The following is a 122,551-nucleotide window of genomic DNA, read 5'->3' as shown; positions in this document are numbered from 1 at the left end:
TTGTAATTAGAAGCTAAAGAGGTTTTCAATTGTGTCTAATAATAACTTCTCTCAGTTGTGTTTGTTTCCTCCATTGGTTAACTAAAAGCACATTGCATTGTGATCCATGATGCCAAGGTTTTACTGGCCAATAAAACAATATTGGATTGTTGTAAAATTATATATCCATACATACAACAATTACCATGATTATACAAAATAATACTTTCCTCATATCTTAATAGTTCAGAGGAACATTACACAATTTTTCAATGTGTATTTTAATTGTATTTTATCAATTATTCATTTATTTATTTATTCTTCTTTAGTGGCTGCTTTCATCCTCTTCTGGGTCAAGGTACTGTGGCATCACTAAGCCCTGCATCATAACGTAACTTATCCAATGACCTATGTGACTCTTGCTCAATAACATTCTTATGGAAATAATAGTTTTGAAATCAGTTAACTTTGGATGTAATGCAGGTCTACTATAACGAAAGGGAAAAGGGCATGCTCTGACGGGATTAGCAGAAACTAAAATTGTTTAAAGGTGAGGGTGGGCATGAAGGACAATGTCAGAGACTGTTTTATTACTAAAGCCTTGACAGAAAAGTATTAGGCAAAATTAAAAAAGGTGACAATTTTTTTGGCCAATAGGTTTTGCCTCATCTATATATTATATTATATTATATTATATTATATTATATTATATTATATTATATTATATTATATTATATTATATTATATTATAGAGTTCGAATAAGTGGTAGAAAATGAATGAATGAATATTATATTATATTATATTATATTACATTATGTTATATTATATTATATTATATTATAAACATTCTGTCTGAATGTTTGCCACTTCAGTATGTCAAAATTATGTGAGCATTCCTTTGGTTTATATCAGGTTATTTAAGAGGTTATTTAAGAGGATTTATTATAAAAGGTACATAAAACGCATTCTCCATAAAGAATAGATGGCAATAGAATGACTGTACTTAAGAGATCCAAAACTTTCAAAGAGGCACTGACAGCTTTCTTGCTGAAATGTACCTGTTATTGTCATGTGGAAATGTCTACGAACAAAAGCTCAGACATAATTTGTTAGACCAAACAAGAATTTGCACAAATCATGTGAGAAATTTAAGCTGTCTAAAAACAAATTTTCCTCATGGCATCAGGTCAGAGATTTTGTACACAAAACATTTTAAGACTGACCCAATTAACATGGGGACGTCTTGAAAACACCTAACTATATGTAAATAATTTGAAGTTACTCTGTGTTTATTTCATAATACATGTATAGTAATATTCTAATTGTATGAATACAAAGTAAACATGCAGCATATTTCTCAAATATGGTATTTCCAAAGTTTTGAACAGATTTAAATTAAATAAACAAAGACTTAATTATTTGGCTTCTTGCCTCTGCCTTTTGTGTGTGTGTGTGTGTGTGTGTGTGTGTGTGTTTTTTTTAATATTTGTTGTTTCTTAGATGAAACCTGACCACACCATGAATGTTCACGCCAAACCAAAGAATGTTGATTGGTTTGGAGTAAATCAGACCAGTTCATGCTGTGGGATACCAGCTGAGTGGCTGGATGAATAGAAGAACAAGCTGCTCAGATGTCGTCTTGGGTTGTTTAAAGGGAGTGTCTTCACAATGCCTGTCTGCTGGACATATGATGCACGACCTGCACTATAATAATAAAGTGTAATTCTACAGTGATTTGGGATCCGGCCAATCATTAATCGCTATTCATCAACACCCTCCATCCTGAGACAAGACGCATGTCTTAGTTTCCACCTCAAAACGCGGTACAGACGAAAATCCCCGCAAATCGGCTTGCATGTATTCGGTTCGCTGTTAAGTCGAACCGCGTGACGCCGTCACGTCTGCGTGGGAAAACAGGTTGAAAGCAGCAGCACGAGAGCAGCGGAAGTTCATCAAACTAAAACACGTCCGGGAGACAGGAATTTTTTTTTATCTGCAGACGTGTTTAGCATCCGGCGCCCTTTCATCCTGCGTAAGTTATTTAGGATGCTTCTGAGAATTGGGACACCCGTGTATGATGGGGTGCTTGAATTAATTAGGAAGAAAAGTTTAGGATGCAGATACACGCTCGATTGTGGGAGACAGAATTGTAGAACGTGGCACTATCAGGACACAAAAGGCGAAACGCACCGCATGCGCCGACAAATGCGGAACCGCCAGGATTACTAGTGGTTATTTGTGATGAACGGTTTATGAGCAGGTGTCAGAATAAACTGTCATTTTACTGACTAGTGTTAAAACTGACTATGTTGTTGGTCAAAGTGTGAAATCTGTGTTTGCACCGCGGAAACGGGAGAGAAACAGGATAACGCAGTTTAACGCATCTCAGGCTGTGCAGGCAGGTGCGGTTACACTGCAGCATTAGGTTCATAAAATCAGGTTCTTTGTGTTTTCTTGGTATTCTGCTGGTCAAATGAACATTTCTTTTTTTCCCACTTGCTCTTGAAGACATGGATGTATTAAAGCGATTGTAGACTACTTAGGCCAGTTCAGAATCCTTCCTGAATGTCAAATTAATCCCGTTACTATAGATACCAGCAGGGTCATGTGCACTGGAACATCATGGGTTTGATATTTAATAAAAATCTATCTGACAGTTATAATAAGGTATATTTTGAATGTCGAACACCACAGAAGACATGTCACTTATGGATTTATGGAGAGCATTAATAGAAAGATGGGCGTGTCGCTGAATCTAATCTATAGTGAAGGTAATTCTGATCGAGCTTGACTTTGAATGCATATGTGAAAAAGTGTGTGTGTGTGTGTGTGTGTGTGTGTGTGTGTATTTGGGAACATAGATTTTGTACTGATTACATATAACATGGCTGCTTTCCAATATTCATTCGATTAAAGATTTTGTTTTTATTAAATTAAATTAAAAAGAAAAGAAAAGAAATAATAAAAACAGTTTGTTATATCTGCTGTGACATTACATACTTTCCCTCATCCATCAATGATCCCCAAAGCATTTATTATCATATGATTGTTTGAATAAAACAAATTACCCAGGCAATAACAGACACAAAATAACAAAATTAATACAAACTGTAAGTTTTTAAAACTTATGCGCATAATTTATTTTGCTATTTTAACTTGTCACTCTATGCAGGTCAGGGAACATCTTCCCTGACGTTACGTCAGCTGTAAAGGGTAGGAAAAAAGTTGGAAACTAACCAAAACCAGTGGAAGTGAAGGCAGCATAGTGTTGATTTGAGTATGTTTACATGGGCTTTCTTGATTCTGTTGCAATTTAATGACACCCTTAACATCTTGAGCGCTTTCTTGCCAAAAAAGTGACCTCATAATTCTAATCCAGATAATTTTATATAAATTTGAAGTGCAAAGGCCTTGGATGCTGAACACATCATTGATAAATTTGCCCATCAACCACAACTGCTGCCACATTGTCCTGATTTGAGACTTCAAATAGTAAGTTGTGTTATTTGGTACCTACCCAAAAATAGGTGTTTTTAAATATACTGGTGCATCTCAATAAATTAGAATATCATGGAAAAGTTCATTTATTTCAGTAATTCAACTCAAATAGTGAAACTCATGTATTATATAAATTCAGTACACACAGAATGAAGTAGTTTAAGTCTTTGGTACTTTTAATTGTGATGACTTTGGCTCACATTTAACAAAAACCCACCAATTCACTATCTGAAAAAAACAACAACAAAAAAAAAACGTAGCCTTGAGAGGCTTGTTAAGCAAAATCGATTCAAGAATTTGGGTGAACTTCACAAGGAATGGACTGAGGCTGGGGTCAAGGCATCAAGGGCCTTCACACACAGACGTGTCAAGGATTTTGGCTACAGTTGTTTTTTTCTTGTTAAGCCACTCCTGAACTACAGACAACATCAGAGGCGTCTTAGCTGGGCTAAGGTGAAGAAGAACAGGACTGTTGCAGAGGGGTCCTGCACACATTTGAAAAGAATTTTTGTTGAACAGCTTTTTAAAGATGCTGATTTCATTTTCCAGAAGGATTTGGCACCTGCCCACACTGCCAAAAGCACCAAATGTTGGTTAAATGACTATGGTGTTGGTGTGCTTGAACTCACCAGAACTGAACTGTCAAGAGGAAAATGAGAAACAAGAGAAAGGAGCCCCTACCAAGTATTGAGTACAAATACAGTACAAATTAACATACTTTCCAGAAGGCCAACAATTCACTAAAAAAAAAAATTTATTGTATGAAGTATTAAGGTTTTTGAGATTTGGTGGGTTTTTGTTAAATGTGAGCCAAAATTATCACAATTAAAAGTACCAAGGACTTAAATTAAAAGTACCAAGGACTTAAACTACTTTAGTCTGTGTGTACTGAATTTATATAATACACGAATTTCACTATTTGAGTTAATTTATCATTATAATAAATTAACTTTTAATTTATTGAGATGCACCTGTATATGCAACATCATTGGAAGATTGTTTAATTTGATCATTTGAATGGTTCTTAAATTTCATAAAACAATGAAAAAAATAAGTTGCACTGTCCTGGTGGTTTAAGACTAAAAATAGTAACTGGTAACTATTTATTAATCAGTGTCTGGTAAATATAACCCTAGTGCTATAGGTGTTTGTTGTGAAATTCTTTTAATGTCAGCATTAATGTTAATGTCTAATCATTTCATTTTGTAATCTGAGAATCTGAGTACTTCTTTAATTTCATAAAATGAATATATGTATGTATGTATATATATATATATATATATATATATATATATATATATATATATATATATATATATATATATATATATATATGTGTGTGTGTGTGTGTTAAAAACATAAGCCCAAGGCCTATTTTGCAAATATTATTTGTAATGGCTCAGCTCCCCCTTTAAATAAACTGGCACGTAATCACCACCTGTGTTTAAAATTCTCTGGCACTACCCCTGGCTGTGGGCCCTTGAACAGACCCTCACTGCTCCAAGGTGTCTGTTTGGCTCTCATGGCTGTTATTTTGTTATTCAAAATAGTGGTACTCATACAGTTATGTTTTTGCTAGGTAGCTAAGCACAATTTATGTGGAGTGTATAAATAAACAAATTAGAAGAGATAAGCAAGCATTCTTTTAGCAGTTAACAAACTAATATAATTTACTAAATCTGTGCCAAGTAAATTAGAACCTTATTCATTTAAATCCAAATTCACATACTTCTCCTTAACACAATGATATTAGCCTGGTAGTGATCTCCTCTCAGTCTTTGCCTACAATATTGTATTATGAATTATTGTAATTATTGTACTGCAAGTCATGGATTTGATTGAAGAGCATGCTCCTATATACCCTCCATATCCCATTTTTTCTGTAACTAGTGTTACAATAAGAATTCCTCTTTGGAATAATACAAATGTGTCAAATGATAAGGTTCAGTAAAGCCTATTTTCAGACATATATTCTGCAGTCTAACTTATCAGAAAATCAGAAAGATTTTACTGCAGTACAGGAACATTTATTCATGTTTCAATAAAAATTGACACCCCTGCTGTATTTTTTTAGTTTTTCTTCATGTCCATGTGGATTTTACCCAGGTTTTCTGCTTTGATTCCACCATCCAGAAACATACTGACAGTGGGATTGCCTATATTGCCCATAATTGCGAATGTGTCAATGTGTGCATGGCATCTTAAGCTCAACAGGCATCCCATTCAAGGTTTGTCTCTGCCTCTTGCATATTCTCAGATGTTTTCACACTCCCTTGTCTGAAGATTCTTTGCTGTGCACCAAAAAGGGTTAAATATTTTAAAATTAGCTTGTAGTACCAAAAGTATTAAATAACTTTTGATTTTTGGTTGAGCAGGTATTGCTGTGATATGTTAAAATAAACAAAAACGTTATGTTAAAATAAACTTATCTGGGATGTTTATTTGTTTGTAGCAGTTTAGTCACTTTACTTGAAAAATGCCATCGGGTTGACATTTCTCTTACAGAAGAGCTGATATGTAGAGCGAGTTAGTGCAATTTGATTTTTTTACTTTCAGACTGTCCTTCATTGAAAATATATGTTTTGACAATGTCTACTCTCACCATAAATACATTAACCTTGAGCTACATAAAACACACTAAGAATAAATTAGGGTCTTTGTCATTTGTAGTCTGGTCTGTTTGCTTAGCTTTAGTTGTTTTGTGAACCTTTTTTTAAGTAATGAGAATGAAGGTTTAATTGGAGTTTATTTGGAGATCCTTGTCTTTGAAATCCACTGTGTGTGATTTGGCTAACAGAATGGTGTAGCCAGGTATAAGCTGAATGAAAACTTCCCCCCACCATCTTGCACTTCTGATTTCGTATAAAATGCCTATCTGTGCAAACTGTCAATCAGAATGTTTTGTAGATTTCTAAATTCATTCTGCTCATGAGTTGCAGACATGTAAGCCCAAGTCATGCTTGACTAGTGCTTGACTGATGAGCTTGTTTGCTTGCATCAGGAACTGTTCCTTTCTTCATAATTCTGCCTTTCTTTTAGGTTAATCTTTGTTCCAGAGCTTTTGTGACTGATCTTTGTTTTTTTTGCATATTCCACTCTGGCCTTACAATTCATATTACCCATGCGTGATTTTGGCCTCTATATTTTTCCTCTCAAAGTTTTCTTTGAATGGTGGATTGTGATTACCTAGATCTGCTAATACACAGCAAAGCACAGGAGTTGGGTTTTACTCTGTTTACCTCTCATTCGCGGAGCTTTTTGCACAGCATTGTCTCTACATCACCCAACCCTCTATTGACTACTGTGGGAAAGCACTGTGAGTATGGGCAATTGTTTCCCGTGCTACACCAAAGGAAAGCTGTTTACTTTTGAGCTTATTACAGTAGTTGAATTGCCAACAACACTAATTTTCCTGCCGGACAGTTTTTTCTGTTTTTAATATTTAGACTAAAAAAATAGTTGCTACATATTGCTAGGATGCTTAAGCATCCTTTACCCGATCATAACAAGATACTCTTCTCAGTTCATATGATAAAATGAATCATGCTCTAAGACTTATAGAGCTTGACCATTGTCTGAGCACTATCGAAGCTGATAACCAGCACTGTGTGCTTACTGCCGTTGACATTTCACACAGATGGTGCCTGATATTGCTTATAAACCTTAAATTAAACCTTATATTGTATAATATAAACTTTCATATTTTATTATTAAATTAAAATTAACATTGTGTTAGATTTTAGGCTACAAAATTAAAATGAATTCATGCAAATTAGGAATAAGCACCTACTGTATGCACCCATGTCTACTATATAAGAATCTGCACCCCTAAGGAATTTAGTACATCAGCAAAAGCATTAATCTTTTTGAGGACATTCAGCTGAGCTAGCGTTTTGTTGAGCTCTAAGCAGTGTTTTGCTGAGCTCTAAGCAGTCACATTATTTAAAAACAGTAATTCTGAGACAAAGGCATGAACAAAATACACCATATACACCTGAATGGTAAGTTTATATATATAGTCAGGAAGATGTTTGACATAAATTTATTTAAATTCCTTTAAATTGCTGTACTGATATAACTAACAAACCAACATGATTATATAAAGTAATGGCACAAACCAAGGCAGCTAACAATACCTAAATATTATACCAATTTACAATTGACTATGATTTTAATGAACACAGGAAAACATTCAGTGAGGTTAATCAATTGCTCTAGTACAAACTGTACTGACTGAAGAAAAAAAATATTAAATTACTGTAGGTGAAAAAAATGTTTCGTTTAAATTATGACTGGTGAGAGAACGTTCACCATATATGAAGTAGACAGTTCACACCAGATCAGTGAGCTGAATCAAAAGGATAGCAGAAGACTGGCCTGTTAGGTGGCCAATATCCATTCCACTTTAAAAGGTGCTACTCTCTTTTCTTCCATTATAGCACCTAGTCTCAGAAGAGGCCTACTTAACTGGTGACAATCCAGAGCCAAGATTAGGAAGTAGGCACAAAAGTTAATTCAACATCTGATAATTGCAATGAGTCAACACCCATGCCCCAGAATATTGAGACTGCTAAATAAGAATGTAGAAATACAGTTTTTTTAAGTAATCTGATGAACATAAAAATAGATGCACAGCCAGCACATTTAATCTGAAGCCATATCTCCTACATGAAAATGATTTTTAATGAAATTATTACTAATCAGGTGTTGAATGTACTATATTTAAAAGAAACATGAATTAAGCTAAATGTGTTTACAGTATAACATTTAATGAAGCAAGTCATTAAATACATCAGCCTTAAAAACACCAGTCTAACTGGCAGATGATGAGGTGCCGCACATATTTATAATAATAATAATTTAGGCATCACACAAAAACCTAGACATAGATTTAAGGCATTTGAACTTTAATATACTTTAATAACAAAAAATTATGTAGCTACCAATAAAAGTCTACTGAGTTTATTCTGCTGATTATTATTAAAGAATTCAGAATTCTCACTATTTTGAATTCCAATATGAATTTGCAAGATTTAATCTCAAATCTAATTAGACAAAGATTAGAGGAAGCATTTTAGGAGACTTCAATATTCATTTTGATAATCAAAAAGACCCTCTGAGATAAGCAGCATATCAGATTCAGTAGTGGTTAAGGTGAGGGATTTGGTAGCTCAGTGGTTAAGGTGTTCGACTACTGATCGGAAGATCACTGGTTCGAATCCTAGGTCCACCAAGTTGCCTTAACCCTCGATTGCTCAGGTGTATAAACTGAAATAAAATTTCTGGATAAGAGTGTCTGCTAAATGCTGTAAATGTAAATGGTTAATCAGAACAGAATAAGACCCATTCATAATTGTGATCACACTCTTGTTCTAATACTAACATTCAGATTAATCTGGATTATGTATCTTATTTAAAATGTATATTAGTCCTAATATCTGATCTGATCAAACATCATCATCAGCTACTATAGAGAGGTTTGTCAACAGATTCATTATCACACATGATTGGCTTAACATCTACTCCCACATAATATTGGTCAGGTGAATGTTTACTTGGAGTCAATGTTCTGCTGACCTTTAAGTAATGTATCTGTGCTTAAAAAAAATTAGAGAGCTAAAAAAGCACCCTGCTGGTAGGTCATTGTATCTCTGCTCCCTAACTAAAAATAACAAAAATATAATCCTCAATTCTTATTTATTACTGTAACGAAGTTAGCTTAGAATAAGACCACTATAGAAACATGCACACCATCAATATATGAAAATATCAGGCAATAAATGTGACAGCTAACCATGTGGATAATAATATTTATCAGATCATTCTTTATAATGTTTTACTCCTCATCAAAAGATTTAATTTCACTAATTTCCTCTTCATAATCATCAAATTTTGTACTAGATCCCTTACCTACATGTTTCTACAAACAAATAAACCCAGAAGCAATCAAACCTCTTCTAAAAATAGTCAATTCTTCCCTAATCTTTTATTTATTTATTTATTTATTTATTTTATTTATTTTATTTTATTTTTTTTTGCCCAGCCACCACCCCCCCGACTTCGGAGGACAACTTTATTTTTATTCATATGAAGGTTTAACAAACATAAATTTAAAAAAAAAAAAAAGGGATTTCAGGGGGGAGTACACACCAGCTAGGTACACATATACAGACAGACAGACAGACAGGCAGACATAGACAGACATAAACAGACATAGATAGACAGGCAAAGACAGACAGATAGATAGAGACAGAAAAACAGACAGACAGACAGACAAACAAACAGACAAACAGACAGAGACAGACATAGACAGACAAACACACAGACAGAAACAGACAGACAGACAGGCGAGAATTTATGAGTGTAGGGTTGGTATATCTGTACGTGTGTCTATTAGTTATTATTGGGGGGTAAAGATAGGGGTGGTTGAAGTGAAGGGTGGGAAGGAGGGTAATAGGAATGCACTTGGTTCACATTAACTGTTGAATTTGTAGAGACTATGAATGGTTTCCAGGTTTCTTTAAAGGCAGATATATTATTATTTTTATGCGCAATGGTTTCTTCTGTCAAAATGAATTCTGTGATTAAATTAGTCCAATGGTTGATATGACAAGATGATTTCGATTTCCAGTTTTGAAAGACTGTTTTCTTAGCGACAGCTAGAGAGATAAGGACTGGGTTTTTATATTTGAGAGGGATGGAGGTATCTGAAATAACTCCTAGAAGACAGAGTATAGGAGACAGTGGTACTCTGCAGTCCAGGATTGAAGACAGTGTGTTGGTTACTGTAGTCCAGAGGGAGTGAACGGGCTGGCATAGCCAGGTGGCATGGAGATAGGTGTCTGTGTTCCCAGGTGCACTGTGAGCAGATATCTGTGTCAGATAGTCCCATTTTAAATAGTTTACTCTGAGTGATGTGGGTTCTGTGGATGGTTTTATATTGTATGAGTTGTAAATTGGTGTTGGTGGTCATGTTGAAGGTGTTTCTACAGATCTGTGTCCATAAATCCGGGTCTGAAGGTAGTGTGAGGTCAATATCCCATTTCCCTACTCTTTTAAACCAGCAGTAATAAACTTAATAGAAAGGGTTGTAACCCAGCGTTTATGCACATTCATTCATTCATTCATTTTCTACCGCTTATCCGAACTACCTCGGGTCACGGGGAGCCTGTGCCTATCTCAGGCGTCATCGGGCATCAAGGCAGGATACACCCTGGACAGAGTGCCAACCCATCGCAGGGCACACACACACACTCTCTCATTCACTCACGCAATCACACACTAGGGACAATTTTCCAGAGATGCCAATCAACCTACCATGCATGTCTTTGGACCTGGGGGAGGAAACCGGAGTACCCGGAGGAAACCCCCGAGGCACGGGGAGAACATGCAAACTCCATACACACAAGGCGGAGGCGGGAATCGAACCCCGACCCTGGAGGTGTGAGGCGAACGTGCTAACCACTACGCCACCGTGCCCCCCCGGTTATGCACATATCCTCTTTGAAAATGTATTAGTCAGGAATTAGGCCTTCATATCACAAAGACTGTACTAGTTAAAGTGGTAAATTACCTACTCCTAGCCTGTGACCAGTGTTGCATTGTTGATTGTGTTGAATTTTTTGATAATACTATTCCCTTTGGTAGGCCTGAAAATGCTGTTGGAGCATACACTCCACTAATGTGTTATCTTTGACTGATTGTTATGTAGATGTAATGTAGATGTAAATGACTTCTTTACACACTTCTCACTTCTTTTAGACTGACTACTATTTTTTATATAACCTACTGTTCAATTATTGTAATGCCTTACTGTCTGTGTCCCAGTAGGTGCATTAAGCTCTAGTTAGTCGAAAATGTTCCAGCTAGAACCAAAAGATATGGTATACCTTAAGCCAGAACTCATTTCCTTTATCTCATCCACATTATCCAATTCAAATTCTTTTTTTCATTACATAGGCTCCTCGTCAAATTTCATAACGTTTATAAAAACTACAGACCCATAAAGTAACTCATTGTGCATAACTGCATTCCCTTCACTCAGGCTTGTTGACAGCGGAGTGACTGGCTGCTTTATGTATCAGGGTGGACTCATGTCTGTGTCACTTTCTAAACCTTACGTGTATGTGATCTATATTATAACATTGCCTACAATATATCTACTAAACTGATAAATTTGCATTTGAAAATACAAAATGTATTACTGATTTTTCTTTTTCTTTTTTTTAAGGAAGGCTTTCCTCCATAATCTGCCTACTTATATTGGTGACCCTGCTTGACATTTGACCTGGCTTCAGTGATGGGACGGAAATTGGACCTTTCAGGACTGACAGAAGATGAGGCACAGCATGTGCTCAGAGTGGTACGGAGAGATATGAAACTGCGCAAAAAAGAGGAGAATCGCCTAAGGTAAGTATGTGTTGGAGTGTGTGTTTGTTTATTTGAGTGCTTCTGTGTATTCTGTAAATTCTATAAATCTCTAAAAACTTATTCTATTCTATAAGCTTAATCTTAAAGTGTGTCTAAAACAGAAGGCACTTGCCTTCCTGTTTTTCTGTCTAGACTGTTTACAAGCCAGTGGGGTTTTTGAATAAGTTAAAGTTTGAACCTGGTAGGCGAGATAAAATTGTATTACTGTAACTGATGCAAGAGGTGACCGGAGCATGTGTAAGAATGGTAGCAGTTTTCAGAGTGAGGTATGGGCACAGACGAGCAATGCTGGATATGCTGTTAATATATGACTCGAAAGACAGACTACAATAAAAGATGACCCTCAAGTTTCTAACCTGGGCAGAGGGAGAAACTAAGGAACCATCGCTGTAAAGTAAGAGACTGTTGGATTTGGATAGGGTAGATTTTAAACTTATAAGGAAAATCTCAGTCTTAGTCCTGTTAAGTTTGAGAAAGTTGGAGTAAAACCAACAGTTTATTTAACTTAATTGTCCGAGTTTGTGGACATATAAAGCTGTGTTTCATCTGCATAACAAGAGAAATGTATACCGAATTTCCTAAAAATGTGAACTGGGGGAAAAGATAGATTAAGAACAGAAGATGGCCAAAGACAAAACTTACTGACAGGGAATGACTGAGAACTGAAATTTTTTAACTGAACCGACTTAGTACAGTCAGAAAGGTGTGAAGTGAATAAAGGCAAAGGTGTACCAGTAATGCCAATAGGAGCTAAACGGTATAATAAAATAGTGTGTGAAACTGTATCAAAAGCTGCACTCAAATATAACAGTACAAGAATTGTTAAGAGTTCAGAATCAGCAGCCATCAGGAGATCATTAGTGATTTTTACTAAAGCAGACTGAAATGATTCAAACAGATTATTATCACTAAGGTGAGCTTGAATCTGAGTGGCAACTGCTTTTTCCTGAATTTTGGAAAAAAATTACTGATATTATTGCGGCCAGCACCAGTTTTTTTTTTTTAAGAATTGTAGTTATTGCAGCTGTTTTAATAGAAGATGGAACAAAGCCAAAAAGGAGAGAGGAGTGAAAAATAGGTGTTATGAAAATGAAAGTGCAGGCAGATGAGCTTTTTTAGGTGAGTTGGTAAAGGATCAAGCTGATGTGGAAGATTTAGATTTATGAACATAATTTGAGATTTCAGATACAGTGGGAAGTTTGAAGGAAGAGAGAACAGTGAGAGGAAAATCAGCAGGCACACAGTGGAAGTGGCATCTATTAGATTAAGAAGAAAACTGCTGATGAATATTAATAGTTTTTTTATTGAAGAAAGTCATTAAAGCATCACACTGAACAGTGACATACAGGTGATGTGGAAATTGTATCTGGGGGTTTTAGAATGTTGTTAACTGTATAAAATAAAACTTACAATAAAATTAGTTTATTGTAGTGAGCAGATCTAGCTTTAGTTAGAGCATCATTATAGAGATCGATATGGTCACTATAAATTTATAAAGGTGCTCCAGTCAGCAGCCTCTTACAGGCTATCTTAGCTAGCGCACCATTGTTTACAGTCTGGCCAGGTTTTCTTCTTGATCAATGGGACTGAAGACCAGAATGTTCATATAGTCTTGTTATCATCATACCTGAAACTCCGACATGACTCAATGAATATACAGTACTTCTGAAGCAGGCAGTGGAAAATGTCTTGATGAAGAGAGAGAGAAGGCAGTGACTCAGTGGAGTAGGGCCACAGCTGGAAGAGCTCAGTGGACGAATATTGTAGTAGTTGAGTAGCTACCTGATGCACCAAAGAGAGAGCAATCCAAACAAGTATGGCATGAGGCAGACTTTTGTATATCCACATTTTGTCTACTGGTGTTTGTAGGAAAAAACATAATACAGCCGACAGATAATGACACTGGAAAAGCAGAGCCAAATGTGCCAGTGCACGTAAGTAATTTAAGATGGACTTTGAAGGCAGAATACATCACCACATTGCTGACATACATTACCAAGGATAAATGTAATAATTTCAAATAACATATTAGTTACACACTAATCTACATATTAGAGTACAGTTTATTCTTTACTGGCTGATTGAGACAATGGATTATGTGATAATGTATGTAGGGCAGAAAAAGATACAGATTCAGAAAGCATTATGCTATGCAGAAGTTTCTTAGACATGACTCAATAACACATGACTCATAAGAATGCAGCATTGGTAGCTATATCTGTACTGTTGAATATGCAGTATTTGCCCCATGAGTTTACATTGGTCATTGTCACTGCTACATCCCTCCTCAGGCAGACACAGGCATGGCCCTACCTACTGTATATTCCATTATGCTTTCGGTATCTATTTAAATAAACATTCGAATGCTACCTTCATTGTAGCTGGGGTTAACATCACAAAAGCAACTTGCCCTAATGGAATTTCTGGCCATATATTGAGATCCTGCATTGATCAGATTGTTCATCTGTTCACTACTATTCTTAATAAGTCACTAGCTTGTCTGTGGTAACCTGTTTTAAAAATTATGTTATTCAGGTTTCAAAAGATTCTGATCATCCTGTAGTTCTTACATTACTAGTCATTATATCATGTAGTCCTTACATCACTAGTCATGATGGTCTTTGAGAGGTTTATCCTAATTCATCTGCTCTTTCCTGACACCACTGACCCTCTCTGGCTCACCTACTGCCCCAATTGTTTTATGGAAGATGCCATCGGTCATGTCTTACACATCAGCCTCACCCACACAAACATGAAGAAGGGGAAATATGTGAGGCACATATACAGACTACAGTTTAGCCTTCAATACCATAATACCCCACAGGTTGGTCTTTAAGCTCAGAGCTCTCATACTTCATGGCCCACGCTAAATCTGGGTCCTGGATCCTCACCGACCGACCTCAGGCAGTGAGAGTGAGGTACATCATGTCCAACACCATAACCCTGAACCCTGAAGGTTGTATCCTGAGACCCTATTGTACTCTACACCCAGGACCTGTGTCCCATCACAGCTCCATGTCTATCAAGTTACAGTGGTTATATGAGTCCCTCTCCAAAATCTGTGGGTCTGCATAATTTGATGAGGTGCAGGAACCTTGGAACTGGCTGTGGACATCAGTAGGTGGCAGCACCAGAACTACACCACACTGAAAATTAGTGGCACACCAGTGAGCAACTTTAAGTACCTTGAAGTACATATTTCTGAGGACCTGACTTGGAGTAAGAGAAACTTTACTGACTTACTTTGCATCTCAGTATGGTACAGAAACTGCACAACCCAGTACTGTAAAGCCCTGCAGAGAGTGGTGCACCTAGCTGAGTGCATCTTTCTGGGGATGCCCCCCTCTCTGCACAACACCTACATTAGACAATGCAGTACCAGAAAAAAAAGCATAAAATATATAGATTAGTTACAATATAAATACATACCTTGAGGCAATATTAAGTTTACTTAAATAGACCTATCAAGAAGTGCTAGAGGAACTGAGAATCAGAACCTTGCGGTAAGTAATCCTTTTGATATTGTAAAGAGGATACTGACAAAAGCCTGTCAAATTAGCAGCATGTGAGGAAATGTACAGTTTATTGTCCATGGTAACACCAAGGTTGCATGCAGGTGCTGAAGATCTCCAGGGAGCTCAAGATACGGACATGTGGATGAATCACCTATGATGACCAGCAATTCAGTTTAGCTTGGAGTAAATTTCAGCTGATAAGCTGCCATCCATGATTACAGTATATGTCTGCCATACAGTAGTGTCAAAGGGAAAAAAAAGACATAGTAGTGGTATAAGAACCCATGTGAGGATATAGCTTCACCAAGAGAATGTGTATAGAGGGGAAAAATAAGAGCACTAAGTACTGAGACTTCTGGGACACCAGTGGAGCAGATATCTGAAATCCTGCAACAGGAATACAGAAATCGTACAACAACCAACCTGCACAATGATGTGTTAAAAAGGCTTCCGTGCCAGGCTAAAAACAAACCCTAGCTGACCGCCTCTCCCTTCCATTCTGCTTTCTAATGTTTGCTCCCTGGACAATAAACTGGACTATATCTGACTCTAACGCACTACACGGCAAGAGTTTAGAAACTGCCGCGTCTTTGTTTTTACGGAGATGTGGCTCAGCTAAATGGGCTCACCTCGTTTTTTGCCGACAGAAATGCAGCTCTGTGTGGTAAGGCTCGCGGTGGTGGTGTGTGTTTACATCAACACAGAATGGTTCAAGAACTCTGTGCTTGTTTCTAGTTACTGCTCATCGCTAGTAGAGTTTGTGACTGTTAGATGCAGGCCATTTTATTTACCATGGAAATTTACCACGGTTTTCATTGTCGGAGTTTACATTCCCCCAACGCTAATGCTAAAGAGACTCTATGTGAACTCTATCAGGCTATTAGCATTCTGAAGTACAGTACTGTGCAAAAGTTTTAGGCAGGTGTGAAAAAATGCTGTAAACAAAGAATGCTTTCATAAATATAAATAATGAGGGTTGATTTCTGTCAATTTACAAAATGCAAAGTGAGCAAACAAAAGAAAAATCTAAATCAAATCAATATTTGTGTTACTACCTTTTGCCTTCAAACCAGCATGAAGTGATGGCACGACCCCCACAGAGCCCTGATCTCAACATCATCGAGTGTGTCTGGGATTACATGAAGAGACAGAAGGATGTGAGAAAGCCTACATCCACAGAAGATCTGTGGTTAGTTCTCCAAGATGTTTAGAACAACCTACCAGCCGAGTTCCTTCAAAAACTGTGTGCAAGTGTACCTAGAAGAATTGCTGCTGTTTTAAAGGCAAAGGGTGGTCTTAATATTGATTTTCCAAATATTGATTTGATTTAGATTTCTTTCATTCACTGCATTTTGTTCTTTTATGAAAATAAATGTTTAACACTTCCATTTTTGAAAGCATTCTTTGTTTACAGCATTTTTTCACACCTGCCTAAAACTTTTGCACAGTACTGTATATTCACTCCGAAGGACTGTTTATCATCGCCGGAGATTTCACTCAAGCAACTCTCAAATCAGTGCTCCCTAAATTTCATCAGTATGTGGACTTTGCAACCAGATGGGAAAACACTCTGGATCTTGTTTACACAAACAATCCTGGCACGTATCATGCGGAGCCCTGCCCCCACCTTGGCTACTCAGACCACATCTGTGTTATGCTAATTCCAGCATACAGACCACTCGTCAGACGCTCTAAACCGGTTCTGAAGCAGGTGAATACCTGGCCAGCATGAGCCACCTCTGCTCTTCAGGACTCTGTCAACCTGGAGCAGCATCCAGATGGAGATGCAACCAGCATCAGTGACCAGCTACATTGGCAAGTGCATTGATGACGTGACCATCTCCAAAATCATCACCACATGCTCCAACCAGAAGCCGTGGATGACCGCTAAAGTGTGTGCGCTGCTGAAGAATAGAGACCTAGCCTTCAGATTAGGGGACAGGGTGACCCTAAGAACAGCAACAGCAAAACTGTCCAGAGCCATCAGAGAAGCAAAGCGTGCACATGCCCAGACAATCCACAGCCACTTCCAGGACAGTGGAGACAGAGCATACAGGCAATCAAAAACTACAAGACAGCTACACCTGACTGTGATAGTAATGCCTCCCTACCAGATGTGCTGAATGACTTCTATGCTCAGTTTGAGGTGCAGAACAATGTAGTGGCAAGGAAGGTCGACAATCAAAACTTTGATCTAAATAGCATGTGTCCAGACCATGAATCAAATAAGGTTCCCAGCTGAGATAAACCAGCAAACTGTGTGGTTATTTTGAGACATAAAATATCTGTTTTAATCTGAGAAAACTAAAGAGTCAGGAAATTAATGCTAACACTGCTAATCACATGGATTTGCTTCAGAGACACTCTTTGTCCTCCAGTGCTGGGGGTTTATGAGCATAGGTATGGCCAGGGTGGACAAGTAACTCTCTTCCAAGGCCTATCTTGCAGCAGGTCATATTGGTGAAGTTTTTGTAGGCCTACCCAGCAGTGGCTGATCTCCATCATGCCACAAGCCTAGCCATCCATGCCACCAAGCATGCTATCGGTTGTTTCATGGCTGCCATGATTGTCACAGAGGAGAAATACAAAGTCTTTCTTCTGAAAACCCTGATTTCCCATCAGGTCCTGTTCAATGACAGTCAGTTTTCTTGTCAACAGAAACCAGGTGGCTAAAAGTCCTTCAGATGCATTCAAAGAGCAAATTGCACCTGCCAACCCTGCCACCTCATGTGTTTTGTGGAGTATGTGGACCTAGTGGCTTATCTGCCTTAGGCTTGTGTCCCAGTGATCCGCCAGTTCAGTGCTTCCCTGTCAGCACGCATGGTTGCATGCATGGTTACAGCTCTGTCTCCTATTTGACTCTGGGGAAGCTGTTTACTAAATTATATTGATGAGTGGCTCATGAGTGGCTCAGCTTAGCTCCGTCGAAGAACTAGTGGCAAGATATTATCTGTCAGGACTTTCATTCATTCATTCATTCATCTCCTACCGCTTATCCGAGCTACCTCGGGTCACGGGGAGCCTGTGCCTATCTCAGGCTTCATCGGGCATCAAGGCAGGATACACCCTGGACGGAGTTCTGTCAGGACTTATCTGTTTTTAACTGTTTAAGTTCTGGAGGTTTAAGACACACTCAATTGACCACTCAGGATTATGAGTTATGTGCTGCGGGCTTCTTACCCTTCATTTGTAAAAATTACCTTGGTTTCCCACCTTGGTTCCCACTATCAGGTTGCAAAACACTATTGACAGGCACCTCTCTTATGAGCTGTGGTGCAGTTCTCAATGGCTACCCCACATATTGGGAGGCCCACATGTCTCATGGCACATAAACTTTCTCCCTCCTCTGAACAGCTACTGTGTATGGGTTCATAAATAACACTGCTCAAGTGCAGAGGCTTTCACCTTCTAAATCACCCTGCCAGATGCATAGGGTTATGCATATCCAATATTTGTGCAAACCTAGGTCCCACTCTTGGGGGATTATGGTTAGAATTGATAGGTTGGTAAGCATCAGCAGTGATAAGCATCTTTAGCATTTTATTACATATGTAACATTTGGTTCCTAATTACTTTTTAAATTATTGGAGAATTAAAAACAGTGCACTTAGGGTTTGTGAACATTTTATTTTTCTAGAAACAATAAATACATCTTGAAATATGTTGTGTTTTGTGTTGTCATCTGATGTTGTTAGAATAGAAATGATTACATGTATGTAATGTGTTGCTGAGTTTTTAGCAATGATAGCATTTGCCATTGCATGGTGCCACAGGAAATCTGGAGCCTATCCCTTGGGAAAAAGTGGGGAGCACATGGCACAATTGCAAACACATGCATCTATTATAAACTTTACATTTAATTTAGAGATGCCCCTAAAGCAGAGGGAGAATATGCAAACATTGCACACACATTTGGGGTACATACAGTTTTGCACACACAGTTTGGGCTTAAGGGAATTTAACTCCTAACACCAGAGGTGCAAGGCCAACTACTATGCCACTTTTCACCACTTAATATTTGATTACCACTATATCTTATTCACTCCAGACTTGTAGAACTTTGAAGCTGTAACTATAAATGTGTTATATGTGAGTTATAAATGAATTATATGTGAGTTGTGCTTACAAGGACACAAAAAGTGTTTCATGTATACACTCTATCACTGGGTATTATATCTACTATATAAGCCTAATAATATGCCCATAGCATGAGGATGACCACGTGAGTGAGAGAGAAGAGTGTCCTATAGCTTCCTCCTATTTTAATTTTTCATTCTTTGTTTCATGTGGATTATACTATGCTTTCCAATTTCTCCTTTTGATGCTCTCTCTCTCTCTCTCTCTCTCTCTCTCTCTCTCTCTCACACACACACACACACACACATACTCCTCTCCTTTGCTATCCATTCTCTTCTCTCCTCTGTCTGCCTTCTAATTCTCCCAATTATACTCCTCATGCTTTCTTCTTGTCTTTCTCTCCGATTCTCTGTCCACTGTTCTCTGTTTGCACTCTACACCCCTCTTTACATCTCCTCTCTCTTAGCCATTCACTGCCTATGTTAATTTAATCTTTTCTATCTCCCTTTTTTCTATCTCTATCCACTCTTATCTAACCTTTCTCACTCTTATTTCTAAACATTTCCTGCTCTATCTACATTCTCTCATTTACTCCCTCCCTTCCTGTTTCTCTTTTTAGTGATTTGAAGCATGAGCTAGAGGAGGAGGATGCACGCTGTCTGCTGTTGGCCAAGCAGCGTGGCTTTAATGAGCAGTGCTGCATACGCTGCTGTGGGCCATTCAGTTTCTTTCTCAAGCCACGTCGTGTCTGCCTCGATTGTCGCTACAATGTCTGCAAAGCCTGCTGCTCGTACAGCCAGCACGAGAATGGCTATATCTGTGCCTTTTGCCACAAGAGCAGGTCAGTAAGCATGCACTCTCTGTCTCTCTCTCTCTAACACATACACACCACATGGCCACATTAAAACCTTCTGAATCTCAAACATTGATTTTTTTTTCTGTTTGCTGTTGTTCGGTTTGAATATATGAGAGCACTATGGAGCAGAACACACCCAGGATTAGAGAATGAGTGGCTACATATTAGCATCCTATTCAAGGTGGTTCTATTAACAGACAATAATAGCATCTTGGTTTATACAGCTTTAAGGAAACACAAATACACATGCACACCTGCATCTGCAAAATAATGTAAAATCTCTGCATAAAATGCTTGAATACACTCATGTGGGTTGCAGCACACATTGCACACACAGACATATACATACTGTACATACATACACATACATACATACACATACATACATACATACATGCATACATACATACATACATACATACATACATACATACGTACATACCGAATTCCGTTTTAAGTTTGAATAAAATGAAAACTAAAAGACTTTCAAATCACATGAGCCAATATTTTATTCATAATAGAACAGGAGAAATTTGACACTTATATCCACTAAATGAGCTCATTCGAAATTTGATGAATTTGTAACCCATTGTAATGAAATGCTTTGAGAGGCTCGTCATGAAACACATCGAGACCCAGTTACCACCCTCACTGGACCCCCTGCAATTTGCGTATCGTCCAAAACACTTCACGGATGATGCCTTTGCCACAACCCATTATTTGGCCTTCACTAGTTCATAGACTTCAGTTCAGCATTCAACACAACCATTCCTTAGCTCCTAATTGAAAAGCTGAGCCTGCTGAGACTAAACTCCTGCCTTTGCAACTGGATCCTGGACCTCCTGACAGGGAGACCTTAGTCAGTCTGGATTGGGAACAGCATCTCCAGTACCACCACACTGAGTGCTGGAGCCCCTCAGGGCTGTGTGTTCAGCCTACTGCTGTTCACCTTTCTGACTCACGACTGTGTAGCAATGCACAGCTCAAACCAAATCATCAGGTTTGCCGATGACGTGACCGTGGTGGGTCTCATCAGCAAGAACAATGAGTCAGCACACAGAGAGGAGGTGCAACAGCTAAGTGCCTGGTGTAGAGCCAACAACCTGTCTCTGAATGTTGATAAAATTAAAGAGATGGTTGTTGACTTCAGAAGAGCACAGAGTGACCACTCTCCACTGACCATCGATGGATCCTCTGTTGTGATCTTTCAAGAGCACCAAATTCCTTCACCTGGTCACTCAACACCATTACCAAGAAAGTCCAGCAGCATCTCTACTTCTTACAAAGGCTGAGGAAAGCCCATCTCTCTCCCCCTATTCTGACTATGTTTTACAGAGGGAGCATTGAGAGCATCCTGAGCAGGTGCATCACTATCTGATTTGAATTGTTGGGAACAGCAGATAGTGAGGACAGCTGATAAAATCATTGAAGTCTCTCTTCCCTCTATCATGGACATTTACACCAAACGCTGCATCCACAAAGCCAAGACCATTGGGGATGATCTCTCACACTCTTCTGAAAACAGGTACCGAAGCATTTGGGCCCTCCCAACCAGATATGTATAACAGTTTCTTTCCACAAGCCATCTGACTCCTCAACAACTAAACAGAACTGTACCGAGTACAATACACACACATGCACACTCAGTTGTATGGACTTCACTGATCTGCACCGAATACACATTCTTCCAATATACATCTACTGTATTTCTACAGCACAACCCATAATCAAACTGTTTACATGCTGTTTTGAACACTGCTTTTGCTATTTTTGCGGATGCTGTCTTGCACATTTAAGTCAATTGTGGTTTTGCACAATTCATTAAAATACCTCATATAATTGTTGCTATTATATTAAGTGTTCATTCCAGTATTTTTGCACATGTAATATAGAATATACAGTATGTACTTTGGTCAGTGCGCCTTTTGTGTATTGTCTTTTGTGTATTTTCTTGTAGTGTTTTATATTGTTTGTTTGCACTATCCTTTGTCTTGCACTGTTTGCACCAGGTTGCACAGATGCACTTTATGTGGCTAGTACTAACTTACTTAAGCCCTTAGCTCTGTGTTGTTCTATGTAGCTCTGTCTTTGTTATATATTAGCGTCATGGTCCTGGAGAAACGTCTCATTTTGCTTTGTACTGCATCAGCTATGTATGGTTGAAATGACAAGGAAAGCTTCTTGACTTGACTTGACTTGGGGGAGGGGTTTTAATCATGTGCTGAGCCAGCTGCATGAGCCCTGGGACCAACAAGAAAACATTCCCAAGCTGGTCCACCAGCTTGGAGATGTCCTGAACTTGAGTTTGTGTGAAATCCTCCTGTACCAGCCATGCTCTATCAGATCTGTCACAGAAGCAGTAACCGCAGGCACAGCAGGCCCAGGGGCAATCCATTTCTTTAACAGACTGATGTGGTAGAGCCGCATGGTTTTTTAGTTAGTATAAAGTATAATGATGCTTTGTTTTGTAAACATTTGTAGACATACTGTATGACACTAGTAGTTTATAGCAGCATTAAAAATGTAATGCACAAAAATTGCATACTGAGTACAAAGATGTATGTGTGTGCATCTCTGTCCAGTCTCCAGTTATTGAGTCTGATGGCTTAAGGTAAGAAACTGTTACAATGGCTGTAAAATTTTTTCAATTAATTTTTTTAATAGCACTTTTAATAATATTTGGTGATAGAATTAACTGCTTTGGACTGCTGACTGAACGTGACGCATCAGGTGTGTGATACCTGTGAAGATGTTTTTGATGTGGCGCAGCACCGCTCTAGTTTGGTGCATAACTGTGACCCCCTTTATGTGTTTATCCATTTCACTTTATACACTAGCTATTGACTGAGGACCACCTGTCCTTCTGGTATGATTCTGCCCATGATAGAACCAGTCTACAACGGTAGATTTGCAGCCTGTGTGAGAGTACAGTGAATGCGCACTCAGCTTTTACTTTCAAATAGTTTTTGATTGAACTTTTGTCTCCTTTACAATATTCTACATTAGAAAAATGCTTTTCTTTTATTCAGTCTATTTAAATTCATTTTAGGCTACCAAAAACTGAAAATTGCCTGTCTAAAGGGCTAACAGGGATTTTGAAATTAAGCCCAGGTCTTAAAGCTTTAAAGAAATATAAAAATAAAAGTTCATTATCAATATCACACTAATTCCTTCCGGTAAAAGCCTTCAAATGATGGGCACAAAACCAACCACCAAAAAAGAAAAATTGGCAACATAGTCTTCAAGTGGTTTTATCCACAATGGTCCCATGGTTCTCCAGGCTGACTATGCAGAGCCATTGACAGCAGTGAACACTTTCAAGCGACTAAACTTCAACCAGAGGTGAGAGAAGAGGCAGTCACTCTGTTGACTTAGAACATTGGGAGCGCAGGACTAGCATGTGTAGCTCAACAGAGAGTGAATATTAGGTATGCTTATGGCCATGTAATGATTATAATACTATAAGAGGCTATAAGATTATAAGATTATTAGATAATGTACATTATGTGCAGTAAGTGACTCCATCAAGACAAGCTATGAAAGCATAACTCAAAGAGAGACCCAGAAAGTGACACAGACATGAGAGCTTCCTGGGACATAAGTGTCAAACACTCCATAGTCAGCAAACTTGAGCAGCATGTAAGAGTGGAAGGGTGACAGCAATCAAGCATCATCTTTGCCCATTAACCCTCCAGATTTGCTCCTTTACCTAAGAAAATCTAATAATTAAAGGCTTGACTAAACTAATGTTTTAAGTATGACTTGAGACTGTGTCTTAATCCCAAACTCAAATCGAAAGGCTTTTCCATAACTGTGGGACTTTGTAAGCTGTAGTGTTTATTAGTTGAGGCCAAATAGCCTGCGCATTTTAATCTACAGTAAGTAGGTGTGGAGAATTATAAAAACACAAAGCTTCGCTCAGGTACTATGTCACGAGACCATTCAGTGCTTTATAGGTCAGGGATAGTATTTGATAATCAATGCAAAATTTGACTAGGAGCCAGTGTAGTGTGGCTTTTCTAGTTAGGACTTTAGCTCAGCATAACAGCTGAAGCTTATGCCAAGTTTATGAATAAGACACTTGCCTGATCAGAGGTCAGTAACAGATCATTTACTAGTTTAATCTGTGTTCCTGCATTCCCCAGTAAATGGAGTAGAGGTGTTTTAGGTAATATGAGTTCCATCGATGTAACCTGTGACTCCTGGGAAATTCCCTTATTTATTCCTGTAATTCCTCTATTCATAGAACTATACCTTTTAGCATTAGTGAAGTTTATGTAATGTGCTCTTAATTTACAAATGGCCCTGCACAGTCTGTAAAGGACTTATATACTGTTTGTTCACTAACACCACATAATTCCATATTTAAAGCTATGAGCACCTAGAGAAAAACTGGAACAGGCTGTCCTCTTTGGGTCAGAGGTGAAAGCCTGGCAAACATTGATCTTTATTCACATAGTCCAAGTAACCCATGTGTCCTTCAAATTACATTAATCTGATGTTAAACGTCTCCTGGTAGGTTTAATTTAAGCCTTAATATAGTCTTGGAATAGATCTAGTCTTTCTTCAAGAAAAAAGACTAGACTAAGTATTAGACTATTTAAAACCATGACAGAGAAAGCATATTTCTGTTAATCTGGTTTAAAGGTACATTTTAGTTAAGGACTTGGCTTAATCTCTTTCCCACCCTTAAAAGATTTAGGCACATGGCCAGTGCAAGGGGGTTAGTAACTACTGGCATTATCTGTTTAATGAAACATGTAGGTAAGGGTGTGGGTAATGGAAATGGTTGTAATGGCCCAAAAGCTTCATTACCATTTTCCAGACTTCTGTGTATGTGTGGAGCTTATGGAGGGAAGAGATACTCTGATGATACTCTGATATTCAGTCCACCCAATTCTTCTCCTTCTCTGCTGCAGGGTCTTGCTGTCCAAGATGGTGCAATTCCCAAACCAGGCAGTGATGCAGCTGTTCAGGATTCTATCTATTCCTGATGTAAAATGTGGTTATGAGGGTGGGGTGGAGAGGGCTTTCCTCAGCCTTCGTAATGATACTGAAAAGTAGACATGCTGCTAGGCTTTCATGATGATGGAGCTGGTGTTGAGTGAGCAGGTGAGGTTCTCTGCCAGGTGAACACAGAGGAATTGTTAGTGCTCTTGATGATCTCCACAGAGGACCCATTGTTGTTTAGCAGAGACATCCATTTTGTTTATATTTTGACAGGTTATTGGCTTTAAACCAGGCTGTTAGCTGTTGCACCTCCGGTCTCATTGTTCTTGCTGATGATACCTACTGTTGTCATGCCATTGAGATACACAGTGATGTATTTTTCGAGCATGAGACAGCAATTTGAGCAGCATTGGGCTGAGCACAGCCCTTGGTGTCCAGGTTTGTATGGTCCAGGTGGAGGGTGGTGGCAATGGCATCAACTGTGGAGCGGCTGAGAGGAAAGTGCATGGGGTCCTGTTAGAGTGGCAGCAGGGTCTTGGGAGACACATCAAGAGATGTGAGGCATCTCTGTCACAGGCAGGTGAAGTTGTCCTGTAGTTAGTAATTGTCTCGGGTGTCACTGCTGTCTATGAGGTGTCACCAGACAATGCCAAGGACTGGAGGCCTGGTCCCCGCAGCAAGCATAGACAGCTGCTTACCCGACAGCTTATCATTCAGGTCGGCTGTTGCATGATTTCTGTACTGTATCAGTGTTTGTTGGTCATATAAACACAGATTTCTCATCTACTGTGAAAAAAGTCAGGATTACAGGGCTTTGTACTTGAAGGATTAAGCACCTATTATGAATTTCTGCATATATGTAGAGGTGCAGCCATGGGATTAAAATGCCTGCCAGTTTTGTAATCCAGGCTCTGGGACTTAACTGCTGCACTTTTTGAATGTTTTAAACAATGATCTGTGTATGACAAAATTCTAGCAGAGGTTCTGCCACTGCTCAACTACCTAAATGATTACTTTTGAGTTAACAAGAACAACGATGGCATTGAAAACACCCCAAAAAAATGTACAGTAGACAGACAAGCTCACTCAGTGTCCTGATTATATGATATAACCATAGCTGTAGTCTAAAGTAATCATACAATAATTAGTTATTTTTTCTTAGTTTAATTTTTCCTAAAAATATGGTTTTCTGGTTTGATTATATATTTAAAGTAGATATTTATTCTTGGTACATAGTTCAGTGCAAATAATCCAAAATGCAGCTGCATGGCTTGTTTTCAACCTGCCTAAGTTCTCTCATACCACCCCGCTGCTGCGATCCCTCTGGCTTTCGGTAGTTGCATGCATCAGATTCATAACACTGATGCTTGCTTACAAAGCCAAAAACAGACCAGCTCCCTCTTACCTCAAAGCCCTCATCACTCCTCGCACTGCACCCTCAGATCTACCAGCACTGCTCAACTGGTTCCACCATCTCTCAGGGTAAGAGGCAAGTATACTACAAGACTCTTTTCTGTTCAGGCACCAAGGTGGTGGAACAAGCTTCCCCTGCGACAGCTGAGTCACTGGCTATTTTCAAATGATTTTTGAAGACCTACTTATTCATGAAACACTTCAACTAGCACTTCCTGCCTTGCTTGTTGCATATATGTTTATTAAAAAAAAAAAGAATTGCATGTTTAGTACATTTAATTTTTTTATTTACTTTAAATAAATGTACTACAATTACTCTCCTCAAACACACACACACAAACACACACACACACACACACACACACACACACACACACACACACACACAAACCTGCCTCCTGAGACATGGTTGAGTACACTCTGCAATTTCCAGGAAATATAAGGTTCATTTTAAGCAGCTTAAATGTTATGAGCAGTATTACTAATTTATGATTTATAGTGCCCACCAGAAGAAAACATCATGGAGTCCTTTCGTTGCCGGTACATCACACATTCATCAAATTCATTTGCACATTGCGAACAAAATGTACTGCATTTAAAAAGATTTGTTTGGGTTGATCTCATGATACAAATGATCTCTGATGCAAAATACCTGCTCTATTATAAAAAAATAGAGAGATATAGAGCAAAGAGATATAGATTGCAGCTTTCATACAGTATCTTTATGTTTTGACAGCAAATTGTTTAACTGAGAGTTTAACTAAAATCTTTTTACTAATTGTCTTCCTGTTGATAAATACGTTGTTTTTCAATTAGAAATGTTCATGCACGATGTGTGAAATTTAATTAAAATTTGGGATCTTTGTGCGTTAAAAAGATAAAAACATCCAAAAACGTAAAATTGATCACTTTGCTATGGGTACGGGGCAAAAAGCAGTGTGTGAAAGGTTTAACGGGATGCTAAAGACTAGGATGTGGAGATATTTTACAGCTTTTGACACTAGAAAATGCAGGAAATACATTGTACAGGATTTGTTACAATCACAATTACTATTCCAGCATCAAAATAAAGCCTGTTGGTGGGAACAATGCCAATTTCTTCAATGTATTTTAAACTCTTTAAGATCATTTTCACCAAAAAAAGCAACTAAAATTCAAGTTTAAAGTCTGTGACAATGTTAGATTTTCCCGTTTAAAAAGTCAATTACACAGAGGTTCCGAACAAAATTTTGACTAAAGAATACAAAGTTCTAACAGATATCAAAAGATTGCCCAGTATATACTGTAAATTTCAAGAAAAAGGAACATTTCACAAGCCAGAGTTAGAAACGATTATTATTGGGATGGACAGGGTGTTCAAAATAGATCAGAAACCATCAGAAAAAGTCTGTCTGTTGAAATGGGTTGGGTGGCCTGATAAATTTTATCCCTGGGTTCCTGGCCAAAAAAGTAGTTGACATCGTGTGTAATTTTTAAAAAGTTTCGCCATGAACATATTTGATAACTATAATCATTAAACTTTCATAAAGTGTGGAATCTTAGTAACCTTTCCAAGCATTGATGGACATTTATCCTAATAACAAGCTTTTTAAGATAAGATACTTTTTTTTTTAAGATACTTTTAAGTGTCACTTTTAGCGGTTCAATATACCCATAGTTGGCACTCATTATCACAGCTTGACTCTCTGTTACATTGTTTTTAAGGAAGAAAACAAAACAGTTTCTTAAGTACTGGTTAATGAAATTAACAAAATGTTGAATAAACTAATCTTGACATGGTGATAAGCTGTAACCCTGTTCAGATTAAAATACAAATGAAGAGCTCTTAATATTATCCTTTCAAAACCAGTTGAAACAAGTTGGGAGAATGAAAAGTGAGTGAGAATGGAAAGCACCTAATCCCACTGATACTCATGCAGGTTTTTACTCAATGTATGCCTATACAGATATTATTTAGTATCAACGAGTTGGTGACAGCTTTGTTCCATTACTGAGATGTGTACATATATCGGGTGAAAGCAAGTAGTCACTACTATTTATGATAAGCCACATTACTGATATAGCAATCAAAGTCAAATAAGTTCAGAACAAGTGTATACCCTTTAGTTACAGAAGGTCTATAGCTAAATCACACTTCAGACTTGTACAGATTGTACATATTCATTCATTCATTCATCTTCTACCGCTTATCCGAACTACCTCGGGTCACGGGGAGCCTGTGCCTATCTCAGGCATCATCGGGCATCAAGGCAGGATACACCCTGGACGGAGTGCCAACCCATCGCAGGGCACACACACACACTCTAATTCACTCACGCAGTCACACACTAGGGACAATTTTCCAGAGATGCCAATCAACCTACCATGCATGTCTTTGGACTGGGGGAGGAAACCGGAGTGCCCGGAGGAAACCCCCGAGGCACGGGGAGAACATGCAAACTCCACACACACAAGGCGGAGTCGGGAATCGAACCCCGACCCTGGAGGTGTGAGGCGAACGTGCTAACCACCGTGCCCCCCATTATACATATTCACTTTGATATTTTTTTTAAGATAAACTTTTACTGAATGGCATTAATTTGAGAATTAAAATTATTTGTGCTAAAGATGAATTTTGTGTGAAAAACATACTCAAAAACCCACTTTTTTCAAGAAAGAAACCATCTCACCAGCTGTAAAACCCAGTCATGCGCAAGCAACAGCCAAGTATCCTATTGAAAGCGTTTGCCTGAAGACTTTCAGCCTAGCTGCAGGGAGCCTCATTTGCTCACAAGAGAATCTTTTCATCTGTCCGTTACCTAAAACTATAATCATGGTAGAAAACGATGCATTTCAACGAATCGTACAATAAAAACACATTTAATTTTAAACATTTCAATACAGAGTTTGTAGCATTCTACATAGATGTAGCCGATATTTGTCATTGATAAATTCGGGGAATATGTGTTTGATTTCGACATGCCCTTCATAGTACAGTGAATCTAATTGTGTATGCCAGTTTTGACAGTATTCTAGAAATCAAAGAAACATGCTCATCAGAGAACTGATGGAGACTATAAGTTGTAAAGAAATAGATAAAATATTTTCCAGTGTGGTGGCCTGCAATGAATTACCTACGAACACATGGAGACAGTTCCCTTTCAAGGGAACGAGACGCTGCACATGGCTGATGCGATGACTAGGGCAAAAGAAGATATATAAAGAGCAGGATCTTTTCTTCTTAATCATGTTGAGGAAGTCAATTTCTTGCATTGCAAATGATTACTGTTCTCAATTTCTGCTATCACTTGTCCTGCATCTGTTGAGGCAGCGCGTCAGCTTTGGCCAAGGGGATGCAGGTTCAGTTAGCTGAAATTGAATGAGAGACGAATGAGTTCCATCTCGCGTCCTGTTTGGATGACTCTAATGACTCTGCCTCAGCTTCGGGAACTCGCTTTGTGATGTCTCACGAACCGAACAAGGGATTACCGTTTGCATTGGACTCTGAGGAGCTCGATGTGGGAAATGATGAGCGGTCTGCCACTGTATTGTTTCCTGAAAACAGTCTGTGGTGTTTTTGCTGTTGAAGGCAATTAAAAAACATAGAGAGTCACTTAGCTGTATTCCAGGCAAATGCCTTACTCAATAACGGAAGCATATTGCATTCACTTGAGGAAAAAAAATCTACTCTGTTTTTCTGAATTAACGACTTAATTATCTCAAAATTATGAGATAATTTTTCAGGAAAAAATTTTTTTTGCTCTGTTTTTCTGAATTAACGACTTAATTATCTCAAAATTATGAGAGAATTTTTCATGAATAAAAAGTTTTTTGCTCTGTTTTTCTAAATTAACGAGTTAATGTGGATTGCATGGAAGTAAACATGTCCCGCCTTTCAAGTTTAATCCGGTTTTATTTTACTTTACTGTTTATTTTACAGTTCAAACGAAAAGAACATTCTGATCTGCTTGACGTTGCTGTGTTTCTCCAGGATCAGTTGAACCGATATGTTATGCTTCACGGTAGCTGTATCACCATTCGTGAAAACCCGTCGATTGCACCATTGATGCAGATCCCATATGGTTTGAGTTTATCATATGAATCAACATGCCATAAAAAGTTCGGGCCTGGATTATGATACAAACATCGCCGAAGACGATTCCGGCGCCTCAGTTGCACTCCATGGGGATCCAGTATTTTCAACAATTGCCTGATTGTCTCCTGTGTCACCACATAGCCAGCCTGAATGCATTTCAGATGCATCATCTTATATCCGTGAAGCATACCATATCGGTTCAACTGATCCTGGAGAAACACAGCAACGTCGAGCAGATTTTTTTTCCTCAAGTGAATGCAATACGCTTCCGTACTCAATTCAGTTTCAATTCAGTTTAAATTTATTTGTGTAGTGCTTTTAACAATTCACATTGTTTTAAAGCAGCTTTACATAAATATAGAACCAGAATAAAAATTAAAAAGTTTAAGGTTTAAAATTAAGCTACTATTTATCTCTAACATTTATCCCTTATAAGCTAGCTGGAAGTGATGGTGGCAAGAGATGGTGATATGAGGAAGAAATCTTGAGAGGATCCAGGCTCAGAAGGAAACCCATCCTCATTTGGATGATACTGGACAGGAAATAACGTAATGTAAATGTAAATAATATCCTTTCTACAACAGTTTGAGTTTCTGGAATTAAACAACCAAAAGCTGAGTTCCTGAGGAACAAATGGGTCAGCGCAATTTCCGAGTTCACCACAGACCCAACACTAATTCCTTCCTGCCGAAGTCTTCAGATGATCGCTGATGAAGACCTGACCATAAGGCTGACTGACACAACAGTGGTTCAAAGAAGGCATGACAGTCCCTGTGTGGCCCTGTCTTAGCAATGTTATGAGTCACTGGCTGTGATCAATCCCCAGTAGACCGCAAACCAGTCGATGAGACTACAAGCAGAGGTAGGGCGTTGGTAGGTCCGAAAGAAGAGGCAATCAGACTCGGAACTCAGAACACAGGGAGCTCAGGAGTGGCATGAAAAGCTTGACAGAGAAAGAGAGAGAGATGTTGGGGATACTTTTTTTAATATAACCCTTAATTTTATATAACCCTCTTTTAAGAAGGGGGAAAATAAGATTTAATGAACACAAAATTGTATTAAGACAAAAAAAGATAAATTAATTTAACTGTAGGATTACAAAGATAATCTTCTCCAAAGCATTATAGCATTCCTTACATCTTTTAATCTGTGTTTTTAGAGACTGAAAATGAATCTTTACGTCATGATATGCTATCAGCATATTAAAAATCAAAGCATATGAATGTTCTTCCTTTTCTTGTTTAACAATTTAGATTTAACGTAAACTCAGAACTCCACATATGCACAAGAAATAAAGTTATACACTATTTTTTACTGCCTGTATATTTTGAGTGACAGATGTATCATCTAATCAGCAATAAGAATTTAATTCACAATTTCATCGTTCTTGGAATTGTTATTTTGTTTTCTGAATTGTCATTGTGTTTTCCAATTTGTTATTTTGTTTTATGGTTTGTTATTTTGTTTTATGGTTTATTATTTTGGTTTGGATTTGTTCTTTGGTTTTGCACTTCCCAGCTTCTCCATGCTGCACAAAAATTCTTTTATTATATCTATTTTGATATTGGGCAGTAGCAATATGCTGAAGGACGATGTTAATCAGTTCATAATTAGTTCCTTATATCTGCTTAGTTCTGAGCATTGTTTGATGTGACTTAACTACTGCATAGTCTAACCAAGCATGTGTGGACCATTGAACTGATTTTATTTCATGAAGTAAGCTTTCAGTCTGGAAATAAAAGATGGAAATATGGATGCAGTAATGTCTTACACTAAAACACTAGAAGAAAAATAAATGTTAAAACCTGTATTTAATATCTGGTGACCGATTTCATTTAGTGGAGTTACTTAAAGTCCAGATGATTTTGTGAACTGACAGTGAAATGCTAATTTTAGAGTAAATCCTAAAGATATCAAGTGGATTCCTGTTTACTTTATACCACAGACACATGTTAATGGTATAATGATTTCAGTTCCTCCATTGTTATGTGTGTATTTACAGGCTTCTGAGGGCCCAGTCTTTGGAGTGGTATTATAACAACGTCAAGAGTCGCTTTAAGAGGTTTGGCAGTGCTAAAGTCCTTAACAACCTCTACAAGAAGCACATTATTGAGAGAGGTGCACTGTTAGAGTTGACAGGTAGGCTTTGTCTACACACACACATACACGCGCGCGCACGTGCACACTATTAATGTGTACACCAGTATAAGGAAACATCTTCAATTAAAACCAAACTTTATTATTTCATAATAATAAATTTTATTTAATTAAAAAACTGGGGGGCACGGTGGCTTAGTGGTTAGCACGTTCGCCTCACACCTCCAGGGTTGGGGGTTCGATTTCCGCCTCCGCCTTGTGTGTGTGGAGTTAGCATGTTCTCCCCGTGCCTCGGGGGTTTCCTCCGGGTACTCCGGTTTCCTCCCCCGGTCCAAAGACATGCATGGTAGGTTGATTGGCATCTCTGGAAAATTGTCCGTAGTGTGTGATTGCGTGAGTGAATGAGAGTGTGTGTGTGCCCTGCGATGGGTTGGCACTCCGTCCAGGGTGTATCCTGCCTTGATGCCCGATGATGCCTGAGATCACGGGGGCACAGGCTCCCCGTGACCCGAGGTAGTTAAAATGATAAGCGGTAAAAAATGAGTGAGTGAGTGAGTGAGTGAGAGTAATTAACAAATTAACCTGGCTGAGAGCCACAAAAATAGGTTATTTATCTAGCAAACAGTCCCTTCATTATTTTGCAGATTTTTTTATTATACAAATGGGTTTTGTGCTTTTTGCAGAATTGAATTACAGAGAATTGTTCTTTATTCTTTTGCTCACTCCCACTAAACATGCATATGTAATTACAGTCTATGATGGCTGTACTCATGTTTAACTCACATGAATTGAAAGGGCTTTGTCTGTCATGACATCATATGTCGCTTCTTGACCCATATCGGATAATGTGCAATAATTCTATAAATATTCTATAAATATAATATAAAGCTCCTCCAAACATTGCAAATTGTATTGATTTTCTTTTCATTTTTGTAATCACAATATTGCAAAATGCTGGAGAAACTGACTTAATGTTGGGAGACAAGGTGTAAGGTGCAGATAAGAGTCAAATGACTAGCCAAAACAGTGTGGAGGGACAAGCAAATAATCAGGTAATGATCAAACTGAATTTCAAAGAGCAAGGCAGAATCAAAAACCTAAAGAACAATCTAAAAATTAATAAAATAGAATAGAAGAAGCATTTATTTTTGTCACATATACATTACAGCACAGTGAAAATGTTTCTTTGCATATCCCAACTTTAGAGTTTGGGGTCAGAGCACAGGTTCAGCCATGATACAGCACCCCTGGAGCAGAGGGGGTTTAGGGCCTTGCTCAAGGACCCAACTGTGGCAGCTTGGCCATGTTTGGGCTTAAACCCTGATCCTCCAACCAGCAGCCCATCGTCTTAACCGCTTGAGCCACCAAGCATCAGGCATCAGGCCTAATTATCATGATTTGCTCGCTATTATCAGGAGATGTTCATCAGTGTCCCTGTCAGTGCTACGCCAAACTAGAGAATTTGCTGGATTTTACGTCGGAATTGGTTATCTTACAGGTACACACTTTGGGTAGCGGTATATTGCTATCTGCACAACAAATTTCTCCCTCGCTCTGGTTCACTGGGCACTGGTGGCTGTGTTTTCCCTTTATGGAGTGTCGTGGTGGGCAAGGAAGTGGAGGAGGTTGAGCAGCTGAGTGCTCCCACTCCTCACTCCCAAGGGGTGGGGAAAGAGGAGATTACATCGAAAAATGGCTGACAACTCAGCATTGTCAACATCAGTAATGTATTTTGGATTTTAGATCTCTTTGTACTAATTGCTCTTGGACAAGAGACTTCTAGGTATGTCCTTCATTTATGTGCTTCTATAGGAAACAAAAAGACAGACATTGCATAGTGTAATGTAATTTCCTCAAGAGGAATTTCTTAGATAGATTAGTTAATAAAGATTGTTTGAGTGTTTTCTACAAAAATAAAGTGTTTGTCGAAAAAAGATTTTCAGGCTTAATATAGTGTAGAGTAGATTGAAAAACTTGACAAAATCAGACAGCTGAATACTATGATATTATATGATAAATGGCATTCTTTATTTTGAATAAAATACATGATTGATATATCCCACACACATGATGTACCTGTAAAGACCTGGAATGATTAATGTTTATGTAAAATATTAGAAGATCAGTTTGTTAGAAGATTACTATGAGCTGAAGATGAGGTGGCGAGACTCGAGGCTAAGAATCAGCTTAGGCAGACCTTGGTCATGTTATCCTGATCAGGACAGGATCAGACATTGTAATACTTTGTAATACTAATTAATAATAATTAATAATTGTAATACATTGTAATACTCAATACTGACAGTGTTGTCCTTTCTTCACCTTGGTGTTGAATCGTGTTTGATTCAAACTCAACTCAACAAATTGTCAGGAAACTCATCTCTTATGTTTATTAAGGAGCTTTGGGTCCTGTTGCATACCAGCACAAATAAATTGTGTACTCTTGCGTGTACCGACCAGTCTGCTATTTATTCAAAACTTCCACAACAGCACCCCACCATACTTTGTGGCCTGCTTTCACAAGGTGACACCCTGAAGGGCCCAGCAACGTTAGTTCAATATTGACTTATGGTCAAATGCTATCTGAAGCTAAGAATAAGCTGACATAACACAAGTTGACATTCATCTAATACGTAGCTTGCTGAAGGTATTCCAGAGATGCTTTGGAGGACAGGTTTAGTGCTGACTGATATAACCAGAAAAATGGAACACTAAGCATGAGGCAGGATTATACCCTGAAAGAGACACAGGGCACCATGTATACTGTGTGGAAATTAGTTATTGATGTTGAACAGCCCACATCTACAACAACATATGTAATGAAATTTACTGATTTAGATTAACATCTATACATTCTTCACCACTATATGTGAGGGGAAACTATCCAAACAGCTGAAAGCAGGAAACTGAGTAAACTTAATACTTTCAAAGCTGATCAATATTTGTCTAGTGTTAAGATGAACTATGTGTTTATTAATTTGGCATTTGATATTATCTGCATAGACACTGGTAATAATATCCTAGTATAGTAAAACACTTTATTATGAGCAGAGTTACAAGATCAGAAGCTTAAGACAATAAATTTGTAAGCATAAAATACGGCACGCCTTTAAAGACAGGTGAGAATTTATTATACTATTCTAATACACAGAAACTAATGTGACATATAAAGACACTAGTTCAGGTGCACACACATCAGGACACAAAGGTCATTAAAGAAGGGTTTGAATGAACAAAATACACGTAAGAAGTTCTAGCACTGTATATTTTTCAGACAGTGACCTGAATGACCCATCAACTTCTCAATTTAACTTTCAAAAGTATGTTTTATGTCAATGGTGGTTGGGTTAGGTTGGGTGTCTTTTGTGGCTGTTTATTTTTTTTACCCAGGCCCAACTCGGCTATGGCACATTACCGCTCACAGCATTTATTGGCAATAAAATCTTTAGTTAGATAGGAAGTGAGGGAAGGATGAGTATTTTTTTCTTTTCTTTTGTGATAGAGATTAATTGTGTATAGTTACAAAGAGTTTTGTTTATTATTATTGTCTTGCTGACTTCTGAAGCCGTCACCACCTAAACCAAGCAAGTGATACTGGGTCGTGCCACCTTTTTGGTATTTATTTATTTTTACTTGTATGTGGCAGTCTGACCTAGACCAAGTCGTAAAATTCAGTACTCATTGTGGCAGCTGGAGATACTAAATGCTCCCTTTCCATCATCCTTTTGGTGAATACACACCACATTGTATGCACTGCTTAGGTCATGCTTGGTAAAATACTGGGCCATCAATATGTTTGAAGGTTGAGGGGACCAGTGACAGGAAAAAAGTAAATTTAGTGGGACACTGGTTGAGACCCCATAACCAAATTATGACCAAAGACCTACCAAAGACCTTCTGTAGTGCTTGTTATAAGAACAGATGTGGCTTGATGCAGCCTTCTGCTATGCATGTACGAAATTTAACATTGGATCAGATGCAAATTCTGACTGAGATTTAACTCATACCAGCTATTCAAACTTGTGGAAAACTAAAAAGAAATTTAAGTGCAGTTAATAAAAGAAATTTCCCCTCTTGTCAATACTGAGAAACTAGAAAGAAATTGTGTAAGGGATAGTGGAAATAGTGTTGTTTATTGCTCTAGACAAGCTTCCTTTGTGAGGAAATTTAGATGCTGTGAACTTCATGAGAGGGAAAGAAATTTTGGACATGATGGAGTACACACTAAAGAAGGAGAAATAATATGCAAATGCATTCAGCACCATTCAGTGGAATGCCACATATACATCCCATGACATCCAGAAACATTTCATATCTTTAATGAGTGAGATTATCACAGATTGTGAAGAAGGTTGGTGATTTGTGATACACCCTGAAAGTAGATGGAACTAAAGATGAAATTGGATGTGAAAATATTTTATATTATACATTTTTTAATTCCTTTTTAAACTACTAGAATTTTCTGGTTCACTTGGAGGAGAAGTCTGAGTTATGCTTCTGCCTACCTCTTGGCTGATACCAGGGATATCAGGGGAGAGACTACCAAGAAAAATGCAGAGACAATGATTAAATAGCAAACCTCTTCACAATTTACTGAGACCAACGGGGAGTATTTATACAATATAATGGTCTCGTATCCTGTGTTATCTATTGTTAAAACAAAAGATGCCAGCAGAAACAGACATGGTGGTTAACACGTTTACTGATGTTGTGACAAGTTCATTACAAAGTGTCTGGGCTTTGCACATGCTTATTAGAACAGAACAGAAAGAAGTAAAAGACAAGGTTGTAGTTAAGGCGAGAAACAAATGATATCACACAGTCAGCCCAGGGCAAAGTGTGCTGGTATATATTCATAATATATCAGTAAACCACTCTAGCTCTTTGAAATCCAATCTACTTGCTCAAATAGCACAGATGTGAGACTTGAGGATAAAGATGTATTAAGAGATGTAACTTACTCTAGATTCAGATTTATAACTTATACAGTATAAACCATAAAATCCTGGACCTCTGTGATCTTTCAAACAAATTACTGCTGTCTAAAGCTGCTGATCTACTGTATACACCAGTGTCCAGCAAGCATGCAGTATGCTCAGTGCATTGCAAATCTGCAATGTGATGTGAGTTTGAAAAGCTGTGGCATGAATGCCATAGTTATCAAGTACTATTGCCACACCAACTCAAAATAAAAGACAAAAATAAATCCATTTGTTGAAATCACAGTGGGTTAATGTGATAGAGAAAAAGTGAGTGCAAATAACTCTTTGTTTGTTTGTTTGTTTGTTTGTTTGTTTGTTTGGGGGGTTTTTTGGATGTCATGCTGCTGAAAAAGGATTTAGCAAAATAAATATTTGGATGGTAGAGGCTCTATGTGCCATGAACACTGACAGCCATTTTTCCAGACATGAACAAGATCCAACCACTGTTGTGATTAATCAGCTGAATTAGTGGAGTTTATTGTGGCTTGTAGCTGCTGGCACTGAAAGTTGCATTAACATTTGGTGCATTAAACTATTGTTATAGTTAATGTGTGTATTTTTTTTCTACACTGAACAAAGTTTTCTGCGAAGCCAGTATGTTACACCAGAGAAAAACTCAGCTTGTGCAATTCTGGGAAGCACCTGACAACTTAGTTCCATAAGTGAGAAGAGTGGAATGAGATGCTTCTTAGTAGGCTACAAGTCTTCTAATGGTTAGATTAATGTTTATGGCCCTGACTGACCTCCAATTTTACTGTATGTGGTTTCATGATAGAATTGATTGAAGTGCAAGTACTATATACTTTTTTATGATAGAAGTTTTTCTGTCATGTGTGCAAAATTCTAATTAGGCTTAATTATATTAAGTGTATATTGTGTGTGTGTGGCACAAATGCGTCTATTTTGTCTTTGCGGATTATATGTTCTAATCCCCGATGGGATTAAAATGACCCCACAGCTGCTGTCATCCTGGCATCCTTGCAAATAATACTGTTAGTCATAAACAAATCAATATTTTTTTTTTGCCCAGATATGAAAATATGAGTACATGTTTTTAGTATTTTTTGATGCATCTCAGCTGTTTTTCCAGTGCTACACCTAGGAGAAAGAGCAACAGTGCATTTTGATTGTGATCTGCTTTGCCATATCTAGCATTCATTTATCAGTTATGAAAATATGAATGCTGATTTTTATACTGGTTTTTGTTTTGTTTTGGCTTCAGTTAGGGGTTGCTACAGCGGATCATTGTTCTCCATCTCGATCTTTTCTCATCTCATTTCGCATCTTACTCAGTCAAACCAACGATCTGCTTATCTTTTCTCAACACATCCATAAACCTCGTCCTGGGCCTTTCTCTTCTCCTCTTGCCCGGGATCTCCATCCTCAGCATTTTTCTTTCCAATATACCCCATATCCCTCCTCAGTGCCCAAACCATCTCAATCTCACCTCTCTCACATTGTCTCCAAACCATCCTACTGTATCTGCACGGACCCTCTAATATACTGATTTTCAATCCTGTCCATCCTCATCTCAATTTTCAATGCAAATCACAGCATCCTCAGCTCTGGCACACCCAGCTTTGCCTCCTGACTTTTTTGTCAGTGCAATGGTCTCCAAGCCATACAACATAGCTGGTCTTAACACAGTCTTGTAGATTTTCCCTTTCACTCTCACAGACACCTTTCTATCGCAAAGTACTTCTGCCTTTTCTAACAACAGCTAAGAGCTGTTCCTTGCAATCCCACTTCCAACTTGAATCTGTCCATCATTCAAACTTCAGCTGAATTCAATTCAGTTCAATTTATTTGTATAGCACTTTTAACAATTTGCATTGTCTCAAAGCAGCTTTACAGAAGTATAGAAACAGAATAAAAATGTTTTTTATGTTTATAATTAAGTTACTATATATATATATATATATATATATATATATATATATATATATATATATATATATATATATATCCCTAATGAGCAAGCCGAGAGGTGAAGGAGGCAATAAAAAACTACCTGAGATTATACGAGAAAGAAACCGTGAGAGCAACTAAGCTCAGAAGGAAACCCATTCTCATTTGGGTGATACCAGACAGTAAATTATGTTGTCATCTTCTATTTTTGTCTTTTCTCTTTAGGGGTCTCCACAGCAAATCATCCGTTTCCACCTAACTCTATTTTCGGCATCCTCTACTCTCACACCAGTTAACTATGTCCTCATTCAACACATCCCTATATCTCCTTTTTGGCCTTCTTCTTGACCTCTTACCTCCAACTCCAACATCCTTCTACCAATATATAACCACTCTCCCCCCTCTGCACATATCCAAACCATCTCAATCTAAGCTCTCTGGCTTTGTCCCCAAAACAGCCAACCTGAGCTGTCCCTCTGATGAGCTCGTTCCTAATCCTGTCAATCCTCGTCACTCCTAAAATGAACCTCAACATCTGCATTTCTGCTCTGTCTCATGTCTTTTCCTCACTGGTACAGTCTCTAACCCATACAGCATAGCTGGTCTCACTACTGTCTTGTACACATTTCCTTTGCTCTAACTTGCCTCTTCACCTCTTTTCCACACTTCCTGTTGCACTGGAAGGTTGACTACAAATATTTAAACTCCTGCAAATTCTTGACCTCAGCCCATTGTAACCTCACTGTTCTACTTTCCTCCATCTTGTTCAAACACAGTAAGCAGTGTGATAGAGAGAGGGGGATGGTAAAATTTAGAAGGTGGTATCACTCCCTAGTGATTTCTTATTTCATGTATTTATGTTACGGATGTCCAAACTTATCTGCAAAGGGCCAGTGTGGGTGCAGGTTATCATTCCAATCAAGTAATCAAGTGAAGAAGTGTATGAAGGAATGTTTGATCTGGGTCAGTGAAGGAATAAAAGTATTCAAACCTTTATGAGTTGCTAATAATCTGCAGGGTAAATTGGGATATTTAAGGTAAGGTGAAATAGTGGGGGTGTTTTCTTCTGTTGGTCCCATTATATGCAGTTTAATTTTAAATAACAAGCTATTTAACAGTCGTATTAAGATGGCCTGCCCTGCGATGGGTTGGCACTCCGTCCAGGGTGTATCCTGCCTTGATGCCCGATGACGCCTGAGATAGGCACAGGCTCCCCGTGACCCGATGTAGTTCGGATAAGCGGTAGAAGATGAATGAATGAATGAATTAAGATGGCCCAGAACTGTTTAGAGAGCTTGGCAGGTAATCCATCAGAATATTACTTTTCAAAAGTGTTGATATCTTCTCTGGCTAGCTCCTCATGTGATGAGTATAGGACTCAAAAGTAATATCTAAATGTATTGTTAATTTCCTCTTTGAAATTCCTAAAGATCTGGATTGTTATTCATATTTATTTTAATTTAATGAATTTTGCCAGGAAGTTTGTGTTTTTTATAACATATAATAGTTTTTGCTGTAGTGTTTGTTGTGGTTATATACAAGGGAGTTATATTTTTAAGAATAAGTTTCCTTATTTTGGTTTTGGTGCTTTCTGTGGATAACTGTATCATGATGAGTATATGTGAGTGAGGGAGATGCTGGAGGAGGCTGTTTCACTTGTGTCTAACTTCATTAGGGATGTGGATAAGGTAAAAAAGAAACAGGCAGAATTAAAACACACATTTTTAAAAAAATCACCATTTATAATTCTGGATACCTTAAAGGAAAAGAGTCTGCTAGTTTCTTAAATATGGCAGTTTATATAAATAATATGAGGGGTGTACTCATATGAGATATGAGTCATATGTGAAATACTGTACATACACATACATATAATCTCATGCAAATGTATTCGGACTCCTGATCAATTCTCTCATATTAATACAGTTTAAATGGTATGCTGAAATGATATTCTCATACTGAAAGTTATTGGAAGTTATTGGAAGACATTGTGTTTTTGTTGGGAAAATATTTTTAGAAAAAATAAATTAAATATCTTTCTTGCGTAAGTATTCATCCCCCACATATTAATATTTGGTAATATTTGTTGCATTTATAATTTGATATATGAAAGAATTGGTCAGGGGTCTGAATACTTTTGCAAGGCACTGTATGTATGTGTATGTACAGTATCTCACAGAAATATTACATTTTTGTAAATATTTTATTAGATCTTTTCATGTGACAACACTGAAGAAATGACACTTTGCTCCAATGTAAAGTAGTGAGTGTACAGCTTGTATAACAGTGTAAATTTGCTGTCCCCTCTAAATATCTCTACACATAGCCATTAATGTCTAAACCACTGGCCACAAAAGTGAGTACACCCCTAAGTGAAAATGTCACTTATGTCACTTGTGCTGCCATCACAACACAAACACATAAATTTAACTGTTTTCATTTATCACTACATTTCTCACTCACTCACTCATTTTCTACCGCTTATCCGAACTACTCGGGTCACGGGGAGCCTGTGCCTATCTCAGGCGACATCGGGCATCAAGGCAGGATACACCCTGGACGGAGTGCCAACCTATCGCAGGGCATTGACACTACATTTGTTTTGGTTAAACATTCATTCATTTGGTTAAACATTCTGTTAAATGTTAAACTAATTATCACTAATACTTTCATTTACAATAAATGCTTAAGAAATGAAAAGATATAATATTTAATAGTCCTAGCTTCAGATCAAAGGTGTTGACTGTGCATTCAGTATCATTTAGTTTTATGTTAATCAGGTTTCTAAAACATGAGTGTTTCTACATGTTTGTTTTGCTTAGGGAACAGACAGTCTCTATTTTGTGAACACTGAACAATGACTCATTGCAGCTAGCAGACAGTCAGTACAGCCTGCTTGTTAGATACCTGGCCTTGAATCCAGAATATCACTGATTAACTAGACCTGTTCTATTTTCTATGCTGCTAGAAATGAATTGGATGTACCCCATCAAGCCCTAACAGGCCAACTTTGCCCTCAAAATTGCTCCAATTATCTATGACTCGCATTGTTTTTGGACTGACACCGGAACATCCAGCAGTTTAGCACCCATAACCTGCTGTAACCTACATTGCAGTGTCAGAATGGGGGTGGGGGGCCAGAGCATATTACAGTAATGGACAACAACTTCACTAATTTACACACCGCTACAATATTATTCTTAGTAACCTCTGACTGACAAACACATACATCATGAGCTCCTACATGAAAAACAACCTTTGAGAATGTATTGTTACATTCACTGTTCAGCAACTCCCAGTGGCAGTGTAACAACTCAATATTAGTTTATGTTCTTGAAATGAGGGAAAAGGTTTGCTAATGCATGCCATTTTACTCATTCAGCCAGTATAAAGTTGCCAGGGTTACAATGCATGTCAAGTCTGGGTGGTTTGATTTAAATATACTAGAAAAAAGCAAGAGAAAATCTTTCTTGCAATGCACAGTGAGGGCACTCACGTCCAAGACACAAGATCACTTCTCCCAATGTACTTTACCCAAGTCTCCGTTTACTCAGGACTACAACATCAGGACTACACCAGGTTATGTATGTCTATTCCTATACATACCTATTCTCTGAAAAGGTAACAAGATGCTGCATCATGGATAATGCTGGGAAGTATCTGTCCTGGAGGTCGTGAAAGGGCATAAACAAACCGGGAGCAGAGCACTATTAGTCCTGTAAGACCCAGGAACCAGGAGTGGGGTCTGCATGGTGTGCAGAGAGGACCAACCTAGTATAGCACAAGTATCCTGGAGGGGAACACCCCTAATGGAAGACACCTAGTGGAGTGAGCCTTATTCTTTAGAGGCGATGGCACAAAGCACACCTCATAGGAGATAGCTACCGCTACCCAGCACAAGGCGCTGCTTGGAGACAGGATTAATTTTGTTGCTGCTGCCAAAGCAGACAAAAAGGGAGAGGACTTACACCACATGCTAGAGGAATGGTGTAAGTGCTTAGAACCCAAACTGGGCAGAGAAGGTGCAGTCTCTCCTGCTCTGCAGACTTGTGGGGCAGAGAGCAGAAGGCCTGCATAAAGACTGGACAACCAGATAGTAGCATAACCATTTTCAGGATCAGAAACATCTCAGAGGCTTGAAAAAGTGGCTCAAAGTGGCCTTAGAGAAGCCCCTCCAGGACCACGGAGGTCTGGGGGAAAAAAGGAGACGCTGGTAGTGCAATGTCAAGTTCAGGACACCACTAACAATTTGTCAGGCCAATCTAAAATAAGCTTAGCAAGAGCAATGTAATCACCTCCAGGAGCTTTATGAGCACCAAAGAAAGTGGTGGCAGTTAGACTACTGCATGCTCCTTGTTGCTTACATTGAGCTCCTCAGAGTCCGATGCAGACATCATTATATCTTCATTTAGTTTGGGAGAAAGTGCAAAGTGTTGTTAGAGTCAGTTAAGAGGATGATAGAAAGGGATTCATGAAACCATGATGCTTCAACAGACGTGGGACACTGGCCGAGTGGCTGGAATTTTAGCAACAGCACGTGGAACTGCCTTCAACAACAGGAATGCCACTGATTATTTTCTCTCAGGAAACATTTCAGTGGCATACCACTCACCATTGCCCACATCAAGCTCAATGAAGACAATTACTGTAATTCCTCGTCTATGACAGAAGAAATTCTCAAAGCAAGCTCCCAAAGCCGAAGCGGGGAAAACGGAGAGAGGTTAAGAAAAATGGGATCACCCATCCCTTGTTCCACTTCTGGATATATATATTTTTTTTTTCTGCAGTCTAGACAGACAGGAAAAACAATAGACACAAATATACACAGAGTGCTTCTGAAGTAAATTAAAGAGACAAGAAGCTTTTATTGTCATTTCAACCATATATAGCTGATGCAGTACTTACTGAAATGAGACAACATTTCTCCAGGACCATGGTGCTACATAGAACAAGAACAGAGCTACATAGAATAACACAGAGTTAATGACTTAAAGTAAGATGTCCTAGGCACATAAATTGCATCTGTGCAACCGTCACGTAAACCTAGTGCAAACAGTGCAAGACAAAAGACAGTGCAAACAAACAATACAAAAAACTACAAGACAAGACAGCAGGAGAGGGAGGGGTGTGAGGGGTCAGTGGTGTCATCCACAATGCTGTTTGCTTTTCGGATGCAGTGTGTGGTGTAAATGTCTGTGATAGAGGGAAGAGAGACTCCAATGATTTTCTCAGCTGTCCTAACTGCAGGGTCGTACAATCCAAGATGGTGCAATTCCCAAAACAGACAGTGATTCAGCTGCTCAGAATGCTCAAAATGTTCCCTCTGTAAAACATGGGAAGGACTGGGGCAGGAAGATGTGCTTTCCTCAGCCTTTTTAGGAAGTAGAGATGCTGCTGATCTTTTTTGGAGATGGGGCTGGAGTTGGGTGACCAGGTGAAGTTCTCCACAAGATGAACTCTAAGGAACTTGGTGCTCTTGAAGACCTCTACGGAGGATCATTTGATGTTCAGCAGAGAGTGGTTGCTCTGAGCACTCCTGGTCAACAACCATCTCATTAGATTTATCAACATTCAGAGACAGGTTGTTGGCACTTCTCCAGGCAGTTAGCACCTCCTCTCAATGTTCTTGCTAATGAGACCCACCACAGTTGTGTCAATGGCGAGCTTGATGATGTAACTTGAGCTGTGCATTGCTACACAGCAAAAATGATTAGCATGTGAAAATTTCTACCACTATCATGTATGCAGTTGTGGGCACATCCTTTAAGTGTCTTACTCTGCTCTGTGATGCCTAAAGAGATGTGGTTTGACATGATGCTGTGATATCCAAACCAATTTATCTACTCCTTAAATAACAATAGTGTGCCAAAAGCATAAAGCAGTGCCAAATATGTAATAATATTGATTAGATTATAACAATATTAGAATTCACTTATAGAGTTCATGTCAATATTTTAGTGTTAAAAATACCCAGCTGTATGACATTGCAATATCCATTACCTGATTCTTCTCCTCATACAATATTAGAGTCTGGGACCTGTTGATTTTGATAAATATCTTATCATTTGTACATAAATCAGCATTTGTTTTGTTTAGTTTACAATAAAATAAGTCTATATGCAAAGAGTATTTTATATTTATCTTTCTGTTGGAGTTGAAAATCCTCAAAACAGGGTTGCAGTATATAGGAAATTATTTTTGCATGCCTTGCTGTATTGTGTTTCTGTTAAGAGGGTGCACTGTGAAGCAGTGCAGTAAGCATGCACAACCACATTAGGAGTTTTTAACTACACAAAAACAAAGCTTACACTGATATTCTTAATATATTTACACTTTCTCCTTTTGTCTCTGTCCATATTTATTCAGACGTGAGTGCCCCTGAAGGCAGCAATGATATTGATGGCAGCGCGTGTGGCAGTGACTCAGCATTCTCTAAGCAAAGTGAAAGTAAGATCTAAAGTTTATGTTTTTGTGTAATGTGTGGTAGCAAACTGAACGATAGTTCTTCCAGAGAATATGAAATCTATATTTGCAAATTCCAAACAATATGCTGAATTATATGTTTAAATTAATGTCCAATTATAACTTTCCACATATGTTTGTCATACTGTGCTAGCTTGCTCATTTCAAATAAAGTTTCCATCGTCATGTGGACAATCCAAGATATTTTGGAAAACAGTTGTGCACAAAAGTTTTCATACCTTGGGAGAATTTACAAGATGCATACCATTTCTGTACCAAGAAAAAATGAGTGAGAAAGCAAAACTAATTGTATTTTTTATAGAACTCAGATTAATATGTAAAGGTACTGTATAACAGAATGGCACAATCAAACAAAACATAATAAAAAAAGAAAATAAGGGAAAAAATTCCTGTTTAAAATTTTGCATACCTTTTGTTGTTAATATTGTGTATTGCCCCCTTTAGCATCAATGATGGCATGCAGTCTATTGTAATAATAGTGCATGTAGTCCTTAATTCGCTCAAGTAGTATAGCTGCCCATTCTTCTTGGCAAATTTTTTTGGTTGTCATGCACAAACTGCACGTTTGAGATCTCCCCAAAGTAACTGAATGATACAGTCAGGGTACTGGGAAGAGCGCTAAGCTGGCGGAGTAGTTTATTGGTGGCCTTCGTAAGATCAATTATTTGCTCATGGGCCGCAGTGGTCTGAGCCAGGTTCCCGAGGAGGGTCGGCAGGTCAGGTGTGTCTGCTGAGTCCATAACTGGCCAGATGGTATTGTCAGGGTGGGCCAGAAGGGAGGACTCAAATGTAGGATGAAGAAGTAAATAATAAAAGTCTAATGAGCTTGATAAATAAATCAGGCAAGGCAGGCAAACACTCAGCGTAAAGACCAGTCTGTAATTCGGTACACAGGCAGGCAAGGAATAGAGGGCAGGCAAACACAGAGTGAAAAATAGTCCAATAATCCGGTACACAGTCAGGGTAATGCATGGCAGGCAAAAACAGAAACCAAAAACAAACAGAGTCAAATCAGGCAGGGCAGAAGAGGAACAAGGTGGGATGAGATCACAGGTGCACAGGGCAAACTGAGGAGACCATCTGGCAAGGAACCATGAGAAAGCAGCGTTCTTATTCTGTATAGTGCCTGATATCTAAAATGGCTGTTGCCCTGGACGTGAGGAACCAAGATGGTCGCTGACCTGTAGTGTAGCAAACCAGGAAGTGTGGGAAGAGTGCTGACAGATTTTGAGGTCAGAAGACTGTTATGGCCTTTTTCTAATGTAGCTATTGGAGGGTCAACCTTGCCTTGTGCGTTGGATAATTGCGATGTTGGAACATACAAGTGCATCCCATGTGCAGCTTTTGTGCTGTAGAATGCTGCATTCATTTTGCCATCACACAGCCCCAAAACATAAAAGATCCACCACCATGCTTTACGGTGAGGATGGTGTACTTTTCACTGTAGGACTTGTTGACACCTTTCCAAACATAATGTTTATGGTTGTGACTATAAAGTTACATTTTGGCCTTTCAAATGAGCTGTGAAGCAGCTTATTTAAGTACCTCCTTATTGTGCTCATTGAAACAACACTTCTTTCCAGAGCAGCCTGTATTTTGCTCTAAGTTGTTTGTGGGTTTTTCTTTGCATCCCAAACAATTCTTCTGGCAGTAGTGGGTGAAATGTTTTTGGGTCAACCTGACCGTGGCTTAGTATAAACAGAGCCTCTTATTTTTTCACCTCATTATCAGAGTTTGAACAGTACTGACTGGCAAGTGTTGAGATATCTTTTTAGATTCTTTTCCTGCTTTATAAAGTACAACTATGTTATTACGCAGGTAATTAACAGTTCTTTTGTCTTTACCATGGTGCAGTTTCCAGGCAAGTCAGTGCATCACCTCATGAGCTGAGATACTCACTGTCTATTTATGCTCACTAATTACAATTACACTAAATCACAAGTGTTAAAACATAATATAAGTGAGTCTATAATATCTATTTGAACCTTTGTGTGTCAGCCTGTTTGTTTATGATGTTGCCAAACATTCAAAGATGTGTAAACATTTGTTGTAGTTATCATTATGTTTTAAAAAGGAGTCAATAAACTATGTGATAATTAATGACTTTATGTGACCACTATCCTTATATAGGAAAAAATATCTTTTGTATTATCAGTCATATTTTCTAAATAAATAGCAATGTTTAACAATTTCTTTCAGGGTATGCAAACCTTTGAGCACAACTGTATATATGAAAACAGTTCAAACTATGGGTATTATTATTGTTATTATTATTATTACATTTTATTATGTTCTGAAAAAATATACAGTATACAGTATATGATATGTGTGTGTGTATATTACATATAATATTCACTGAGGTCTTTATTGGGAACACAATACTAATACTTGGTGCCTTTGTGCCCTGAAAAAATAATGCATACATAATTCCTTTTAAGTGCATTTTCATAATGAACATCTCTATTTCTACTACCTAAAATACAAGATATATGATTTTGTAGAATCAATGGCCAACCCAGTTGTGCCACATCTTATTTCACTTATTTAAAATTTGTATTGAATTCATGCAGTGTGTGTGTGTGTGTGTGTGTGTGTGTGTGTGTGTGTGTGTGTGTGTGTGTGTGTGTGTGTGCGCAGGTCACAGCATTGCAGAGACTCTCACTGTTGCCCTACGTGTTGCTGAAGAGGCCATAGAAGAAGCAATCACTAAAGCAGAGGGCTACAGGGACAGTCTGGTTTGGCTCTTCATTCTTTTTTGCACATTCCTCTTATGGATATGTTCATCCCATCCATCCAAACATCCAGATATCTGTCCATGCATTCTTCCACATATTCATACATTCACACATTAATATTTAGATTTTCATCCACCAATTGATCAAAAGATCATCTTCAATATTCATCCACCTGGCCAGCATCAATCCACCCACCAGCCCATCAATTTTGTCACATCCCTCTTTATTATATACATTGCATATCACTATTTCATTATTCTATGAATTCATTCATGCATTCAATCACCCTTTTTCCACTGTTTAGGAGAAGCAGAATGAAGCTAGATATCTGCGTGATCATAGAGAGGAGCTTGTAGAGGAACTTGCAACAACAATTGTCCAAAAAGTGAGTGTGCATTTATTCTTGAATAATAATTATCTAATTAATGTATGCTGCAAAGGTAACCGTAATTCTTTCACTTTCTCTCTTTCTATGTAGATTATTAACAGGGGGAAGCAGCGCTCAGAGATGCAGACAGAGTATGACCTTGTTTGGTCTCCGACTCACAACAGTGACCAGCCCTCTCCTACCTCAGCATCAAGCACACGGACCACTTCCCTGCCCAGTACTATCACACAGGCCTGTCACAAACCTTCTTGGGTAAGACATATCAGGATCACTCTTCAGGATTTAGACAGTGGCTTAGTACAAGTCCGCAAATATAGGGATCTGTTTGGAAGCATTTTTTTCCTGCATTTAGGTTTCCATTACATACAAAAAATATTTTTGACACCCACCAATGTGGAGAAAATTTTGTTTTCATTCCTTTTGTACGGATAGAGAGAATGAAAATATTGCCCATCATGAAAATGCACATAGTCAGCATTAATAATTAAATATGCCATTGCATTTAAGTGATAATTTACTAGTTTTTTTGAGCCCCATGTTTGCTAAGAAAACATTCCATGCACTATTATACCACTTTCATCAGCATGGACTGTTAACACAAAGCAGGTTGTCTCTATCCAAATTTGCTGTTGGCAGAAGTTTCTTAACATTCCATCTGTGTGCCATAGCAGATGAGATTCATCTATTTTCTAGTCTTCAACTGTCTTTTCAGCTGTTTCAAAACTGTCAGTTTTGATGATCCTGTGTCCACTGCTGCCTCAGCTTTCTGTGACAAAAGTGGAACATGGACTTCTGTTGTTGTTCATTCTGAGATGATATTCTGCTCACCACACTTGTGCAGTATGGTTATCTGAGTTACTGTAGACTTTCTTTCCTCTCAAACCAGTCTACCCTTTCTCTATTGCCCTCCCTCAACAAGGTATTTCCATCTGTGGATCTGTAGCTCACTGTAGGTATTTTTTTGTTTTTTTTATGCCATTCTAAGTAAACTTCCTCCAAGTAGAGGATGGTTATGAAAATCCTAGGAAATCAGCAGTTATAGAAACACTTGATTCAGCTCATATGGCATAAACAACCATTTAGTTGTCTGAATCACTGAGATTTCATTTTCCCCCATTCTTTGGGGAAGCTGCTTCAACATTACCCAAAGCTGCCAGCCCTTATCTGCAAGATTTTTGCATTGGAAAAAGAAGAACCAGTCAATATTTTGTCTCATATACATTACAGCACTTTTCTTCACATATCTCATTTTGTTAGGAAGCTGGGCCTGGCAGAGTAGGAATTAAGGCCTTTGCTCAAGAGCCCAATAGTGGCAGCTTGGCAGTGCTGGAGCTTGATCCCCAAACCTTATAATCAGTAACCCACTACAGTAACCAAAGGGCCACCACTGTCTTCTGCCACATGATTGGCTGATTAGAATTCCATGACTGAGTAAGTGTACAGGTGTGCTTTAGAAAGGGCTCAAAGTGTTTACGTTATATAAAGTTGAATACAGGGAGCCACATTTGCTCAATGTACTCTCTCTGATGACTTCCCACAAGTATTAGTACTTAGTCCTCTTTTGTTCTCTCTATACTCTAAGTGAGGTATCTCTTGGTGAGGTCATATACTCACATGGGCCATCTGTAGGCCATACTGCAGCACTGGTTAATGGTGAATTCCTTTGTATCTTTGTCTATTTAGAGGTCTCTATCAGCATTATCTCTGACTAGTGAGGAATCACTAGACAAAAGCCCTGAAGCAGATAAAGTGTCTGAAGCTGCAGAGCCAGAGCCTAATCTTGAGATTTACTCATCCTTGCGGAGAGAGTCACGAGCATCCATATTGGGGTGGAAAAATGTGGACCGTCTGGACAACACTAGTGAGTTCTCTCTCTCTCTCTCTCTCTCTCTCTCTCTCTCTCTCTCTCTCTCTCTCTCTCTCTCTCTCTCTCTAAAATGCACACACACACACTTTTTACTAAATTACAGGACATTTGTATAAATTAATATGGATTTGAGAAATGGTCAAATATTTCACTATATAAAGTCCACAACTTATTGTAATGGCATTCTGACAGAAAATGGAGAAAAATAAGACTTTAATCACTTAAAACAATATTTTAATGTTTAATACTCATAAATATTCAGTTACCATTTTTTAAAATCATGGTACATTTCAAACATACAGTAGCATAAATGTGTCTTCTCATGTCTTAACAATGAGTGCCTAATATTAACTCCATTATTACAGTCATTTATGTATATGTATTATCATCACTATTTCAGTAAGGAAAGGGGTATTTAAAAAAAAAAAAAAACACCTTAACAGAATGCAAACATTTTGCCCTTGCCTGATATTTCTCCTCTTGTAGGTGCTTCCTCTGTGCTACAGTCTCCGGATGGGAACTGGATTGCCTTACAGACTTCCCAGCATTCCCGGCCAAGCCTGCTAACCAAACGGAAGAGCTTGGTGTTCAGTGTGCTAGAGAAGGAATCTGGTGTTGTTTCAGCATATGATGAGATGGGGTCAGATTCAGAGGATGGAGAAGAATGTGATAGCTGGGGGCTTGCTCTGCTGCAGTTCCGCCAGCGTCTCTCAGAAGAAACACAATCATTAGGCTCACAGCGCTACACTGAGCACTATTCACCAATATCCTCGCCCTCCTCTGGTCACTTCACTAACACAGAAACCCTAATTTCAGACTCTGAGAATTTATTAGTTCCCCCTACTCAAACACACATCCCTGTATACAATGTCACTCAGAAAAACAAAGCTTCACCAGAACCCTGTATTCCCTACATTCCCTACGAGCACAATAAACCTGCTGTAGGATTGTCACACTCACCAAGGTTTGGTGCCCTGGATGTGAATTTTAACCCTCAGCTGGTTGGAGACAGCAGTGATGGGGAGTATCAAGCCAAGCAGATCCGAAGGTTGCGGTGTAAGAAGCGAAACAAATGCGAGTCATCTGAGCAGAGCTGTGTGCACAATGTCCTGTACACAGGGGTGAGAGAATTGACATTGTTTCACTTTATTTCATGTAGCCTACCGGTATATGAGATTTGAGCAAAAAATATTTTCTGTTATTTTCTTAGCACAAGAAAATGTTGTCTCACATTATTTGAGGTATCTAATAGTGAGAAAAATAATATTAATTATTGAATATTGATGGTAAATATCCTCAAAGGCACAAACCATGGATGCAAATTCAGGTGGTTATTCTGACTTTTTTACACCACTAGGTGGAGGCAGAGGCTCAAGTTCGACACCAACGTTATTGTGAGGCTCATGTGCTTTATGCGTCAGAAGAGCCAAACAGTAGTGCAGAATGATATTAAAATGCATGACTTTAATGCAGTCTTATGCAAACCTTTTCTCCATGAGAATCACTTCTCTCTTTATGAGAGCATACTGCATAATGCTACATTATCTTGGCCAAATGAAATGTGCCTTATAAGTGAATCTTTATTGTTTTTTTTGTATGTTTTTTTTCTTGTTCTAAGTACTATAATGCATTAAGTTATATGAAAGTTAGAATTTTGGTAATTAATTCATCCTCTGGCTGTAATTAATTTGCTCCCTGTGTATATCTAGGAGAACAGCACTCTACTGCTCAACACCATGATGATGAAAGGACAGGATAGGCAGGAGACACCATCATCTCTTCCACCTCCCACCAATCAATTACCAGACACTGTGACCCCACTCAACCATGTGACCTCTACTGCCTTTAACCCCATGCTCCCCAGTTCACTGATGTATACCCAATCTGAAAATGACATTTTGGACCATAGACTGAGGTCAAAACTCTCTGAAATGGTCTATCAAATCAGTAAGGAGGAACTGACCTCTTCAGATGACGAGCCAATCCGTAAAGTCATTGATATACAATGCGATGGAGAGAGGATGAAAGAAAATGATAGAGAAAGACAAAGAGAGATAAAGAATGAGTCACAGAAAGCGAATGATGGCAAAATGGAAATGGACAGGAAGAAAACAAAAATGGAGAGACTGAGTGAAAGATGGTTACAAAGCCAGATTAGCAGAGAATGTCAGGAAAGTGATGTGCTGAGGCAGGGACATAGAGAAAGTGACCAGAATATAGAAGGAAATGATGAAGTAGAAAGACAAATGGAAAAAGAACAAGATTTGGGAACACAACAAAAAATAGAGAGAGAAAGACAAGTCGAAAGGAGCTGGCAAGTCAGACAAGTGGAGACAGAAAGTGAGAATGAAAGAAAAGTAGAAAAAGTTAATTCAGTTGAAATAGTGCCACACATGAAAACAATAAGAAACCTACAAGAGAGCGAAACACAGCAAGTGACAATAATTACTCTGAAAGCAAAAGAGGCTTTTGTGGATGTAAAGAAGAGTGTGGAAGAGCAACCCAGTGAGAACGGACATTATTTGACTAAGGAGAAGGTAAACACAGTGTTGCTACAGAGAGGCTCTGGAACAAGAGAAGATGCACACAGCCACAGTGCTTCTGATCCAGATGAAAAAACATCTCCAACAGAGGTAAGAAAGAAAAACTGAACTTAAGTCTGTGGGTTAATTGCACTCCCCATCTCTTACACTTCCTGTCGCCTTCATATTTCAATTTCAATTTATTTGTATAGCGCTTTTAACAATTCACCTTGTCTCAAAGCAGCTTTACAGAAACAGAAGAGTGAAAAAAAGAAAAGAAATAAATATACATAAAAATAAGAAGAGGAAAAAATAAGATTAAAAATAATACATTTTACATAATACAATGCATACATTTAAAATTTTAAAAATATTAACTTATAATTTAAAAGTACTATATACCAAACCCTATCCCTAATGAAGGTGACTTCAAAGGAAAAACTCCCTGAGATGATATGAGGAAGAAACCTTGAGAGGAACCAGACTCTGAAGGCAACCCAACCTCATTTGGGTGACACTGGACAGTAAATAATGTAAATGTAAATAATGTCCTTTATGCAACCGTTTATAATAGTGCAACTGCAACCGAGAGCTACTGAGGAAGTAATGGGTCAGCATAAACTCTAAGACCCAACACTAATTTCTTCCTGTCAATGTCTTCAAATGATTGCTGATAAAGACCAGATCATACAAATGACTGAGGCAACATTGGTTTAAGGCATGGCAGTCTCCATGCTGATCCATCCACAACAATCCCATGAGTCATCGTGTGATCATCAAAATGAAGATCAGACTAGGAATCCGGAGAACTGGGAGATCGGGAGTGGCATATGTTGCTTGACAGAGAGAGAGACAGAGATAGAGGAGAAAATTTTAGGTTTGATTGTAATCAGGTGATGGACGCTGTACATTATGTGTAAAGTGCAGAAAGGTACTCTGGCAAGACTACCTATGACAGCATAACTAATAGGCTAGAGCCAGAAGGTGACACAGACATGAGGGCTTCCTGGTAGGTAAAGGATCATACCTGAGTGACTTGCGAGGGTGGTAAACCAACAGCATCCACACATCCCAGTTCATCCCTTGAATCCTCCAGATCTGCTCCTTTACCTAAGAAAAGCTATTCTTAAAAAGCTAGAGTAAACAAATGTGTTTTTAGCATGGACTGAGTCCCGTACACTAATTGGAAGGCTGTTCCATAACTGTGGGGCTCTGTAAGAAAAAGCCCTGCCCCTGCTGTGGCCTTTTCTACATGGGTACTACCAAATACGTAGCCTGCACCTTTTGATCGAAGTAGGCGTGACATATCATAAAAAAACAAAAGACTCCTCAGGCACTGTGGCATCACCACAGGAAATTTCCTCCAATATTGGTAAGGTCTTAATTCTGCCATGTATTGTGTAGACTAATAAATTAACACATTAAGAACTACATTAGAGCCTTTCTGCTTTGACTTAATGAGCACCATCTGACCAGAAATATCTATATAAACATAGATCTAAATATATACATTTGGTCAGAATTAAACAGGCAAATGAAAACGTTTTCTGTTGGATAAGCTACCTAAATATACATTTGTGTACTGTATGATAACAAAAATAAACTTTCCTTTAAAAAATATGGAGAAAATTACTTTTATTTTAAAAGTTTCCTCTCACTGATGTTACATTAGTCATCACAGATATGTTTTTTAGCTTTTAAAATTTTCTTTTGCTCACCAGATAGTGTGTAGATTATTGCTTAATCCAGCACCAAAAAATCTACAAAAGTATACATTTATCATATGCAAATATTCTGCAAGATGTGCCCAATCAACAAGAATGTACACATTTGCACATGGACAAACAAGGGTTTGCTGCTTAGTCAAATCTATATTCTCTTTATTCATTAATTTGTTAATTCATTCATACTTTAATTCATTTAGAATAAATCATGGATAGGAATGCATCTGTCTTGTTTAAAATTAAAAATTATTTAAAGTTTTGCCTCCACCTGGTAACCCAATAGCATTCTATGAAATACACTTGTATTAATACACTATGCTGATTAATGGCATCATTATCCCAATCCCATCAAAGCAAATGTACTTGCTGTCCACATGATCTAATAGAAAGCATGATTCATCAGACCAGACAACCTTCTTCTAGTCAGTAAACAGGTGTCAACATGGGCACTCTAACCCAGAAAGCCATACACAACGGTCAGCCTTTGCTTCCCACACATACTGTATCAGTGAGCATTGGGCACTCGTGATACTGTCACTAGTTCACTGGTTGTGCTTCTATGGACCACATTTTCTAGGTACTAATCACTGCATACTACACTAGCTGTCTTGGAGATGCTTTGATCCAGTCATCTAGCCATCACAATTTGGCCCTTGTCAAAGTTGCTCAAAGTTCCTTAAACTTGCCCATGTTTCCTATTTCCAACCAATGAACTTTGAGAATTGACTGTTCATTTGCTGCCTACTATATCCTATCCCTTGACAGATACCGATGTAACGAGTTATACATATCATCTGTCAGTGTTTTTAATGTTTTGGGTGATTGATGTAAGTGTGCTTTTGTGTAGGTTTCTGTGTGTGTGTCTTTTTGCCCGAACTAACAGTGGTACACCCTTTCTGGCTTTATGTCGATTTTAAAAATATCAGCTGAAAGGAGATGCTGCTTTTATTCACAAGTGTGCCTGCCACTTTTTTCATGGATCAAAGCCTCAGGCTACCATTAATTGATCACTGGGTTACATCATGCATATCTGTGTTTCAGCTTTTCACTCTCATCTGAAGTGATAATCAACATCATGTCGCTCTCCATATTTCTTACACTTTCACAGTCACTTTCTTAATGGACCACTGATTTTGTGGGATTAATCAAAGGTAACATGACTTTGATGTGTTTTGGGATGTCTTGGTGCCTGTTGAATGGAACACAAGGATGACTCTTCCCCTTGATACTCACATTCAGACATTGCTTAGGGTAATGTGGGCAGCACGTATTTGTGCCTTATTGATGTACAGTACTGTATGTGCGTGAAGTGAGGGGTGTTTGCATCAGTGTTGGCATACTACTTCTTTACATGCGTACTTGCACTTATGTCTTTATTCATGCATAGGACTGATGTGATTGTCCTAGCTCCCAGTGCATCACTAAAAGTGTATGAGCTCATGTGAAGCTTTATTCATCCCCTTTTGTGTTTTCACAAACCTCTTTTAAATCAATGAAGCTTGTAGATGAGTATAAAGAGCAATGATTGGGAATGAATATTTTTGTTTTTGTGCAGGTGCTTGTATAAATGAGTGAGTCCTAACAGTCTGCCTGTTCAGTGCTCATGGTTACTAGCTTAGAAATGACAATGACAAGTTTTAAAAAATAATACTTTCATGACAGTTTAATAGTGTGCATGAAGAGTTATGAATTTTGTGTGTGTGTGTTTGTAACAGAAATATTCGGCGGCTTCCCTATGCAGCATCACCACCGAGGTTTTGAAGGTCCTAAATGCCACAGAAGAATTAATCGGGGAGGCTGAAGGTCATGATCCCCATGACTCCCCAGCTGGGACACCACTTTCTTCTGGACCAGAAAGCAGAAAACTGGACCAGCATCTTACAAAGATGGAAGAGAATGTAAGGCCAAAGTTTAATACTTTTGTTTAAAAAAATTCCAAAACAAATACATTTTTAAATGAGCATTTCAGACCTGCCAACCTTTAGGTAATTTGTTTTGTCTTTTAGCAACTGAAAGCAAAAATATGCTAAAAAAAAAAGCCAGTCTTCGTTTTTTTCCTAATAAAACAATAGATGTGCAAATCATCATATGAATCCAGTGGAAATGAAAGTGTGTGGAACCCTGCAATTTCTATTAAGATTTTTAGTTCATTAATGTGAACTGTCTATCAATGTGTGTTTTACTATCAACTTTATTTGTATAACTATCATTCAGTAAATAACATCAGTTAACTAAATTATATTTATTACGGATGACACTGAAATATTTTGCTCTAATGGAAAAAAGTACAATATGTGAAGTCATTTATTTAAATTTGAGCAGCATTTTTCTACTGTCTTTACCAACAATTTCTATTTTTGACACATCAGATATTCGCATCACATTAGTTCTCATTTAGCATATGTAGAACAAGTTCAAATTTGTGCAGTAGGGTATGCATAACATGCACAGCTGTATAAATAGACACTGAATTAGAGATAATTTTGCCCAAAAGTAAGGCAAGAGTAAAGCAAAAAAAGCTTTCTTTTCTGACAAAACCTTCCCATTTTATCCAGGCTGGGCTGGCACTGCCAAATTGTTTTATTTCACTTTGTACTGCATCAGCTATAAATGGTTGACATGACAATAAATGCTTCTTGACTTGACGTGACTTGACTTGAAGATGTGTGCCTTTTTTTTAAAGAAAGCATGAGTAAGAAGGCAAAACAAAATAATTTTATTTCTTATCGGACTCAAGTTAATATGTAAGTCATAACAGAATGGCACACTCATTAAACAAAACATAACAAAATAGAAAGTAGTGAAATAATCCCTGTTCAAACATTTGCACACCTATACTTCTTAATATTGTGTATTTCTTCTTTAGCATCAATGTAAATGTAATAATTGTGTATGAGGTCCTTAATTGTGGTGGTGTAGCTGCTCATTCTGCTTGGCAAAATGCCACCTGTTCCTGTAATTTTTTGTTGTCTTGCACAAACTGCATGTCTGAGATTTCCCTAAAGTATCTCAATGATATTGAGGTCAGGAGACTGTGTTAGCTACTTCAGAACCTTCACCTTTTTCTGCTGTAGCCACTGGAGAGACAACCTTGCCTTGCGCTTTGAATCAATGTCATGCTGGAACTTCCAAGAGAGTCCCATGCGCAGCTTTCATGCTGTAAAAAGCCAGTATTTTCTGATAACATGCTGCATTCATCTTGCCATCAATTTTTACTAAAGTTCCTGTACCACTGGAGCTCAAACAGCCACAAAATATAAGAGATCCACCACCAAGCTTTATGCTGGGGATGGTGTACTTTTCACCGTAGGACTTGTTGACTTCTCTCCAAACATAGTTTTTATGGTTGTGACTATAAAGTTCAATTTTGGTCTCATTACTCCAAATAACATTGCTCCAGAAGCTGTGAGGCTTATCTAGGTAAAGTTAAACTATGTTGTTATGCTAGATAGATAGATAGATAGATAGATAGATAGATAGATAGATAGATAGATAGATAGATAGATAGATAGATGGCACTGAACAGGCATTCTCGCTTGAAAATTTGTTGTACTGTACTAAAATTTGTTGTTTGTCTCGCTTGAAAATTTGTTGTTTGTAGTATCTTTGTAAATGCTGAAATTGTGAACTAAGAGTTTTGATTATATACAGAGAATTGTTTTTCTTTCTCATCATTTTTGTTCAATTTACTTCATCAAAAAGTAAATTCTGTATACTCATCTTTTCATATTAAACAGTAAACATAACTTATGTTTATATTCTAGTTCTAGTCTTCTAGTCTAGTTAATATAAGGAAAAATTAAATAGAAATTTCAAGTTCTGAGATTGCAAAGTTACTCTATAATGTAATAATGTAAACTAATAAAAATAATAAGCTTGAAGACACATGCTAATATGCTAATAAGAAAATATGCTAATACATATTTTGTTCCTGAAACAAAAGATAATCAGCAGGTACAACAGGTTGTGGACAGGAGAGGTTAATATAATTTGTCAAAAATATGTAGTCATGGCCTTTAGACTACAAAGTAATGTAATTTAATTCAAGATTTTATGACTTTGCATGATATGGAATGTGTGCAGATTGAAAATCTGGGATTCATTGGTTGTGTGTGTGTGTGTGTGTGTGTGTGTGTGTAGGTGTACTTGGCTGCAGGTACTGTATATGGTCTGGAGGGGGCATTGAGTGATCTGGAGGACTGTGCACGCAGCATCAGCAGTTCTACTACTGAAACTGAACTGGCCTTTCTGGAGGATCAGGTGGCTACTGCGGCTGTTCAAGTGCAGCAGTCTGAATTACAGGTATGTAGCTTCCTTTTGCATCAACAGTTACTCATGTTTGGTTTGTCCTTTGTGGTGGTATGTCGACATTCCCCTGGTTACTGTGGCTCTCGATGATCCACAAAAACTTGCTGATGCACCAACAATTTTATGATTATAGTGTATGGATAAGAACAACCCTTATATCATTTCTCAAGGTATCAATTCCTCAAGGTTTTAGACATATTCCATGATTAATCTTGTAATTACCTGAAAATAAATGCTGCCCATCCATGTTGCAAATCTCCTGTTCTAACACATCCCAAACGCACTCTATTGGATTTAACTATTGTGACCATTGATCTTGATTTGATTTGAGATGACTTGGGCATCATGGCATGGCACATTAAAATGCTGAAAGTGCTATTATCAGATGCCAAAAAGAGCATAGTGAGCAAGAATCATCAAATAGATTGTAATATTTAAAGAAGTGTTGACAAAAACAGGATTTTTTAGAAGTGTGTGCTACGATGTACTTTCATATCAGCAATGCAATACTTCTTATAAAGCTAGGACATAGAATGCTGTTCTGTTTCTTTTTATAGATCTCAGACATTGAAGCAAGAATATCAGCACTTAAAAATGCTGGTTTGAATGTATCAGTGTGCTCTCGATTTCCCAAGCTCAAGGTGAGTTTTATGAATATAGTGCTAACTTGTTTATGTAGTATAAAGAAAATAATTGTCTTTGTTAAACATGCAATTGTTTATTTGTTATAATTGTTATGTACAGTTATCATTATAATCAAGCTAATTCCTTCCTAATCAAGATATGCTTAGAAAATGGCTCTCAATTTTCTAAAACGGATTCTACTTATAACCCTATCTAATAGGGACATCTCTGTTGCAGTCCTGGATCCTTTTTTCTAATACTGTGGTATAGGCAAATACCTGGTCCATAATATTTGGCTAATTAGTATAGTATAATTTTCATGAATATTCCTGAAAGATTAAATTGTTCTTCACACAACAATATATGAGAGAGCTTACAACCACAAAATGATGTCTAAACAATAAATGATCATACATAACATATGAGTGTTAAATATTAAATCCGCAGATTTGGAATGCTCTATGAATAATCCAGCAAGTAAATAAAACATGGGATATACAGTAGATTTTTATTTACACCAAATTTGAGCTGTTTTGTATGTTCATTTCTTTTTAGTTTTTTGTCTTTTTGTGTTTCTTTAATGTTTGTGTAAGACATTTTATTTAATTAAAGATTAGAGTAATGGTATTTGTGTTGTTATAATTTCCTAGAATGTCATTTTACTTTTTTTTTAAATGCAAGTCATTTGTTTGAGCCTAAGGGCTAGTTTTAATTACATAGAAGCCAGTTATTTCTAGTTGCAGGAAAGCAGGCTCTTCATAAATGTCAGATCACTTGGAATTTAGTTTCTTTCATTTTATATATTTGGATGCATGATAGTATTTTAACGTAGATATATTCCTTAGCCTCAGACCTTGGATTCCTCAAGACACCAGAGAAGAAAGCTGCCTGCTCCACCTGCCACAGGTAAATTCCCTCACAGTATGCATGTTCACAGTGTTATCATAGTTCAGGCAACAAACTTGCAACAAACTTGGTCATATGTTATTAATATTGTTTACATAATGATATTATTTATGTGTCTTTTTTCCATCTAGAAATTTTACTTAGCTATCAATTTTTCAAAATTTAATGAAAGGAAATGCTGTAAAGGGGCACGGTGGCTTAGAGGTTAGCACGTTCGCCTCACACCTCCAGGGTCGGGGTTCGAATCCCGCCTCCACCTTGTGTGTGTGGAGTTTGCATGTTCTCCCCGTGCCTCGGGGGTTTCCTCCGGGTACTCCGGTTTCCTCCCCCGGTCCAAAGACATGCATGGTAGGTTGATTGGCATCTCTGGAAAATTGTCCGTAGTGTGTGATTGCGTGAGTGAATGAGAGTGTGTGTGTGCCCTGCGATGGGTTGGCACTCCGTCCAGGGTGTATCCTGCCTTGATGCCCGATGACGCCTGAGATAGGCACAGGCTCCCCGTGACCCGAGGTAGTTCGGATAAGCGGTAGAAGATGAATGAATGAATGAATGAAATGCTGTAAAGCAAAGATCCATTTAAAGTAAATCAGTACTTAATTTATTTAAAAATAAATTAAATCTGACTACCCTAAAGAAGAGTAAACAAGTATAAATAAAGAAAATATTTGGCATGATAACCCATTGCCTTTAAAAAGTGCTAACGCACTTTTCAAACAAAAATGTAATGTTTACAAATTAACGTGTCTTATAACTTCATTTTATAGTGAAGTCTTTCCCAGCACTTTACCAGTGATGAAGCAAATTGTGTTTGTCTAACATTTGTGTTTTTCCTAACATGGCTCATTTCCTTATTCCAAAATGTAAATATAGAACAAATGATGTTTTTTTGAAGTCTAAACTTGCTAAATATAGTACCCTGTATGAACAGTGCAGTGTGTGTGTGTCCTTCTGAATGTACGTGTGCCAGTGGATCAATGCTAAGATCCCTAAACCATTTTCCCTGATCCATAGAAGAACTACATATCCCCCTCACATTCTATTGATATTCATCAAAGAAGTATTCCTCTAAATAAGATAAAAAAATTGAATATGAGCAGAAATATAGAAGGAAAATGTGAGCATGGAAAATAGGAAGAGGCACAGCTAAATTCATCAGTCTGCATGAGTGGCACACTGTCCATTAGAGGTGCTGAATAAGTCAATAATATCCTTTTTTTCACCTTTATCTTCCCCTTCCCTTCTATCTTTGTTTCCCTAAAGAACTCCCTTTTAATTAGTGTTAGTTCTCTGGATCTATCACAGATGATGGCTGCTCACCATTAATTATTCACCTTTAGTTGCAGATTCAAAAGGCAAACTTTGTAATATGTTTAGAAAGCCATCCTACAGCCTTTCTAGTTAACTACTTTAGAAAATTTTCCATTTTGTTGCCATGTCCTAAAGCATTATGGAAAAATGGAGTGTTCCCTACAATCCTATACTTTGCATAGATTAATCATATCACATTCATTCATTCCATTTCCACCTTCACCAGACATGCATTGGGAAAGAGTGCTCTCAGAAACCTGTCTCAAAACATTTTTTTTCCTCTCCAGAAAACTCAGATGCAGACTCAAAATATTTGCAGCCATGAGAGTAACAGACACAACCTCCATCCTGGTCTGTGATCCTCAACGTCATTTAATTCCATCTCAGTTTTGTCTACTGACCCTCAGGCCCACACCAGTGCCTTGTTCAAAACATCTGCTCCTTCTCAACTCCTCAGCCATCACCCAGTTTCAAAAATGGTCTCAGCAAACAAGAGGGATTATATAAGAATGAAGCTCCCAAACTCACCCTTCTGCCAGAAATATTGTGTTGTTTGCTGTATTTTCTTGGAGCAAACTCTTGTATCTCATGCCAGCGCACCTGAACATTCATAAACAAAAAAGTGTCATGAGTTTTTCTACATTCCTGTTCTTCACCTCCCAGGGTCTCACGCTTTTCTTTCGGCCTTAGAAACTACCATCATAGAGAGTATATTCATATAAACTCCATATATAGAGTTGTACATACAGTATATGATTTTTCTAAATGTCAGTTCTGGTTCTGGATGTTGACAGTGTGACAAAAATACAATTGTGTATGATCTGTGTTCCCAAAAGAGGCCAAACTGTGTTTCTTAAAAATGCTATATGTGTGAAAAGTCATTGTGAATCTAAAAAAGAACTACTGCACAATGGAAATTAATATCTTTTTTTAAATTATGTTTAATTTACATGGAATTATATCACAGGTTCCAAAATCAGATTCTCAGTGATCTAACTGTGTATGCCAATTATCAGATCAAATCAGGAGCATGGCTATAATTAATTATTTAATTGTGTTTTTGATATTGCTGTCATAATATTTTCATAACAATGACCCATAGATGTAACAGGAGTGTGTGGAGAAGCACCTTCATTACAATGATGAATGTGTGGCCAGTAAAAATACTGTACATCCCACACTAATACTGACCACTGAAAGTTAGTACATAAATACATATACATACAGTTAATCTTCCTGCGTTTGCATGAATGCAGGTATAATTTTCTCTAAAGATGTATTAGTACATAATTAACTGCAAAAGATAACTATGTCCTTTATTGTTACATATCCAAATATGGTATAGTGAAATTATTTTGCATATACTAGTTTATTAGGAAACTAGAGTCAGAGCACACAATCAGTCGTAATTCAGAAGCTGGGGCGCATAGAGGACCTTGTTCAAGGGCTCAAAACTGGCTACTTGGTGATCTGAGTGGTGCCAAGAGGAACTGATTCTATGAATCCAACAAGAGAAAGATAAGCTGAATTGAAATGTTCTCTATTCTATGCATATTAAGAAAAATGTTTAAATGGTAAATGATCGACTCCTGTTAATTTCTCCTACATCACTCCTACAGTACAGGGATGTCTTTAGTCTCTACTCTCCTAACTTCATTCCTACTTGTGTTTAGCCCATAATCAACTGCATTTGACAGCCAAAAATGAAAGGAAAAGCCACGTGGATCAATTTTACAGTAAAGTGTATACTACCAATACTTAAAAAGTATTAAAAACTATTACCTTGCAGAAATTTGTAAGGTAATAGTTGCTAAAAATCTATATAAATCCACAAACTAAGAACAAACTAAAACATGGAAGGCCAAAAAGACACTAAACAGGAACAGTCTTTAGTTATGTGTGAAAAATAATGTACAATTTAAGCTAACCTTACAGTACATTTCTTATCTTGTCATTTCACTGTGATATTTGTTAAGACTCTCTGCCCACAGTATTGGTTTGTGTGCTCCAGAGTTCTATCATGACATCTTAAAACCCTTCAAGTGCCAGTTTATTATTCAGCTATTCTCTGTAAAGTATATTATTCAAAAACTACAGTGAAATTAATATAAATGGTATGTAGTCATTACAGTGAGAAAAGTACACACTGGGGGCTTAAATAGTTACACTTCAATTTTTTAAATTACAACAGTTACGTCTGCTGTTTTAAATATTTTATGTATGTTTGGCTAAAGTGGGGTCTAAACATGGAATGGGATAGATTATACCTCTGGAAATTAAAACTAATCAATGCTCACTATCATAATAATATACAACCTGAGTTTAATAGTTTAGCCTGATTTAATGGAGATTTAGTTTCTGCCCTCCATGACAAAACTATTGCAGTAATATAATTCAAAACTAGTCTTTAGTTCAGTGTTAGAAGTATTAGGGAAATAAAAGTAAATTATCAACAAAATCATAGATTTTATTTTTAGTTTCCAGTGTGTTTGTGTTGTATTACTACTGTAGCAGACTATTTCTAATTCTTTCAGAAGATTTGTGTGTATTGGGGAAGGGGAGGGGGCCTCTCAGTCCTGTCCTGTGATAATATCTGTGTATAAATGCATGTTCCTTCTTTCAGATAGATTGTCCATGAAAAAGCTCAGTGAGGAAATGGGCAATATCCTGTATTTTTCTACTGTATAAAATATTCAGTAGGATATTGTCTGTTATATTCAGGATGTGTTAGTAAGAATTGCAAGAATTATCAGTATGATGTTGTGCTACACATTGTGTGTCTAGTTTCTGGTGGTTCATCTTGTGTTTTGAAGGAGAGAAGGTGAAGAGTAGAAACTGCACTCCCTCTCACTATTTCATTGTGATATTTGAAGCCATTGCGTTTTCACATAAGAAAAACTTACAAAACAATGAAATGTGCTAAGATATTCATTTGCCAAATTTGAATACATTAATAAAGTTTGCATACCTGACGTTCACACTGAATTGTGCTTTGCTTCAAATAGACAGTAAAGAGGTTTATTTTTAACAACCAAATGATGAAGTCAGTCCATATGTTTAATTAGGAATATATTGCATTGATGGACATGTACATATATTCAAGCAATAAATGGATTTGTAAGTGAAACAGCAAATGTGAGATAACGTGAAAAACATAGAACATTAAATCAGGAATTAGGAGACAATAAAATGATTACAATCGATGATAGAGGGATATTGCATACAAGTCCCTCACTGCTGTATTTAACATTCTTTTGTAATAATAATTTAGCTTTGTTGCAATTTTAAAGACCTGTAAAGACCAATTACATGCATTTAATGCACGTATCATTAAGTTTTTAGACAGCCTATTAATGTATGCTTCCTGTAAATTAGTTTGTGATGTAGATTGGTTATGCAGGTAATGTTTTCATTCATTTTTTATTATAAAGTAAAGTGTAGTACTAGTACTATAATAAGCTACCTTATATAATTGGTTGCTGTTGTTCCAAAACCCTTCCAAAACCAAGACGTTTCGGGTGTTAGTTATTATAGGTGTTCAAATAAAGGATTTGTGCACTTCTGAGTAATAGTCCGTGTTTGGTGAGGAGGCTCCGATGCGCTCGTTCTGCGTGTTTCTGAGCGCGCTGAGCAGCAGTAAAAGGAGCGCTTGCTGAAACGGTGCGTCACTTTCACGCTTCCCGAAGCGACCGATGGGTCTCACGCCGCGACCCACATACCAGAACGGGTCAATCTCAGGGCCTGTAGAAAAAAAAATGTAATTCTATTAATCATTTACCATTTCCAACGGCTGACAGATTGACAAAGCCAATTTTAGCCAATTTTAAAATGGATTTAAATTGTAATAATTTTTTTATTTGGGTTTGTGCTTTTATAGAGAGATTTTCTAGATACTTAAATTTTCACTCAATTATAAAATTAGAAAAAAAAAAATAACCCTGGGTATCTTCAGCTAAAAAATTGTCAAATCAGCCATTCTTCAAAATTAGACCTTGACATATAGGCCAGCAAGCTGTAGTCTAATCTTAGGGAGTTTATCACTGTCACATCTCATCAGGCTTGCACATTGGGGCAGAGATATTAGAGAGAAATAGTAACTTAATTTTTACATTTTTATTCTGTTTCTATACTTCTGTTAAAGTGCTTTGAGAATATGTCTATTGTTAAAAGCGCTATACAAATAAATTGAATTAAATTGACCCATGGTGTACCCTTGCCCAATAACAAGCAAATCCAAATACACATCTATGATAGTATTTCGGTTTACATACTTCTGTTGTCGACGTTGTGAACGATGTGCAGGTCTTGCTCAACCGTGGTGCACTGCGCACAGGTGGCGCTAGTGGACAGGATGAGGAGAGTCAGGATCAACACCGACAGCCAGCGCAGTGGAAAGGAGCGCTGCTGATGCTGATGGGTTCGAATGGGCCGAGACACAGGACCACCTTTGAACACCATACCGGAGGAGTAGTGTATACAACACTAAAACACAACACACACATACACATCAACTGTATGGACTGCACAGTCCTACACCATATACACACTCTTCCGTTATACATCCATCAAACTGTCTACATGCTGTTTTGCACACTGTTTTTGTTCTTTGCACATGCTGTCTTACATTTCAGTCGATTACTGTTTTGCACAATACAGTACATTACAATATCTCATGCAGCTGCTGCTATAATACTGTATTCATTCCAGTATTTCTGCACACGCAATATTGATTGGATATACAGTATTTATTCACAGTCAGTGCTATTTCTGTTTATTGTCTTTTGTGTAATGTCTTGTATTTTTTGTTTGCACTGTCTTTTGTCCTGCACTGTCTTTTTGTCTTGTCCTGCACTGCTTGCACCAGGTTGCACAGATGCACTTTATGTATCTAGGACTACTTAATACGTCCTTATAGCTCTGTCTTTGTTTTATGTAGCACCATGATCCTGGAGAAACGTTGTCTTATTTCACTGTGTACTGCAACAGCTATATATGACAATAAAAGCTACTTGACTTGACTTGACTAAAGAAATCTCTTCTGAAATTGTATTTTTACATGACAACAATAAAAACTAATTCACATCACATGTAGGAGAAAAGATGAGTATAGTTGATTGTATAGTTCCTTATTGTGCATGATGGCTTACTTATTTGGCTTTCTTATCTAAGTAGAACTAAATCAGCTTAACAATACGTTTGTCTTCCATGTTTTACAGGGTGACCTAAGAGCAAAAGTGAATAAAAGAAATACAGTTAAAAAAAAAATACATAGACTGCAATCATAGGCTGAACATAACGGTAATCATATGTTCTGAAACCTGTCGTTTTCTCACTAAAAGCCTTCAGAACTTTTTTTTTTCCAGAATGCTTTCCCATTTTAAGTAAATGATACCAGAAATGATGCCTTATACCACATTACAGAAACTCTTAAATCTTAAAACCACTAATGAATACTAATAGATTAATAGAATACAATTAATCACTGACACATTTTGAATATTTTTATAACTTACCTGTATGTTGGGATGTTTGCACTTCAGGAACAGGTGCTTTAGAGATGCGCTTTTCTCTTTAGGCCGACCCAAGAAACTAAAACTGTGGCTTTTATATATCTCAGCTGATCTGTATTATAACCTGCTCCAGGAGACGTCAGACTTTACGCGCGCACACACGTAAACTTCCCCCATCGCATCAGTTTTTTTTTCCTTTTCCATCCTCCCACTCGTCTTCTACATTGTCCTATCACCCTTAAAAGGGCATTAGAGGACTGAAGCTTCTTCCGACACGCCTGATCCCTCTCCATCACTGAGTCCGTGACTATGGACATAACGGGTAGAAATGTCAAGTACTTGTACACGGTCACATTATCTATTACACTCCGTGTAAAGGAAGTCAAATATTATCCTATGTACATATTTAAATATGTTAGTGTCAGTGTGGTGTCCGTCTTAACAAACGGATTAATGATTGATTAATGAATAGGCAGATAGTTTTGATCAATAATGGATGGCTACAATGGAATTACGCGTGGAAACGTGGGAAAAAGTGGACAGGAAAAACGGCGCACTCAGAGTCTTCCATTCTAACCAGCTCCAGTGTGGACTGAAACTCTTACACTTACTTGCTCACAAACGTAAAAAAAATAGTAGTAATAAATCAATAAATAAATAAGGAAGGGGAATGATGTAAAATTTAGTTTAGGTAGAAAAAGCACAAGGCATCTGTTCAACCCTGGATAGCAGATATGAATCTTAACGGTCATGTTATTCAACCTACTGTAATTTTAACCCAATATGCACTGACCATTCAAGAAACACCTGTCTGTCATATGTCCCTCTTGATAATGATGTGTGTTCAAAATAAATGTGCCAGGTTCAACCTTTTTTTAGCACATCCAGATGTAAATATTACGAAATGAAAGCTAAAATACTGTTTGTCTCATATCCATATTTTAATTTATACATTTAAAATGAGACTGAATTAAACCCAAATGTCTTCAGTGCATTGCAAAAACAAAAGAACTAGTCTTGTATAAGGGAGCATATAAGCATGAAGCTTAATGTTAGGGCACAATTTGCCAAAGGAAAATGAAGGCAGCATTTTAGAGATGGGGACAAATTTGTATCTGAGGTTATAGCTGTTTTGCAAAGTCTTTTACGGACAGATGATCACTCAGAACCAGCATGAAGAAAGAGAATGCAGTGAGAAAATTATTCATCTTGAGAATCTGAGGCCTCGGGATGATCATGCAGCATGTGAGCTAAATGACATCCATTCTATTGTAAGGCAAATAAGTGCTATACAAGAGAAATGTTATTTATATTGTGTATATATCTTTACCAATAGACATTGCTGCAATAACATAAATGAATAGCTATACATTTTAAATATATTTTCCCTAAAGATCATGCCAGAGGCAACAGTGGCAAGCAAAAACTCCTTACTCCAGATACTTACAGGAAATCCAGACCTAAATGCGAACCCATCCTTATCTGGGTGCCACATGAATGAATTTATAAAATAATTTCTCTTCTATACTTGTACTATATTGTCAAAAGTCCCAATTGCATAAACATGGGATGCATTCTAATAATAGCATCGTCTGTCCTGTCAACTGTTCACTGATTGTGGCAATTGCAGTCTAAAGTATACTATCCACAACACTGCCATGTATCTCCAGGCTGTCTATGTAGAACCATCCTCAGCAGATGTTAGCAGTCTCCAAGTGATGAGCCTCAAACCAGAAATAGGGCATCAGAATAGATTAGGCAGGTTAGGAGAGCAGACGTGATTATGATCACTTAGTAGCATGTGTAGCTCAACAGCATGTGTTCCCGTTATCATATAATGGGCAAGGACAATATAAACTGTGTGCAGAGTGCAAGCAGGGACTCCAAAAATAAGACAACTGGCTATGACAGCATAACTAAAAGGGAGAGCCAGGAGGTGAACACAAACATGGTAGCAGCTTGGGGTGGCACCCTTTACCGAAGAAAAAAATCACAAAAGCCTTGAATACACAAATTTCAGAACTACATAAAATAAGTATGTGACTAAGACTGTGTCAGAGACCTAAACATTAGTTGAAAAGCTGTTCCGTAACTGTGGTATGAAGTATGCTGTGGTCTTCACATTCAAACTAGGTGTCGCAGTCATAAAAGTTTGCCCACGTACTGAGCATGATGAGACCATTCAGCTTTATAGGTAAGTAACAGTATTTTATAATCAAGGCAAAATGTGACAATACAAAATGTATTATGGAAATGATACAGGTGATTTGTTCTTACCTTATGATTCTAGCTAGGAGTAACAGAAGTTTGTTTATGCATCTACTAGTTCTTAAGGCATAATCATTCATTTATTCATTTTCTGCCGCTTATCCGAACTACCTCGGGTCACGGGGAGCCTGTGCCTATCTCAGGCGTCATCGGGCATCAAGGCAGGATACACCCTGGGCGGAGTGCCAACCCATCGCAGGGCACACACACACACTCTCATTCACTCAGGACAATTTTTCCAGAGATGCCAGTCAACCTACCATGCATGTCTTTGGGCTGGAGGAGGAAACCGGAGTACCCGGAGGAAACCCCCGAGGCACGGGGAGAACATGCAAACTCCACACACACAAGGTGGAGGCGGGAATCGAACCCCGACCCTGGAGGTGTGAGGCGAACGTGCTAACCACTAAGCCACCGTGCCCCCAAGGCATAATCAAACCTAGAAAAAAAGTCATTTTTCTGGATCATGTAGTGACATTATATTTCTTATCTTAACGATATTTCTGTGATGAAAATGGGCTTTCCTAGTAATATCACATTCATGAGATTTAAAAAAAAAAAAGAAAAATAATCACACCACTGTCTTTTACAACTGCACAGGAACCAAAAAGAACATTCAGAGTTTTTATTTAATCAAACAGCTTACTCCTGGTTGCAGGTGGTCCTAGTTCAAGCAATTCTGTCTTGTTAGAATTAAATAGGGAGAAGTTAATATGCATCAACAGTCTAATGCCCTATACACATCTTCAACTTTATTACCCTGATGCGTTTCATCTGGCTTTGCTAAAACATGTCTTTATATGTAAAACATCAACATTTTAGTAACGGGGATTCATACACAGTTATGATTAGGGGATGGTTTAAATTGTCACTTTTTGAATGGCAATGAAAAAGGAAGAATGTCTCTGCCATTTTCACAGTAAAGAAATCATACACTGAATGAAGCACAATTACATACTTAATTTGCATGCAGGGCTTTTGTCTGAATGAATGTTTTTAAAGTGTGGTAAAGCAAATGTTCAGGAGTGTGGCTGTTGTGACAAGTTTCAAGCTCTGCCTGAAAAAACTCAAATCTAAATAACAAATTCATTCATGGTCTCAAGGTTTCCGGAGCCCCAAGGCCATGATTCTTAACCTGATGTATGAGTGGGCTGATTGTAGCATTGATTAATACTAGCTTACTCACCTCCAAAGCGGTAGATTACTGTTGTGCCCTGAACCGTTCAATATCAACACCTGATCTGTGTGTGAGGGTGTGTAGCAATGTGTGAAAGCGCATGTGTTTAAGAGAAAATTAGCAGCTCACACAAACTAAGCAAAACAGCCATGCTCTGGCCACCTAAGCTTATGTACATACATCGCATCTTAAATGTAGTACATTTTGTGTGGCCTTTTGTACAATTATCAGTGGTAAATACTGTCACTGGAGGTTTGAAGTGTTAATAGGGATGTTTTTTTTTTGCTTTTGTTATATCTGCAGTATCATCCCCCATCCCCTGTACCTTACCAAAAAAGCCATAAGCCTAACCAACTGACACTGTGGCCTGATATTATCTGTGAAAACGCATTTTAATGCTCCTGTCATCAAATGAAGAAAACCCTTACACATTCATAAAGATGATAGTGAACAAACTGCTAAAACTCATCAAAAGAATACTTAGACCACATACCTAAAATAACACAAAACTGATTAATCAAGTTTTAATCCAGAATTCAGAATTAATCAGCAATTTTTCCCAAAGCACAAAGAACATTCAAATGAAGAGGCTGAAGATCAGTCTAATATTTAATCAAATATTAACTGGTTGGGGAACAGCAAAACCACCAAAATCATGAATGCTTTGAAGGAAATACCATGCCTGGAAATACCAGGACAAGGGCGTTTACAGCCAGAGACCTATAAAATGCAGACACAAGCTAGTCAACAGTACCTTGCTGCCATTAGGTCATTGTCAGACCTAACACTTGCAGTAAAGAAACTGTGCTCCTTTGGCTGCAGTAGGCAAACTCATGTGGGTCCAATGTGGGTGATGGTCAGTTTTCTGTCTTGGTGTTGATCTGTCTTCCTGAAGTGTGTGGCGTCCAACTTGCCATGTTTCAGTGAACTGTTAGTTAGGCAAAGTCGTATGCCCTCCGTTTTGTTCACCAGGGCCCACACATTTGCAGGCAAAATGCTGGGTAAGGAGAGCTGCTGGTGTGGTGTTGACGTTAGCCTAGTTTTTATTCCTTCAAGATTCCCTCGTCTATGATCTCGACGCCACCTGCAAGCACTTCCGCCCGTCCAGAAAGTGTGTGTAGACTCCGGTGTTCTGGAGATCTCAAGGTGAGTGGAGGGTTGCTGATAAATCTATTAGAGTGGTGTAGACCGATATCCAAAAGAACCTGCCTAATTTCATTTTGATGCATATTGCGCGTTTCCTGTTAATCCAATAAACCTCGTTTCACTACTGAAATATTACTGTGTCCTTCAGTTATTTCATAGATCAAAATGAAATTGCTGATCTGAACACCCAAATATTTATAATTGAAAATCATGGAAATTGTCAGGGGTTCCTAAACTTTTGCATACGACTATAGCTTCTCAGCATCAGATACTGTACAGATAAGATGTTTCTTAGCTTAGCAATATTTATAAGGTTGAAGAAGGCTGTTTTTGTAATATGGGAGATATGATTATCAAAAGACAAGTTGCAGACAACACCCAGATCTTTCACGGTTTATCTAGTAGTTACAATACATCCCTCTTAGTGGAAGTTAAATTGTGAGAGCTTCTGTGTACTGGTTTTTGGACCGATAAGTAATATTTGTGTCTTAATGAGCAAAAGCAAGTATTATATGCTTTTTATATGCAAAAATATTATATGCCTGACAGATAGACGCAGCACTCCAAATTGTGTGGTAGGCAGAGCTATACATTAAACAATAAAGGCCTTCTATTCTTTATCTGCAAAAACAAAAACAACTGTGACAAATTCTACAGATATAGCTATACTTTGCTATATTTATTTATTTATAGCATTACAGAATTTCTTTGCATGTACTGAAACCATAAGAGTCCTGTATATCTTTGTGATATCGGACATGCCCCTGAATTTTGACAATGACTGATAAGCAGAAGATGCTATGTATAGATGTTGAAATATCTTATCATGAAATATAGAATACATCATTTTGAGATGAGACGGCAAGTTTGGGTGACATTCCTCAACACAGGCACCATCACATCTAAATAACTTTTTCAGTGAACTTAAATTCAAAATATAACTTCATCCGTCATCTAGGTCATATCTCATTTGGAACTTGGGCTGTAATCGCTAAGCAAGTCTTCTTTCTTTTCATTTTTTTTTTTTTTACAGATATTAGATGACTTGTAGAGCAATCAGTCTTTGTGACCAGAAACAGTACATAAACTTGACTGTACAACAGAGAAAAAAGTTCATATTTGATCCAAATTCTTACAGAATTAATTATACATTAAAAGTTTTAGATCAAGAAGAAGAAATGTAGGATGTGACATCTTCAACTCCAAATGTCTCATTATCCAGATATTCCAAGATAACCATGCCACCATTATAGAGAGGAGAATCAGAACGTGAAAGCAGCGACTGGAGACATGCATCCATTTTAAAGGCCTCCCCAGTTTCAGGATGGCACAGTCGCAGTTTCTGTAAGTAAAACATTTTATAGAGATGGTAGAATAACTTTTTTAAAAACAACCAAATAATTTCAAAATATGTTTCTCTTTTTGTAGATACATTTATACTATGACATAAAATGTAAGGAAAAATAAAATATTTTTACTAAACTGTTTAAGGCAGCTCCTATATTGCCAACTACAATCTATAAAATTGTGATTACCCCTTGAACCCTGTGTCATGGCAGAGACATACAATACCAAACACCTATTATGCCTGAGGTCATACACAAATGGTCAAATTGTTGGTACCCTTCCATTAAAGAAAGAAAAATCCACAATGATCACTGAAATAACTTGAAACAGATAAATAATAATAAATACAAATTTACTGAAAATCAGACATTGCTTTTAAATTGTGGTTCAACAAAAACATTTAAAAAACAAACTGATGAAACTGGCCTGGATGAAAATGATGGCACCCCTAGAAAAAAATTTAAAAAATTTTACCATAGGGACATGATAAACTAAAGCGTGTCCTATAATTAGCATCACAGGTGCCTTCAAACTTGGAATCAGTCAGTCTACCAGTTTAAAAGAAAAGGAGTCACTGTGCTGTTTGGTATCATGGTGTGTACCACACTGAACATGGACAACAAAGCGCAGGAGAGCACTGTCTCAGGAGATTAGAAGAAAAATTATAAAGACATGCTAAAGGTAGATATCCTGTTAAAAGGTAAAGGCTTTATACAACCATCTCTAAGCAACTTGATCTTCCTGTGACTACAGTTGCACATAGTATTCAGAGGTTTATGGTGCATGGGACTGTAGCCAACCTGCCTGCACGTGGCCACAAGAGGAAAATTGATGACAAAAATTGAAGAGAGCTGGTAACCGAATTGTAACCAAAGAGCCCAGAACAACTTCCAAAGAGGTTTCAGGTAAACTCCAGGGTCACGGTACAAGAGTGTCAGATCGCCGGAATTGTAAAATGCATATTGACAAGCCACAAAGCGTCTGAGAGAATGTTGGAAATAAGAATAAACTGGAGCTTTTTAGCAAGTCACATCAGCTCTATGTTCACAGACGCAAACTGAAGCACACAAGACTAACAATGCATTCTGGAGCAAAATGTACTGCCTAGTGTCAGAAAACTTGGTCTCAGTCGCAGGTCATGGGTCCTCCAACAGGATAATGACCCAAAAAAAAAAAACACAGATAAAAACAGGGTTAGGTTAACCCAAACCCTAACCCAAAAAACAAAACATGAAGCGGCCTTTTATGAGCCCTGATCTAAATCCTATTGAACTTCTGTGGAAAGAGCTGAAACATGCAGTCTGGAGAAGGCACCTTTAAAACCTAATCCAGCTCGAGCGGTTTGCTGACGAGGAGTGGGCCAAAATACCTTTTGACAGGTACAGAAGACTCAGTGAAAGGTACAAAAATTGCTCGATTGCAGTGATTGCAAGTTTTGTGCGACAAAATATTAAGTTAAGGCTACCATAATTTTTGTCCAGGCCAGTTTCATTAGTTTGTTTTCCAAATGCTTTTATTGAACCACAATTCAAAAGCAAGGTCTGATTTTCATTAGTCAATTTTCAGTTTGTTTTTTTTTATTATTACTTGTGTCAGTTTTAAGTTATTTCGGTGACCACTGTGGGTTTTACTGTCTTTAAATGGAAGAGTACCAACACTTTTGCCCATGCGTGTATATGTCATAAGTGGTTAGATCAATTTGTCAATTTATGTCAAGTAAAATAGTGCTGTTAACATTATAAATAATGTTTATGATAGTCGTCATAATGTTTGCTGTCATAAAAGCTTAGGTCATGCTAATTTTAAGATGAAAAATCTAAGTGTGCTCTATTTACACATATTGTATGACAGTCATAAAACTGTATAGTATAAAGTATAAACTATTTTGCCACCTAAAGAAAATCTCTCTTAGGCAATGTAATGTAAACATCATAACAAAAATACTATATCTTATGAACAGTTTATAATGATAAAGCAGCTCTGCCCTTTTTTATTTCCACAATGACTGGTACATGACTATGACTGATTTGTATTGGCTTGCTATCTGTCATTTTCTATATACAATATTTTTATAGAATGTGTGTACAGTGGAAATAAATAAGCTTTTTAAAGTTCAATGTTGTACATACACTCTGAAGCTCTAAAAGGGTACAAACATTTTTCTGAATTAACAAGACTTTTAATGAATACAAAGGATCCATTTTAAGAGAATACTGATGAATAAAAATTATGACTGGTCTGTAACATTGTAAACTTTCCTACAGGATCACTATCTTAAAAATCAATCCATACATGTACAATGGTTCAGAGGTTTGAATGATGAATTCTGTAAGTGAGGCATAATTTAACTAGAAATAGCACTTCAAATTAAAAAATAAAAATTCGAAATACATTTTTTGTAGCCAGATTTATAGTAGTTCCAATAATAAATCATTCTGAAAAGGAAAATAGAAAAGAACTTTTTTTGAAACATTAAAATTTCGAACTCCAAATTACAACTGACATGCACTTGCTTTTCACACTTAGCAAAAAAAAAAAAAAGCAGTATTTGCACAGAGGCTAAGACCTTGGTCTACTGATCAAAAGGTTGTGAGGTAAAATCCCACTGCTGGTATTGCTGGGCACTTGAGCAAAGCCCTTAGTCCTCAACTGCTCAGTTGTATAAACGAGATAAATGTAAGCGGCTCTGGATAAGGGATTTTGCCAAATGCCATAAACGTAAATGCAGGACACAAAATGTCTTGGTATTAAACCTTAAGACACCAATCATGAAAATCGCAAATAATGGTAACAACTCATATTACCATATTATGTCATCACTTAAATGATGTCATATTACCAGACATAAACCCTGTCATATGCTGCCTTAGGTTGTAGTAACAGTTTAGGTGAAGTGTTAAGAAAATTTGGATTACCTTGGCTGTGAACACATTGTTGTTGTTTTTCAGGCTGGCCTGAGCTGCTGCAAAATCGATCACTTTTCCCACACTCCACTTGGAACTAAAGAACATGGGCAGGCTGGATGTTTTCACACCTTTTGGCAGGAAGACCTGGAAATATGTCCGCTCTGTCTGGAGAGATGTCTGACTCTTAGAATCTTACCTTATCCATAAAGTAATTTATATAAGGTTAATTCTTAGGGTCAAAACATTTAATTATATTGTACCATTTCTACATATAAATAGAGCTCCCTTAAGCAATATTCATACAACCCATTGCAATGCAAGCTTAAAATATTTTATGGAGATAATTTGGAAATGTTGATTGCTAATTGCTAATTATGGGCTCAAACGGCTCCTATTGTATAAATTTAAGTATCTGGACTAGAATAATAAAATAATAGCTGACAAGCTAATATGAAAGGACTAAAACAGCATGCTGTTATAATCAATAAAAAATAATCAATGAGGGGGTTATGTGAAAATGTGAAAAGTGTGAGATGAATCATTTTGTTTTCTATTTACCTCAGACAATTTCTCCTAGACAATTTATCCTAGACAATTTCTTGAACAAGTCTACTGAGCATTAGCAAAACACATTTTTAAAATGTTTAACATTAGAGTATTCCTTTAAAAAGTTACATAATATGTAACAACCTTGGTATAAATACCTGTGGCAATCCTTTATCTCCAGTACCATGCAGCTTAAGCTTCATAAGGGCAACTTTAGCAGCTGTAGCACTATTTTTTGCCCCCTTTCTCCCTTTACTGGTTGGTGCATTCTTCTTTGATTCTGAACAAATAAGTTTGAAATATTCAAAATGGTCACATTTCTAGAGGTGTACAAAATGCTACACTGCCCCACTGTGGATATAAAAAATAAAAACACTTTTTCCAGTTATTTTTGATTAAGTCGAACATTCATTAAATCAATCATTAAACCAGTCAGTAAGTCAATTTAACTAACATTTGAAAATTTAGCAAAAGAAAGAAAGCACTGTTAGGATGTTATCAATGTGTTATGTAATTCAAAAATAATAGAATACTTTGTGTTCTGAAAAAAAAATAAAATAAAACAACAATGTTATAAAATGGAAATAAAGCTTTCTAGGCTATTCATTATGAGATGTCATTCATTCAATTTACAATTTATTAAGAGTGAGAAAATAAAATACCAATAAATAGTCAAATATCCAAGACATTGTACATTAACAACAACATAAACAATAATAACTGGTTTCAGTAGCTTGTTGACTCACCATGACCCACTAATATGAATATAATTGACATTAAGACTAACCTACTATTTTTTGTACAAGTTCCTGTGTTGCCACCATTCGTGGTTTAGGTGCCTCCAACTTCTCACACTTGTGGTCTTCCTGATGCCGATGACTAAAGAGAAAAGAAAAGAACTGATGTGAAGGAAAGTGCTTATTTAAAAAAAAAATCTGCCTTCTGATAATCCATTCAGATAACAACAGGTGGATGAGGGCTGTAAATATCCAAATTGCAGTTCATATCCCACCATTTGACTGAGGAGATGATGATGAGTCACAACAGTTCTGGAATCAAGATTCTACCAAAGTGACAAAAAGGCCAAAGTGTATAAAGAAATAGGATCTGTTCCCTATGTTTGCTTCTGCAACATGCTTGCTAATCTTTATTGATAATAGATCTCATGACAATAGCAGTAGAATGAATTCAAAAAAATCTGCAGAAACATTCTTTCTGCAAATTTACAGAAAAATGTATCTAATCCTTCTGCAGAAGTTGGTTTTAAACTGGTCAAGTCAATAACCAGACCTTAATCCAATTGTACATGCATTTCAATTCTGCTACTTCAAGGGAGACAAGTAACAGAAAAAAAAAGCCATGGTACGATGAAAAGCAGCAAACACTGGCCTGATGCAGTTAGTGCAAGTAAGAGATACAGTTGGGCTCAAAAGTTTGGGCACCCCAGGTAAAAATTTGTATTAATGTGCATAAAGAAGCCAAGAAAAGTTCCTTCCTGATTTTTACTCCTGACTATTGTATACAGAAGTGCTTGCCCCCTAAACATAATAACTGGTTGGGCCACCCTTAGCAGCAAGAACTGCAATCAAGCATTTGAGATAACTTGCAATGAGTTTGTCACAGCGCTGAGGAGGAATTTTGGCCCACTCATTTTTTCAGAATTGTTGTAATTCAGCTACATTGGAGGGTTTTCGAGCAAGAACCGCCTTTTTAAGGTCATGCCACAGCATCTCAATAGGATTCAGGTCAGGACTTTGTCTAGACCACTCCAAAGTCTTCATTTTATTTTTCCTTGGGTTAGGGTTAGATGGCCAAACAGATGGCCGCACATTGTCCTTCAGAATGTTTTGGTAGACAGCAGAATTCATGGTTCCATTTACCACAGCAAGTCTTCCAGGTTCTGAAGCAGCAAAACAGTCCCAGACCGTCACACTATCACCACCATATTTTATATTTTGGTATTATGTTCTTTTTCTGACTTGTTGGTATGATGTTCTATTTCAGTGTTATAATCTTAATCTCAGTGTCATTTAAAAACTGCGTGTTGTGTTTACTTGTTATGTTTGACTAATATTAAACTGGTTTGATGATCTGAAAAAAATCAGGAAGGTGGCAAACACTTTTTCACACCACTGTATATATTGAGATATATATACAGAGAAAATAATTTCAAAAGGATTTATAAAAATGTACATACACAAGACAGAAATGTTTTTGACAATGTTGGCAGATTACAGGTAGAAGCTCCCTGCCTTTGCAGTCCTGAAATGTGCATGGATACAATGCACTGACCCCTGGGTCCAAGACATCTCTTCTCACAGAGATCTGATATTAAAAAAAAAAACACCAGAGAAAGAGAAAGAAAGAAAGAAAGAAAGAAAGAAAGAAAGAAAGAAAGAGAAAATCTTAGTTAATTAAAGTTAATTATAAAGAAAGTTAATTATACTTATAAGTTAAGCGTTCTTAAAAATATTTTAAGTAAATAAAACACACACACACACACACACACACACACACACACACACACACACCTGTACCAGTTTTCACTACAGATTTATATAATACCAAGACTACTTAGGTGCTGAGACCATGTAACAGAAACTCTTTTAACACTCAGATTCTTACCTCTGGACAGGAGTGTGAATCTCTACCTCTGTGTTCAAGACTAATAGATAATAAATAAACAGTAAATACGTGTAAATATAACCATTCCATAAGTATTTATTAACCTAATTAATATTAGGAATTAATATAATTAATATTATTCTAAGCAATTGCATGCCTTCACTGTGAATAAGTGAAAACTGAAAAATATGAATGAACTTTTACTGAATGACTTACCAAAACACCCCTGAGCAGAAATCACAAACAAACGGCAGAAAGTCTGCAAAGAAAACAAAATACAATTTAATCAAGAAACCAAGTTTGTTTTGAATAGATATTGTCACTACAGCTAGTAACTATCATTGGCTCACAAGTAGCCTGACTACAATAAACATGCTTAGTTACATTCCTCACACAGACCAGTAATTAAACTGCTTTTACATTGAAAACGTTTTTAAAATATCATTTACAACCTTTTTGCTTGCAATACTCAATTTCACAATGTTTTCCAACGTCCAATTCGGCCATTTTAGAGCTCCTTGGAACCTATTTTCAAAATAAAAGCCATAAAAGGTTAATAAAAGTTCATATAAACCCAGAGCGGGCAAATAAAAAGTAATTATTGTATCAAGTTACAATTATTGTAATCGTTATGTATTTTTAAATAAATATTCTAGCTGCTGAAAATAACACGTTTCATTATCATTTTTTATTATGTGATTGTTTTTTGGTCGCATCCCCCTATCTAGGGCCCCACGTGAGTAATCTGTCCCTGTCACGGTTGTGACAAGGGTCAAGGGTTGTTTACTGGACAATAACAACCAACCATAAGTACTGTTGAAATATAATTTTGTTTTCCACATCAACCAGGACCTTAAATCACATTTTGAGATGTTTATAATTTGTGGACTGTTAATATATCATATCTAGTTTTTGTTCATATTGTTATCAATGTAGTGTTGTAGGTATTCAGAATCAGAATCAGGATTATTGGCCAAGTATGATGACACGCACAAGGAATTTGGTTCCAGCTGTTTGTGACTCTCAAAAGTACAGATATAAATAACATTATACTATACAAGACAAGATAATACAGACATAAATAACACTATACTTTACAAGACGAGACAATACAGACATAAATAACACTATACTATACAAGACAAGACAATACAGACATAAATAACACTATACTATACAAGACAAGACAATACAGACATAAATAACACTATACTATACAAGACAAGACAATACAGACATAAATAACACTATACTATACAAGACAAGACAAAACAGACTATACGAGACAACACAGACTATACGAGACAACACAGACAGTACGAGTATTAAATATAAATACAGAATATATGACTGATCAGTTATGTACATAAAGTGAGAGAGTGCATGGTAGTGTAAATAACAGTATTGTGCAATATGATGCGTTTGTACAATATACAGCAGCAGTAGTGTGTGTAACATATACAGATGATGTGATGACTGACAGTTCTTATAATGCAGTACTTATAGATACAGTATGAAGGAGGGAATATAATTATGGTGAGATGTTAATCAGGGTGATTGTCTGGGGAAAGAAACTGTTCCTGTGTCTGGCAGTTTTGATCAACAAATCTCTGTAGCACCTCCCGGAAGGGAGAAGCTGAAAGAGGTTGTGTCCAGGGTGTGAAGGGTCAGTAGTGAATTCACCTGCCAGGTTTCTGGTTCTTGTATCGTACAAGTCCTGTATTTGGTATTATTTTGGTATTTTATTCACATATCTTGAGTATTAGAAACTGCAAAGCCAATACATAATGTAATTATGTGACCATTTTGCATCACAGACAAATTGGATGCTGAAGAGATGTGCAAACGATATGCAATGTCTAAAAGCCTAGCCACACCACTGGATATAATATGAAAGCCATGATTGTTGCTATTGTAGCAGTAAGGTATGAAAACTAATATACATCCATGGACTGATTAACCTCTTTCAGCACTTTGCTTGTACATGATGAAGAATTTTGTGTATAGTGTAAGGTGAATTTAGGTATATTGGGAAAGTTCTGAAATTTCCATAATAAACATGACTTCCACAAAGTGTAGATCTACATATGAAATGAAAATGTTTCATATTCTAAACAAGCATGGCTTACTTCATAGGATAAATGTTATAGGACTAGGATTGTAAGAATTTGTCCTATAACAAACTTGAACTGAATAATCATGACTTCCCTTATTGTCAAAATTAACTGTACAGCATTTGGGAATTTAGCACACATGTTTGTGCACCTTGTGCACGTTTGTTAGCACATATCTGTGTGAGAAGCTGTTCTTGGTGATGAATAATAATGAAACAGCACACAGAAGTCGTCTCACTGATGAACACCTGCAGTCCATCCCAAAAATCTCCACAACACAGAACCTTACACCAAACCTAAACCAACTTGTTGCCAAGAAAAGATGCCAAGCATCCAGCTCTGACAAAATAGCACAAGAGCAAAGAAAACTGAATGTGTTGATTTGTTGTTATTATTTTTTTTTGCTGAAAAACACAAATTCTATTTATATTTCCAGGGTTTTTTGGACCATGCTCTTATTTTGAATTTGTATGATTTTGACAGGAGATATTTCAGTAGGCATGTTCTCCCCGTGCCTCAGGGGTTTCCTCCGGGTACTCCGGTTTCCTCCCCCGGTCCAAAGACATGCATGGTAGGTTGATTGGCATCTCTGGAAAAATTGTCCCTAGTGTGTGATTGCGTGAGTGAATGAGAGTGTGTGTGTGCCCTGCGATGGGTTGGCACTCCGTCCAGGGTGAATCCTGCCTTGATGCCCGATGACACCTGAGATAGGCACAGGCTCCCCGTGACCCGAGGTAGTTCGGATAAGCGGTAGAAGATGAATGAATGAATGAATATTTCAGTAGGGGTTCAGCGTAAAATCAAAGCTGGCAGCAGGAAGTAGCTGCCATTGGCAGCAGGAAGTCCTGCCATATTAGGAGAGACCTGCTATTTCGTGGCAGCCAATCACTATCGTCCAACGTAGTAGCAACCAATCACATTTAACTGGAAGTCAAGCGACAGCAGCCGGCGAATCTTCAGTAATGGCGGCGGTATTTGGCTCGGTAAATTCTTATATTAATTATCAGATTAATAGTGATGGCGAAGTGAAGCTTTATTGAAGCAGTGAAGCTTTCAACCCAATTGTATCGGGAAAAGGTTCATTACTCGATGCTTTTCAAATCAGAGCTCGATGAGGACCTCTGCTGGTGAAAGCGCTATCACTGAATGTTCCACAACCAAACAACGTATTCATTTTAGAAGCAAAAATTAATGGATTGACAAATTAAAGATAGATTCATAAATAAATGTATCAATATATTAAATACATGACCAAAGCATGCTACATTTGATATGCATGGTAACTCCAAACGACAATGTAATAAAGATAACTTTTTGTATGGTGAATGTGGACATTTTGGCTGTTTTTAGAAAAAAATCAATCTCATGAATGTTGAAGGTACATAAGTGCAGACACTTTTACACGATTATAAATCTGCCTTACAGACTACTGTACTGTAGGCTAGATGGATGCTTTGTTCTTTATTCATTCATTCATTTATTTTCTACCGCTTATCCAAACTTCTCGGGTCACGGGGAGCCTGTGCCTATCTCAGGCGTCATTGGGCATCAAGGCAGGATACACCCTGGACGGAGTGCCAACCCATTGCAGGGCACACACACACTCTCATTCACTCACACAATCACACACTACAGACAAATTTCCAGAGATCATTGTGCTTTATGTTATGTTTTATTAACAATCAGCAGTCAGCAATCAGGTGTCCAAAGAAATGCATACATAGTGATTCGAAATGAATGTTGCTATAAGCTTGGGGGAATTAATTGTAGTGGTTTATGGGTAACTTATGTGGTTAGATTTTTATTTAGGAACAAGATTTCTCCACAGTGCTGGGGTTGAGCCTGTTTCTCTTCTTGCTGACCACTTCATCAGCCATAGTAAATACCCATTCACAGGGCACAGAAGAGGCAGGAGAACACAAAAAGCCCAGGGCCAGCATGTATAAATGGGGGTAAATGTGCTTGTGCGTGTGCCAATACTGAAGTGGATTTTCAGAGCGGGTGATGTTGGGTTCACTTAGGTAGCGCTGAACCTCAATGGTTGCATTGGCATTGACACTCTTCACCTTTCTCATTTCCATCACCCGTTGATCAAGAAGATCCCACAGTCCTCTCCCTGAAAAGTGGAAAAATTCACAAGATTTTATATGTGCAGTAAAATACAATGGGCCCATTATAGACTTTGAGTCCTACCTGAGGTGCCTGCAGCTGCTTTAGAGGTTTCCCCATGCTCTGGTATGTGGTCAGATGCTGTTTCCCTTACCTTTGTTGCACACTCAGCTGTAAACCTTTTTATAGCATTCTGGGCATTTAATGGATTGCAAAACCCAATGGTTTTAAAACGTGGATCCAGGAGCGTGGCAAGGGTCATGTGGCTTGCTGTTTCATAATGAGCCAACCTCTCAGACATTAGTGTTCAGAGGTTGGCGCAGTACTCCAACATTGTGAGGTACTCTGCTGAGATAGAGGAGCCACATCTGTCCTCAGGGACACCAGTGCAGCACCAACTGGTTCACGCTGTTCATAAAGTCTGGACAGCATGTCAAATGTGCTGTTCCAGTGCGTCTCTACTTCCTGCTGCAATTTATGAGCAGGTTTGCCCATCTGTAGCTGGAAATTGACAAGTTGCTCCTTTGCAACAGTGCTTGATCTAAAATAAGCAACAATCTTCATTGCCTTGCTCCTGATGTCTTCAAGCCCTGGGAAGTCAATAGATTTTTTTACAACAAGGTTTAGAGCATGAGCTATGCAAATGGTATGCCTCAGCTGTAAATTGTTGGCACATGCTATCATATTAGCAGCTGCATCAGTGACAAGACATCTAATTTTAGACTGAATCCCCATTCCTCAATGAGAGATGTCTTCACTGCAGCAATGTTTGCTGCTGTATGTGAAACAGGAAATTTTCCTACTCCCAGCAACACCATACTGTAGCAAGTTGTTCTTTACTGTCAATGAAGTGGTCAATGACTTATTTACTGTCAATAAGCTAAATAAGAATCCATATTAATTGATGTCCACATATCCGAAGTTAAAGTCACAGATGTAGCCCTAAGCACTTCTTCTTTAGCTCTCTCTTTCTCCTCTGTATACCTTTTCTCCACCATTGTCTTCAGAGTTTGCCTTGATGGGAGCATGTATGTAGGATCCAAGAGGCTGACAAAATTTCTGAAGCCAACATCCTCCACAGTGGTAAAAGGCTGTGAGTCTTGGATAATCATGTTCACAAGAGCCTCATCAATCTTGTCTTTTTTGTTTCCTACAACATGCACAGACAGAGAGAGAGAGCGAGAGAATGTGTTGATATTTTGACAATAATAAAATAACAGCAGCACTTTTAATCCACTTAATTATCTAATAATTAAACTGAAACAATTGTATAAAATTAAAAGTAGGTTGTAACCTTGGTTGTTGGCTATAACAAACAGAGGATCTGACACTGTCATGCTTTGCACGAAAATGCCTCAACATGGATGATGTATTATTGTTATTAAAGGCCAGCTGCTGGGAGCAAATCAAACACTGGACCTAAAAACAGATTAAGGATAGACTTTGTCTCAAAAGTATAAAGTGTGAACCAATTAAAAAAGAGCATGCTATTAAGCGGTGCACAAAAGTTTTTTCTTGCATTCCTATATTTTTCAACTTATTACTACTATCCAATAAATATATATGTGACAAAATATAGGACATGAATCGTTGAATCGTACATTGAATCGTATAATTGCCCAATGATGAGTGAGATTTAAGTTATAAATATAGGCTTCACAACAAAACCATACATATCCACCTTATTGGGCAAAATCAAATAAAAGTGTTCCCACATTTCAGAACGTGATCTTTTTGTAACAGGCTCCATTAACAACAATAAACTCTCCTAAACTCGCTATAAGGTAATCGATAACGCAATACTCCAATACAACCCACGAGGGTGCGCCGCGTGTCGCGCGCTTTTAAACCTTTGAATGAGATAATGAAGCAGTCACGTGGATGTGTGTGAAACGAAGCTTTGGACGTCATTGGTCACGTGATTTTGCCAGAACGAATCAAGCTTCGATACAAAGCTCAATGAAAATCGGTTCATTTTTTTTGACACGCCTCGGAGCTTCGGTGTCACTGCTAACATCACTACAGATTAATAAATAATTGTTGCTCTAAGTTGGATTTTAACTTTTATGTTAGAGACAGTGAATTTGTGACTACTTGAATTGGTTAATTTAATCATTTGTACAAACGCAGCTTGTGCACCGTGTGGTCCTGGTTTGTGAGGGGCGATCATTAACTTCAAATACTAACTTACGTTACCATTGCCATTGAATATTAGCGTTTGTTAACATGTTAACTTAATCTATCTGGAATGTTAAATTTGTCTTTAGTTTGTTCCAAATTGAGAAGTCCGGTGGATACAGACTCATTTAGGAGGAGGGAGCACTTCTGCTGGCTTGACAGTACGTATATATTTTTTCTTTTGCACATTTGATTTAAATGGGGTTAAAATAGAAACTTAGAAATTTAATGGTTTGGCAACATGTCTTCAATTATTCTTTTTAATCATGCTAATTTTTATGCTCCTCAAATTTAAATATTCAGGTGTAACAAATTGGAGAGAGAAGTCTGTGACATGTCAAGAATACTACCAGATGTACACACTGCAGCCCTGCAGACACTGCAATGATGAAATTTATAAGAACTGCTTACCAGGTGTATAAATTATGAATGAAAATGTGATCACTGCTAGCTTCTTAATGACACAATGCAATAAGAATAGTCATTCATGTGGCTGCATCCATGTGTACTGTTAATAAGGTAATTTGGATATTAATGTCAATTTTCTTATGAATCCTCTAGGTTATGTTGGAAGAGGAAAACGAGGAGAAATGCAAGGCTTTTACTCCGGAAAACACCCATCCAGGGTTTTGCAGTGATTGGTGCCAGCTACTGGAGAGTGAAATGCCATTCAATCAACCAGTTCCAATCTAAAAGTCTAGTTAATCTAACTAATCTTTCTTTTTTTTATAACAAACCTTTAACTTAAACTTTTTCTTTCTTTCTAACTAAAATAAAAAATTGTTTTTCTTACTTATCTTCTACACTCCTATCTATCCATAAGTGTAGAATGGTTATAACTTTGTTCTCTTGCAAATGACAAGTAGCCAATGTGTATGTACTGATGTCATTCATGCAGTTGGAAATGTTATAACTGGTGTAAGATTGTGTACGGTAGAGTCTCTGGCCTGCGACCCCATGAGACTTTGGCGCCTGGCTCTACCGATGAAACTATTCTTCGATAAATTTTTACTTACTTGATTGTACCTCATGACTCCTGGTCTTCTTTCATCATACCTGGTCCGGGGTCTTTAAGCTGTTATCCCCTAACACTAGAAACATTTTAAATCATGTTAAACCATGCTAGAACATTGTAAAACTTTTTCAAACTTTCTGGCTAGGCTTTTTCAAGCCAACTTAGTTTTTCTACGAACTTTACAAACTAGTTAGAATTGATCATTCTAATTTCAGAACAACAAATATCAAGCCTGTTTCAAAAGTTACAGCTGTTTTATGAAACCCAGACAAGAATGTATTGAAATATTACAAATGTAAAACTGAACTTAAATGATAGCAAAATATGATTTTAAATAAAGGCCATTGAGACAATGTTTTTTTTTCTTTTAGACAGGACTTTATTAACCTTCATGTTGTCCCTGGGTCTTTTTGTCCCCGCTGGAAGAATTTAATGTGTCATAACTTTGGTTTTCTTCCACATATTTGCCTGAAATTTACCAGGATTGTTCCAAATTATGAACTTTGCAAGCAAAATTAATTTTGTCTATTTTCGTTGAACTATGTGTTCAGAACAGTATATAAAACGCGTTCGTTATCCTCTTGGGTCATTTTGACTCGGCCACATTTAGTGGGGCAATAGGTCACACTTTTGCCCTTTTCAGCGCAATGAACATACATACAGACACAAAAATGCACACGTAAAATCTCCACTAACACACGCACGCAAAACACACACTCACACCCCACACACAAATTGGGCATTGCATTTCATTAGGCCTCCAGAAAAGAAAAAAAAGGCAAACATTTGTAAATATTTCACACTTTTGATATGCCTTCGCCTAGCAGAGGGCAAAATATGATCTACCGAAATGATGCTACCCACACACACACACACACACACACACACACACACACAGTCAAACACTGTACAAAGCATTGGGCATTGCAATTCAGTTGGCCTCCAGACAAAAAAAAAGCTACACATTTGTAAACATTTCTCACACACACACTCATACACACACATGCACACACATGCACACACACACAAACACACACACACATATTGGGCATTGCATTTCATTAGGCCTCCAGAAAAAAAAAGCTACACATTTGTAAATATTTCTCACTTTTAATATACCTTTGCCTAGCAGAGGGCAAAATATGATCTACCGAAATGATGCTACACACACACACACAAGCACTGGGCATAGCAATTCATTAGGCCTCAAGAAAAAACAAAAGCTACTCATTTGTAAATATTTCACACTTGTTAGATGCATTTGTCCAGCTGGGGGCAAAATCTGATCTACCAACAAGCTTTACACACACACACACACACACACACACACACACACACACACACACACACACACACGCATTATCCATTGCAATTCATTGGGCCTCCAAAAAAACAAAAACAATCATTTGTAAATATTTCACACTTGTTATATGCATTTGTCCAGCTGGGGACAATATCTTCTCTTTTCTTCTTCTTCTACCAACAATCTTTACACACACACACGTTGTGTTTTCATATTCAAATCATATTTGTTTCCTCTCTCTTATTTATGAATTTAGTTGCATCAGTCAGCGTTGGCCTGGAGATATGCTGAGTAATGTTTGACATTTATCAGTCAGTGGCAAAATTCCATAAGGGTTATCATTCATAAATTAAGTATAATAAAACAAAACATAAGGAGGTAAACAAAGTTTTATTCACATGAAATTATGGCATGTTTTTGAGTGTGTGTGTGTGTGTGTGTGTGTGTGTGTGTGTGTGTGTGTGTGTGTGTGTGTAGCCTGTTGGTTGATCAGATGACATCAGGTGGGCAAAATACATATTACAAGTGTAAAATAGATATTATACACAGAATGGTGCTAATTATAGAATTTTTGTTTTATAAGCATTCAAGTCAATTTGGCCTGTAAAAAAACAGGTTTTATTATTTGCTGACATTAAAAATGGTCAAAATGGTTTCAAAACAATCTCCTGCCCTTGATATATACCAGCCTGTAATCGTGCATCAACTTTTGTGCCTCTATAGTGAAAATAATTCAAAATGTCTGTTTTTTTTTTTTTACTAAAAAATGAGGCATTTTTGTATATAAATAAGGCTTATTATACCAAATATATTTTTTTTGCAAAATATATGTTAATATGTTGGAAACAAGTTAGACTAAAAAGGAAAAAAAAAAAAAAAAAAGACAAGGTCAAGTTGACTCAGCGCTCCTAATTTGTATAGGAGGACAATACAAGGGTTAATGAATGTTTATGTACATTTAATAAATATACAATATGATTATATAGGCATTCAAGTATGTATATATTTCATTAATTAACAAACATGTACACTCATTCATAAATTATATTTATACACGTACAAATTCATAATTTCAAGTGTAGCTTTTTGTTTTTGTATTATGTCTATGATCTTCGTTACTTGATTTATATTTGATAAAACTTTAAATCAAATACAAAATAATTACACATTTAAGTATTTTAAATAAGTACTAAAATTAAATATAAATTGATAATTTATTAATAATTTATTTGCCTTGCTAAAAGCGTCATCCACCTCCGACTTCCCGTTATTAGTGTCAGCTTCTTCCTGCTGCCAGCTGCCGATTTTTCGCTGAACCCCTCTCAGATATTTTTATGGAGAGCAAAATATTTAAAGATATTTAAAGTTTAAGATTATTTTTTATAAAATGTTTTGATTTGTTATTTGTACTTTTGGGGAATAGCAGAATTTTCTTTGCAGCATGTTCATAGTTGTAACATTTTTTTAGTTTATATAAAGTTTACGTTTATTTTTACTGGAATAATATCAGGGTTCCCACTCTTTTTCAGAGATCATTTTCTAGGACTTTTCCAGGACATTTCAAATTTAGCAAAAAAAGACAAGGCTCACAGATTCATGGCCTAAAGTAATATGTTCTTCTCTACAGAAGTCTTAAAAACAACGTACACTTTATGGCTTAAAGCACTTTAAGTATTACTTAACTATACTTTTAAAGACAATTTGTCATGTGAATGAAATTTCAACATTTATAAAATAAAAAAGTTTATTAAGCTTTAGTTTGCTGTGCATTCCCCTTGCACATGATATTCAGATTAACAAGGTTAATATAACCTGCTTACCCGTCACCATTTGCTGAAAACATCCAAGCACTTAAACCATTCCTAGCACCCGGAACCGCCACGACAAGACAGCGTCATCCGTCACAGCAAGATTAAACAGCATAACAAAAACCCGTCAAAACTCAGCGTCCCTGAACAGAGCGCGTTCTGTTACTAACGTTGATTGTTTCGACCAGAGTTGTAAACTGTTCTTTAAATGATCAAGAACATTTAAAAATAATAATTTTCCAGGACAACAAGATTTTTTCCAGAACAATTTATGTCTTCTCTCATTTTCCATGTGTTTTCCAGGACTGGAACATTGGTCATTAATTTTCCAGGATTTCCAGGTTTTCCAGGACACGTGGGAACCCTGAATATGCCTGTTATATTTATAATAAATACATGCAGAGGTTTGACACCTCTGCTCTACATAGTAAAAACTTTGCTACAAACAGACCCATGACACAGGACAATATTTACTGCTTTGTTGTGATTGAAAACATCCATCCATTTTCTACCGCTTATCCGGGGCCGGGTCGCGGGGGCAGCAGTCTAAGCAGGGGCACCCAGACTTCCCTCTCCCCAGACACTTCCTCCAGCTCTTCCGGGGAATACCGAGGCGTTCCCAGGCCAGCCGAGAGACATAGTCCCTCCAGCGTGTCCTAGGTCTTCCCCGGGGCCTCCTCCCTGTTGAACATGCCCGGAACACCTCCCCAGATTGAAAACAAAGCCGCTTTAAGAAACATGTTGCTATCACGTGCGCCCGCCCTTGATTCAGGTGTCTACGTCATTCAGGTGTGTCGTTGTTTTGAAAAGTAGACGGTCAGGAATGTCAACTCTTAACCGCAGTCAATAGACTAAAACCTTCTACATATAACACACAGAGGTAAAATAACACAGATATCAGAGAGAAGCTACAATGAGTAAAGTTGCTAAGTTATTTAAGGGAACTTCGAGTTCGTCTGGAAGTAAATCGAGCTCGAGCTCAAAGGGGAAACACCGCTCGCGCTCAGGCCCGTCGCCTCAGGAGGCTATTCACAAACTGCGAGAGACCGAAGAGATGCTCACGAAAAAACAGGAGTATCTTGAGAAGAAAATCGAGCAGGAGTTAATGATTGCTAAGAAGAACGGCACAAAAAACAAAAGAGGTAAAGCGTGGGTTTAGAAGTTTAACATTTCTCTGCACACATTTCTGGGTCACGAGGCACCTGCTCAAAAAAAAAAAAACAAAAAAAACTGCCAGACCTGTTTAGCCACAATTAGTTTTCCATTAGAAAGATGCATTATATAAACGTTTTTTTGTTAAAGATGTATATTATAGTTATAAAAGATGTATGCTTGATGGTACCATCACAGTGATGGTTAATTTACAGTTAATTACAAAACTATTCTGGCAATAAATAGAATATTCTTGTAAAAATTTGATTTACTGAAACATTATACAAAATAAGAAACAAGATTGTTTTAAAATGTTCTGCTAGGTTTTATTGGACCTATTAACTCATAATTGTTTTGATCTGCAGTTAGTATTTGTGAGAGCAACACCTTGCTGTAACACAAGCCTGTTCTGTGCCTCATTAGACACACCTTTAGTTGCACCCAAAACATCCTGCTAGTTTAGAGTCTTCTCAAATTCCAACCTTAGTCACACCTTGCACTGTGTCACTCCCATTGTATAGTTTCAACATTTGTTGCCATGTGAGAAATGTATTTATTTTAATGCTGAGAAAATATCCTCAGGTTAATCTTATTATTATTTTGAAATCGTAGAAGAACGAGTGCCTTTATTTGTCATTAAATATCTCATTGTTTGTGTAAAAAAATCTGATAAATGCTTGTTTATAAATTTTGATTCTTAAATTGCTATATTTTATTGTTGATGTGCAAAGATATGTTCTAATATGTAAATGTTACTGAAAGGTGTTTTTTTAAGCTCAACAGGAAGGAAGGAAGGTCAAGCCAGAGGGATTGTCCTTGAGACCCTTAATAAATATACTTTTACATCCATTCCATTTTCAGACTTAAAGGCTTAAAGTGTAAAACTTATGGTGTTCAATCTTTGTCATTATTATTGTTATTATTACCACCTAGCTGCACTTCAGGCTCTGAAGAGGAAGAAGCGTCTTGAGCAGCAGCTGATTCAGATTGACGGGACCTTGTCCACCATCGAGTTTCAGCGGGAGGCCCTAGAGAACGCCAATACGAACACAGAGGTCCTGAAAAACATGAGCATGGCTGCTAAAGCAATCAAAGGAGTTCATGAGAAGATGTAAGAAACCTTCAAACAAAGTGACAGGATAGAAACAATGCAAATATATGTAAATCTCAAGTAAACATACAGGCATTATTATTGCATTAATGGCATAATTTGTTTATTACAAAATGCATGTAAGTTAAAGCTATATTTTTATTTGACTATAATAATATTTCTATCAAAAATGGGTGAGAAATTAAAAAAAGAATTGTCTTAATGTGTTGGGCCACAGCAAGCTACCAGATCAGCTTCAATACACCTTTGTGAATTTTACAAGTTTCTGAATCTGTACTACTTGATTAATTTCAATACAATTTATTTGCGTAGGGCTTTTAACAATAGACATTATCTCAAAGCAGCGTTCCAGAAGTATAGAAACATAGAATAAAAAAAATTTTTTGTTTCAAATTACGTCACTATCAGTAACCTATATCCTTGCATTTATCTATACATTTACTACTGAGATAAAAAACATTTTTCAACAGATTTTCTCTCAGTTTTTGATGGCGGTGGACTTATCACTAAGGATTATGGCACATGACTTATCATTTTCTTTGCAATCAAGCCATTGAGTAAGCCTTCCTACCCTGTTGATGGGGTGTAGACACTAAAAAATATTGTTTCCATCAGGAAAGTATTGTTGAATTGTAAGATATAAGAGAGCTTTCTTAATTAGGATCTAGTTACGATTTGCAGTGATGCCTCCCTCAAAGTGCTCCAGAACAACAGTGCCACTATTTTCCTCTTAATTTGTCACTTTTTCTTTTGTTTGCTTTTTTGTTTGTGTTTGTTTAGTAGGTTTTATTTGATCCTTCATTTGGGATATAAAAAAGGGATTAGTTAAATTAACAGGCTTAACTGGGGGATGTGGTAGCTTAGTGCTTTAGCTTAGTGGGTAGGTGTTGGAAGACTAATAGGAAGGTTGTGAGTTCAAATCCCAGGTTTACCAAGCTGCCCCTAAGGCCGTTAACCGTCAATTGCTCAGTTGTACAAAATCTGGATAAACGCATCTGCCAAAATGACGGAACTGTAACAAAAATTGCAATATGATTGCAAAAACATTGTACTGTTATTACAATAGAATATTTTTGTTAACATTGTACAGTCCTACAGTGAATTTTAAATCGGTCAGATCTTCACCTTGACCTTTTTTCTGTCTTTTTCAGAGATATGGATAATATTGACTCTCTCATGGAGGATATCACAGAGCAGCAGCAAATAGCTCAGGAAATTAGTGATGCTATTTCACAGCCTTTTGGAGATCAGTTTGATGAGGTACCACCATCAATAAAAGTCATCCGTTCTATGTAATCTGTGGTACCATGGTGCACTGTCGAACAGAATACAAAAACATAATGGTGTAAAAAGTGTGTACACCAGTGAGCCATAATATAAAAAGCATTGACAGGTGATGTGAATAACATTTATTATCTGGTTTATCATCACATAACATTTATTCAGTCAAGGGATATATATTAGGCAGCAAATGAACAGTCAGTTCTTGAAGTTGATATGTTGGAAGCAGTAACAATGAGCAAGTGTAAATATCTGAGTGAAGGGCCAAACTGTGATGACTATGTGACAGAGTCAGAGCATCTCTAAAACAGTAGATCTTGTAGAGTGTTCCTGGTATACAGGGGACAGGCTCACTGATGCACATGGAGTACAAAGGCTAGCCCATCTTGTCTGTCTTTTAGAAGAGCTCATAAAAGTTCATGCTGTCTATGACAGAAATGTTTTAGAACACACAGTGCTTTGCATCTTGCTGTGTATGTGACTGTGCAGCCCAGACGAGTACCCATGCTGACCCCGTCAACTGCTGCAAGTGCCTACAATGGAAGAAAGTGGCTGATTCAATGGATGATTCAAGTTTTCCCTTACATCATGTGGATGGCAGGGTGTGTGTGGGCTTACATGGGGAAGAGATGGTACCAGTATTCACTAAGGGAAGAAGGCAAGCCAGAAGAGGCAGTGTAATAAAAAGCGCTAGGGGTGTCCAATCTTATCCGCAATTAATGGAAGGTGTGAGTGCAGGTTTTCATTCCAGTCAAGCAGGAGCCACTCCTGATTCACATGTTTAATCAGTATCTTTGAATTCAGTAGATTCAGGTGGCTTCTGTCTGGTTAGAATGCAACCTGTGCCAACTAACATGTCTGAATATGGATTATTTAGGATTTTTCTGTAAACAAGCCCAAAAGACCAACCAATGAATACTATAAAAATACAGATGGTATTGAAAAGAGTGTTGGGGTTGGTTTCCTTTTGGATTGTAGATTCATGTATCAGTGACATTTATATATTACACAGAGTAAAATGGCCGCTTGAGTTTATTTCCATTGATATTTTTCTGCACACCTCATCGATACATCTGTAGTACACCAGAAGCAGTGACTAAGAAGGTGCATGTAAAATACAATAACAGGCATAATGAACAAGAATAAGGTTTTTATGTCATCCTTTTTCCCCATAATCCCCCAAAGTTCTTTTGCAAGAGAAACTAACAACAGATAATCATAGAGTATTATCTAAACAAAGTGTCAATAACACAATTAATTCTATGTTTCGTGTTGTTTTAAATTACAGCGTTTCCTGTTTTTGATATTCTGGGGCATGAACTCAGTAGAGCGTTACAGAATTTAAAAAAATGAATGACTGATATGCAGCCTGTCTGTTTCTATTTCTCATATAATGTATTGTTCAACTATAATAATTTTATTGTTATTAATAGATAGTATATTTCAGCCTTTTAGACCTATTAACCATCACTGTGTATAGTAGAAGGAACAAGGAATATTATTATATAGTCAATTGTCAGAGAGCATACTTCAGAAGCAGAGATATTCAGAACTACATAAGAAAGATGGAAATTGTGATTTATTTCTCCAAGTATGTGGACTGGCTGAAGTAATTCCTGCTTTTCCATTTTTGCTGTCTGACTACCTTTAGGATGAGTTGTTGGCTGAGCTAGAAGAGCTGGAGCAGGAGGAACTTGAGGAAAGTATGAAACACATGGGTAGGCTACCCAGTGTACCAGCATCCAAACTGCCCAGCACAAGACCTAGTCAAAAGAGTCATACGAGTAAGAATCTCTGTACTTTACACAATTATGCTCAGTTGCAACCATGTTGAAAGCATTACTGAGAGCTTTGCCAATGGATCTTTTTGTTTTTATTCAACAGCAGCTAAGAAAAGAGTGGAGGATGAAGATGACATGAAGATGTTAGCAGCCTGGGCTTCTTAGTCATCCAAAAACACACACATATACCATACACACAGGTTTTGGGGAAAATGCTGATTGTTTAAGATTTGAAGGACATAATGAAATTCCACACTTTTGACAACACGTATATTATAAAGCGAGTTTATTGTAAAAATGAAGTATCGGCTGAATGAAGGATTGTAGAGAATAGCATGTAAATAGCATGTCAATGAAGCGCTGGTGGGCAGAGTAACAATAAAGGAAGGACACTAGAATTGGGGTGAAAATTTAATTATTTTATTGATTATTTATTTTGCAATTTTTAAAAGAAAATGTCTTGATTATTTCCATAAAGCCCAATTAAAAGTTGTTTTGAATACAATTTCTTCACTGCCTGTCAGTTAATGAACAAAACAAGCATTCTTACTGGTAGTAAATGTACCTCCAATCAGTTAAAAAGACACCTTGTAAATATTGTATTTAGCTATTCCATGTGGATGCACCAATCATATATGATTATAAATTTACAAGTGTAACAATCAGAGTAATTACTTTAAACACTGATCTAAAGAGAAATGACAACGTTTTCATAATATGCTTTGTGTTTGTGTGGAATTTCTCAGTTCCATAAAATAAAACGTGTTAATCAATGGGATTTTCATTGTTATGTAGTAAAGTGCACAAGGGGTCTGAACAGAAGTAAGATTTTTCTTCATACAATTCTTCACAATTCTTTATAACGTACAGTACAATGCAATAAGATAAACAAGTTCACGTGATATTTGTTAAATATTTGTTGCCTTCTGATAGCACTTTCTTAAAGGTATTATTCCTAGACTTAAATGACACTTGATATACCCCTATATACATATTTGTAAATGCTTGCTATAATATAGCTTATAAAATATTGTTTTTGTTAAATTACATTTTTGTTTAGGGTCTGTTGACCTTAAAATCGAAGGAAGAACCTTGATTGTTGAGTCATGCCGATTAATATGCCATTCCTTAATTGTTATCACTCTGACAACCCTGTAATAGTTTAATGTTCTGAACAAACAAACAATGTTCTGTTTGTATTTTTTATGAATATGGATATGAAAACCCGGCCTGCTTCTCCTTAGACTGTGCATATAAATAAATGGATTTGAAAAATAAACATCCACATCGAGAGGAGTCAGCTAAGGTGGCTCGGGCATCTGTTCCGGATGCCTCCTGGACGCCTCCCTGGGGAGGTGTTCCGGGCATGCCCAACCGGGAGGAGGCCCCGGGGAAGACCTAGGACACGCTGGAGGGACTCTCGGCTGGCCTGGGAACGCCTCGGTATTCCCCCGGAAGAGCTGGAGGAAGTGTCTGGGGAGAGGGAAGTCTGGGCGTCCCTGCTTAGACTGCTGCCCCCGCGACCCGGCCCCGGATAAGCGGTAGAAAATGGATGGATGGATGGAAAAATAAACAGAAATCAAAATACACAGATAGAATATTGAGGTCCAATGATCTTGCATGTAGTAACAATATACAAAGTGCAGACAGTACAGAAATGGTAAAAAGTGATGTACTACAGCCATGGTCAAAAGTTTAGAGACTGACAAATATTAATTTTTACAAAGTTTGCTGCTTCTGTGTTTTGTCAGATGTTACTATACTAGTATACTAAAGTATAATTAAGGGCATTTCATAATCCTCCAAAAATCTTTGATCTGCAGCTGAATCAACTTTAGAAGATGACTCTGGCACTTGCTGAACATGATTGAACAATGATTTCAAATTTCAGTGATTATTTAATGCAATGAGCAAGCCTGAGGGGAATGAAGTGACTGTGGCAAGGGAAAACTCCCTTAGATGGAAGAGGAAGAAAGAGGAGCCCATCCTTATTTGGCTGACAGTGAAGGGTGTGAGTGTAAATATACAGTCTGACAACTGTGTTGATAAGGAGGTTGTTGTCCTCAAAGACCACATGCAGTTGGCATCTCATTTTAGAAAGTTCGAATACTTTATGAAGCAGAGTCCATCAGGAGCTGGTACATCTTTAGATTTGTTAACATTAACATTAACATTGTTGGCCTCATCTCAGTGAAGGTCCAAAATCTTCATGACACAGAACACAACTGGAGCTGGTACAATCACTGGATGCCTCGGGATGGGTAGAAAACAGTAGCAGTGGAGAGGAATTAGTGTAGCTGCTGTTCATAATATTAGCAAGCACTAGTTCGTAATCAATTCTGAACTTAACAGGTAGACAATGTAAAGATGATAAAATTGGGGTTATATGATCATATTTTCTCGACCTGGTAAGAACTCTTCCTAATGAGGGGCCTAATAACTGTCAACTTGAAGGATTTAGGGACATAACCTAAAGATAATGAGGAGTTAATAATATTGAGTAGAGGTTCACCAGCTGTATGTAACACTTCTTTCAGTAATTTAATTATAATAGGATCTGACAATCATGCTGTTGATTTAGCTGTAGTAATAGGTTTATCTAACTCTTCGTGTCCTGTACTTGTAAAGCACTGTAGTTGTGGGTGTAGAGCTTTAGGTGAGACTGGGTCACGAGATGCAGTCAGGGGTTGAAAATCAACTATTTTTTTCTGATACTTTAAATTTTTATATATATATATATATATATATATATATATATATATATATATATATATATATATATATATATGTGTGTGTGTGTGTGTGTGTGTGTTGGATAAATTAAGTGTACCACTTTATATATATTTTATTAAAATATACTTCCCTAATTTTATTGTTAATGCAATACTTATTATTGGAAGTCCAATCCAATTTCCAATTCATATTCTCAGAGAGACCCAAAACTGCCCCAGTATTGTTTCTATGTAAAGACACACGTGGACAGGGCTGCGCAGCTTGCGTGAAATCGAACACACCACGTTCTCTTAGGAGAATAAACCACACCTACAGGCTGACACGCTTTACCAACCTATCAAACAGGAAGTCTTTGTACAGAATAAAGAAACACCTAAAAAAAAACCCTAAAGAACTGAAACAACATAATGGAGTCTTACAAATTAACAGAATTATCTGGTAAGTGCTGAAGAAACACACTTTAGAACATTAGCACATGGTGTTTACATTCATAGCAGTGTGAGTTTATAGTCTGTGTGAGTTTTTGACACATTTCAGTTTCAGCTGACAGTTTTACACAGAACTGGATAATAAACCGAGTTTATAGCTTTATTTTATATATATATATACTATACTATACTATACTATATACATGCACATATGTGTGTGTATATTATATATGTAGTGACTCAGTTATCTGATATTGTTCTTTCAGTAAGCAGATGCAACTGAAGCTAATTAAATATTTACAATTTTACAACATATTTATATAACACGTTTATATACAGAATATATAGAGCGAAAGTCTTGTATCACAGTATAATTAACTTTATTTACTTTCTTTAACATATTGTTTGTTTACAAATCGATGCTATTTATTTATTTATTTATTTATTTATTTATTGCTGATGTCATCCTTGTACAGCTCACTTTACTGATGCCTGTGAATGTATTTTCTTACCCTTATCTTTAACATATGTATGTAAATGATTGTTGTCTCCTGTGAATCTTTCATATATTTGGCTCAGTTCACAAATTATATTTTTAATGTTTCTATACAGTCAAGTTCATATATATTTTTGGACAATTGTACGGTTGTCTGTCCAGCAGCCACACCAGCAAATTGTCATCCGAACGGCTAAAGAAGCAAAATATCAGGGTGAACGTCAAAGTCAAACCCTTTTGAGATATTACTACTTATTCCTCAACTGGGATTTTGGAGTACTAGTTTATATGAACAAGTGACTACATCACGGCATCTAAACGATAAACAAATAAATAAATAGTCAAATCCTGGGTTGTAGGATAAATCAAACATTTACAAATATAACATGGGGAAAATCACAGATTTTATTGTCAAAATTTTTTATTTGCATGTACATATAGTCCCCTCTGAAACTATTGGAATGGCAAGGTGCTGTAGACCAAAGACATTTTGGGATTGAGATTAAAAGATTAATATGAGACGAGACTTTCAGCTTTATTCCCTGGTATTTACATGTAGATAAAATGATCATACTGATTGCAGTCAAAATACATCTTTATGATTTTGTCCATGTTTTGCCATTTTCAGCTACAGCAAGTGGTTTCCAAGTGACGAGAACAGCAATGTACAGTATATATTTTATTTAAGGATGGTATATAAAAGAAATCTAGAACAAAACATCGAGTACAAACTCTTGTAAAGGAATAAACCTGTAAATTATAGAAAGGTTCTAGTATTAACTTGTTGTTCTTTGTATCTATTTGCAAATCTGCTTCCAGTGAACTTCACAAACAACTTTAATGTTTTAATCTAGGGTTCTAGATTTTCTTCCCTAAGCCTCCAGAACAGGGCTATTCAATTAGTTGCCATGTGGGGCAGTTCATGAAGAGCATACTAAATGAGGGGACGGATATATGGCTTGCAATATGAGTAATGACACAACAACAATTTAGGAGCTAATATGTTGTATTTTTGCACCATAAGACACCCAAGTAAGCGTTTTTCTCTACATTTAAACACGCTCAGGTTGTATTTTGAAACTATATATCATCAGTGAATTGTAAGATGCCCAAGTAGACTTTTTTCTACATTCATTTTCTATTATTCACTCATTTAGAATTTAACTTATTTAAGTGCAACTTAAGTGCACATAAAAAAAAACAACTCAAAATATGGAAAATAACATTGTTTTGTGTTATTTTCTGTCAAAATAAATCATTTTAATATGACTATGTAAACTACAACAGCCATCTCAATAATTGGCAAACATTGAGGCTGCATTCTAATGTGAGAAATGACATTTTTTAGATTTGGCAAGAGCAGTGAAATCGGGTGTATATGTTGTCAGTGAAATACACATACAGTGGCGTTGGTGCTGTGGAGGGATGTGTGTTGTTTCACTGAATTTTCAGAATTTTTTGTGAAAAAAAACTGAAGGAAGAAATAAACAGAATAAATGATACTTACAACAGTTCTCATCTGTCATGATGTTCTCACCTATCAGTCATCCACAGCCTCACATGAGAGGCTGCTCACGTCACTCACCTAAGGTCATGTGACTACTGCTCTGTGCTGCGACTGTGGCTTGTGCTGAACGGAACAGACAAGCGTCACTTCAAAACTGTAGGGTCCTGTGTCCGACTGAATTAAATTAATTATAGAGATGTCTTTTTCACACTTGGCCACTTTAAGGGCCGGAACAAATTACCTTGGGCTGCCAATTGAATAGCCTGACTCTAAAGTGTATTCTGCAGGGGAGGCCGCCATGCCAGCATCTTGCTGTTGCTTCATTTTCTATGATTGAGCCTGACATTTTAGAAAGTGAATAGTAATAGTGTGGCACGGTGGCTTAGTGGTTAGCACGTTCGCCTCACACCTCCAGGGTCGGGGTTCGATTCCCGCCTCCACCTCGTGTGTGTGGAGTTTGCATGTTCTCCCCGTGCCTCGGGGGTTTCCTCCGGGTACTCCGGTTTCCTCCCCCGGTCCAAAGACATGCATGGTAGGTTGATTGGCATCTCTGGAAAATTGTCCCTAGTGTGTGAGTGCGTGAGTGAATGTGTGCCCTGCGATGGGTTGGCACTCCGTCCAGGGTGAATCCTGCCTTGATGCCCGATGACGCCTGAGATAGGCACAGGCTCCCCGTGACCCGAGGTAGTTCGGATAAGCGGTAGAAGATGAATGAATGAATGAATGAATAGTAATAGTGAATACAAATGAATAGTCTACCTAAATACTGATGCTGCCTAATATTTTTTCATACACACAGGGATGCCTTGTAGTGGTGTGTGCCATCTAATGCAGTGATTACTCTAATCATAATACTTTCCTGATACACTGGCTGACGGATTATTAATAGCAGAAGACTTTTGAGATTATGATTATTTCATTTTGAGTGGCAGTCAACAAAGTAAAAAAATATAAATAACAAAGTAATATGATTACAAACCAAGCCCATCACTTTGCACTTACTACTACTTACTACCAAAGGAACTGGATGATTAAACACCTTCATATTTGCATTAACCATCAAAAATGCCTTTTTTCTTCCAGGTAATGAAAATTTTAACCCTGAAGAGGAAAAAAAATTAGCTGCTTCCAACCATCTCTCTGAGCTGCGGCTTATCCTTTTGGGTTGGCGGTGGCCTGGGAAAAGCCTGACTGGAAACACTATACTGGGGCGTGAAGAATTTCGGCTAGAACGAGCAGCTGAATTCTCTGTGAAGCGTGATGCAGAGCGCCACGGTCGCAAGCTGACTGTTGTGGATACGCCAGGATGGTTTTCAGCTCAGACCACTCCAACAGCTTATCAACAGGAGATGGCTCGTAGCCTGGGTATGTGCCCACCGGGGCCACATGCTTTCCTACTTGTCGTGCCTGTAGGCATGTTCACAGAAATGGACCGAGCAAGAATCGAGGAGAACTTGGTGGTGTTTGGTGAGGCCGTGTGGAGGCACACCATGGTGGTGTTTACATGGGCTGAAGTGCTGAAGAACATGCCGATTGAGAGACACATCCGGCGCCAGGGTAATGCACTGCAGTGGGTGCTGGACAAGTGTAAGAAAAGATACCATGTCATTAACAATGACACATTCGGAGAGCACACACAGGTCCCGCAGCTGATTAAAAAGTTGGAAGAGATGGTAGCTGAGGAGGGCGGGCACTTCATACCCATGAAAGAGGAAGCAAAAGTCCAGAATCAGGATTCAGCTGAAGCTATTGATGAAAACTCAAACCCAAAAGAGGTGAAAGAGAAGCGTGAGCTTGGAGCTCGGCCCAAAGAGAACTGTTCTTTCAGCTCACTGCAGACTGTTGAGAGTCCCTAAAGTAAGCTAATGCATTTTAATGTTTGGCCCTTTACTGTAAATACTGTTTACTGTGTGGGAAACTCTTGAGGAGTTTAGATAAGGAGTTTTTCTTTTACAGATCTGTACAAATGAAAACTTTATCATGCCTATAGCATTTTTTGTGCTTTTTTTTTTATTGGTTTGTCTCTCCTGATATATCTTTGGTCTGTTTGCTGTGTGCACCTGTTCTTAGTTCAGCCCTTATTAGTGATGTCTCATAGTGAAGTCACTGTAGTTACTGAATAATTCATAGCATTTATTGCCGTACAAAAAAAAAATTAATAAGTAGCTGGGATTTAAGTTGCTGTTATAAAGTAGTTATTTACTGTTATAAAATGTACAATTTCTTGCATCACTGGATTTTTTTAACTTTAAAATCATTCCAAATCCTTTTCTTCTGTCTGATTTTTCAACAGATTTGATTGAAGGATCATCTGATTGAAAGATGGGAACCGGAGAGTGAATTCGTGCTGCTTTATTACATTCCTTGATCTGATGTGTTTTATCTTTTATTTAGTGAATATCTGCAGCTACAGGAAATAACAATTTATTTACCTAAAACCATGAAGTGATGTATTTATTTTAAATTGTGGTTGTAAAAAAAAAAAGAAGAAGAAGACAAACAGTTGATCAGTTCTAACAAAGTTTTTACACTGTTATAATAAGGACTCATTTTACTTGTAGCTACATTATTTCCCTTTTGTATTGCTATATTATTATTATTGTATCCAATATTTCTCAGTTTCTTTTAATTCATTAAACAACCAAACTTGTGCCTTGACTAAAATCTGCAATTACCAACATGAGCACAAGCAATAATAAAACATCTAAATGAGAAGGACAGAAACTTATAATTAGTATCCTCCTCATTTAGATTTCTAAACCTTTGTTTAGCACAACTTGAAAACACATTGATGTTTTTGTATTAACATATGAAGGTTTTTGTTGTTGTTAAAATGTACTTTTGGGAACATTTTTTAAAGGAGGAGAGATACTTTTTTTTGACTGCTGTAATTTTTTTTATTGAGTTCTGTATATTTAACTTCTTTCGTGGTTCTTTTCATTGTTCGAAATTTAATAATATTCAACAGAAACTGGACAATGGTCAAGTTTTCACCAAGACAAACAGGGAAATAGTAACTGCACATTTTTGTTCTAACTAGTACACTATTTTTTTTCTCAGCAGCAATAATACCATACCACACTATAATACTGTTATTTAATGAAAAGTTTATTGATGATGTTTCGAGAGATACATGCTGATTTTGTTATATTTTATTGTTTTTTAACACAAAAAATGTCATAATATATATGATATTATGGTACCTGGAGTTTAATATATCTGCTCATATATAAATTAATTAACAGGTTAAATAATTTCACCTCTGTGTGCTGTACTTTTGCAATCAGTAGAATTTCTATGATTAAAAGAAAGTGTGATCCAATCTAGTGTCCTCTCCTCTTTGTCGTGCTCCTTTTAACAAATTTGAAAGCAGCTTACATGCAATGAATCCTTTTTTCATCTTTCATTTTAATGTGTGAATGCATGCACACGAATTCCACTATTACTTGAAACAAGATCTGCTTTAATTTAATGTTGTATTAATTTGACATCACAGACCTTTTAATCTAAGAATGTTCGTCATTTTAGACATTAGTAATTGAAATAAAGATTAGTAATTAAAATAAAATGGATGTTCTGCACTTTAAAGTAAATATATCCAGTATGAACCTCAGAACCCGAATTTTTTTTTTATCATGTATAGCAAATTAAGCTACTGTATATGTTTAATAAATTAGGACATCGTTGACAATATGTCAGTGGGGAAGAGATCAGCAGGTATTTTGTATTTTACAGAAATGTTATAGTTTATATTAAATTTAGTTGCAAATAATGGTTATCTATGTGATGCAGGCAGGTGGCATCATATACCCCATAAATACCTAATTTATGCTTTCTTGATTTTTACACACATTTCTTTTAAAATGTTGCTGCCTAAATCCTAACCGTTTAACCTCTAAAAAAAATAAATCTGTATTTAATGTTTACACACTAAAAATTATTATTGTGCTTCAGGTGAAATGACACATTTCTACAATTTCTCCAGAAATAAAATAATACTTTTTACTTTATAACTTGTTTATATATTTATATTACAAAAAAATCTACATCTTTCAAACATATTTAAGTGGACTGTAAGTTATCTCATGCCTGTTCTTTATGAAGTATATTTAGTACCTTAGTATCTTTAGATGATGAGCCTGTGAAATTTGTTGCCTATATCAATAATTTACAGTCACATTGGTTTACAATGACATTCTTACTGGCAACAGGACCAAATTTCCACTTGCTATGCCTCAGCGAATCAGAGGTGAACATTAAGAAGCATCCTTGCAGCTGCAAGGATGCTTCTTAATGTTCACCTCTGAGTCTCTGATATAAGATAAGACTGGAGGAGCTGTGAATCTTTACATAATCATGGATCCTATTTTAAAATAATCCTACATATAAACTCGGAATTTAATTTCAAATTATATTTGTCACACAGTATGACATTGGAGTAAAATGCTTCATTAGCCATTCAAGCCTGTATTGTAGATGAATCGATAGTTTAATTGAATGTGCCCAGTGTTTAACTTTGATCAGCAGACAGCTGAGAGATTACATTTCTAAATGGCGTGCAGACTTTGTGTGCAAAACAGTCATAGATGTCATTTATTGCAGTTTTTGTAGTTAGAGAAATAATTCCTGGCACTAAGCCCTTAAGTATTTAACCCTTGTATGTTGTTCGTATTTTTGTTACTCAGCCAGTGTTCGTGGGTCTGCTGGACCCGCTGCATTTTTAGGTTTTTATTTCAACACAATCAAAAATTTGATGTTAAAATACTCTACAGATGTTTACTTTATCACAATTACAAGCAATATATGGTTAATATTTTTTTGCCTTTACCTTTATTACATCACATTTTTTAATTAAAGTGCTACTCTTTTTTGTTGTTTTTTAATAAAATGTAATAAAAAAAGAAAATCAAATTTAATCAAGTTATGAGTGGGAAAAAATCAACAAATTTACAAGGAAGCAAAGTTTTTCAAAACTATTGATGTTTATGAATATGGGTCCTACAGACCCAAACAACATACCAGGGTTAAAAAATGCTTTCTATGCCATTTCCTGGGCATTGCACAGGACCTGAAAAGGCAAAATGTGCCGATACTATTAAAATTGCATTTAAAAAGAATTTAAAGTAAAATTAAACTGTTTTGGGGTTTTGATCAAAATAAATTATTTAAAAAGAACTTTTTTCTTTCTCTGATAAAAGCCGAGGTAATTGGGGCATTCAGCTTTCATTTATACAAACATTATTGTTGAGTAACTGAGCTGTGAGTTTCTGAGATTTCCAGTAGACTATTGACTTTTGCGGTGACTTTCAGCCTCAGCTGTGCTTGTTTTAGACAATACTCTGTTATCATCTTGGTTATACACATATGGACTTTTCTCGGCTAAAATCATTCTGCTTCCTTTTCAGCAGAAAATCTGCCCAGACAACCACAAGCTTGTGAAAAACAGGAAAATGACACATAATGAGGCGTTTTGGTGCTGAGGGATGGACAAAAGTTGAGCACGGAATGCAAAGGCCATGATTTATAGGAGTACAAATATAAAACCAACCTTTACTGTACTGTGGAAGTCGAGAATGGCAACAACAAAACAATGCAGCAATAGAATAAGGCATGTAAAAGCTTCTCGACTTAATTTGATGTTTGAGGTTGTGTTACAGGTGTTGTGGAACAGAATGCCCTTGTATTAGCTTAAATGCTTTGTACATTACATATAGACAGGCCTGATCCACAATCCCGGATTCTAGAACATCAGGATAATCCTAGATTTATTATTCTAGGATAAATTTCAATGATTTCCACTGGGCCATCACTAAGCCAGGGCCTAGGATTTGATTGGCAGTTGTGGCAGGGGCTCTTACCCAGATTTCTAAAAAATCCTTTCATTGTATTGGTCTTAAGTAATATTCTAATTTTCTGAGATACTGAATTTGTGAGTTTCCTTAGTTGTCAGTTATAATCATCAAAATTAAAAGAAATAAACATTCAAAATATATCTGTCTGTGTGTAATGAATGAATATAATTGAATGGAATTAGTGAAATAAATTTGAATGGAATTAGTGAAATAAATAAACTTTTTGATGATATTCTAATTATATGACCAGCAACTGTAAATGCAGAACTTTTAGAGCACTCAAGAGTTTGTCTTCTAAGTAGAAAGGACATCACTATGACCCCCAAACAGTTTAAAAGTCACCTTTCTACAGAGAGATTATTTACAAATGGAGATCCTTCAAGACCATATTGGGAGTTCTGGAAAAAGGCCCTACTCTCCAAAAAGAATAAGGCAGCATGACTCGGTTTAAAACCCAGTATTAACCCTAACCCATGCATAGTGCCATGTTTGGTGAATGGATAAACAAGTCAAAAAAAAAACAGATCAACGTTTTGGAATGGCCAATACAAAATCCAGACCTTTGATATGCTGTATCAGGATCTTAAGAGCGCTGTGCATACTGTATCAAATGCCCTCAAACATTATTCAGCTGCAGAAAGTTGTAAAGAAAAATGGGCCAAATATTCTCCAAAACAGTGCGGAGGACAAAAATCTCTTTCAGGAAACGTGGTTCTACAAGTTACTGAATTCTGGTATATTTATTTTTCCCCACCTGTTTTCTGTATATTGGTTTGCATTTTGGATAACATGATTACATGTTGAAATCTGTTGTCTTTTCTTTTCACCTGAGGTTATTTTGTTTATAGAAGTTGGTGAGAAGCACACAATTGTAAATAGGCCCTGGTGTACTTTTCCCCAAGATCATGAGCTGTCCCTTTTCTTCTCCACACTCTTCCCTTCCCATTGGGGGCCTTCTCTAAGAGGCAATCCCATTGCCTTTGCCCGCTAGGAACAGTAAAGGGTTTTTAATATCTTCATTTTTAGGCTTCCTGCTATTGAGGAAAATCTGTAAGTGAGTTTTTTGTCTTGTTTTTGTTTTGTGTAGGTAAGGCAAACTACAACAGTTGGATAGACTTTCTTCATAGAGAGAAAGAGAGAGAGAGACAGTAGAGAGAGTTTAGGATATCCTGTAAAATTCTGGCCATTGCTTGCTGTTCAGAAAACACACACGTGAGGAAACTCCTCCACATCTTTGCCATTTCCTTCCACTGTGCTAGTGCATTTCCTCATTTCCTGCTGCATTAACTTCTGGATCCTGTGTCTATTGTCATTGGCTATTTTTCTGCACACGGTGTAGCTTCTCCCTTCCTCTCGATTGGAGGACACACACACACTTACAAAAACTCAAAATCTCTCAGATGAATACATTAAAGATGGCTGTGAGTATAGGGTTGCCATGAAGTGCACAGGGAGAAACTTCTCTTGCCGTAACACTTTACTTGATGTTCACTTAATAGGCAGCACCATCAAGACACTTTTAGGGTAAGTGTGTCTAGCTCAGGTCTGACTAATTAAAGTCTTCAACAGTGCAGCTTAACGAGCTTATTTTTTTGGGGGGGGTTTTTTCTTTTTTAAATAAAAACTAATGCCAACAGATGTTTTTCTATACCTAGTTTCATTTACAGTATGTTTCATTACCATCTGGACCAGAACACCAAGTATTGTGAAATTTATAAACAAACAAACTGTGGACCTTTCTCCAATAATTGTAACTTTGTGATTTCATTTATTTATTAAGGCCAGAAACTGACTGCAAAGTTATGAGAGCATCAATCTCCCGTTTAAGTTTTTCCTCAAGGGACCCTTTATGTAACCGGTAAGAAATGTAACTTTTAGCAATCACATACAGTTGGTTAACTCACTACGCTGCAGCAAGAAACCTGTTCATTTTTATGCAATGTATTAATTGAAGATTGCTGTCCATAATCAGTGTTTATTTGATATATTACTTGTTAATAATGTTAATAATATTGCCTTAATTTGTGACATATTCTAACAAAATAACCCCACAATAATAGAAATATTTGCTTTAAAAAAAAACAGAATTAGAATTAGGCCAATATTAGGTCAAATACTTCCAGCCCTTTTTTTATGCTACACAAGTAGAAAAATTGCAGCTAGGCTTTTATATAAAACATCAATAAGCTATATAAATTTGTATGCCATTTTTAAATTCAAATAAAGTATTAGAATTATAAGTATAATTTGGAAAATATACATAGTAAGATCCAAGTTTCAGATCAGAACAAAGAAATTTAAGACCTTATGTGTATATGATTTTATAGATATTTTGATAGTCACCTTATCATTTTATTCCAGTATCAAAAATGCTGATATCAAACGGGGGACAAAAAACGCTACTTGTAATGTATGCCATAATTTTCCATTTTTAACAAAAAAAAAAAATAATAAAATAAATAATGAGGGATTTAAACTTTTCTTGTCGAGTGCAATAGTATAGTACAGTGGTATAGTACAGTGGTAACACCTCAAGCAGCTCAATGTGGTGAATATTCCTGCAAGCCATTGTACCTAATGTTATAAATATTCAATAAAATAATTTAGGAGCATGCTGTTATAAATAAAATAAAATTATTCTATTTATGTTATAAATATTCTAAAATGTTATAACACATATTGACAGATGTTCAGTCATCGGTCTCTCTTTAATTTGAATTTAAGTCAAAAATGCAGCTTGACAGAAGCCTTTCTCTTAAATACCCTCCTGTGGTGGTAAACTAACATGAACAGCTTTACCTCAAACTGAGTATTAATATTATTCTGTTATTCACCTTACAGCAGAACTACTGTCAGGGCTGCTTTTAGAGAAAATCAATCAGCATCCAGTCACCATCAATGCGTTATAAATTACACTGCGTAACATTTTATAGAATATAGAAAATATTTTTTCCCCACAAACATCATGATTTTGTTAAGTAATAATTATTTCTTTTTAATTTATTTATATATATATTTTTTCAATAACAAATCATTTTATCATACAGATGATAAAATGCAATGCCATAGTTGAAATCATAATAAAATCTTAAAATAGTAACATAACATAACGAAAAGAAAATAATAATACAAATAAGGGGCATCAAGCAATACAATTATTTTAGAAAAGAGGAATTAACAGCCTTCTAATATTTATTTACTTAAAGCCCCTCTTCACAAGAGCATGCGCACTGCTACATCCGTTACTGGGGGCGGATAAAGCAGAAGAGAGAGAGAGAGAGAGAAAGAGAGACAGACAGACACAGAGAGAGAGAGAGAGAGAGAGAGAGACAGAGACAGAGGCAGAGAGAGGAGAGAAAGGGAGAGAGATGCAGTTCGCTTTGAAACCCAGTGAATAATCAGACAGCCTAGTTGTTGACTAGTACGTGGACCTCCAACGGTGGCCCTTTGAGATGCTAATTTGTTAGCAGTTAGCATTAGCGGCGCTTGTTTGGACCATCACCGTGTTGTTGTCCCTCCGTCTGCAGCTCATTTCACGTCGTGTGATGGAATTGGGACCAGATCCATGACTCAGGCGCGTCCGGGGCTTTAAACGCAAAAACGTTCGCAATAAAAAAAAAACAAAACAAAACCGGACAGTATTTAATACATGAGGGTTGTTTTTATTGAAAGCAGAAGGTTTTTTTCTGTGTTTTTCCACCCAGTTCGCTAACACCGCTGTGCTGCTCCTGGCATCTTGTGCGCCGCTACACATCGGAAGTTTATTTTCGGTCAATACTTTCCGTTTTCTGAACACACATTTCCACCTTTTGTTTGGACTACACATCGTTGTAGGATGCCAGATCAAATATCGGTGTCCGAGTTTCTGTCCGAGGCGACGGAGGACTATAACTCACCCACGACGTCCAGCTTCACGACCCGCCTCCAGAGCTGCAGGAACAGCGTCAGTGTGCTAGAGGAGGTGAGAGCTGCAAAAACATGGCCTGCGTGTGTCAGGGTGTATCAGCAAACCGCACGGATGGTGATCAGGCCAAACACATGCAAACTGGGCGATATTGTTCTGTTTCTCACCAGCTGTATGCACTCAATAGTGTATATATACACACACACACACACACACACACACATACACATGGCAGATAGAGCAGAGCAAAGCTTTGCCATTCAACTTGGATTTCAAGTCAAGTCAAGAAGGTTTTTATTGTCATTTCATCCATATATAGCTTAAGCAGTACACAGTGAAATTTCTCCAGTGCTACATAAAACAGCTAAGGACTTAAAAAATGTCTTCTATATTATAGATTATATATAGATCTATATAATATAGATTTCTTATAATATTAATTCAGGCAGTGATTGGAAATACCAAATGCAGTAATTTGTCCTTAAAACAAAGTTATTCGTACTTGTCTTCAGCAAATTGACTGAATAATGGACGTTGGTGATGTGAGGTGGCAAGGCTACTCACTACACCACTATGCTGCCCTATGCGTTAAAAAATATGAATCATGAATGCAAACAAAATTTAGGCAGTTCGTAGAAGGTATTAGGGAGACACAAAGGAAGCAGTATTGCTTATAATATAACCCAGAAGAAACGAAGTTCTTGAAACGAAAATTTGTTCTTGAAACGAAGAACAAATTGTACACATATGGGAAAAGCACAGGTGATTAGCGATTGTTCATTGGCAGCTGTGATGAACAGTGGTTGGTTGTTGCAGGATCTAGTGAGCTGTGGTTTCTTTTTGGGAACATTGATCGTTTGATGGGAACAGTGGTGATCAGTGGTTTGTTGTTGTGAGCTTTGGCAATTAGTGATTGGGCATTTGGAAAAGTGATTGGTTGGTGGGAACAGTAGTGATCAGTGAATGGTCGTTGGAGATTATGGTGATCAGTGGTTAGTTGTTGGGAGCTGTAGTGATCAGTGATTGGTCGTTGGGGATAATGGTGTTCATTGGTTGGTTGTTTGGAGCTGTGATGGTCAGTGGGTTGTTATTTGGAGCTGTGGTCAATGGTTGGTTATTGGGAGCAGTGGGGATAATTGGTTGGTCATTGGAAGAAGTGGCAATCAGTACTTTGTCTTTGGGAGAAGTGATTGGTTGTTGGGAACATTGTTGATAAGTGATTGATCAATGAGGATAATAATCAGTGATTTGTCATTGGGGCAATGGTGATAAGTGGTAAGTCAAGCTTTGGTGATCAGTTTAGATTATGGGGTGATTTTGGATGCCAAGGTAGAAATAAAGTCTTTTTTAGAGTTTGTCCTGAAAAAAACATTGTCATTATTTTAACACAGAGTAATATATTGTACATCCACAGTAGTCTTTTCAGATTTGACTTGATGCTGTTCATGTGATGCAGTGTGGTGTGAGGAAAATTACTTCTTTATTTTGCTTTGTCATGCCATGTGTGTTAAACCAAGTGTTTATGCAATGAATTTGCCTGCATAGTTGAAGCTTATACAATATATGAGTTCTGATTTGATTTAAAGAAAACCTCAATATTGTACTATGCGGCAGTAAATAAAAATACTCTGAGCACAAGTTAAAATTTTTCCATAATGTTTTCAGTAATTCACTTTAAAGTAATACTGTTATGGCCATTTAATGTAAATACACTAATATACTGAATGTGAGGAACAGCATTCTTGAGCTGAAGTGACTGATTATTATGTACGGGGGAGTTGCTGCCTCTCTTTAAAGCTTGTCAACTTATGTTCGTTAGTCTTTTGCAATGAGCTGTAATGTCTGTGGTGACGTTCCCATTTACTATGAAAAAAAGAATAATATTGGCATTTTAGTACTGAGATTTCTTCAGAAATGTTTGACAGAAGTGGCATCAGGTGAATATCTGTATACTTCGCTTTACCGCAATCACAGTGACCTCTTTCTTGCTCCAGTGTGAGCAAAGCTGCATCTAGTTACAAATTTCTACTATTATTTACTTAGTAGAAATCTTTGTTTCACATGCTGAAAGGAAGGCAGTTCACAGAGTGGCTGCATGATTTTTGTTACCAAATCATTATTGTAACTTAGTTTAGCAAAGTAGATTTGATCTTGGAGAACATCTCTATCAGAATTGTTCCATTAAGTTAATTATCATTTAGAAGTACCATTCTGTATATTGCAATGTTGCCCATTATTTTTTTTTAAATCAGCTGAAATGGGGAAGTTTCCGACTACAAGTGCACATAAACCACAATCTTATTTTGTCACTTACTGCAAGCACTGTGGCAGGCCATCAGAAACAGTTTTAACATTCACAACCATACTTGCAGGAATATTAACACAGAATGATCTGTCTATAGACCTTAGAATTAATTCATTACAAAACAATAGCTCTGTGGTGGTCCTATAAATGGTGTGCACAGATAAAGCATCTATTGTTAGTCTACCTTTTTAGCATAGAATTTTATAATGCTGATGCGGCTTCTGCGATCCTGATTCTATGTAAACTTAAGATATTAACATCATTGGACTATCAAGGGCTGAATCTCGACCTGTTACTAAATATATTTTAAAATGATTATATATTTATTTGTTTGTAGGACTGTGGCCGGCTTGAATTTTAGACAGCCATTTATATTACTTTATGGCCAAAAGTGTGTTCAAGTGTGTTCTGTTTTATATAAATATATAAGAGTTTATATGAGACTGTTATATCTAGCACATTTGCTGTACACTCATGGCTTTAAAAAGAAACACAATCAATAGAACCTCATAAAAAGCCATGCAGATATATGATATGTGTATCATATAGTCTCTTTTCAGTTACACATTTGCATTTCCACCCACGTGATTATTCGCCATGTTAGAGAGAAGTGTCAGAAACCTTTGTGGAACTAAAGAATTCCAAGATCTTGTGAGGAACTAATGAGTAACTAAACTACACGAGAACTCCTGTACAAAAAATATCTTGTTCTGTGTTCCCACGTCACTTCTTGATCCAATAATAGGAGCAATACAAACTGCAAGGCAGTGAACCTGGTGACCTTTATTTCTTTTGCTTAGTTTTGTGAATATGATGCTAAAGATGATGTAGATTGTTGATCTAAGAGCCTGCAAAATTATGTACTACTTGCTCTGTGCTGTTTGTTACACTCAGACATTACATAGCTGTAATGCAAAAAAACACACTTTTTTTTTGTTTGATTGGTTTTAAAGAAAGTGCCAGTAAGTGTCCACCTGCCTTTCCCAAACAATATGACATCGTTCAGTGGTTTGTGTGGTGTTATGCACATGACAGCTAGCCCATCTAAGTGGACAAATGAGTGTTACATGACAGAGGCTCTAAACTGTTGTTACAAACAGGCTTGTGATGTTGCCACAGCAATGAGTAAACTTCCTTCTCTTGAGAAAAATGGTCATGTGATGTTAAACTGTATTTAGTGGAATATCATGTTGAATGAATCGACTGAATGTGAAGACGTATTCAATTTGCTATTGCAGTGTTCCAATCAGTCATATTGATGTGATGTGTTTTTGAGTGTGTGTGTGTATTGAGCAGTATGAGTTTGGGTGAATGAGGGGTTTGGCACTCCTGAAAATTTGGTAATGAAGATGCTTTAAACTTCACTGTTTAAGCTGTAAAGATTCGAATCACCAGAGCTGATCTGCTAAAGATAAGACATGGCATGAAAAAGGGTTTATATTCACCAGCAAGGCATGATGCACAGCTGGAATTTGAATTGCTTTATTCCTGGGAGTACCTGATGCTTGTTTTGTTGAAGATCATAACCTTTTTTATTTTCCTATATCGCTTTTCAGCATGCACCCTATATCTGCACACACACACAAGGTTTTGTAAGTTCATCTTTTTTCCCTCTGCTCTCGTCTCTCCCTCTTTTATCCCTGCTGCAGCTCACAGTCATTATTTACATTCAGCACAGGTGTTTGATCCTTACTATGCACTTCCCTTGGCTCGGCCCCACAATTCACCAAGCTGGGATGGACCACACCATTGCTTCCAAAACATTCAACATTATAAAATTACAATAAATAAAACTTAATGACCATGTCTTTAGCCCCTATTGAATCAGTGTGGAAAAGCAGCCTGAATGCATCAGAGAGTTTGAAGTCTGTGCACATTATGGGGATCCACTGTATATTTAAAGTATTCCAACCAGTGAATTGTACACATAATTGGCAGATTCTGCACACTGTATTGTTTCAATCCACTCACTCACCCACTCACTCAAAGCATATACATACACACATACTGTTACATAGTTTATGACTGTCTATGGTGTATAAAAGCTGAGTCATTTCCCCTTGTGTGTTGATTGTAAATTATGCAGGGGTACAGGGTCAATATTTAATGCTGCTGTAACTTGAGGTTAGAATAGTCTTCAGGGAAATTAGCAAACCTAAAACTCCCCAAAGTCAGCTAGTGTGCTTGTGCTGACTAAATTTTTTCTTTTTTCGCCCAGACGTTTGGGTGATTTGTTTTGGTCTGTGATTAATACAAGTAGGTGCAGTACTTTTATGGGTTGTTTTCCAAACCGATTAACACAATATTAATTTACAATACTCTAGTAATAAATTACATATATTATTCTTATCTCTCCCACTTTTAAGCTGTATTAATCTGTTAAAATAGCAGTCAGCATTTTTTTTCTTTAAACACGAAGACTTATGAACAAAATATTTAACTTCATTAAAATTGCTGAACTAATGTTTAGTTGCATAATCTTTGTTTTTGATAACTGCATTGCATCGAGTCAACCAACTTCTTGCACCTAGAAATGGACACTTCAGTCCAGACTGAACAAACTACCTTCCATATTATGGGTCTGTTGTAATAAAACAAATAAATTATTTGCAAAGCAGAAATATAACTATTACAACCAGGAAACTGGAATATTATTATTTCAGAATGTGGAACTCCATTGTTAGGCCTGTGGTTTAATGGATAATGAATATGGTATAATGAAAGAGACCAAATTACTGGGCTAGCCTTACTTGCAATGAAGGGAAATGTTAATTGCTTCAGCATACCAAGACATTTTGGACAATGCCTGTTCTGATGTCACATTTATGTAATGCATGACTGTGCCCCACTGCACAAATCAGGGTCCTTAAAGACATGGGTGGATGAGTTTGGTATGGAAGAACCTGATTGGCCAGAACCTGACAGAGCCCTTTCCTCAACCCCATTGAACACCTTTGGGATGAACTGGAACGGGGATTGAGAGCCAGGTCTTCTTGTCCAGTATGAGAGCCTGACATTACAAATACACTAATGGATGAATATTCAAAAATGACCACACTTAAGAAACAATCAAAATCTTGAAGAAAGCTTGCCCAAGTGAGTAGGAGGTGTTAAAAGGGGACCTACTCTGTATAGTCAGTGTCAGAATTTATCCAAAGGAACGCTCTTGCCCATTTGTTCAGTTTGTGAATTTTTTATTTATTTATTTATTTTTTATTTATTTATTTATTTTTATGGTTTGACAGTCAAAAAAGTCACCACATGGATTTAACTAAGCAAATGGGCAAGAGTTTCCAAATTATTTAATTATTTAACCCTAACTGATACAGTGCATAGATTCTCATTTTTTAAACAACCATTTTGGAAACATATTATGTGGTTGTGGAAAAGATGTTACTTTGTTTTACAAGGGTCAAATTATTGTTCTGCATTGTCAAGCAAATTATTTCCAAGAAATGAAAACTACAAGGAAATTGCTAAAACTACTAAAATTGGGTTAAGATCGGTCAAATTCATTATTAAAACCCGGAAGGATAGTGATGAACCATTATCTTTGAAGACGAAATGTGGTCAAAAAATATTGACTGATAATGATTTGAGATCATTTAAATGTTAAAGTGAAATCAAATCAAATAAAAAATAAAAAACAACAGCACATGTTGCTATGTAAATGAAATGTGTTCTTAAGCGATGATTAATAGTGAAAGTAAAGTTCCACTTCCACAATGTGATAAGAATCCACAATGTTGGGACAGCTGTGCAGCCTTAATAAGACCACTTATAAGTGAGGCTAATCAGAAAAAGGCCTGATTTGAAAGGCCCTACATTGACATTCTATGGTGATTGCATAGCTATGTACCTGATTTTTGGCTATTGGTTTTCTCATAGTTACATGTCAGATTCCAGACAGAGAGACTTGTTTTTCTGTGGTGTTGTGAAAAGCAGTAACTGAGTTATGTATGGTATTTCCTAAAGGTTTATTTTTGGTTTCTGACTCAATGGCAAGTGAAGATGTTTCCTTTCCATCAAGGTTACTAAGTAGTTTGTTTGAGTTTTTATCAACAGATAAACCGTGCACAGGTTACTGAGAGAGAAACCTTTCTTCTCATGAAGTTCAGGGTGTTTTATTTTTTACTTCAACTAGTTTCGTAGCCCAGCAGCGGTGTGTTCCTGTGACTTTTAGTGTGTCATTTTGACTATATGCATATTCCAGTCGTAACTGTCTAGACTTCCTTTCTGGGGATGTTTTTGTTTTGAATGCACTGGTTGTAACAATAGGTGGTAAGATCTTAAGATCCTTCAAGCTTAATATAGTAACATGGCAAATGTTTCCCAACAGGATGCAATGTCGCTCCCTCACCATAAGTTACTCTTAGTTATCTGCTCTTTTTGTGTTTTTTTCCCCTTTGTACACAAGTATGCTCAACAGACACTTTAAAAGAAAGCTAGCTATAGTGTTTTTCTCCATAATACCACAAGAACAGTGTTTTTATTGGCATTATGGACTCAGGTACCAGGAGAATTTTAATGAAGTTTGGTGTCCAAGAAGGCAAAACTGGGTGTTCCAGATGACAGTGATTCATACCTTCCAAACAAATCCACACTTCCTCTGACTAAAACCTCTGTGGAAGAAACCTGTGGACGAATAAGAGAGGACTGTGGGCCCTGGCAAGTCTGGAGTGATTCTGTGCTCTCAGATTTCTGTCCATTCAAAATTTAATTACTTTATCAGAGGGACGTCTGTACCAAATTATCACACATGTTACCTCTGTGGTAAAATTCTTATATCCAGACAACAATAAAATTGGTGTAGTAGGAGTGTGTTTCTAGTGGATGGTATTTTCTACAACTTTATATGATCTAAGAAATTTCCCCTTTTTTAGCTTCAAAATGGTTTGCTTTAAACAGAAGGTATTTCCTTTTTAACATGTAGGTTTTTCCTTTTTAATAACAAATGCATTTTCACGCTACTCAAATCAAGAGTGTACAATACAAGCTATTAAATGTTCAAACTATCATTCCAACAAGGCACATCTGGGCAAAGAAACAAACAAAAAAACACTTGTCACATGTTCCAACATATTTGATCACTTCAAAAAAGGGTGGGTTTAAATAAAAGTTGCTGACTAACAGTTCAGGGTGGTTCTTAAATGTTTCTTCAAAACTCGGCTGTGATAAGTCATAATAGGCAACATTTCTTTCCATTTTGTTGGGAAAGAGAGGTTACTAATGTGCTGAATGCACACTTGCCATTAGTTGTGACATACAGATGCATTGTTTTGTTTATTGTATTGTTTAGGCATCCTGTGTAGCTTTTAAAAAGTGATTTGGGATGAAATAAGATTTTCAGATACATATAGACAAGATCCAGATAGATATTTAAATTTCAATTCAGTTCAATTTCAATTTACTTGTATAGAACTTTATTAGAAAGAACATTGTTTCAAAGCAGTTTTACAGAAGTATAGAACGGTAGAATAAATATATTATTAAAAAAAGTTTTAAATTAATATTTATCTGTAAAATTGTCCCCTAATGAGCAAGCCTCATCAGCATGGTGGCAAGGAAAAATTCCCTGAGAGGATATGAGGAAGAAACCTTAAGAGGAACCAGGTTACATAACGTCCTTTCTACAACAGGTTACAGTCGAGTGGAATTGTGCAACATTTAGCTAATTCCTTCCTGTGAAACTCTGCAAAAATTCAGTGATGAATATTCGAGCACAAAGCTGACCGCTTCAATGTCAGTTCAAAGACAGCGTGATGGTCTCCAAGTGGTTCTTTCCACAGTAGTCCCATAGGTCACAGGCTGTCCATGCAGATCCATCTCTAGCACCATCAGGTGACGAGACTCCAACCAGAGGTAGGATGGAGCAGGCAGGCCCAGAAAGAAGAAGCAGTCACACTGGGAACACAGAAGACTGGGAGCTTGGGACTAGCATGTATAGCTAGCTAGCTAGACAGATATTTCAGATAAATAGATAGATGGATAGATAGACAGAAAAAAATAGGTATGCTTGTAATATGCTCTGACAGCATAACTAAAAGGGAGAAGGTGACACAGACTTGAGGGCTTCCTGGTACATAACCAGGTCCAACCACTCCACAGTCAGCAAACATTAGTGACATGGGAGGGTAGTAAAGCGACAGCATCCAAACATCAATAACTCTATGTGCAGTCTAGCGCTGTGTTCAGGAATCATCCCAAGTTCCAGAGTAAGAATTTAAAGTTGATGGGGTTTTGTCTTTGTTTTTCCTGGTTGAAGGTTGGTCATTACAAGTTACTGCCTCTAGCATTGTTATGCCCTTTTATATTTTCCTAAAATATGAGACGGTAGAAACCCTTATTTTCCTGTCTTATTTATACCGTCAGTTATGGACAAATAAACTATTTATTGCAATTAGCTGAAATGGCAAGTCATAAGCCAGGAAAAATGTATGTAAAATAAGCCTGTTTCAAACAGGTCCCTTGGAATATAGATGGAAAATGTCTATTGGTGTTATAACTTATTGTGAACTAGTTAGCTTATTAAATAAATTTATACAGACTATGGGAAGCAGATAAGGACAGAATCATTGTGATTAGGGCTGTAGCTATTGATCATTTTAGTACAACTATACTTTTTATTGCTAAAAAATTATTACTTTTTAATTATTTACTTTTTATTGCTAAAATTACAAACAAATAACCGTGAAAACAACTAAACCCATTTAGTGCATTTAATTGCCATATTACATTCTCTGTTGGAATGTCGAATTTGGCAAAAATGTCTTCAAGCTACTCTGCAAGATTTGCTGCTGTGTGTCTCTTCAAGGCGCATTGTGGTCAGACTGTGGGACTGTGTATGTGTGTGTCTGTTTGTGTGTGTGTGTAAGTGACAGCGAGAGTGAGACTATGAACATAAATGACGCTTAAGCTTTCACAAAACTTAGCTAATTTAGGGACATCATAACTAGCCACCGTATTTATTCACTACATATAGCCACAATCAACATACATTTTTACATTTCAACTAGCAATCATAGTGATTTAGGCCAAATGTGAACTACAATGTCGCAACAATCAGTGGACTTGATGCGTGATTTTGGATGAGATGTTGAAGCCTCCAACTTATAGACTGAGCAAAACTTTGAGGCAGATAATTTGCTTCAATGATTTATTGTATTCGAGTTACTCCAGGAATCATTTCAGCACTAATTGTGATTGCTCCTCAGATGTGCTTTAAGATGTGGTTTCTAGCTTTAAGATGTGGTGGTCTGTCCTTTAGTCACAGAGTCTGACTAGTGTTTTTCTTTCAGCTCCACTTTGAAGTGACTATGTGCTAAGCACGATACAACATGTATTAGCGAAACAGGTAGGACATCTTGGAACATGGCACAGAGAGATGCAGAGACATGCTAGTGTGCAGTCCTCACATCAGCTAAATAGGTTTTGCTTGTACATTCGGTGCTATGCATTGGACAAATTCCATTTCAAAGTTGTGTCTGGGTTGAGATCACATTTAAATGTACATACCAAATGAAGACTCTTATTTTGCAGGTTGGTTTATTTTCTTTTTCTGGGTGTTGAACTTGTCTGCTGGGCCACTTAAAATAAAAAAAAAACCCAATAGCTCAGCAGGAATGTGTGCAAGACTCGACCATTTCACAATAAACATTTCCTATGTGTTACAAGATGGTAACTGAATTATAGATAATGGTGAATTATAGATCGGACCTTTTGAGATTTCTAAAGTGGAAAGATTAAAAGAAATATGTAGCTAGTAAGTTTTTGATTATGTTTAAACATTGTTATACTTTATATAATAAATAATATTGCTGTTTTTTATGTATCAGTTGTGCAACATACTTGGTACATTTCACTAAAACCTATTTTTGGATTGGAAAGTAAATTCTAATTCTAACTGTGTTTTACTCACCACAGTACGTTAGAACATAAATGTGTAAGTGGATTACAGGAATCGCTTTCAGAATGAAACCTTGCATTTTAACTTCTACAATTATTAAATATACTAGCCAATAGAAGATTATAATTAAAATAAAATGAGACGTTCTGTGATCCTTTTCCATACAGAGCAGTGCAAATCATTGGTAGCCCAGGTTGTTGCATCATTTTTCTTTTTGCTTGCATGTTTATCTCCTGCTTTTGCATTTCCTAGCAGAAGTGTGTAGGAGTGTTTTTGCACGTGTGTAAGTTTGTGTGCGTGCATGTGTGTGTGAGAGCAAGCATGTGTGTGTGCGCCTGTATTTGTGTGTGTGTGTGTGTGTGTGTGTGTATGTATGTATGTGTGTCTGTGTTTAGGAGCTGTGACTCACTCCCTCTGTCCCAGCCACCTCACAGATGGTCATCTCCATCACCAGGGCAACTAAAAAACTAAACCGTGTCTGTGTTCATGTATTGTAAGCTCATCTAATTGGATGAGAATGGAGGATGCACAATCACACTGTGACACAACTGTTAAAAATAGCCCTATTAGTATTGGTTTCATTTAATAGTAATCATTTTGGTCTGAACTCTTGTGTCTGTTTCATATCATTTTTAAACTAATCATTTTGTGATGCTGTGCATATTTTTTCCACTATCAAATACTGAAGCTGTTCATTTGAAAGATTTATGTATATGTTCATGATAAAGGGCAATGATGGATTGAGCCAAGATTTTCAAGTCAAGTCAAGAAGCTTTCATTGTCATTTCAACCATATATAGCTGTTGCAGTACACAGTGAAATGAGACAACGTTTCTCCAGGACCTGGTGCTACATAAAACTTAGTAAGTAGTCCTAGGGCCTTTTTACACCTGGTCACTTCATGTGTTTTCTCTGATCCGATAGCTATCTGATTTGTTAAAACTGTTCCATTTACATTAGGCCACATAAATGCATCTTGGCGAATCTGATATCAATCCGATCTTTCTACTCCCGCCCAAATTGCAAATATATTTTACCTCATTTCCGGGGTAATTAAAATGGAACGCGCTTTGGTGTATGCGGTTTTCAGAATGCAATCAAAAAGAAGACGAAAAAACTTATGATGGTTATGCTACAAAAAACAGCATTTACATTAATTTGTTTCTGGCACGATGCACGACTCGTGAGTCACCTGCGAGTGACGTACTTCCGTTTGGGAGGAGTATAGCGCTGACGTATGTGGCTGGAACAACCACATTCATTTACACCTGTCCAGTTTCATCTGAAATGCGTCCCAGACCACCTCCTGAAGTGGTTTGAACGATCGGATTTATATCCGTCTCGAAAACATTTCGGAGGGCATTTACACCTGGTCTTTTTACCATCAGATAGCTATC

At 37.1% G+C, this 122,551-nt stretch overlaps 6 protein-coding genes across 14 annotated transcripts in view; 4 read left to right on the top strand and 2 right to left on the bottom strand.

Annotated features, from left to right (window-relative positions):
- The first annotated feature begins 1,897 nt into the window (after positions 1–1,897).
- Positions 1,898–65,612, top strand: myripb (myosin VIIA and Rab interacting protein b). Of its 2 annotated transcripts, none has more exons than XM_060862165.1 (16): positions 1,898–2,012; positions 11,713–11,887; positions 20,120–20,341; positions 32,797–32,933; positions 46,148–46,228; positions 48,902–48,999; positions 49,304–49,384; positions 49,478–49,639; positions 51,071–51,248; positions 51,741–52,375; positions 52,964–53,887; positions 57,216–57,398; positions 59,641–59,802; positions 60,366–60,449; positions 61,278–61,338; positions 62,934–65,612. In XM_060862165.1, exons 2-16 carry the CDS (start codon positions 11,778–11,780, stop codon positions 62,969–62,971), a joined length of 3,156 nt encoding a protein of 1,051 aa, XP_060718148.1. In that variant the 5' UTR covers positions 1,898–2,012; positions 11,713–11,777; the 3' UTR covers positions 62,972–65,612. The 2 variants fall into 2 exon arrangements, with proteins under 2 accessions (XP_060718148.1, XP_060718147.1); XM_060862164.1 differs by having other exon boundaries at positions 1,949–2,012; positions 11,709–11,887.
- A 572-nt stretch (positions 65,613–66,184) lies between these two features.
- Positions 66,185–68,473, bottom strand: prlh2 (prolactin releasing hormone 2). Its single transcript, XM_060861144.1, has 3 exons — positions 68,393–68,473; positions 66,918–67,128; positions 66,185–66,387 (listed from the first exon to the last, which is right to left on the bottom strand). The coding sequence occupies exons 1-3, from the start codon at positions 68,471–68,473 to the stop codon at positions 66,185–66,187; spliced, it is 495 nt and encodes a 164-aa protein (XP_060717127.1).
- Positions 68,474–73,411: 4,938 nt separating this feature from the next.
- On the bottom strand, positions 73,412–80,735 carry zfand1 (zinc finger, AN1-type domain 1). Its single transcript, XM_060861516.1, has 8 exons — positions 80,624–80,735; positions 80,388–80,430; positions 80,172–80,211; positions 79,744–79,871; positions 78,334–78,425; positions 77,705–77,826; positions 77,010–77,165; positions 73,412–74,089 (listed from the first exon to the last, which is right to left on the bottom strand). The coding sequence occupies exons 1-8, from the start codon at positions 80,676–80,678 to the stop codon at positions 73,913–73,915; spliced, it is 813 nt and encodes a 270-aa protein (XP_060717499.1). The 5' UTR covers positions 80,679–80,735; the 3' UTR covers positions 73,412–73,912.
- A 10,730-nt stretch (positions 80,736–91,465) lies between these two features.
- On the top strand, positions 91,466–96,845 carry chmp4c (charged multivesicular body protein 4C). Of its 2 annotated transcripts, none has more exons than XM_060862090.1 (5): positions 91,466–91,840; positions 92,784–92,961; positions 94,113–94,221; positions 95,894–96,026; positions 96,127–96,845. In XM_060862090.1, the coding sequence occupies exons 1-5, from the start codon at positions 91,612–91,614 to the stop codon at positions 96,186–96,188; spliced, it is 711 nt and encodes a 236-aa protein (XP_060718073.1). In that variant the 5' UTR covers positions 91,466–91,611; the 3' UTR covers positions 96,189–96,845. The 2 variants fall into 2 exon arrangements, with proteins under 2 accessions (XP_060718073.1, XP_060718074.1); XM_060862091.1 differs by having other exon boundaries at positions 91,468–91,840; positions 96,130–96,845.
- Positions 96,846–99,058: 2,213 nt separating this feature from the next.
- LOC132840486 (GTPase IMAP family member 9) lies at positions 99,059–104,509 on the top strand. The gene is made up of 3 exons (XM_060862161.1): positions 99,059–99,194; positions 102,271–103,044; positions 103,481–104,509. Exons 1-2 carry the CDS (start codon positions 99,164–99,166, stop codon positions 103,041–103,043), a joined length of 804 nt encoding a protein of 267 aa, XP_060718144.1. The 5' UTR covers positions 99,059–99,163; the 3' UTR covers position 103,044; positions 103,481–104,509.
- A 3,900-nt stretch (positions 104,510–108,409) lies between these two features.
- Positions 108,410–122,551, top strand: part of asap1b (ArfGAP with SH3 domain, ankyrin repeat and PH domain 1b) — a 63,220-nt gene continuing 49,078 nt past the window's right edge. For 3 of the 7 annotated variants that reach the window (XM_060862196.1, XM_060862193.1, XM_060862195.1), the window contains exons 1-3: positions 108,411–108,563; positions 108,820–108,897; positions 110,874–111,000. In XM_060862196.1, coding sequence (XP_060718179.1) covers positions 108,478–108,563; positions 108,820–108,897; positions 110,874–111,000 — 291 coding nt within the window. In that variant the 5' untranslated portion in view covers positions 108,411–108,477. Of the gene's footprint in view, positions 108,564–108,819; positions 108,898–110,743; positions 111,001–122,551 lie in introns of those variants that run through there. The other 4 variants (XM_060862199.1, XM_060862194.1, XM_060862198.1 and 1 more) reach the window with 4 other exon arrangements.

The sequence above is a fragment of the Tachysurus vachellii genome, chromosome 25, assembly GCF_030014155.1.
Source record: "Tachysurus vachellii isolate PV-2020 chromosome 25, HZAU_Pvac_v1, whole genome shotgun sequence".
NCBI lineage: Eukaryota > Metazoa > Chordata > Actinopteri > Siluriformes > Bagridae > Tachysurus > Tachysurus vachellii.
This window is presented reverse-complemented; position numbering and strand designations above follow the sequence as displayed.

Bases quoted from the DNA above. Each gene is read 5' to 3' on its own strand.
- myripb (XM_060862165.1), top strand. From the start codon at position 11,778: ATGGGACGGAAATTGGACCTTTCAGGACTGACAGAAGATGAGGCACAG. The intron at 20,342-32,796 runs GTCAGTAAGCAT...GTGTATTTACAG, and splicing joins GCCTTTTGCCACAAGAGCAG to GCTTCTGAGGGCCCAGTCTT. The intron at 46,229-48,901 runs GTAAGATCTAAA...GTGTGTGCGCAG, and splicing joins ATTCTCTAAGCAAAGTGAAA to GTCACAGCATTGCAGAGACT.
- prlh2 (XM_060861144.1), bottom strand. From the start codon at position 68,473: ATGTCCATAGTCACGGACTCAGTGATGGAGAGGGATCAGGCGTGTCGG. The intron at 67,129-68,392 runs GTGATAGGACAA...GTTGTGTTTTAG, and splicing joins CCTCTAATGCCCTTTTAAGG to TGTTGTATACACTACTCCTC. The intron at 66,388-66,917 runs GTATGTAAACCG...TTTTTTCTACAG, and splicing joins TCACAACGTCGACAACAGAA to GCCCTGAGATTGACCCGTTC.
- zfand1 (XM_060861516.1), bottom strand. From the start codon at position 80,678: ATGGCCGAATTGGACGTTGGAAAACATTGTGAAATTGAGTATTGCAAG. The intron at 79,872-80,171 runs GTAAGAATCTGA...TTTTAATATCAG, and splicing joins ATTCACACTCCTGTCCAGAG to ATCTCTGTGAGAAGAGATGT. The intron at 74,090-77,009 runs GTAATCCAAATT...TTTTACTTACAG, and splicing joins ACAATGTGTTCACAGCCAAG to AAACTGCGACTGTGCCATCC.
- chmp4c (XM_060862090.1), top strand. From the start codon at position 91,612: ATGAGTAAAGTTGCTAAGTTATTTAAGGGAACTTCGAGTTCGTCTGGA. The intron at 92,962-94,112 runs GTAAGAAACCTT...TGTCTTTTTCAG, and splicing joins AAAGGAGTTCATGAGAAGAT to AGATATGGATAATATTGACT. The intron at 96,027-96,126 runs GTAAGAATCTCT...TTTATTCAACAG, and splicing joins TAGTCAAAAGAGTCATACGA to CAGCTAAGAAAAGAGTGGAG.
- LOC132840486 (XM_060862161.1), top strand. From the start codon at position 99,164: ATGGAGTCTTACAAATTAACAGAATTATCTG. The intron at 99,195-102,270 runs GTAAGTGCTGAA...TTTTTCTTCCAG, and splicing joins CAAATTAACAGAATTATCTG to GTAATGAAAATTTTAACCCT.